Source organism: Clarias gariepinus, chromosome 10 (assembly GCF_024256425.1).
Source record: "Clarias gariepinus isolate MV-2021 ecotype Netherlands chromosome 10, CGAR_prim_01v2, whole genome shotgun sequence".
In the NCBI taxonomy this organism is placed as follows: Eukaryota; Metazoa; Chordata; class Actinopteri; order Siluriformes; family Clariidae; genus Clarias; species Clarias gariepinus.
In genome coordinates this window covers 25,183,943-25,288,120 of record NC_071109.1, presented here as the reverse complement: position 1 = coordinate 25,288,120, position 104,178 = coordinate 25,183,943, and the positions used below count along the sequence as shown (strand labels likewise).

The 104,178-nt window shown below is 38.6% G+C and overlaps 6 protein-coding genes across 12 annotated transcripts; 3 read left to right on the top strand and 3 right to left on the bottom strand.

The window, feature by feature from the left end:
- Window positions 1-17,781: 17,781 nt before the first annotated feature.
- On the top strand, window positions 17,782-19,548 carry chrm1a (cholinergic receptor, muscarinic 1a). Its single transcript, XM_053506093.1, has 2 exons — window positions 17,782-18,606; window positions 18,728-19,548. The coding sequence occupies exons 1-2, from the start codon at window positions 17,878-17,880 to the stop codon at window positions 19,406-19,408; spliced, it is 1,410 nt and encodes a 469-aa protein (XP_053362068.1). The 5' UTR covers window positions 17,782-17,877; the 3' UTR covers window positions 19,409-19,548.
- Window positions 19,549-20,131: 583 nt separating this feature from the next.
- Window positions 20,132-27,208, bottom strand: dpf2l (D4, zinc and double PHD fingers family 2, like). Its single transcript, XM_053505662.1, has 11 exons — window positions 26,780-27,208; window positions 26,142-26,302; window positions 25,939-26,046; window positions 25,658-25,854; window positions 25,057-25,146; window positions 24,880-24,964; window positions 24,659-24,790; window positions 23,179-23,310; window positions 22,915-23,027; window positions 22,691-22,772; window positions 20,132-20,912 (listed from the first exon to the last, which is right to left on the bottom strand). Exons 1-11 carry the CDS (start codon window positions 26,809-26,811, stop codon window positions 20,830-20,832), a joined length of 1,215 nt encoding a protein of 404 aa, XP_053361637.1. The 5' UTR covers window positions 26,812-27,208; the 3' UTR covers window positions 20,132-20,829.
- A 379-nt stretch (window positions 27,209-27,587) lies between these two features.
- hnrnpa0a (heterogeneous nuclear ribonucleoprotein A0a) lies at window positions 27,588-31,000 on the top strand. 2 transcript variants are annotated; one of them, XM_053505664.1, is made up of 4 exons: window positions 27,589-28,484; window positions 30,488-30,576; window positions 30,678-30,741; window positions 30,876-31,000. In XM_053505664.1, the coding sequence occupies exons 1-2, from the start codon at window positions 27,647-27,649 to the stop codon at window positions 30,541-30,543; spliced, it is 894 nt and encodes a 297-aa protein (XP_053361639.1). In that variant the 5' UTR covers window positions 27,589-27,646; the 3' UTR covers window positions 30,544-30,576; window positions 30,678-30,741; window positions 30,876-31,000. The 2 variants fall into 2 exon arrangements, with proteins under 2 accessions (XP_053361638.1, XP_053361639.1); XM_053505663.1 differs by having other exon boundaries at window positions 27,588-30,576.
- Window positions 31,001-32,786: 1,786 nt separating this feature from the next.
- On the top strand, window positions 32,787-48,737 carry klhl3 (kelch-like family member 3). Of its 3 annotated transcripts, XM_053505661.1 has the most exons (15): window positions 32,787-33,063; window positions 34,959-35,078; window positions 36,416-36,522; window positions 36,750-36,871; window positions 37,311-37,473; window positions 37,578-37,687; window positions 38,749-38,865; window positions 39,023-39,172; window positions 39,377-39,494; window positions 39,591-39,788; window positions 41,500-41,601; window positions 42,526-42,654; window positions 42,782-42,922; window positions 44,088-44,231; window positions 44,308-48,737. In XM_053505661.1, exons 1-15 carry the CDS (start codon window positions 33,050-33,052, stop codon window positions 44,334-44,336), a joined length of 1,764 nt encoding a protein of 587 aa, XP_053361636.1. In that variant the 5' UTR covers window positions 32,787-33,049; the 3' UTR covers window positions 44,337-48,737. The 3 variants fall into 3 exon arrangements, with proteins under 3 accessions (XP_053361636.1, XP_053361634.1, XP_053361635.1); XM_053505660.1 differs by lacking the exon at window positions 32,787-33,063 and having other exon boundaries at window positions 33,656-35,078; XM_053505659.1 differs by lacking the exon at window positions 32,787-33,063 and having other exon boundaries at window positions 33,653-35,078; window positions 39,377-39,788.
- A 147-nt stretch (window positions 48,738-48,884) lies between these two features.
- On the bottom strand, window positions 48,885-93,560 carry fam13b (family with sequence similarity 13 member B). Of its 4 annotated transcripts, none has more exons than XM_053505654.1 (24): window positions 93,347-93,560; window positions 86,156-86,318; window positions 85,598-85,778; window positions 83,970-84,182; window positions 82,509-82,686; window positions 82,282-82,423; window positions 76,259-76,374; window positions 65,999-66,040; window positions 63,754-63,873; window positions 63,504-63,612; window positions 62,810-62,919; window positions 61,991-62,045; window positions 61,588-61,702; window positions 60,984-61,049; window positions 59,436-59,646; window positions 59,205-59,343; window positions 57,798-57,879; window positions 57,379-57,522; window positions 56,416-56,642; window positions 56,030-56,113; window positions 55,561-55,656; window positions 53,998-54,287; window positions 51,600-51,701; window positions 48,885-50,997 (listed from the first exon to the last, which is right to left on the bottom strand). In XM_053505654.1, the coding sequence occupies exons 3-24, from the start codon at window positions 85,746-85,748 to the stop codon at window positions 50,874-50,876; spliced, it is 2,916 nt and encodes a 971-aa protein (XP_053361629.1). In that variant the 5' UTR covers window positions 85,749-85,778; window positions 86,156-86,318; window positions 93,347-93,560; the 3' UTR covers window positions 48,885-50,873. The 4 variants fall into 4 exon arrangements, with proteins under 4 accessions (XP_053361629.1, XP_053361630.1, XP_053361633.1 ...); XM_053505655.1 differs by having other exon boundaries at window positions 57,379-57,519; XM_053505658.1 differs by lacking the exon at window positions 57,379-57,522.
- A 3,989-nt stretch (window positions 93,561-97,549) lies between these two features.
- Window positions 97,550-103,912, bottom strand: cxcl14 (chemokine (C-X-C motif) ligand 14). The gene is made up of 4 exons (XM_053505174.1): window positions 103,601-103,912; window positions 101,751-101,856; window positions 99,704-99,817; window positions 97,550-98,878 (listed from the first exon to the last, which is right to left on the bottom strand). Exons 1-4 carry the CDS (start codon window positions 103,662-103,664, stop codon window positions 98,863-98,865), a joined length of 300 nt encoding a protein of 99 aa, XP_053361149.1. The 5' UTR covers window positions 103,665-103,912; the 3' UTR covers window positions 97,550-98,862.
- Between the last annotated feature and the right edge of the window lie 266 nt (window positions 103,913-104,178).

The window sequence follows — 104,178 nt, the reverse complement described above, 5'->3', positions numbered from 1 at the left end:
TTGCACCAAATACTTTAGTCCATATAGTGTGTTTCAATGTTTACTAAAGTATTTATTTTGTTGAGAAAAGAATCTGAGTACTTTTATAACCTCTGCATAAGAGAATCACTGTGAAACTATGAGAATGGCCAAGAGTATAAGCTCAACAACAGTCGTTGTTTTGTCTGCTTCTTTTAAATCATCAATGCCTTAGTTTAATTGTTGATTATGTAATCAGCGTATCTGCACAAAAGCATACAAACCAAATTCCCATCAGCATAAAGCAAAGTTCTTTAATTCTAGCATGAGGTGGCCAGACTCCAGCACAGTTTGATGATTTTTCTGGTTATAGACAATTTTATCAAGTTTCCAGTTTACCAGCTGGTAAGTATATTATAAAAACATCATGAAGGTATAAAACACCCGTGGCATTTATGATTTTCCCTTTTTTAAGTTGTAATGATTCCGGTGACACAGTGCCATAGTAGTTAGCATTGTCACCTGTGTGGAGTTTGGTGGGTTTCCTCCAGCTACCCCGGTTCCCCTCCAAAGACATGCAGGGTGGCCTAACTGACATTTGCAAATTCCCCGTAGACTTCGGCTTGCTCCCCCTGTAATGGATTGGCACCCCATCCACAGTGTACCTTGTCCCCTAGGATAGGCTCCAGACCCCCTGCGACCCTATACAGAATAAGCGGTATAGAGGACAAATGAGTGAATAAGTGAATGAGTAAGTAATTGAGTACTGAATATGATTTGAGGTTTTATATTGGTGTTAGGAAAGGATGTATAGTTCTTGTTTTTGGTTTCCTCCAACTGTGCAAAAATACACTGGTGTGTGAAATGACTAGGCTAAAGTGGCTTAGTTTGTTAATTCCACCCCAGACTAGCTCTGCGTCCTAGTTGTTGCCCCACCCCAGTCACTACTATCTGACACTAACAAGTGTAATAACTTGCACAAAGATATGACTATCTAGAGGTGCTTAAAGATGCTGAAATCTATATGTGATTCAGCTCCACTTTGGCCCAAGGGCTAAGAAATAACTCAGGATATACCGGTTAGCACTGAAGGTCTATGTTCCTAATAATGATGCCCCAGGGACCTGAGGTCGAAATGATAGGCAGCAGTAGCCGTGTTGTTGAGTGAAATGGTCAGGGAGAGTAAAGAGTGTGGGGTTCAGAGGCCAACAAGTAAAAAAAAGACAGCAAGGCCAGAGCGGACCCCCAGCTGCTGAGCGCAGCCATGTCAATCGTAATCACTTATTCATTAAACCTCCCTTTTTGCTCTATCTGTGCATCCCATCCTATGGGAGAAAGACTGGGGGGTAGGGAAAGCCATAGATGTTGAATATTGGGTGTGTTGGAAAGGGGAGGAATGCAGTATTAGATGATAAGAGGGGGAGGGTGGAGAGGAGAGGTGTGATGGGAGTAGGCTGCTTTCTGATGAGATGGATGATATCAGGGTAGGGAAAATATACTAATGCAAAATAAATGCAAGCATTTTATTTAAAAAAAAAAACATCAAAGAGAGGTTGAACCATGATACATGGCTGGATTGTTGATTTGGTTGATTATTGGATGCAATGATGATCAATGCATGCTCACTTAAAGAAGCTCAGAGGTGTATTGGAAAAGGGATGGATGGTTTTATGTGATGGTGATGAATGGATATGGGGTGGATTAGTGTAAACAATGGATAGATGGATGGGTGTGTCAAGGAGGAGAAAATATAACTGAGATAGCGATGGTGGTGGTAGCGGGAGGGTTAAGTAAGCAGTTCTGTGGAGGGCTTTAGGGCAGGATGGAGGCATAAAAGAATGAAAATACTGGGACACTGGCTAAATGGACTTGTTAATGGAATAGCTCAAATGGAACGTGAATGTTCGTGTGCATTCAGTCTAAGAGGAAGTGAAAGATCGGATCCAGGATACTAAGTATATGACTTAGTATATAATCATGTTTCGCTGAACTGACAAACCCAAATACCCGATTTTAAAACATTTACAATAAAAGTCTAGGGGAAGTTGGTAAATAGAATAATCCGTAAAACTTACTAGTTAATCCTTATAAAACTGCACAAGTTGTATCTGACCCAAGGCTTTATATATATATATATATATATATATATATATATATATATATATATATATATATATATATATATATATATATATATATATAAATAGCAAGATGCCTTAAAAAAAAAAAAATAATAATAATAATAATTATTATATATATATATATATATATATATATATATATATATATATATATATATATATATATTATTATTATTATTATTATTATTATTTTTTTTTTTTTAAGGCATCTTGCTCTATAGCATTTATTTGCATGTACCTAAGACTTTTGCGCAGTACTGTATATGCTTTACATAAATGAATATGTAAAACAATAATCATTGCACAGTTAGCTTTGGAAGACAGGAAAGCAGTTCTTACGCAGTTTTGTTCAATTTTCAATTTTTATTTTTTTTTTTTCCCTCCAACACTTATGTTTTAGTCATATCCATGTGTGATCAGGTGCCAAATTGTAGAATTACCACAAGGATGAGTAAAAAAATCTATGTATTTGCTTTGTGATGATCTGGCATCCCAGGCAGTGTGTATTCCCAGAGTCAGAGGGATCATCAGGTTCACCACAGCCCAAACAATGATAAAGCAGACACTGATGATGGATGAAGAAATAGCCTTTAATCTACAAGCACCTGTGGCTGAAGAATGTACGAGTGTATAGTATGAAAAAAAAATCCATTATAATTCTGTCTTATGTTTAAGTGTAGAAAAAATATAGGGAAAACATCTTTAGTATTCACACATGCACAACAGCCATGAGTTACACTATAAACGTTAAATTAAAAACTGTAAATTATTATATATTTTTTATATTTGCAATTTAAACAGCTAAAAATGACGACTTTAATACCTCTCACGGTTATAACTGGGTCTCTCTAAGTTATATCAGCTAATGGATCATTCAGAATGCTCAGACCTCTAATACTGTAGTAAGAGGTGAAACAATGTTGATGGTTAGAGTGCTGGTTATATATATCTAATATATATGATGATGTCCTGCCTAGACACAGCATTGCACTCAAACGGAATCTGACTTTACATAGAATTTGCTTTGCGTGGGACAAACCCCAACAACAGGACTGAAGAGAGCAGTGCAGTTGCTCTGTTATGCGTTAAGCCCAATTTGGCATTAAAACCAAAAAAAAGGAGGAAGGGTAGCACATTGCTGTAGACAAGCAGGATTTGGGGAACAGGGGAGCTCTGGGGTGTATCTTATCGGATGGACAGATGAGATGGCTGGCTGGTATTCATGTTTTCATGGGGAGAAGAGACAGGACAGGGTGCTGGATTGTGGGGGAAGGGAGATACTGAACAGTCTTCACTCACAGCCCAGAAAGCTGTCAACCTTCGCCTATCTACTGACAGGAGGATAATGTCTACAGCAAACCTCTGTAATTGTGTGTATTCATTTCATATGTGGAGGTACTTACTATATTGTACATGGCGGACAATAACCTGTCAAACTGATGATTATCCCCAGGTTTAGACTGTAACTGTAGATCTATATGTCGAAAAATCTATTCAGACATACAGCAAAATTTTCAACGTATTACAATCCTAATTGGAATATTTCGCATTAAGTAGTGTTTTATTCTTATGGTGACAGCTTTGACACATCTAAAGGTCAGAAACACTGTCTAGCAAAATAGGAAAGAAATGAGACAAAGACTCCTTAACATTCACAGACTGCTTAGGCTGCTCGCATCACCACACATAACCTAGTTAAAGATAACGCTATTTAAATTTACTTATTATATGCGGCTTATATCTTTGTGCAGTATCTGTATCGGTGTAGATGTGTAAATTTGTCTGTATGCATGACCATGTTTGTGTGCACTACATGCATGTGTAAAGTATGTCTAGTGTGTGTGTGTGTGTGTTGGAGTCAGACTGCTGACTTAGCTGGAATAAAAAAAAAGGAAAATTCAAGAAATGCCAATTGCTCTGGTTCACCCTCTTACCTTTGTGTCTACTTAAACACCCCCTGCCTTTACACAAGCACATGTATTTGCCTATGAAGCCCTAGTTTATATGCATCATATTTAGAAAGACATATAGGTGAATATATACAGTATATAGAGAGAGAAAAAAGGAAAGTGATAGAAAAGGACAGGAAAGCAAGGAGAGATGTGACAGACAGGCTGAAGGACATCACTAGTGTTCTAGTTTCCAAGCTGTGACATTTACACAAATTCCATCAGCAAGCTTCCATCCTCTTGCATAATATTGGACGCTCAATGATAAAGATGTCACACCACCTGAAATGTTGAAACTGAGAAGCAAAAACAGAAATCCTCGACTAAGCAGAGCAGAAACAACAATAACGAGTCAAATCCCTGCACTGGGAGAGACAGCGCAGACACTGTATGCGTGTCCAATAATTAGCCAGTCAGTGATAGTTATTATCAGGAGTAAGAATAAGCATGTCTGACACATAGAACTATCTATGTAATTAAATCCTGCCTGAGAGAGAGAGAGAGAGAGAAAGAGAGAGAGAGAGAGAGAAAGAGAGAGAGAGAGAGAGAGAGAGAGAGAGAGAATCACAAGTTCTTATATCGTTTAACAGACTTATTATCACCCCTCCTGGCCACTATCCTCCACTGCCTTATTGTACTGATAGGTCAGTTATTACCCTGTGCACTGTGATATGCAGGTAGGCATAATAAAAACAAACACATAACACTGCCTCCATCCACAATGCACAAGGGCTCATCAAATCATGATGTTGTCAATGAAAATAATGTCAATCATGTGCTGATGCACATACGGTGAATTTAAAAAATGTGAATATCATGGAATTATTTTCTGTAATTCAATTTAAAAAAAAGTGAAATTCTCATATTGTACATTCTAGATTCATTACGCATCAAGTGAAGCACAGTGAAATATGTCAAGCTTTTAAATCATGTATTTACAAATATTTGCTAAGATCAATCAAAATAGATAAACATTATACTGTATACCTAATTTCTGATAAGGATATTGATTTATGCACCTAATACTTGGTCAGGGTTCCTTTAGCAACAAATTACTGCATCAATGAGGCAAGGCGATCATCCTGTGGCACTGCTGAGGCGTTATTAAAGATCACGTTGCTTTGATAGCAGCCTCCAGCTCGAATTAACTGTTGACTCAAGTGTTTCTCATCTTCCTTTTAACAGTTGCCCAAATCTGATGCCTTTAGGTCAGGTGAGTTGGCTGGGAAATATCATGGTCAACAAACCAGTTAATAATAGTTTTGGCAATGTGGGCATGTGCTGCTGGAAAATGAAATTTGCATCTCCATAAAGTTTATCAGCAGATGGAAGCATGAGGTGCTCTAAAATCGCCCAATAGACAGCTGCGTTGACTTTGGACTTGAGCAAACACAGTGGACCAGCACAGCAGATGACACAATTCATACAAAGTGGCTTGATACTAAGAACAGTTGTAACACTTGTAGTCCATTTTCTGAAGATGTCTTTACATGGTGGCTCTTGATGCACTGAATCCAGCCCCACTCCACTCCTTGTGAGACTCTGCTAAGTTCCTGAATTGGTTTTGCTTGAAAATCTCCTTAGGCCTGCAATCATTCTTGTTGCTTGTGCACATTTTTCTACCCTTTTCCTAAACTTTACATGAATATGGAGACTTTTTCAGTGATGACCTGCAGGGTGTGTAGAACATAAGAGATATACAGTATTATACAATACGAATAGTTATTTACTCAAATTTGAAATTAAATCTCCTAATAATGTTGAGATCCTGGATTTTCTGATTTTCATGAGCGGTACGCCATAATGCACCAAATCATCAAAACATCAGCTAAGACGATATTTATTTTGGAAGATCAATGTTCAAAAGAAATTGTGAAATCAATGCCAAAGTACATTAAAGCCTTGTGGTGGCCCATGGTGAGCCCACATCTCTCTAAAATACTGCTTTATGCTCCATTTACCAGTAATTTGCTGCAATGTGTAGGTTGGATACAAAAGAGTGAAAAGAAAACACTGGAGTACGTTCATCGAAGTTCAGGAGACTGAAGGAAATTGGAGGACAGTGAGAAAAGGTGTGAGAGAGAAAGCACTAAACACAGACAGAGACAGAGACAGAGAGAGATTAGAGTGAATGTTGACCTTGCCAGCTGGAAGCTGAAGAAGCTGCACACACACACACACACACACACACACACACGCACGCACGCACACACACATGCACACGCATATCTGGACGTAGCCCCACTGGAGTTTACAGGCTGTCAGGTTTGGCACAGGACCCACAGAGGCGGAGGGGGATGTGATGTGGAGGACTCATTAACCAGCTACGACACGCAAATCTGCGAATCTCTCTAAGCACCATGCAATATCAGTCTGAAGTGTATAGTTGGAGCAATGTTTATCACTTCACCTGCTCATGCTTAATAAAAAGACAGCGAGGTATAGACAATGACTCTGCTTTAAACACATTTCCTACTTCATGTTTCAATCTTGATGTTTTTATATATACATTCATTTTACAATCACACTTTCAACAGAACATTCTGTAAATACTGTGTAATTTATATATATTTGTATGTATTTCTATATAATATACATGTAATTCTTTTGTATATTTGTATATTTTCAACCTATTTTTTTATTGCCTTATTTATTAATACAAAGTTAGGCAATAAAAATATAAGTTGAAAATATTATTAATCAAATTATGTTAATTATTAATAATATTATTATCAAAGTATCTCGCCTTATTTCTGCTGAATTTTACTTCTTTTATCATCAGCCAAATACACTTACTGTTTGTTGATCAGAGAGGGAATCATAGATGAGAAATCAAAAAAAGGAAATTGGAAAGTTTGGTCTTAAAACAACTAGTTAAAATTCACTTATACCATGTAAGCGCTGTTATTTTAGCCGTGAGAATATGCATGTGTTTGCTTACATTGGGCAAGTAGCTTGTTAGTATCTTATTTTAAAGTAGTTAATAAAATCTGGTACGTAACATTTCTCAACATTTTGAGGTCACTTATGGTGCAGGTTGAACTACAGACAGATATCTAAGTTCTGCAAAGTTTTCATTAAATCATGTCCAGTCAGTTTTGCATGATAAAACATTCATACTCTTTTATAGCAACTATGTAGTTCAGGAAATCTGTGCCCGGGGATGCATTTTAGCGCATAACACCAGGCTGTCAATTGGGGTATCTGACATTCCCTTACCTCAGACTGCTACACATTAGCTCTAATAACCCATGTTTTATCTCATAGTGGCACTTCACATTGCTACTTTTTATAGCACCAGAACATATGATTCTTCTCATACAGTTGTATCTGTGTCTTCTGCATACTCTGTCTATACACGGTAAACTATGACATTGATTGGCTCTGTTAAGTGATGTGTATAGCCATGGAAGAGCTAAAAAAAAAAAAAACCAAGTTGTTGTGACATAATCTGGCACATAACTACTCGTCACTTAACTTTTACTCAACATTTTGATTTGATTTATGGCGCAGATTTTACTTCAAACAAATACCTAAGTATTGCCAAAGTTTCATTAAAGTCTGTCTAGCCAGTTTCCTCCGTTATGGACATTTACACCACATCTGCAAACCCACCAGAACTGTGGATGAGCGCGCACTCTCTATCCTTCTGAGATCTTTAAAAAAAAGCCACCAAAGCATTCGGGCCTAGACAGTGGAACAGCTTCTTCCCATCAGGTTCCTCAATGGTCTGACACACACACCCACACACACACACACACCCACACACACACACACACACACACACATTGAATTGGTCTTCATCCGTTTGACTGCAGACATGTGCAGATTCAGGTTTGTAAGCACTTGAGTGAGAGGGATGAGGGAAGAGAAAATGTAATGTAGAAGTGGGGATATTACATTAAATTACCACCAGGGGGCAGTAGAGACAACGAAAAGGCAGCAGACTTTGAATAACAGATAATTGGCCACTGCTCTGTTAGAAATCCTGCTTATCATTATTTGTTAAAGAAATCTTCTTTATTTAATGATATCTGCTCGTTATACATGAACATATATAGTTAATGTAAATTGCTAATCCTGTGTTTCTCTTATAGAAAAAAGCATTTTTATTGTAAATAAATTGTGAAGGACATCCTAAAGGATTTTCAGCAGGCAGTTTTGTGTGGGATATTCTAAAGAAACCCTGTCTTAATGTTCATGCTCAAAAATAAATACACATTTCAGACATGCTTGGAGTGATGCTCTGTAGAATTGCTGGCACAGATAGATTTTCAGGCAGCACAGTGGCGTACTGGTTTTTACTGTCACCTCAAACCCCTAGGGTCCGGGTTCGATTCCTGGCACTGGTCTGTGTGCATGGAGTTTGCATGTTGTCTGTGCTTGGTAGGTTACCTCCGGATACTCTGGTTTCCAACTACATTCCAAAGACATGCAGATTAGGCTGATTGGCATTTCCAAATTGCCTGTTGTGTGTGTATGTGTGTGCCCTGCAATGGATTGGCACCATGTCCAGGGTGTACCCAGTCTCCTGGAAGAGGTTCCAGGCCCCCTGTGACCCAGTATACGAGATATGCATTATAGAAGATGAATGGAAAACTATTAATGGTCCAAATAAGATCCCCTTCAAGCACAGACGCAGGTAAGACACAATATTCCAGACCTAAAGCCCAGGAGAATTCCAGTCCCATTTAATACAACCTAATTTTGTGAATATTTATTACTTTAATCACCCCACATAATCAAACATAGACCTGTCAAATATTAACTAAAAGCAAAACTGAAAGTTGTGTCAGTTCACAAAGGTCAGTATACACTTAAAGCTTTTATGATACTTTTTATCTTTTAGTAGCAAATAGGCTTCTGTTTCAACCAGCTGTGAGACCTGTAAAACATCTGTCCATCCATCCAGCTGCACTGTTGCACATATATACATTACTTCCACTGAAATAATTTACTTACGCAAAACCCAACACTATCAATCACTGCTATTGTGACACAAACAGTCCCAGACTATTGCAATCTGACTGTGTGTCCATGTGTGCCAATTTCGAACAATAAAATAATCTTCGAAACAATGTAATAAAATGATCTTTTTTAAAGTTGACAGCATGGTATAAAAACAAACTTCATACATACTCACTCTCGTGTCCTCTTTTTCATGGTTTACCTCCCATCCTGCTCTCAACAATGTTACTATGATCAAAAGACCTAAAATCTCTACTGTCTACTGCTCTGGTTTGATCTTCCGCTTTGCAGATTAACTTACTTTTTAACCACCTATTAACAGACCTGTTTGATTATAATGCAATCATAGGCAGGTACTGTAGTATGCACTAACCCATGCACAATTAGTTCCACCGAATAAAAAGTTACACAAGTAAGTAATTAGATATTGAATAGTTTGTTTCCGACTTAAACTGCAAAATTTAGCATGAATATATTTTTTTTATTTTATAGTGGGAAACTATGCCACGAAAACTCTGTGAAACTATGAAACTCTGTCCTATACTGCACAATTTATCTTTGATGCCTATTAACTCTGTCCATTTGCATTGGACTCGATTGAGAAATAAGGTGTGGTTTGTTAATTGTTTAAATATAACATATAACATTGTAAACATGCAATAAATCATCAACTTATTGATACCAATAAATGTGCGTAATCTAGGAATATCCATAAAAATGTAATCCAGACACATTTTTCAGCAATTTGAAATGATTCAATTGAATACCTCGCATTAGCCATGGGTTATCGATTTTCATTGCTACATTTCCAGTGATTCATTGAACAGTAACCAAAACTCTCTAAGTACAGACATATAGTCACTTTAATCATGTGAATCATGACACTTTCAGGCAGATTTGCACCCCCCCCCCCCCCCCATTTCTATTTATATACACAAAAAAAATCCACAAATTTTATATTTTCTTTATTGTACAACTGTTCTTCTTATTTTTCTATATTTTTCATATATTGTATATGTTGTACTGTACTGTTATTTTATTCATCCTAGCTTAAATGTACCTTTTATTTTATTTTCATATTTATTTCATATTATTAGTCTTTTATTTGCAGGTCACGGGCAGTCATCTCACCATTTCGCTGCATATCGTACTGTGTATGACTGTGTATGTGACAAATAAAATTTGAATTTTAATTTTAATTACAGTATACAACAATGGTTTCGTTTTTAGGGATCGTTAACAACAGACTATAGCGTCAGTGTTATCACTGTAATGAGAATGAATAGAATAATATCCCCTTAGCGATGGTCTTTTTTCACTGATAGACAGAAGACAGGCAGGGTGATTCATTGTGCTGAGCATCACATGGCAAAGAGTCAGCAACTCAACTTTTATCTATCATAGATACAAGGTGGATGTACCTAATAAACTGCCATACATATAGGAAATTTTGTTCAAATGGTTAACCTTTTACTGTTGATGTTTCGAATGATTTCTTGGTGTGTTTTTCTTCTCCTTTCCCCTCCACCCTTGTAGGCACATTTTCAGCCTAATGGTGTTGGGTGCTAATCCCTCCCAGTTTGTGCTCCAGATGGTGGTGAGAGTCAAAGAGTAAATATTGATCTGTGTGTGGGGGTTTCCTGTATAGAGTGTTTGCGGTCATGTGACCGGATGTTGCCATTCTGCCATGCCGACAGTCCAGCTGTCAGGATTTGGCATGGAAATTATTGCAGGATTATTGCAGTTATGATAATTTTGATCTAAATCCATAAATGTTACTGAACTTCAAATAAATTAAAAAAGAGTGTAGGAGACTAACAGGCCGACTGGCCGATTCATCCAGTTTTTCCAAAATTAGGATTTTCATTTACTTACCAGGTCAGGCATCTTTTTATTGCACCAAATGTTCAATGGAGACCGAAAACTATTAAAAGCACATAGCAGAAGGAGGAAAGTCAACCTCAGGTCAGACATATTGAACAGGGCAATGTAATCATTTTCACATGGATCTGTGGTCCGGGTCGGACTCAGCAGGGATTCGTACAAATTTTTTTTACTCTTGTCCTCCTCTTTCAACATTGGAAAGTGCAATGCCTCTTTAAAATGTGTAAGATTAAATGGATAAAAGTGCAGCAGTTCAAAAAACAGAAAACAAAAGTGGATCAAGGCTGATCAAGGTGCAAACATTTACGTTTTTGTCCTCTTTCATGCGTATTGCACAATCCGGAAAGGTCAGACAGTGTGACCTTAATGTTACTCTCCACTGCACTGTTGTTTTTACTTTGCATGGTAATTTTGACCCAGGCCTCATGCGCATACCTGAACCTGTAGCTGAATGGAATATCTGGGATAGAGCTAGTTAGAATTGATGAAACCTTGAGAGTGAGAGGTGAAAGATCTTCAAAATCTAAACAACAGCTTCGGAACAACAATCTTCTAGATGACCTTAGACAACCTTACGTTTCTTCCACTGCAGTGTCTGATTTTTTAACTTGGCCTCGTGCCTTGATTTGGTGTTGTATTGAAAAGTTCATAGGTGACTGATACACCTTCCAGACTGATGCATACCAATTTGTCTTCTAGGCACTCCTCCTACCGCCTTGCACCTCCAGAGTTCGGGCTCGATTCCCGTCTCTGTGTGCATGGAGTTCGCATGTTCTCCCCCCACAGTCCAAAGACATGTAGATAAGGTTAATTGATGTTCCCAAATTGCCCGTAGGGTGTGAATAAGTGTGTGAGTGTGTATGTGGATTGGCACCCTGTCCAGGGTGTACCATGCCTTGTGCCCTAGGCACCCTGGGATAGGCTTCAGGTCCCTGCGATCCTGAATACAGGATAAAGCGGTGTAGAAGATTAGTGAGTGAGTGATTCTCTTAATATATATTGTTGACTATAATTTATGGTTGCAACCATTAAGATAAAGGTTTTTCGTCTCATCACTCCAGTTGGATTTTATCCAGAAGTTTTAAACTTTCTTTAGATGCTCTATATTGTTTTGTGGTGTAGGCGAGTGGTCTGAAACCACCACACCTACATTTGTGTGGCTTTTCTTTTTCATCTTACATCATTTTTTCCTGATGGTTATACCAGAAATCTTCCTAGATCTACCTGATCATGGCTTAATTCCAAAGAATACACTTCCAGCTATTATTATAAGAGTTTGAATAATGCAGATTGGCATTTTTGTTGTGTCTTTGTGTAACCTTAAATATACAGTGTATTACAGGATATAATGATTCCTGTACTGCTAAATCTTGTATCCGCTCAAAAAAACGTCCAACTTTTTACAAAGTCCACTTGAGGTATGTAAACTTATGAGCAGAAGTATATTTAATGGTGGGTGTAGCAGAAACTGATCATAGTACAAATAGTACACAAAGTTGACCATGAAATATGATGCTTCTGATGAACTTCCTTCACCCACTGTGCAAGCAAAGATGTGAAAAGGTTCCAGAGAAACAGGATGCCATACAGGAATTATTATATCCTGTAATAATATTTAAATAATGCACAAGTAGTTATACTGTGCAATATCAATATGCAACGGTTTAAAGACTTGCAACACTCTAAAATAATATTTATAATGGGTACAGGTATCTGCATTGTAACCAGTGGGATTATACAAAGGCTTTGATTTCTGCGGAACTTTTTTGTCATCAGTGGAACTTATAGCTCATGTGAAATGTTTTAGGCAATGAAGTATAAAGTGGATTATTTTGCCTAAACTTACCAAAACCAGAAGTCTTTATAATTGGGCAAATGCCTTAAGGCCCTACATTTAAGCAGGGTAGTTAGCTGAATTCTTCTGCCTGCTTTCCTTTTGAAGGGGAAAAATTGTAAAGGTGATCCCTAAACCCCTAACGGGAGAAAGGCCCAAACATGTTTACCATGTCCAGCAAAGAAATAGACTCCCAGTCTGTACACTGGTTGCCATTTGTTTTGTGAATGGACCCAGAAAGTGCATATGATTCAAAAAATCTATTATAAAAGTCTATACCTAGGTAATGAAACTTACGATACGATACATTTGAGACCCATAGCTTATCTTCCATCCTAAATGTGCAAATGCTTGCATCTGCCCTGCATTTTAAATAGGTTAATAGCAGAAGATTTAGGAGCAATCAGGCCTCTCCCTAGGACTATATCAGTGTAGGAAAAAGAACAAAGAAAACAAAGAGCAAGAAATAAAAAAGGACGCAACAGCTGTGAACTGCATTCAGGAAAAAATAGAACCCCCACTCACTCCTCAAAGAAAGCACATGCATAACAACAGAAAGAGAGAGAGACAGAGAGAGAGAGAGAGAGAGAGAGACAGAGACAGAAAGAGAGAGAGAGAGAGACAGAGACAGAAAGAGAGAGAGACAGAGACAGAGACAGAGACAGAAAGAGAGAGAGAGAGAGAGAGATTACACCATCTGCCTCTTTAACCTCTAAACCAGAGAACTATATATAAGAAAAGAGAGTCAGTCACAAATGTCTAAAACAAGATATATCTTTATTCTTTTCAATATATGATGTATATATTATATATAGTTATATGGCTTTATATATAGCAATAAATTTAGTATTAAAATACTGCAGTCGGCTCCCAGACACTTTGGCCCGGGATCAACATTCAGGGTATACAGCCTTCTTTAAAGCATTTGCATGAGTCTCTGTGCCATACTGTGCTTGTCTTAAGTCTTAAGTCTGTAAATGTTAAAAATTTTTACACCTTCATTCCAGTTTCAACCACGAAAAAAAAAATCATACTTTTAAAATTGTCTGTTTCATTATTACAATACCTGTTTTGTAGTGGAATAAATACAGTATTTATTCCTAAATTTTTGACCCTTCCATCATTAGAGGTTTCCATCATTAAGGTTAATAAAGTTGGTTTCAAAGGTGTTTAATATACTGTATTTTTGTGAAATCCAATTTGTCCTTCCAATTCTTCCTGCTGATGAGTGTAGGAAGAGTAGGATCTTTCTTTCTATTTCTTCTCTCGAGTTATTCTCCTAACAATGGGTTGCGATGTGTTCACTGCTGCCCTGGGGAGGGTGTTGGTATCACAGACTGTCTTGCTCCTTACAGCTCTCACAATGTTTCTTTCATTAATTGCTGTTGTTTTCCCTGGCTGAGGTGCTTCATATGTGGTAGTTGTTATGTAGTTGCTATGAATAATTTTGTTTAGTTATTTAGGAATTTGGAGCAAATTGTGTTTTTTTTTATTCTTTTTTTATTTAGCTCAGATACTGCGGAAGCGCATTGCATTTAAAGAAGAGAAAAATCACAGAAATTATCTCATAATTATGACTTACTGAGTACTTACTTACTCAGAATTATGAGATAATAAGTCATAATTATGAGATCCTGATACTGGTAATTTGGATGATATTATCATTAGTATGTCGACACTGCACAGGTATATAAAGTGCTTATGATTGTTCAGGAGGTGAGCACATTCTGTCCATCTCGGAGTGGCTTACTTCCTTCAGGAGCAGCCAAACCTGTAACTATGCAGGTCTCACGAGAGGCAGAACTACGCCTAGATTCCTATGATAAACTTAAACCATATGGAATATGATGGATTTTAAGAAACGTCCAGTAGTTAATTCACCTAATGTATAATCATCAAGCTAAACAATAAGATAGGTGCTACTGTACATCCCCATGTGTGTGCACTGAGGCACTTCCGAACAAAAGGATGCAATAACTTTGGTGTTCGATGTCATGCGATAAAATGCCCTGTGCCACAAACTGCTTCCCCTTATCTCATAATTATAACTTACTGTCTCATAATTATATATGTCATAATTATGAAATATTAAATCATTGTACAGACACAACCTTTATTTTATATCTTATCTTTAGGTTAATTGTACTCTCGAAGCAATTTCTTTAATTGTAGTGAAATATTTATCTTTTAGGTAATGGACAGTTGTACAAGCCTTTTTCTGCATATAATACTGTGAATTGTTGTGTATGTGACAAATTATGTGACAAATATGACTTACTATCTCATAATTTTATATCTCATAATTATAAGATAGTAAGTTATAAATACGAGTTAGTAAATCATAATTATAAGATCAGGATCTCATAATTATGAGATTTTAACTCATAATTATGACATAACTCTTGAGATTTTTTTCTTTGGTGAATGCAATGCGCTTCTGTAAGATACACATGTTAAACATACTAAAGCATGATAACATGCTAAAGTTAGGAGGGAAAAGACCATGTTAAATTTTATTTCAAATTTAGTTTGTCACATACACAAATATTCACAGTATTATATGCAGGAAAATGCCTGTACAACTGTCCATTACCTAAAATAGAAATATTTCACTACACTGAAACAAATTGCTCCAGAGAGTACAATTAACCTAAAGATAAAATATAAAATAAAGGTTGTGTCTGTACACTGGTCAGAAGTTGATCTTTCAATGAAATCTTTACACTTCACACTTTGGAGGACCTGAAACCAGCCTCAGAAAATGTTGTCCAGCTAGAGTTTGTCACAGCATCATGCAAAACTGTCTAGACAGAATTGAATGAAACTTTGCCAGTCTTTTGGTATTTCTCCAAGTGTCATTCAGTATGAGCATGCTTCAAACTGTGGGCGCGTCTTAAATCCACCACTGGACAGAACTGAATGAAACTTTTGCAGTACTTTGAAGTTTATTCTGCACCATAAGTGAAATTAAAATATTAAGGAAAAGCGATGTTATGAACAGTTAAACCAGATTTATCAGAATCTACTCTAAAATAAGCTACTGCTAAGCTACTTGCTCAATGTAAACAATAGGTATTAATTAGAAAACCTATACTTAATATTTGTACCAGGATTAGTTAATATTTCCATGGCTAAAATAACAGCGCAAGTGAATTGTAACACTCTGAAGTAGTTTTAAGACCAAACTTAATCTTTATCGATCTACTTTTTTGATTTCTCATCTGTGATTTACTCTCCGAACAGGGAGTGTACTTGGCTGACAAAAGAAGTACAACTGAGCGCAAACAAGGCGTAAGATGTTCAACCTTACAGAATAGGATTTCTCTGGAGTAATAAGTTAGCCAGAGAGATCTGCCATACAGAAAGACAGGCAGACATGTACGTGGGCTTCAACCTGAAATAATAATATCACTAATTAATAATATCACTGATCAGCTTATTTTTAGGGTTAACCTTTTAACTATTTCTACAATCTCTTTTCCTGCCACAATGGGTACTTATGGTAGTTTTCAATAAAAATAAAACAAAACATTTAGGCTGGAAATTTACAAATGTTTTAAAATAAAATAAAATTAAAGTAGAAATATAAAAATTACACAGCACAAAATTAAATTGTCATCTGTGAGGTATAAAAATATAAAAATCTAGAAGTGTCTCAAGGACTTAATTAATTCCCCCAATGTTGTTCAGAGCTAAAACCTTATACTTTAGATAGTTTAAAAAAGGAAGACATTAGGATGTTCTATAATACTGCATCTTAGATAAACCATATTTTAACCATATGATCTATTAAACACTTACATGTAGAATTTACTATGATTTGCTTTATAGTTATGAAATAGGCGTAATTATTTTAATATTATTAAAGGATCCACACAACTCACCTTTTCCTCCCTTAAACAGGTTCATCAAATGGTAATTGAACCATATTCAACTTAGACTCATCAGTAGGTTGACTTGGATTATTATACTTAATAATTTAATTCCCCAGCACATTTATTTCTATGCATCATGCCCATTGTTCCTGGGATAGACCTCAGATTTATTGCAACCAAGTTTAATAAAAAGTAATAATTAACAACATACCCTACCTATCTGTTTCAGTTACTTTTAATGAATAAGTTCTTTGTGGTTCCTTTTCTAGCTTTACTACAGTAGACAAAATACTTGTACATACTGAATGTTTTGCCTTCTCAGATCTTGCAATCACAGATTGACAAATGCAGGTACAAAAGCATGGTCCGTGTTGACCCTGTTTGTTCTCTGCTGTTTTATTTGAACTTTCTAGTTTGCTATAAAGGGTGGAGCAAGTTACTGGCGTTTCTAAATGATGACTGTTAATGACGAAGCATGCTTCGAAAGGATTAGCTGGTCATTTCTGGAGTAGGATCCATATCCGTGGGACAAGAGGTAGGAGCGTTTGGAGTCTTTTGTCCTTTGTATCCTTCAGGTTTGTTTTAAACATTGACATTATATATGGTAAAACGTAGGGAAATTAACTGGCATTTATAGTTTTATTTAAAAAATTTAGGCGAGATTTTAAATGCAATTAAGGATATATATATACAGTAGGAGTGAAATTCTATAGCAGTACCAGTTCCGACTGATGAACGCAATGATATATATTTAAAATATATTTGCTACAAAGGATATAGTTTGGGGTATTTTCATGCAATTAATAATAATTAATAATAATTAATAATAGCATAGCAGTAGATGTGTGGATTTGGGAACAATACATGTTTGAACATATATATGAAATAAACTGCTAAAGTAATATGCATTTATAGAATGTAGAAACCAAGCCGTAACGACAATATTGCTGTGCATACAGTAATACAGGTCTGCAATAGTACACCACATTAAGTGACTAGAAGTATTTAATCATTAAGTACACTACTTGGTGATTAGATAAGACTGATGGTAAAAGTACTTTCTGTGTCCATTTCACCTTCTAACCATTTGGCGACACTTTTTAACAACACTTTACTGTTTAAGTAACTGCTTTTGTCTGGGACTGATTATCTACTCGTTTTCAGGATGATTATACGACAAAAATGCAATGCAACCGAATTTGCTCTGATGGAACTAAAAACTGTTTAAAGACCAGCAGATCCAGATAGTCTTCCAGGAAATCATCGTGATGAATGTTACGACAGCCACGTTTACTCTATCCGTTTCAACCAATGTCACGGCAGTACCTCTTGGTGGTTATACCATCACCTGGAGAATGGCTATGGTAATGGTGGTCACAGTCCCACTGTCAGTCATCACCATCATTGGCAACATCCTGGTCATTGTTGCATTCCAGGTCAACCCTCTCCTCAGGACGGTCAGTAACTACTTCTTGTTGAGCTTGGCTGTGGCCGACCTTATCCTGGGCGCCATCTCCATGAACCTCTACACCACTTACATCGTGATTGGACGTTGGACTTTAGGGAATCTGGCCTGTGATGTGTGGCTGGCTGTGGATTATGTAGCAAGCAACGCATCCGTGATGAACCTGCTGGCCATTAGCTTCGACCGTTACTTGTCTGTCACGCGACCTCTGACCTATCGGGTTAGCCGAACAACCAGAAGGGCAGCGTTGTTGATCGCTCTGGCATGGGGGATATCTTTCCTGCTTTGGGCACCAGCCATTTTATTCTGGCAACACATAGTAGGTGAAAGGACAGTGCCTGAAGAACAGTGCTCGGTCCAGTTCTTATCTCAGCCTGTGATTACATTTGGGACAGCCATTGCAGCCTTCTACTTTCCTGTAAGTGTGATGGTGGGTCTGTACTGGCGTGTGTACCAAGAGACTGAGAGACGTTCACGGCAACTTGCTGGGTTAATAGCGTCCCGTGGAGATGACTCGAACAAGTCATCACAGGTGAGTTACAAGCCTAAACATTCTGTTATATCAAGCAAAAAAGACCAATATGTAGGTTTTAGGACATGTTAAATCAAAAAAAAAAATTATACTTCATTTTCATGTTCTCTGTCATTATCAGACGCAGTCCACTAGCAGCTATGGAAGTGACACTGAAGACGTTAGGCTTCAGATAAACATCCAGCCAGAACCTGGGACACCATGTCCCTCCTTCACCCAGTGCACAGCAGCATGGTGGAAGAAAAATAGGATACGTTACACTGGGGCTCCATCACCAACTGTAAACAGCCTCAGCAGTGAGAACAGGCGGGAAAATGCTGCTCAGCTCAATAACAGGCTGGACTCATTGAATAATTGTGATGCCGATCCTTATGATACCCAGTTGGCGGAATGGCAATCAGACAGTCAACAATCTCTTAGACAAGGGACCTCTGGAGCTACAGGACCGTCACCTCCTCCACCATCAGCAACGCAGAGGAGCCGCAAGCCACGCAGCTGGTCACTGATCAGAGAAAAGAAGGCAGCACGGACCTTGTGCGCCATCTTGATGGCCTTCATCGTGACGTGGACACCCTACAACATCATGGTGCTGGTGTCCACCTTCTGTGCACACTGTGTTCCTGAGAGCCTCTGGCAGTTGGGGTACTGGCTTTGCTACGTCAACAGCACGGTGAACCCAATTTGCTACGCATTCTGCAACAAGCACTTTCAAGTCACCTTCAAGGCTCTGTTGCTCTGCAGGTGGAGGGAGCAGAGGAAGGGGAACCGATTTTTTCATAGGACTTTTTCACAGGAGAGCTAGTCAACTCACTGGAGACTGTGGTGTGTGGCTCTCATTTTTAAATTGCACTTCCTTGTTTTCGTTTCTTTTCCCTCAGAGAGGGGAACTAATGAGATGCAAGCACAGGGGAATTCGGCACATGAGACATCCACGCTGTTTGAAAAGGAAGTTACTTTCGTTTGTAATTCTAATGTCTATTTCCTTAGGCAATATAGGCATAATAATAATAATAATAATAATAATAATAGTTAATATACTTCTTACACACTGAGTAATTTGTATTAGATTTTTGTATGCACATGCCATTTTTTTAGTTTTATATTGATGTTCAAACCTACAGATTCCATTCCATCAACGTACAAGGACTTTGCAATTCACAAACACACATTTTACCTAATGCTTTTTCAGTTATTATTTTCTTACCTGGTTTTAAGGAGGTACGCTAATCACAAAAAAGACTTTTATTCAAAAGGCAACTGATATCCACACTTAGTATCCTAACAAAAAAACTTGACATGTTCACAATCATGATGATGGATCAGTGTTCAGGACTGTAGGACAAAATTGAGAGTATTAAAAACACTTTATATAAAATTTTGATTTTTTTTTAAGCATGAAGCTGTGAATTTCTTGAGCAATTAATATTTTACTTCGGTTTTACTCTAGCTTAAGGTAAGAATGGCTTGAACTATGAACATTGAATAAAGGCTAAGCCACATTGAAAAGAAGTTAAAACCATGAACATTTGTGTTACATGTATGTTTATTGAAGAAAGGGCAATATAAAAGGGACATCAGACAGCATCACATTCATTACCAAATACTAACAGACACAAAACTCCACAGTTTGTCAAATACTTAAATGAACGGAAGAAAAATGTTTGAGAATGGGGACCTTGGCACCATTAATTCCTGCAAGGAAAAAAAAACTCAACAACAATAAAAGTGTACTTCTGATACATATAGATACTAAAATACACCATAATCTTGTCAGAATAAGGCCGTGTGATTTTTTTTTCTTTCTGACATGCACTGTAAACAAGCAAGGAAAATACAACAAAAACAACAATCTGGCAACATATATAAAATGAACCATCTCTTCATATCCATTAGTGAGAAATATTTAAGGAAATAAACACTTTCTTTACTTTCCTTAGTTTGAAAACTCATTTAAAAACACTTAATATATGTAGTAATGAGTTAGATTATAATGCTGCAACCGTGGCATGGAGTGAAGCACATGTGCTGCCAAATAAAAGTCTCCTTCCTGCTCTATCTTCTCCGCTTCTCAGCTGGGCCATATCAGGCTAGATAAGATGATGTGAAGACATCAAACTCTAAATCATGTAGTGTAAAACGGATTTTTAGTTGGTGCGAATGAGCTGCATCAAAGGGAGTGTGTGATCATCATATGTTGTCTCATGAGCAGTCCTGCTGATGTGATTACTCTACTGTAGGATTCTGGCTCTGGTAGATAGAAGCCTTGTCCTTCAGAAGATCCAGACATAAACGACAACTCCAGCTTCCTGTGTGTGCAAGAGAAATGTGAAATACCTGTTAATGACGATCCGATCTTAACACTAACTACAATTAGGTGGTACCACCTGGAAATAATTCAGCAAATTAACATTATAGATTGAGTTTTGCGCCATCATGAGAATAATCATTAAGAGACAAACATGTGAAAATAATCTGACTAGTTTTTGTGTTAGTAAAATGCAACAGATAAGGCCTGTCCAGAAAGTATTCTGCCATTTTAAATATAATGAGAACGCTTTGCACGATATCAAATAAAACCGGTCAGTCAAGGGGAGTGGACTGGAATGCATACAGTATGTGTGCACAATGACAAGGTCACTGTACTCATCAATTGGGCTAGATGGCATTGAGTGAGCATGTGTACTGTGTGGCCGTCTAAGCGAATATCAACAAATCTGCATCAAATTTTACATTGCCCCCTGGAATCTCTTTGGATGTTTTAGAAGGCTTTCTACGACAATGCAACATGTGCATCCAATCACTCGGGTGACTCAGCCTCCTACAGCTCAGATGTGGTGCCCTAAACTAAAATCAGCTTTAAAAGTAAAGAAATTTTAGACCTTCGATGAGATTCAGAGAAATATGATGAGGCAGCTGATTTTTCAAAGTGTTTTAAACAGTTGAAGAATGCTAGAAGTGAGTGAGGCCTACTTTAAAAGGGCTGAAGCGTCACTGTCCTATGTACAATATTTTCTGTATCTTTAATAAATCTCTCTGTTTTTATATTACATAGCTGGATTATTTCCAGACAGGAATTGTACATTAAATTAATGTAAATAAAGGTACATATTTCTGTAGATGTCTAGCATTAAAATGTTTTAAGCCATTTATACTCATGCTGGAATTTTACACCTCTTTTACAACAGGTATGGTTGGGAATTAGAAAAATCACAAAGCAAAACTTTAAAACAAAAGAATAACTTTTTCACAATACTGCTGACTTTTCATTAACTTATTATTTTTTTTTTTTAAAGCACAAGTAACTACTAAGCACAGCCACAATAATGGCTAATAATAATGTCTCTTAAATTTAAACGTGCATGTAGATTCTTTTCTGTTCTGGCACCTAGGTGGTGGAATAAACTTTATCTAGATGTCTGTACAGCTGAGTCTTTGGCAATCTTTAAACAACGTTTTAAGATGCATCTGTTTCTTTAGTACTTAGACTAATCCCCGCTAAGAAAAAATAACTTCCCAACAGCATTTGACTGAAGGTCCTTGGTTAATAACCTAGTAACCCAGTGTAAGGATATATCCGATAACGCAAAGCACTTTTGTAAGTCGCTTTGGATAAGAGCATCTGCCAAATACCTACGAGTAAATGTAAACAAAAATATATGTACCACCTAATTTAAAACAAGACATATACAGATATAATAATATACAGACAAATGTGTAAGCAGAAGCAGAATTTATTATATTTTCATATTGATGAAGGGAAAGAAAAATGCTGACGTTAGTCCGACAGTTAGTGACACCAAGTGGCTTGACACCAAATTGAAGCTTTTTTTTGTCAAGCAATAAATAAATACAATTCTATACCCAGTTTCCATAATGCATGTTTGTTTGTGAATATTGTATATTGTATTCAGACTAAATTGTGCTTCCTTCCTTTCTTTTTTATATTATCTAATTATTATTAACTTATCTTCCGTGATAAACCTTAAAACTAAATAAAATACAGAAAGCAAACACAGAGAACAAACAATCTATTTTAAAAACAAGCAAATAAATGAACGAATGAAGAGTGTCTAAAGTGATTTACCTTCTGGTGGGTCGGACATTGGAGGAGTGAGGCAGTACATATGATATCCTCTATCGCAGTCATCACAGAATAAGAGCTGGTCCTGAATTAGAACAATCAGAAGAGGATACAGTCAGCTGTGCACATTAACGTGTGCAAACAGACCTATTGCACTACGTTACCATCTGAATGCAAGACATGCTAGTGTGAGACATGAGGGTGTCTGAGGAGGTTACTGAACTCACATCGTTCTCGGAGGTGCCACAAACATTGCAGCACTTGCATTCAATGCACTGCCAGCGATATGTTTTCACGGCTGCCATCATCACTGCTGTGAACTGCAGGCAAGAAGGATGGCCTGAGAAAAGAGGGGGGGGGGGGAAACCTCAAAGTCAAATATATTACAAGCTACAAAAGACCAGAAATGGACCTAACCAACAACCTAGGCATAGCAGACAGTCTTTGTGCTGAAATAAGTGACATAGTTGTCTGAAGGGCACGTGCCATACCTGAACGTCCACAGTCAGAGCAGGACACCAGCTCCTCGGACTGGCCTGTCTTCTGGTTCATGTTAGAGTCACCCAGGCAGAAATCACAGTAATCATTCGGCGGTGCCAAGCCATTAGGACCTTTCTTGGGAGCTAAGGACAAAGAGGACACTGGTTTAAAAAAATAAATAAAAATGTCTTCATGAGCAATCATGAGTAAATAGCTCCAATGTGCTCACCAGATCTATGTTATATTTGCCTAGAAACTGACTAGACTTAAAAGTGGTAGAGAACATAATAAAATAATGCATTAGTTGGCTAATTAAATGCATTAATGCAGACAAAATTAAGAATGTATGATTAGGTAGTAAATGGTTCTTTGCATCCAAACGAAAAGTCTAAAATTTGGCCAATGCTGGAAACATTTCCTTGGGTGACATTTGAGACAGGATACAGTCGAGTCCTGCTGGGATTTAAACTCAAGCCATTCCAATGCCTTGAACACTCAGCTACTGCTGCTGTGTTACAAGAAATTTATTTAATTTTTTATATTTAAATGCAGTTATTCTGCAAGCAGCCGGAGTGTTACACCGCTGGTTTTTTTTCCTTCTGAACTTCACTGTGCTCAGGCATTACTGTGCTCAGTTCCATATGCCTCTGTCCCCAAGTCAGAAAAAGACCATCAGTCATTCTTGAAAGCTGCTTGTTCCAAGCTCCTGAGTTATTGATTAGTTCAACCCAATGTACCAAGGGTGTTCACGTCAACCCTGCATTTGTTGATTGTACAGAATACACAAGAGTTAAAATTCCATTGATATAATTCACTGCTTCACTAATGCACTTATCCTAAAGTTTCATTAGTGCTTGGATACAATCAAAATAAAAAGTTTTCTCAGCACGCCAGAGCCATGATCAGTCTGCCTCCTTCCTGTCTGAAACACTGGCCTCCCAAAAACTCCTTTAATGGCCCAAAAATGTAGAAAATCAATTGGAGCAAGAGCAGGACTATACAGAGAATGTGGCAATGACTCCAAGCTGAGTTCCTGTAATGTTGTGAATGATTGTGTGCACAGCTTCCACAGACATACATGCCTTCTCTTCCACAAGTTGGTGACAAGTTATCTGTTGACTTTTAAGGATCACTCAAGAGAACGACTGCAGTGAGCTCTGAGCTGCCTCACCCAGGATAGTCATTCACAGATGTATGTCCTTTTTTATATATGAATATTTGATCAATTTAAATTTTTATTGCAGCTAAGAGTCTCATCACTATACTGTCTTCTGTAAATGTAAATCGGTTTTACAACTTTGAACACAAGAAATTTTATCACAAGTCCTGGTTGACTTGAACACCCCTCATACTATAGTACACTTTATTTTAATACTAGACTCGAGTAAAACAGAAATGAAAACTGGAAGATTCAATAAGGAATTTTTACTCCTGCTGGTATGAGTAGACTTAATTAATGGACATGCATGACAAAGAGGCCAATTGACTTACTCTTGGTTTCCTCCTGTGGTGCAGGAGTGTGAATCTCAGCTTCTTCTTTGTCTTCTCCTTCTTCTTCAGCCAGGTGAGAATGGGTGTAGTGGTAACTCAGACCTGGTCTATTCTTATAGCGTTTTCCACAGACTAGACACACAGGCATACATGTTAAAAAATCTGGCTTAGCATGCACAAACCGTATAGTATACCAGAGGGGAAAGAAGAAAAACCCTTACTATCACAGGCGTATGGTTTGTCACGATCTTCCAAAGCTGCTGCAGCCGCTTCACTTTTTTTCTTCCCATTTCCAACTCCACGACCCTAACAAGCACAGAAAAACATCTCGTTGTTTCTGAAAGATTTGTTCTATCAGTCAATTGTAATCAGGTTGCATTGTGTCTGGTGTCAGCTACCTTAGATTTCCCTTTCCGTCTTTTTGGAGTCTCCTCCTCAAAATCTTCATCGTCCAGGTCATCCAAGTAGTCTTCTGGTTCCAGGATTCTCTGAAAAGACAAATTAAAACAAACAAACTTTAGCATAAAACAATCTAAATTACTCTGAAACAGTCTTTGGGTGTTTTTCACACTACCCCTTGATTAGTTATAACCACACCCGGTATTGATTGTAATCTGGTTTGTGTGAAAGTGATATGAAACAATTTAAATGTTTCAGTTGTGTAAATAATCTATCCATTTTAATGCTGATTAACTTAATGCATTTATTGTTATCAGTACAGTCAGTTAAATCTGCTTGTTTTCATAAGAAGCTATTCCAAAATAAATCTAGTCATTGGAAGAAGAAAACTTGACAACATACAGTACCCTCCCCCCCATCAATCTGAAACTTAATATAAGAAGTAAAGTGATATGTATACTGGTCCAGAGAGCAAATCACTTAAAACACATAGTATAGACTGAAATTAATGTCCACATTCACTTGTTCACCTTCAATAGTGAATAAGTGGTTGCCTGATCCAAACTTAGCTTGATGTTGAATGTCACATCAAATAGATACCTTTCTCACACGCGTGGATCCACTGTGGCTACTGGCCCCGGCGGAGCCTGTGATGTCTGCCAGACTCTGGTCTTCCTCTGGACCCCTGAGCTCTGGCGCGGTCCGCTTATCTACGGGTTCGCCTTTTAGCAAAGCCTCCAGGCTGCTTCCATCCAAGGGTCCTATCCCATCTTTTTTCAACCCCAATTCAATCTCAGCTTCATGACAGAAAGTATAAATGTTAGTGGAAGAGAGTTGTGTTTGTAAATTTTTCAATAAGATACAATTCTACGATGGATTACCTGCTTTGAATGGGGGGAAAACCAAAGCTGGGTCCTCTGGTGGATGCGCCCTTCGCTTCTTTCTCCAGCGGCGAGCAGGGTATGTGTAAAGCTGCCCCGGTGCTACACCTTGTAACAGGAAAAGAACGAAATTAGAAAATGAGTGAGAGACGGTCATCAATATGGTGGAGTATGTGGGTAAATAATGTAAAAGCGTATCAGACCTGCACTTCTGTGCCTTTTCTCCATCCAGATGTAGCAGTTGCTCTGAGCCACTCCAGTCTGAGAGTCAAGAAAGGGCATGAGGATGCTTCTCTCTGCACAGAGCCGGGCATTGTAGCTGTGGCACTGCTCCATGGCATCTTTGTAATACTGCTCCCCCATCCTAACGCACAAAAAAACAACAAAATTTGGAAATTGCAAGACAAAAAGAGGAAAGAGCATGAAATAAGCACTAGTATGTCGCAGTTTGGCGCCAATTAGCTGATTATTTATTTAAACACACCACTAACAAACAATAGCTACAGCAAGAAAGCGTTCAACACAAACCAACTATAAAAGATAGAACTCCATGCAGCGAATAAAACGTGTTTTTAACTCATAATGGTTAAATACAGTAAGTACACTAACAATGGTTAGTAACTACACAGCTAATAGGCTAATATTTCCCCTTGGAAAACAATGAATGGAAACGGTTAGCAAGCTGCTGCTTTAAATCGGAAAACTGAGTTAACTAGATTCTCTTTCACTAACACATAACTTCGTTCTGATTACTGGAGAGTAAACTCGTTTAGTTCTGAGATACAGATAACCAGTGAATATTCGTTTTAATGTGGAAAAAAAAATCTGTAAATCAACTCACACTTTAACAACATTCTCAACGGCCGCCGCCATTTTTTGATGTAATGGTCGTAATGTGCACTGCGCATGCGCACTGCATGAATACTGCCAGATGTTCGCACCACCACGAAACCGTGCTCGGGGCAATCACGCTGATTTCTGCCCCTTTGTCTTCAGACAAAACCCCCACTACCCAACCAGCTGCTTCTTATAGAAGCAGCGTTTTACTGAATTCTCTTTACACACACAATCAAATAAAACAGACTCATTTGATTATTTTGCAATCAAAACTAAGATGCTTTGATATTCTAAGAGGCGTTCTTTCATTCACATTTATGATAGGGGTAATGAAAAAATCGCGCCTGATCTTTGCGTAGTCTTTATTCTTTAAGATCTGAATTCACATCATTGCAACTGTTATAAACTTCACTTGTTTGTGGCAGTGCAGTTAAACACCTCACGGTCTTCGTTTAACGCTTTAAATACAGCAATAAGATGTCGCGCTTTTGTTCAGAAGATGTAGTTATGGCGACGGGCAGGAAAGCAGCATGGCGTGCACGCGCGTACGCCATCTTGTTAAACCTGGCCACGCGCATTCAAAACTGCTATTTTATAATCAATCGCCTTTTAGGTGTGTTTGTTTTTTTTGTTCACTTTTTTTTAGATAAAATAATAAATTTGTATTTAGATTTCTCGGGATTTATAAATACTATATGAACATAGTAGCGTTTCTGTTTCGAATATAAATCTGGGATGAATTGGGGGGAGGTTCAGCGCAACGCGTTACGTCACCACTGATGGCTCCACCCAAACAGGCGCCGACATTTATTCCGAGCTCCAGCCGCCATTTTACATCCTCTGCTCACGAACAGCAAGAAGCTCAGTGGAAATGGAGAACCAGCTTTGTAAGCTTTTTGTTGGTGGACTGAATGTCCAGACCACCGATGAAGGCCTCCGCAAGCATTTCGAGCAGTTCGGAACTTTGACCGACTGCGTCGTGGTGCAAAACCAGCAACTAAAGCGCTCCCGCTGTTTCGGTTTTGTGACCTACTCCATGCCAGAGGAAGCGGATGCCGCCATGGCCGCTAGGCCTCATGTGCTGGACGGCAACAACGTGGAGCTGAAAAGAGCAGTGGCTCGGGAAGACGCGGGAAAGCCAGAAGCGCTCGCAAAGGTCAAGAAAATCTTTGTCGGTGGTCTTAAAGACGACATCGAGGACCAGCATCTCGTCGACTGCTTTACGCAGTTCGGTGCCGTCGAGAAAGCCGAGGTGATCACGGACAAAGAGACCGGCAAGAAGCGTGGCTTCGGCTTCGTGTACTTCGAGGACAACGACTCGGCCGATAAGGCTGTTGTGCTCAAATTTCACAACATCAACGGCCACAAAGTGGAGGTGAAGAAAGCCCTGACCAAGCAGGAGATGCAGAGCGCCGGGGGTCGTGGCGGTGGCGCACGCGGAGGACGAGGAGGACGCGGCATGGGAAGACCTCAAAATGGCTACGGCGGCGGAAGAGGCGGTGGCTATGGAGGCAACTATGGCGGCGGCTACGGCGGAGGAAACGACGGCGGGTATGGCGGCGGCTACGGAGGTGGCTACAGCGGCGGGTATGGGGGTGGCTACGGGGGCGGCTACGGGGACCAAATGGGAGGCTACGGCGGTGGCAACGGCTACAATGACTTTGGCAGCGGCTACGGCCAGCAGGCCTCGGGCTACGGTCCCATGAAAGGTAATTACTCGGGCAGAAACAGCGCTCCTTACTCCCGCGGTGGCGGCGGCGGTGGTGGTGGTTACGGCGGCAGGGGGGGTTACGGAGGCCCGTATTAAAGAGTGGGTTTTATAAATAGCGTAAAGTTCCTCCTCACCCCAGGACTCGAGTGAATTTAGCACATCCTTACACAAGAAACTTCGCTCTAATCCGGCCTAGCTGAATGTGTAGGGAGACACGGCGTTTACAATTACAACACAGTGATCAAGTTAAGACCTCCATCTTATCACCGTATCCTCCTCCCTAAGGCACTAGGCGGAATTTCACCAAGACATAGGACTCTTACTCCGGATCCTTATTTTAGGACTCTACAAATGGTGGCAGGGTTTAGACTTACCTGTCGTAAAACTATTTTTTATTTTTTTTTAACCGAGATATTTTTGTCTTTTGAATTAAGTTAAGATTAGTACACTTGCTTTGTTAGCCTGTTTTTTTTTCTTCTTCTTTTTAGTACATGTATTGTATGTTGTGTATTTCTTTTTTACAACTAAAAGTGTTAAACATGGGACATTTTCCGATCAACTAGCCATGTTAAGTGTCGTTTTAACGAGGCTTGTTGCTCAGTAACAGATTAAAGCAGGCTGGGTGCGACTCCCGCCTGAGAGGTCACGTGTCCTATGGCCGCTCATCGCACACAGACGCGCAGCTTCCAATCAACACCATGTTAAATAGTTCAGTGGTTATTATGAACATTGTCCTAGATGTTAACAGTGAACTTGTTTCTTAGCTTTTGGTCTAGTTTATTCCCTGTTCGAGTAAAATAATTAAGTCGACTTCCTTTAAATGATGTCTCATTGTATCACTGCTTAAAGCTATTAAATATTGTTTATTCCAGTTCCAAGCACGCTGTATGTATTTCTATGAATAAAAAAAAAAGTTCTTACCCAATTAGCTATTATGTCTTTCACTAGATGAGCTTTTCTGTAAGCTGGTAGACTAAACCAGTGAGTTTAGCTCGCATCTCAGCAACTCCTAGTGCTTCCATTACATGGTCACAAGCCCAAAGTTTCTTTGCACTCTGACCATATCTACACAGATGAGTGGGGAATGTAAAATGTCCCCAACTTTTAAATAAGGATATGTTGTCTTTACTGTAAAATATGTTTAGAGCTTTGTTCCAGTACTTTTAGTCATCATATAAGGCGGATCTATACCTTAGCTGTGTCCACTACTACATCATTGGATTCTCCAGAAGTACGCCAGAGCTGTAGAAACCCAGCTGAAAGCCCATAGGATATTCACGCCAGGTTTCAGGTTTGTAGAAATACTTTATACATAAGACATCACATCGTATGGATCCACCTGGAATGACTGACCTCTTTACATCGGAATATTTTTTTAGTTGATCGAGCGTGCATGCAATTTAACTTGCAACATTTCTATAGTACTCAGAATTAACTTAATCATGTGAATGATCGAGGTGGTAATTAGAATATTGTCTGGTTCTGTGTGACGCTGTGGTTATACTCGTCTCTAGTTTGTCTTGATCCAACATTTTTAGGCAATTTTCAGTTTAAGGCCATACCGGAGTGTGGGGCTTAGCTCCTTAGTTCCAGATATTAATGACACCAAATGCAAGGAGATCAGCATTATTAAGCAAGGTTTGTGGCTTCAGTTATTTACACTACATCTTTATCAATTCCCCTTCCCTCATCATCTCGGTGTTATGCTTGTGTGTGTTCCTATACATTTTATGGTATTCTGTGAGGACTTGGATATTTGTTACACTTTAGCAGTAAAGGCTTCATTGCTTTTTAAGCATTTCTAACAAGTCCTGGTCTGGCCTGTTGAAGTGTGTGGGTGAACAAGTAACTAAGATCGCATTATACCTGCCATGCCTTAATGGCAGTTATAATGCCCTGAAGGGATGGTGGTGATTCATCACTGAATGGGTTGGGCAGTTTATTTAAGAAGCTATTTTCACAGGCTAATGTAGTAACATCTTTCTTTTTCCCCTTCTGCAGAAATGACAAAACTGATGGGGTTTGGTAATTCCTCAGTTTTGAGACCAGCAGGTTGAAACTCTGAAAAGTGGATGCTGGAAAGTTTTCAAGTGAGTACCATGTATCTCAAATGTCCAATTATCATTATTCAACCAAGTCTGTATAGATTGATTTAACTTTTCCTCCTGCTTTTTTCTCATTATTCATAAAGGTCAGTCTTTGGAAGGCAGTTGCCCCCACCCACACACAGGAAGCTGTAGGCTAAAGCAGCAGTGGTAAGTTCACGTCTGGATCTGAAACCTGTACTGGAAGATCAAGAAATTCAGGAATAACACTCTGCACATGAACTGAGGCTGATCTTTTGCATTGAAGAATCTAACGTTCAAATATTGTTTTTGTATTTTGACAGGACAGTTGCTGCTATGAAGGTGAAGGACTGTGAACTATGATGTTGGACATGCGCACAGGACTCCTATGTCTGACTAGTTTAAAATTTCAGCGTTGATGGACTTTCAGTGGGGATTAAAATGTGTTTTGAAAAATGTGCTTTTGTTTAGATAATAAAAGATTTTATCGAAATGTCTGAATCAGTTTTATTTACTTGAATGTGAGCACAAATGCTAAGCTGCTATCCCCTACATTACAAAAGTAATCCAATGCATTGCGCACTTTTAAATGTTTCGTTTTGCTATGAAAAGGTTGTACATGGCCATTAAGCAATATTTATATATAAAATTGAGATTACATGCCTTGATCAGCTATAATAAAATAATCTGCCTAATATTGTATATGTCTTTTGTTACACTCAATTGATTTAGCAAGGTATGGCATCTGGCACCAAATGAGTTAGTGGTAGTTCCTTTTAGGTTTCAGATCTTAAGTTGTGAGCTGGAGTATTCATGGATCAGACTTGTTAGCACAGATGCTCAGATATAGACCTTGGTAGAGGCCATAGTAACATCCATATGAATGACAGGAACCAGGATTTGGAAAGTCCCAGCAGAACATTGCCCAGAACATCAGTAATCGCCAACATGCCTTCTTCCCATTGCGCATCATGGAGCCATCTATCAACCCAATATGTGATGCCCAGGCATCTAAAAATAATCCACCATACCAGGCCACCTTCTTTCCATGCTGTTTGGCTAAGGTCTGATGTTCATGTGGCCCATTGGATAAGCTTTAAACAGTGGACAGGTGTTAGCATGGTGTAAACCCCCCCCCTTTTAGCCATCGCAGTGTGATGCTTGGTAAAGTCTCTCGTATCCTTGTGCTTGCCCGTTTTTCTGAACTGACTGTACACTCAATGCCTATCATACAGGTGTAAATATAAGAAGATAATCAGTGTTATTTACTTCGCCCCCCAGTATTTTTACTGTTATGATAGATGGGTGTGTGTGTGTGTATACAATCAGTGCTTATCAGTGCTTTCCATTCTAGTCTACTGTCTCCCCAGTCACTGCTGTGTAGGTGTGAACATATTACATCAGTTCATTTGTAACTGCAGTGCAAGCGGAAATAGACGACCCACTTGTGATTTGTATAAAAGATGATGTGCAGGGATTATTTTATTTGCTTATTTTTGATGGTGGTCTGAGGGTGTACCTGTAGCTTTTCTTAAATAAATTCTATAGGCAGAAAATGGATCAATTTTGACTCACTCTCCTGTAAAAGTCAAAAATATACAGTAAACACAGATCAACCATAACATTATGACCTAATATTGAGTAGGTCCCCTCCCCCCCTAAATCTAGTTAATGTTGGAAGCAGCATAAGGATTTGAATGACTTTGACAAGGGCCAAACTGTAATGCCTAGAGGACTGGGTCAAAGCAATTCCAAAACTGCAGATTGTGTGAGGACCAACCTGTGTTAGGTTGCAGTGCCAAGACATACCAAAAGTGATCCAAGAAAAGAAAACCAATGAACTGGTGACGCGCTTATAGGCTGCCAAGGTTTATTGATTGATGCACATGGGGAGGAAAGGCTGGCCAGTGTAGTACGATTTAATAGCAAAACTACTGTAGATCAAATTGATGAAAAGGTTAATGCTGGTTGTGATTGAAAGGTGTAAGAACACAGTGCATCACTGTTATGGTGGCAAAAGAGTGGAGGACCTACTCAATATTAGGTAGGTGGCACAAGTGTAAGTGTACAGTATATAGTGGGGTAGAGGGAAGTCTGCAGTTTACAGACCTTCCATTTTAAACAAAGCCAGGATCAGGTTAGTGTGTTACCTGGCAACGGATCTCTCAGCGCTGATTGGACGATGCTGACCACGAGAGAGAGAGAGAGAGATGGTCTTCAGACTTGACTTTCACGAATGTAAACAAAATTCAGCTGACATTCAGCTTTACTGAAACACTAAGCGAATTAGCCCACGGTCAAATACACTACCTGTGTATATATATATATATATATATATATATATATATATAAAACACTAACCTTACGGTAACGAAACGGGGAGCGGGATAACAAGCGGCTGTTATGAAGCGCGAGCCGCAGCCGGTTAAACGGGAGAGCTAGCTTTAGCTTTAGCAAACCTGCCTCTGTTAGCCGCAGTGCTAGCGTTCCGGAAATAATGGAGTCGGTCGGGTGAGTGGCTCACAACCGCATTTCACTCAGTTTAAATACGTAATATAAAGTTAGGTAAAATAATATTTATAATAATTATAATAAAACACCCACGCACAAACCAGTGCTCACTTACAGTAATGAGATAACACGAGACAGAACGCACCGTTAGCCAAACTAGCTAGTGGTGTTTATGATGAGGACCAAGTCAGCAGAAAGGATTTAACTTTAGCGCTGTTTTCATCAACATAACACAACGTTAAATACTTTCCAGATAGACATTTAAGTAATTCTGATGGTTAATGAGATACTTAACCAAACATTTTCTTAGAGCAGTTTGCACTTAATGACGCTACATTGAATGTCAAGAAAAAAAAAATCAGCTAGACATTTTGGAAAACACTTAGTTAAGTTGATTTAGTGGTTGTTTAAAGACTTGGCAACCCTGTAGTGCACTAACTATGAGTCTGGGAAATTAGCCAGAACATTATGAACATTAAGATGATTGGACTTGCTCTGGCCCAGTCATCTAGCCATTACAATTTGTCCCTATTTAAAGTCACTTAAATCTTTACGCTTGCCTATTTTTTCAGTTTCCAACACATCAACTTCAGGGACAAAAAGGTTTACTTGCTGCCTAATATATATACTACACACTTCCAGCCGCAAATGTAATAAAATTGTAGCTAATGTGAGAAGGGCAAATTGTAATGGCTAGACAACCGGGTCAGAGCAACTCCAAAACTACAGCACCACTCTTAGGATGTCCCTGGTCTACAGTGGTCAAGACATACCAAAAGTGATCCAAGGGAGGAAAACCGGTGATCATGGGTGGCCAAGGCTCACTGACGCACATGGGAAGGAAAGGCTGGCCCATGTAGTCTGATCCAATAGAAGAGCTACTGCCAAATAGAGAGGTGTCAGAACACACGTCATTAACGTTATAGTGGCACTCAATATAAGGCAGGTGGTCATAATGTTATGCCTGAACAGTGTATGTTTTTGCTTTTTTTTTCTCCAGCTAACCCAAGGTTTAATGATTATCTGCTTGGTAAGATCAAGAGCAAGCAAAGCAGACCATTAGGACTAGCACTGAGATGTGTTTATCTTGATGCATGTCTCTTTTTGAACTTGTAAATCACCTTCTTTCCTGTAAGTTGTTCACCTTATACTTTATCTTCTAAAGAATGTGCTTCTTATGCCCAAATCTTACCTTTGCATCAGTGGATACCAAAGATTGATGCAGGCAGCTGTTCTCTGATGACTCGTGACTGCAGTCACTCAATACTTCAGGCCTGGAGTTCTTGCAAACAGCTTTGTACCTAAGCCTCCAATAATGAAAGTGGACTCCATGTTAACATTTTAACTTTTCTTTTATACTAAACTTCCAACTTGCTAACACTTAGTATGACTGCTGATCAATCCCTGCTGTCCAATTTCACCCAAATGAGGTTGGGTTCCCTGTTGAGTCTGGTTCCTCTCAAAGTTTCTTCCTATTTCCATCTAAGGGAGTTTTTCTTTGCCATCATCGTGCTTAGCTTGTTCATCAATTTTCTTTTTAAATCTGTAAAACCTCTTTGTGATAATGGTCATTGTTTAAAGCGCTGTATGAATAAAATTGAATTGAATTTGCTCTTTCTAAGAGTTGCTACTAAAATTAAAGGTCATGACAAATTTGACAAACTGACGAAAACATCGGGCATGGGGCAGTGGTTGAGGTATTGGATTAATGATTAGAAGGCTCAGGTTCAAACCGTTGTATCTTGTATTCTTGTAAGAATCCAAATGTTCGTCACCGCTGCCTCGCTCATTAGGGAACTAAATCTAATCTACATCCCGATTTCTGATTTCGGGGAAAAAAATTATATATAAATAAAAATGTGTACAACCTCATCCCATGTTTATTTCACTGCCAGGAGCCAGGCTCTGTCCGGGATGGTGTTGGAGTTGGACGAGGATGGGAGAGAGCCAGGGATGCACACCTTCAATCACATGCATATGAGAAAAGCATTTCGGATCATGAATGACCTGAGGAGGTTTGTGCCTGGAATTAAGTTTGAATATTTAATATTTCACGGTTTAAGTTGAGTGGCATTGTGGGGAAAGCTCTCCACATGGTCACATTTTGGCAGAAAACTCTAGAACTTTGTTGATCTATCTCTTTTAAATGTGTCTTACCTAAATGTAAAGTTACAGCATTTTAAATTCTGAGTCTCGAGAACTGTGAAATGGAATTAAATGAGCAGTTAAAGGTTTAAGTTAAATAAACAATTTACACAAAAGATATCATTATGGATAAAGATTTATTACCAAATTCTCATAATGCTTAAATTTTACTCTTGTTTTGATTATCCGCATCATTCACACCTTACTCTGTGATCATGTGAGGTAAAAATTCACTCATAGCATTTAAACACGGGCCTTTTTGTCACCTGTTAAATAGACTCATCTCTGTTTATACTGACATTGTTTTGTTAGTTAAATATCTTTATTATGAAAGACTTTGTATTAGGCAATTTAACATTTAAAATTTTGTCTGTTTTAAAGTGTCATATGTACAGAATGTATAAGTGCTGTTAACTGTTTTAAGAAGGTGATGTTGCAGGAGTGTTACAGACATTTAGGTAAGCAATAGCTGATTATACACCAAATTTATTAGGTCTTATTAGTCTATGACGCGTCTTTGGAAGGAAACTGGAGTAGCAACTCTGAACCTAAAAAGAAAGAGAACATGCAGACTTACCTGCACATGAGATTCAAATCCTAAACCCTGGAAATACAAGCAGATAAACACTACGCCACCATGCTGGCAGGCGTCATAGTGGAGTTAAAACATGATGTTTGATTTAGAAATATCACACCCATTTATTTATTTATTCTATTATTTATTTATTCTATTATTTATTTATTTTTATTTTTGTGGCGGTGCCAGTATTTAATTGCAGCAAATATATGAAAGGTTTTTCTATACTGTTGATTATGTCTTATTACTGTATATGCAGTACCGCTAAAAGGTTTGGGATCACTTTCTAATTCCATGGTCGTTCCTGATTTTAATTTTTTTATGCATTGTAAAGCAGTGCTCAAGGCATCTTGAATATGCAATAATCTTTTTTGGACAGTTGAGATGCATCTGCTAGTCACGATCTGTAAAGCCTTGCCAACAGCTCTAGAACGAGGTGCTGTTAGCTGTAAATAAACTTGTCCTCTGTGTTAACCCTAATCCCTCTGCAGGGATTTTGTAAAAAAAATACTTATTAAAATAAAAAAATATATACTATGGTTATTTTTATAACTATAAAAATATTTATTTTTAAGCAAAAAGTAATATCTTTAAAATTGTATTTTGTTTTATTTTTGCATGTGAGTGCAGCAGGAAGATGCTTTGTGATGTGCTGCTGGTAGCTGGTAAAGAGGAAATACCTGCCCATAAAGTGGTCCTGGCCTCCTGCAGTCCCTATTTCTGCGCTATGTTTACAGGTTTGCTTTTTTTTAAGCAATAATCAAATATAAACACACACACCAAGATTTCCAGAGATATTCACTGATTAAATAAATTCTATTAACTTGATTAAAACGTGTGATCTAAATGCTTACTCAATTAACCCAAGAGTACATTCTGTACTTAAATACTTAAATTTGTTGAGAAGTGTTTTTAGTATGAGTTTAAATGATATGGCAGCTGATATTGTGTTCACTGTGTTCAGGAGATATGAGTGAAAGTAAGGCCACATGTATTGAGATAAGGGACATGGATGGACAGACTCTCAGGAAATTGGTGGATTATATTTACACAGCAGAGATCGAAGTAACAGTGGACAATGTGCAGGTAGGTTAAAACACGAGGCTTTTTGTAGAAGAGTATATGTCACTACTGCCATCAACTGCCTGTTTTTCTGTTGCCTGTGTTGGAATGTGCTTGCACTTTCTTTATCTTCTCCAGCTAAATCTCTGTGAGGTTCATGCATTTCCTCTTATTTTTTACTGGAGGAAATGTGGAAGAAGCAAGGGAAAGTCCTGCTTGTGTTTACCACTATTGTCTTTTGAGCTGATGGTCCAGGGAAGTGAGGGGGATATCAGACCATGTTGAGGGATTTTGGGGCATTTTGTTGATGTTAACAAAAGGAATTGTTTAGCACAGATACTGTGGTTATGGAGAACAGGATTTCTAAAGAGACACATGCTATTTCTGTGAACAGTGCACTGGCACATAAATCATAATCTGTAGCTTATTATCCATCACTGATCTATGAAATGTGTCTGGACAGGTGCTGCTGCCGGCAGCCAGCTTACTGCAGCTAATGGAGGTGAGGCAGGTGTGCTGTGAGTTCCTGCAGGCCCAGCTCCATCCCACTAACTGCTTGGGTATCCGTGCCTTTGCTGACCTGCACACCTGCACTGACTTGCTCAGCCAGTCCCATGCCTACGCTGGTGAGTTGGAGCACAAGCGTGTCTCGATAAATCCGGAGAGAGAGTGTGTGTGTATATATAGTAATTGCGTAACCTGTGTAAATGTGGTGTTTTGTGCTATTCAGAGCAGCATTTTACAGAGGTCATGCTAGGAGAAGAGTTCTTGGGTCTTTCCCTGCAGCAGGTGTGCAGTCTCATCTCCAGTGATAAGCTGACTGTTTCCACGGAAGAGAAGGTAACCGTTATTTTCAACCTTTTATCTCACCAGTACTGTGTAGTCTGTCTGTTTTTATCTATCAGTAATTACTTCCTCAAACTTCCTGACTAACCATTAAAACATTTGAAGGCAATGTTTGAGGCATATGATTTGCATATTTTTATACAGCAATGGACAGAACAAACCACTTGTATAACGGGTCGGTTTGTGGGTAAAAAAACAAACTATTTTTAAGTTTTTTATTTCTTGTGCTAAGTGAGATATCTGTATAAGTCTAATTCTCACAGGAACACAGTTAAGCCAAGTTTTGAAATTACTTCCTATTCACTATTTTCACCAGTTTTCACTAACAAACCATTACCATTTAACCACCTGGCTAGTCCCGAAACAACTCTGACTTATCGAGGCATAGACTTCATAAACTTGATAGATGCTTAATGAACCTCTAAGTCCTGTAAGTTGCTCGGCAGGGTTCAGTATTGTGTGTCAGGGTGCATTAAACTGTAACTGCCACTGCTATTAGGCAATCCTGTTACCATGAAGGGTATACTTGATCTGCAGTAACGTGTAGGTAGTCAGTGTAACATCCACATGAATGCCAGGTCTCAAGGATTTTCAGGAGAGCATCATCCAGGTCACCATACTGTCTCCACTGGCTTCCTCTTCCCCGGTTAATAAATGCACCCGGCCATCCACATGATGTTAAAGAAATTACGACTTTTCTGTCGGTTCTGGTCGCATTAGTGTAGAGCATGTGCTAGTCTCAGTACCAGATCCCTGTCAGGGTTGAACACTTGATTTGTTCAGTAAATAGATGCCTGAGGTCTGTCAGATCAGCAGCCTGCTGTGGAAATGAAGGAGATGAGCCGTGTGTAAGTCGGAGGCCTCACACACCATTTGCTGCTCTCTCCTTCACCTCCCACATTAGCGTTCACACATCGAGCTGCTGTCAGCTGCTGTTACTGTAGATGCAGTGCAGTGTCAACACGAGCAGGTGATACAGTGTAAAGCATTCTGCCAGCCTATTTTTCTTCAGTAGAAAGAAATAACAGGTTTTGCTTTAAATTTTTCCCCCTCAGGTGTTTGAAGCCATGATTACGTGGATAAAGCATGATAAGGAAGCACGCTTAGAGCACATGCCAAAGCTCATGGAGCATGTTCGCCTGCCACTGTTATCTAGAGATTACTTGGTTCAGGTAGGCTGGTCTATGTTCTGCTCAGACTGTTTACATTCATTTTGTATTGACTTTATTTTAACACACATTTCTTACCTTTTTTTTTTTTTTTCAATGTTCATTGTTTAATTCTTTTGGACCCACTAGTTTATTCCCGGTTTGTTGTGTGTCTGTTTAGATTGTAGAAGAGGAGGCTTTGATAAAAAACAACAACACATGTAAGGATTTCCTTATTGAAGCAATGAAGTACCACCTGTTGCCTGCAGACCAGCGGCACCTGATAAAGACAGACAGAACTCGGCCACGCACTCCTGTCAGTCTACCTAAGGTGTGAGATAATGTGTGTGGTCTTCTCTTTCTAAAGATATGCTCTCTCTTATTACCTGCTCACTCAGATGCAGGTTTTTTCTTCTGCAACGCAAATGAAAATACACTTTCTTATGTTTACGTCCTATATTTTTCCCTCCCATCACATTGAGTTGGTGTCGGAAAAGTGCAATAATTAAGAATAGTTTTCTATTTTTTCCGCAAGGTGATGATTGTGGTGGGAGGTCAGGCGCCTAAAGCCATACGCAGCGTCGAGTGCTATGATTTTCAGGAGGATCGCTGGTACCAAGTGGCTGATCTGCCTTCGAGACGCTGCCGAGCAGGTATGTATCATCTTAGTGCCTCGTTCTTAATGTTCACTGCTCACACTTCTAACCCTCTGTGTGTGTGTATAAAATGTCTGTGTGTGATTTGTACAGGGGTGGTGTTTATGGCTGGTAAGGTTTATGCAGTCGGGGGCTTCAATGGTTCACTCCGTGTGAGGACAGTGGACATGTATGATGGTGTGAGGGATCACTGGAGTGCTGTTCCCAGCATGCAGGAACGCCGGAGTACACTGGGAGCCGCCGTGCTGGGGGACCTGCTGTACGCTGTTGGGGGATTTGATGGCAGTACAGGTACAGCTAGATTTCAATAACCATTAATGTAATAGTTGATAAAATATCTTAGAGACAGCTTACAGAAAACGTATCGAAAAAAATTTCCTCAAGGGGGAAAAATAAACCAGGGTGGCACGGTGGTGTAATGGTTAACACTGTCGCCTTGCACCTTCAGGGTACGGGTTCGATTCCCAGCCAGTCTCAATTCCCGTCTGTGTGCATGGAGTTTGGAGCATTTTCCACCCGTGCTTTGTGGGTTTCTCCCACAGTCTAAAGACATGCAGATTAGATTAATTGGCGTTTCCAAAATTGAATCAGTGTGAGTTTGTGTATGTATGTGTGCCCTGCGATGGATTGGCACCTTGTCCAGGTTGTACCCTGCCTCCTGCCCAAAGTCCCCTGAGATAGGCTTTAGGCCACCCGCAACCTTGAATACAGGATAAAGTGGAAGAGTCGATGAGTGAGTGAGAAAAAAAAAACAAGGTTGTGGAACACGCCTGAAAAAAAAAACATTACAATACATTACATGGCGCAACCCTTTTATGGATGTCAGTATGATCTCTGCTTGATACAGTTATTAGAAGCAAGAGATACTTGCCTTTTAAATTTAAGTTTCAGTTCTGATCCGTCAGGTCACATTCATCTAATTCCATACCTAAATGTCTATTGCAAACGTGTGAGTGTATAGCAAAAACAAAGCAAAGGCCTTTGCTATTCTAATACAACAGTGAGGGACAGTGTACACTACATTACCAAAATACTCCTAGAAATCTAACTATCACACCCATATATTAATTTTCTGCAAACTTTTGCGAAGCTGGAAGCACACAACTGTATACAACATCTTTATATGCTGTAGCATTATACACTGCCTGGCCAAAAAAGGATCCCATTTCAGAAGGGGAAAATTATTGGATGCCATTAAGCAAAGAATCAATTAAAGAGCTTTTAATTAACTGGTACTTGGTTTAGAATCCAACACATTGTCAAAACCTGTAAGGAAGTTGCTGAACTGTCAGCTGTGAGGGAAAAATATAAACGTGAATGGTGATCACTTAAAAACTTGAAGTTGCTTAGTGAAAAAAATCAATAGTAAAAACCACTTGTTAGTGAGGCTGATCAAAATAGGTTTTTAGGGAGCATAAAGATTGGACTGGGAAAAGATCATGTGGTCTGACTGACCCTATTACAGAGCAAAGTGCACGTCAGCAGTTAGGAAGTGCATGAAGCGAGAGAAACAGGAACTCTGACTGCACCCAAGGCCTTGTTTCCCAACATCAGTGCCCAAAATGATTAAAAATTAAAAATTTTTTAGGAAAAGTGGTGGTTAGCAAATGTGTGTTTGTGTGTGTGATCCTCAGGTGTGCATAAACTTTTCAGATTGTAGTTCATGGTAAACAACTGTTGTTTTAGGTAAAATAACTTCCAAGATATCCCTGATTATTAGCTGCATCTAAATATTAACATGTCTCAGCTAAACATTCTGCATTTAGAAGATGTGTGAAGAGCATAGCAAAGAATTGGAGCATGAGTAAAACGTCTGTATTAGTGGCAAAGTGGATTATAAGCAGCAGGTAGATGCACAGCCTTGATTTAGGTTTTCTATTACAGAAAATGCCAAATGTGATGATGTAATATCTTTGTGTATGTGTGTTGTGTGATAGCTGGTACATGTGTAGGCATTGCTACACTCCCTCACTCTCACTCTGATCTTTTTTTTCCCCACTAGGTTTAGCCTCGGTGGAAGCGTACAACCCTAAGACTAATGATTGGGTTTTTGTGGCTCCTATGAACACCAGGAGAAGCAGCGTGGGGGTGGGAGTGGTGGACGGTAAACACTCTTGCATTTCACATGCTTTGTTAAATACACGACTAAATTTGGTTTCAGCATTAGTTATGAAACACTGCTTTGTTCCTTATCTCATTTCTTCACCATACAGCACTGCTTCTAAAAGCTTGGCAGCAAATCCAAGGACTTTCAGTTTCTTACACTTGTGCTTTTATCTTGTAAAAATAAAAACTAGCCCAAACAGAAACCTGCACAGCCTACAGTGATGCCAGGGTTTCGACTTTGTCATTATTGGCAACATGCTCATTGATTGATTGTTTGATTGATTTAGATTTTGTCAATAATGTTTTAATTTCACCTAGTGTTTTTTTTTTTAACGCTGTAATAAAGATTAAGAGACTCTCGTAATACAAAAAAATTTATTTGGTAGCTCTTAGAGACCAGCAACAATAAAGATAATGTAAGAACAAATCAGATAATTGCACTATAATATAATAATATAACCAATGGAATATATGTGCAGTGGGATTTGATGGTGCAAACTTATCATCAGAAGAAGAAAGTACTGCACAAAGAGGAAAAGGGGTGGGTAGACAGCTTGGGTTGTTGCTGTTTTTATTTTTCAAGGACTTCTTTCAACTTCTGTTAGAAATTTGTAGAGGCATTGTTAAATCTAACACTTATTCACGATAAAAAAAAAAATCTGCATCTTGTTGCTTTAAAAAGCACAGTACGACTTTTGAAGGAATTAAACATGAATTATTAAATAACACGCCACATTTTACCTGTCAGGGCAAACAAGTTGATGCCTGATTATACTGTACTGTATGTACAGTATGACCATAGTAACAAACAGCCTGTCCTGAGCAGGTCCTCAAAACCTACTAACAAGAAAATAAACATTCCTGCAGTGTAAATTTGCCTTATGAATACACATTTAATTTAATAAAATGTGCGTGTTTTCAGGTAAACTCTATGCAGTTGGGGGTTACGATGGTGCATCTCGTCAGTGTCTCAGCACTGTAGAGGAGTATGATCCGGTCGCTAACAAATGGGACTACGTAGCCGACATGAGCACCAGACGCAGTGGAGCAGGTAATGAACTGAATCTACATTCATTTGTACTGTGCTGCCACCTGCTGACCCTTTAACCGGCATCCTAAGCTTCACATAACATAAACATTGTTTACTGTGGTTTGTATGTGTCTGTGTGCACACGCAGGTGTAGGAGTGCTGAATGGGCAGCTGTATGCGGCAGGGGGACACGATGGTCCACTTGTGAGAAAGAGTGTAGAGGTTTTTGACCCTGCTACTAACACCTGGAGGCAGGTGTGTGACATGAACATGTGCAGAAGGAATGCAGGTGAGCAGTTTCAGGAGAGTGCATAGAAATAAATCACTAGGATGAAAAGGTGCATTAAGCCAGGGAGTAGTTACAGCACCTCATACTGCATCTACACTACCAGTCAAAAGTTTCTACTTTTATATAACTTCTAAATCCATTTCCTTTCCTGATTTGTATTTTATTCGTCGTAAAAGGCGTCCAAAATATACAAAAATCTCCTTCGAACTGTTGATATTGAGATCTAAGCTTTCATAACAGCTCTAATCTGTTTGTTAATTGGTGATTTCTGAGGTAAACTTTTCCTCTGCAGCAACTTTGAGGTAGGTTTTGGTCTTGCTTTCCTGGAAAGGACTTCATGAGAGCCATGAAGGTGGGTTTTATTATGGTGCTTGATGGGTTTTGAAAAAATCCAGTATTGCTCTAGAATGTAGAAAATAAATCCAAACCTTTTGACTGGTACTGTATATGCAGGTGTATATACAAAGCCGAACCTAATGAACAGCTTTTTTTATATTAAAAATAGAGATCCAGAGCTTAATTAGTTTCTGAATTTTATTTCATATCCCCGACCATCACACCAAATAATCTCCACTGGATTTTGAAGCATGGTTGTTTGTATTTTCAGCTACAAAAGCGTTAGTAAGGTTTAGGAGGCCTGGGGTTCGGTCAGCATTACTGATCATACTTGGCTGCTTGGCTTTTTACTGATGCAAACAAGTTTTGAGCGGCTCGGGGATGTTCGTGCAACTTAGCTACCGTTTGGTTAGTTAGTTCGTTCATATGCCGAAAGTGGTTTGTATGCTAAAGCAAATTTCTTCATTCGACATTTCAATTTTAAGTCAAAATTCGTAAGGAAGCGCATTCATATGATGTGGTTCCATTATATATTGTAGCTATTATGAAGTTTCAGATCGATTATTTTCCAATACCATTAAAAATTTCCACAGAAAGGTATATTTCATTAGGGTTCTGTAGAGGGCTGTGGCATTGGTGTAATTTTTTCTTTTAAGCCTGTTTAAAAAAGAAAAATCTTAGGAATGATATAATACTTCTATGACTATTGAGGAAAAACAAGAAATGTAACATTTATGGAAACAGTGTTTTCCTGTATGCTTTGTATTCTTTCATGTCAAAAAAGTTCTTAACAAACTTAATATGTTTGTGTGTATCATGACTTGTGCAGGAGTGTGTGCCATAAACGGGCTGTTGTACGTTATCGGTGGGGACGACGGCTCATGTAACCTTTCCTCAGTAGAGTTCTACAACCCTGCGACTGACAAGTGGAGTCTGATTCCCACCAACATGAGCAACGGACGCAGCTACGCAGGTGAGACCCTTGCTGCAGTATGTTCATTCTCTGTAGTCTACACACTCTGTGCTTACTGGTCTGTCTTTCATTTCAGGCGTGTCAGTTATCGACAAGCTGTTATGACTAAACGCTGTGGTGAGCAGGAGCTTGCGGACTGAAACGAAGGGCCGAGGTAGACATACCATCATTTAAAGCTGTTCTGTGGGAGGAGTGTCTCTCTGCCCTGGTCACGCTAATGCTGCGCTCACCATGATGGTGCGGAAATCGTGCCGGATCGACCACTAAAATGCCCTAAAAATGTGCCATCTGCTTCTGCTGATTATTGCAGACCTCAAGTCATCAGTAAAAACGGGGTAAAAAAAGGCAGGGTTTAAAGGGCTGGAAGAATGAAGTGAAGCGGTCACTCAACCTGGCACGCAGATCTAAACAGCAGTATTTAAACTACAGGTACAGAATGTACCGTCTTTCTGCTCTACTACTGATTAATAACTATTGTCCTTGGTGTAGTCTGTATCCTCCTCCATCATCACAGCCTTCAGCATCACTTAACATCACTACTGCGAACTGAACCAGCTCGCACCATTGAATATCATCAGGTAAACCTGTAGCAGGACAAGATGGTATTCTGGTTATTTTCCTCAAACTCATTTTGAAAAAATATTCTTTACTCTTGGAAGGAATAGATGTACTGTAGAAGCAACTCTTTACAGCAATTAATTAATGGGAGCATGGTCGTAGCCAGCTGCTTGTGTGCCATAACGTGTTTTAAAAATTTTGTTTTAAAAATCTGTGCTGGGACACAGAGAAACAGGTCGTTAACACTACTGTGCCAAATGAATGTCAATGCTATTATCAGGCAGACCTGTTCACTAATGCACTCGAGAAGCCAGTTTATTAGGTGCACCAAACGTTTACGTGAACCGAGATAAATGTCACATGACCAAGTATTAACTACAACGTAAGAAGACATTCAGAAGAATGTACTAGATTAGGTATATCATGCATTAACTATCTTTAAGTGAAGTCACTGTTGAAAAGGTCAGGAATAGAAACAGTGGTGTCGAAATATACCGAATCTGGTAAATGCTGAGATGACAGAGGTGTCAGAATGTGCAGGTGTATTTTTTTTTTTTTATCATTTTTGTTTTTTCTTTTTGTTGCTATGCTGATAGAGGAAATGGAGCAATATGCTTTTCTGCATTTTAAAGTTAAAGCAATAAGCAATCCAAAGTTGATAAAATGATTCTGTTGAACAATTCACTACAAAGGAAAGGACAAGGTGGAGAAGGCAGGTGTCATTTTTTTTTGGGGGGGGGGGATAAAATAAAGAAGTCGCAGATTAGCATTCTTTGGTGCAATACACTTTTCACCTCTGTCTTCTCAGCAGCAGTGTCAGCATTTCTTCAGCATATTAGCGACGATCCTTAGCAGAATTTCTGTTCTTTTCAGCACAGCCTTTAACATTAATAAACTCCGACTTTGTAGTGTGTTTTGTTGCTTTCACAATATCATCAGACGTTACAGGGATTTTAAATGACTCCTTGTCACTGCATCGTATTTATATTAAGCCAGAACTGAACCAACAGGTAAAACAACTGACACTGACGAAGAGGCTAGAAAGTGATAAACACATGTGATACATGACCCACACCCATTTTAGAAGCGCACACACTTTCCTGTGTGTCACCACTGTGCTAAGAACACTCCACACTACAAAATGTTTAGCAATGATCCCGTAGTGGTCACTTTTGCTACGCTTATTAATCGTGGAGCCTCAAAGTGATCGATGCAAGAATAATTAATCAGATAAAACGCTCAAGGGGGTGTTACTATAAGACTGGTGCAAAGGGCAACCAGTTGTGAATTTCAGTCTAGAACTCTGTTTCAGACTGATTTCTCTTCCTCTTTAAACATAATATTGAACTGTAAGCAGATTTAACCGTGCCAGCATGCATTTCAATGGCAATAAAATAAAATGTTTGTCTCTGTAAAGAACCGCGACACTATTGCAAGCACAATTAACATTTTTCTAACAGATGTATTTTCTATAGGAAGAGAACAGTCAGGAGTTTAAATACAATAAATGCAGCGGGGATTAAAGAAACACGTTTCACTAATAAGCTTTCTCGACAGTGAGAGAATGTTACATTCAATTTACAGGACATTTATTCAGGTTTAGAGCCGCTCTTCAAGTGTGATTACAAAAGCAATGGTTTATTATTTTTATCATGAAAGAAATCTCCAAATCGACTGATTCATTATCAGTATTGTTTACCATAAACAGTATTAAAATGCAAGTCCTGTGCGACTATGCAGTTAAAGCACACTTACTCTCACATTTGTTGTCTATACCATTTATCTGTGCCAGAGACACGGGAGGCCTGGAGCCTATCCAGGGGGACTCTGGGCACTAGGAGGTGTATACCATCGCAGGGCACAAGCACACACACACACACACTCACACTCACTATGGGCAATTTGGAAATGGCATGTGCATGTCTTTGGACTGTGGGCGGAAACCCACCAAACATGGGGAGAACTTGTACAACAACTCCACACACACAAAACCAAAGGCAGGACACTGAACCTCAACCCTGGAGGTACGAGGCCACAATGCTAACCACTACGCCACCGTGCCACTAGTTAAAGCTGCTTTTTCAGCCTGTAATAAAGATACAGTTTCAATGTTGGCTAAGAAAAACTGAATTGCGGTATTGCAGTGCAGTAGATCTCTGAACTTTTTCTATTTCAGGCTTGTGCCGGAAAATTGCTCAGTCAAAGAAAGGGTAAACCCATCACTCACAGTTGCTGTTCTTACAGGCAGCAAAGAGTGCAATAAGTCACAAAATACTCCTTTAACATGGGTTGAATTATTGGAACAGGTTGCGCTTGTGTCAGGACTGATGGTGACACCCAGATCTTGTTAATGCAGTTAGTATCAGTATCTGTATTAGCTGCAAATGTGTAAATGATGTTAGTGTGTAATCTGAACACTGGACTTTCATATCTTTCTTAAAGACTGCATCATTAAATGAACATAGTCTTTTCCAATGAAATGTATGTGCATCAAATAATAGGTGTCATAACAGTTCTGACCACTGGAGGGCAGCAATCGTTTAATCAGCAACATGGGAGTCATCAGCAAAATAAAAGACAGAAGCAATATTACCAGGTCTTCAGGATTGTTTTTTTCTCTCCATGTTTTAAACTGCTGCATTTTTCTTTTCTTTTCTTCCTTTGGTTGTTTTGAGTCGGATGTATTTAATTTTTACATTAGATTTTTAATTCCACAGTGCTGTTGATTTTCTCAATGATAACGCAACAGGCAGTGTTAAGTTTCTGTAACAGCAAAGCTAACCACAGGTTTATATTAATGCACATATTTTAATCAATTATTGTTTCGATTGTAGCAATAACAACTGGTGGACACTTCACTAAAAAGAATTTTTAAAAAGGATGTGTTGATATAGTGAAATATATGATGTGTAAAAGTTATTGTAACCGTTAACTCTAAAATTCTTTGTTCCTATTGATTAGGGAAAATGGGAGGCTGTTCATAGCTGCTAAAATATACAAGTAATAACAGGATTGAACCTGATTATTCCATGTCCTTAAATGTGACTATAAACTGATAAAAAAAAAAAGTGTTCCTTATTTTTTTTTATTATTCATAAATCTTTAGCAAAAACAGCATGCTTTACTATGTTTTATTTCTTATGTAATATTATATATTAATATTTCACATTCTGGTCACCCTAAAATCTGCCCAGCTACACATCGCCATGGAAACAACCCCCATATTGTAAAAAAAAAAAAAGATTTTCTCATGTGGACTTTTTCTTTTGTGAGCCTTTTAGATAACTACACATGATTGCAATCACAACAATTTTGTTTACAGTAAATGCAATAATAATAATAATATTATAATAGATGGTTAATGGACATTCCTTGGAAAATGAACTGTTATTCATGCTGCTTGCTTAAAAATAAATTGTATTATGTTACTTTCTAATCTTGTACAGAATTTAAGAGGGGTGTGTATTGTATTTTGTTTTATGCTGTTTTTTATTTTTTTGATGTCAGTTTTGTCAAGAAAAAAAGACATGTCGTAATAAATTTTATTCATTATAAGCATGTGAAGTAAGGACATTGTAAAAAAAAAAAAAAAGGCCATGGAGAAAGTCTCCAGGGTTTTCTGGTGAAAAAAAGAAATAGAAAAACCCTGATGAATGTGCCTGTTAGACATTCCCCGGCTGTTCAGTCTGTGCTACAAGGATGATGCTCTCCTTCTTATATGTAGTAAAATGCATTTAATTCTAATTTTAGAAAATATGTACCTAGTAAAATTACAAGAGTTGTTTTTTTTTTTTTTTTTTTGCCAAATGAATAGCAAGAGCTAATTTACTTACACTATGGTTTCAAAATGTAGGTGAAGAGTCAGTGGGTAGCAGCAGAACTCTATAACCCCACACACCTTCAACAAAAGCAAAGAGAAAAAGCCTCTCGCTTGCAGTGTTGCTTCCTTTCTCTTATGCTGCATTTCAATTACCTATCCAAAATCTTATTTATTCCTGGAAGGCTGGTGAAGACTCAGTAGTTACAAAGCACAGTATACTGTATTAGAAAAAATAAAATAAATAAATAAAGGAAAAGCATCTATTTAGGCACGAGTGTTGTCTCATAAGCCATTTATTGGAGATGCACACACCGGATGCAGACGTCGTCTCATTCCACTGATTAAAGATCTCGGTGCCTCGTTATTGCTTCTTTTTCATGGCACAAAAATTCAAAATACAGACATTTGCCATGCAACTTCACTACTGACACACGTACAAAACAAGCAGAAGTTTAGTTTAGGAACTACACTGTAGAGGTGGATCGTTTGAAAATGAAGGTTATAAAATGAGTACAAAATAATAGTCTTTAAAAACAAAAACAAACAAAAAGATTATCCACATGTAACTGTTGCACAGTAACAGGGGATTTACATGCATAAAAAAGTACCATCCTTCGGATAACAATTAGTGCCTCAATGTACAAGCAAATCTGAACAAACAAGTGGGCTGCATTCTCAGAATGCTGTGCAAATATAACTTCACTAGCTCCTACACCTTTCAAAAAAAAAAAAAGTTTTTTTACCTACATTCACCAACGCGTAGTGACTCGAGAAAAAGCCGAGTGCATCCGCCGACCTCGATTTCTCATCTAGCGCTTCTTCGGAGGAAGTTCGCTCTTTACAACTGTACACACAAACACCGATGACTCAGACTTGCTGTCAAAACAAGCGCCCGTTGTTTTCGCACTCGGCGCTCAGAGCGTAATGCAAACACATCAGCGGTGCCTTTGACTTTCGGGCTGCTTGCATGGAAACAAAAGTCTTTATAAAACATTTGATTTTAACTATAACATACAACTGCTGTCATGGGTTTCAGGTCAGTGATTAGTTTAACTGAGCTACAGTGTCCTCCAGGAGGAACAGTTAATCTCGACAAGTCGATGATGATGAGGAGGAGGAGGAAGTGACTTCAACAGAAAAGTTAAAGTCTCCGTGATGATGCATTACAGTCTTTCTTTAGATCAAGTAAAGCTGATGGAATGTAGGTTTCAAAACAAGTTCCGACTTTTCCTTCACTGAGGTTCGTCAGGATTTCAGTACAGCTGCACCGTCCTAGAGGACACGCACCACTGCTTCATGGCGTGACCTTCCAGCAGCCGGGCTGATTAACTCCGCTACGGGTTTAGCGATTATGTCCCAAGTGCGCTACATGACTGAGCGCAAGATGACCTATTGACTCTGGAACTTAACTTTCATTACATCAGCTTAGATTTTTAACACACTCGTTACTACCTCATTGAGTGTGATGTTTTACTCGTAGACTAACAAAACTTTTAATCTACAACAGTGAAGAAGTGCTATAAATAAATATACATCTAGTAGTTACACAGTACTTAGACAAGGATCTACGTGAGAAGGAATACTATACGATAGTCGAGCTTAAAAATGAGCGTTAAATTCTCTGGTCAGTCTGATCAACCCTCAGGTCGCTGAGGAGTCACGTATATTTTTGAACAAAGAAACAAAAAAAGAAAAGAAGAAAAAGAGCACCAACATGTTCTCCTGTTTATCTCGTTAGCGAATAGCTAAGAAAAAAAAAAAAACACATTCAAAGTATCATATCAGTAACTTCTATATCTAACGTGAACATCCTGTAACACAAACATAATGTGTACACACAGAGTCAGATATTTATACAGACACAGAATTCAGTCCAGAACACACAGTAAGTGTGTGTGTGTATCGTGTCCCCAGGGTTTGGGGATGTAGCTTTAATAAATGGTACAAGTCTGAGAAAGATTGCTGACTGGGGATGTGGTTGGAAGTTCTGTTCTTGGTGTCCACTCTCACACACTTTTTTGTTGAAGTGGCTTAAACGCCGAGTGTGTTCATCCTCTTCATGCTGAGGAGTTCTCACGACTATAATAATAATAACAAGAAAATAAATAAATCAAGCAGGCAAAACAAACAAAAAAAAAAAAACTGGAACAGAGAGAATGTCCTCCTGTTGAATCTTTGAATGTCGATTTGTTTCATGATGTGATGTAGTTGATGTGGTGGTGGTGGTGTAGGGGGTCAACGTTGCTGACGCTGCAGGCTGGATTCTAGATGGACTTGGATGAGTCCTGCTTGCTGATGAGGACCTCGAGCAGGCGCAGTTTGGCTTTGATGCGTTTATACTCCATGTACTCGTCCAACAAGGGCGTGCGGTCCTCCTTTTGTACGTTCCTAGTGGAAGAGCAGCGACGTGTGCTTTTAGTTCATGCTGAAATCAGCAATTCATTCATAATAAACACATAAGCAGCCGTGTAAACACTTTCCCAGAGCTGCAGTAAAATCTGACCTCTCAGTCTCTTAGGGTGGTTTCACATTAGGCACGATTGATTTGTACCTATGCACACTGAAATGATTTGCTTCCCTTTGCCCACTCTCAAGCTAGCTAGCACTCATTTTCTGTATTTATACCCTCCGATACAGCAGGTGGCAGTATGCACCAATTAGTCTTGTGAGCCGCCATTAAAGAAAAGAACAGAAGAAAGTGGTTAACCTTCACGCTATGCCTAATAATATTGATGTTTATGTAAAAACAAAATATCCAAAGCGATGCTTGCGTGTCTTCCTACTGTATCAGCTATGGCTGTGTAGGTCAATAGATGAGAGAATCACGGTCTACAATCACAGATTTTGAAGCATACGGACAATGGACTGATCGTATTCGCACTGATTAAATCGAACCAGACTTTTCGAACCAGCCCAAATGTGAAAACGCCCTTTTCATCTGCTGTGTGCGTTCATGTGTAAGTTCCTGTATGGAGAAACCTCTATCTCACCTTCCATTCTGTTTGTAGAACTCCTCCTCAAACTCACGGATGGTCTTCCTCAGCTTCTTCTTCTCTGCTCTGGCTTTCCACAGTTGCTCCAGGAGCTCAGGCCTGTGGAAAGCAGGAGAAGGAGGATGAGGAGGTGTAGTGCTCGTTATACAGCAAGTTTAGGTCTGATCCACTAATCTCAGGGTTTCTGCAGGTTTCATAATGTCAAATTTAGAACTTTTTAAGACTTTTTTAAGACCAATATAAATTAAATTTAAGACCTATATCACAGCATCAAAAACACCAAAGAAAATGCAGAATTGCAGAATCACATAGATTTATCTTTCCTGCACCTAAATGATTTAGCGATGTCAGAGTCCGGAAACATTGTCTAAAACAATTCACCGATTTCCTCATTCACACTACAGGACTGGTGTCTAGTCACGACGTAGGGGACCCAGAGCACTTCTGCTCTTAGCGTTGGCTCTGATCCAAAAGCGACATGGAGGTCTCTCACGGGGGTCGCGGAGCTGCAGTGTGGGCCTTGCCTAACGTTAGGCAGCATGGAGCCACCAGTTACTTGGCAGAATTGGCTGATGGCTGTCTTTGCTGAAGACCCTTCACAGCAGTCAGATGTTTCTCACTTTTTGCATGAGACGCTAGGGCTCGTACACCTAACATTCCCAATTTAATTGTTTTCTTGCATAATAAACAGTATGCTTCAAATGCATTGTTAGCAACTGGCCTTAACCAATCCTTATATTGAGTTTTTTCAAGCCAAGTATCGCTAAACTTGCACTTCCCCATAGTTAAAACGTAGACTCGGTTTTACATCTGTGATAACATACAATCCGTGAGAGACTCGGGCCAATAACAGAAAGCTGATTGGCTGTTGCATGTTGGTCTCATTTGTAGTCGTAATACAGCAAATTATATTTGGACTAGTGAAACAAAAAACTACAACACCACGGAATGTCCCAAGCAACAACAAAAACAGAAATAGAATTAAAATGAGCTTTGCATGAACATCGGAAAAATAAGACCTGTGAAAAAATATTTAAGACCTAGAACAGCGGATTTAAGACTTTTTAAGGCCTAAAAAATTTGTTTTTTAAATTTTAGAGTTTTTAAGACTCTGCGGAAAACCTGAATCTGATTGTGGATGTTCCAAGACTGTTGATACTTAATATGTTTAAATTATTTATGTTCACTAAACAAAAGTTTGTTAAATTGTTTGTTAAAAGTGTTATTACACTCACTACAAGCATCGCACTACAAGTTTTTTTTTTGTTTTTTGTTTTTACAAGAAATTTGTAGTAAGGTTTCTTTCATAACTATTTTTATTGACCTGGCTAAAATAAAACAAAATATTTGGTCATATGATGAATGATATTACAGTTATTTTTTTGTTTAGGGAATTCTTAATAGCATTATCAGATTTTAACAGTATTTTATTGGTGTATCACATGACTTCCCACAACCGAATCACAGCTGTATTGATATTATAACAACACTCATGCTTGTGATATAGCCGGTCACATCTGTTATTTTTATAAAATAATGTATTATTCAATTAATTGGGGGGGGATGACCTGGAGCCGATCGGTACATTCTGCAAGTACCTACACTCAGTACCTACACTACAGGTAATATGGAAATCTCGATCAACCTACAACTAGTGCCTGTGTGCAAAACCTGTGGGAGAAACTTGTCAAAGCATGGGGAGAAAATGCAAAATCCAAAGACGAGATTAAAACCCCCAACCCTGATTTGACGGTGCTAAGCCACTACACCACTACATGCTGCCCTGTGTATTTCTATTATTATTGAATCTGATTGATCTGCTTTTAATCAGCACAACATGTAAATACCCTTAACATTTTGGTTGAATCCTGCTTTGTGTGTGAACGTGGATCAGAAAGAAATGCTTGTGACTTTACTTTTACATATTTCAAGTTCAAACATACATATGCTTCCTACATGTGATTTACACAATATGTAGTAGAGTAGTAGTTTACACTGGAGTAACTCTTTCTATACATTAAATAAGAGGCAATTGTTAACAATATTTTTATTTTTAATAACAATAATGCAGTGAACAGCGCATAACATGCTGCTCATTTTCGTCTAAAAGGATTGTTGCCTTATCCACTTTAAGGCTTTAAGGTCAGTGACTCTCAGCCACTACAGGTGATTTAAATAAGCTGTGTGAGAGTTGGTCACCTCATACCCGAGAATTACAGCATGACGTAGGTGTGTACGCAAAAACGTGCACTCGAGCTGAAGCTAAGCAGCTTAAAAACTACAACTCACAGGCTGCACTGCATCGACAATAGTGTTAAAGATCTGAATGGTTTACGCTGGAGTGGTGACACTGTTGTTAAGTAGAAGGCAGGTCACTGCAGGTGATCAAACTTACATGGAGGAAGCGTTAGAGCTGGACAGGCGCAGGTCGAGGGTCAACTTGCCAGAGCTTTCGCCTAACTTGGGCCTAAGGATGCTATCGGGGAGAGGCTGCTGGGAGCTGGGTTGGGCTGCCGGGTCCAAAGCAATGATGACCTCAGACGCCTCGCTCTGCATCCCTCCACTTTCCTGCTCTTCCTCCTCCTCCTCCTCCTCTTCCTCTTTGATCTCATCGCAGAAGTGTGCAGTCTCGCCCTCGATGATGGGCTGCAGGGTCTGATTGCGTCTCTTGCTGGAGGGCGAGGCCTGAAATAATGAAAAGGAGGGGTGAGTGTTTGTGGTCCTGACATTTGGATTCTAAACCACGAGTCTACTGTACTAAAACAAAAAACTGGCACCGACATGAATTTCTATTTTTGGAAAATCATTTGAACTTTCACCTACTTACTCAATGACTCATCAACTATTTTTTATGGCTCTTTCTCCCTCTCAACCATTTTATGTTTATAAACACACATACACACACCCCGGCATGATAATTTTATTCGTTCCGGAGGCGAGACCTCAAGGCGAAAAATGCATTTCCCCACAGGAAATTATGTAAATACAGATAATCCTTTTTAGCCACCCAAACATATTACTAATACTACCAACACAATAATCATATTTTTGCATGTAAAACAATGCTAATTAACTAAAATATGAAATAAATAGACATTAAACCTCAGACATTTAACCTTAATTTAAGATTCTTCTTGGCACCGGCTACTTTAAAAACCAAAATTAAAGTGGCTCTCCAGGCTTTTGCTGCTGTCCTTTTTGGGGATTCTTGGGACTTATGCTATTAGGTCTACACTAAGTCTTGCACAAAAAGCCAAAAAACAACAAAAATATTTAATGCAAACAAGTTTTGAACGGCTCTCGAAGATGCGCACAATTTAGTTGGGGAACATTTTGGTTCAGTCACCTGTATGCGGAAAATCATTTGTATGCTAAGGGCAAATGCTAAATTTTAAGGTGGGTGTACATACACATACAGAGTCAGCCAAAAAAATGTACACACACTTTAGGAAAAGAAAAACAGTTTTATGTATATTAGATTAATATAATATAATATACTATATCAATATATAACTTGGAGCAATTAATTTTGTATTCAAATATTTATACAAGGTTTTCTTTTCCTGAAGTGTGTTTATTTTTTATTTTTGGCTGACTCTGTATACACACACGCACAGGCGTATAGACATGCACACATACAAACAGTACTGTACAATAGTATTAGGCACAATATTATCTTTAGTGCAAATTTTGTGATGTATGATTACATACATGATCATGTCTACATTATTATGTATAAAACATTCACTATTTTCAAACAGAACTTAATTAACAAATAATAAATAATTACCATTACAGAAGAATATTTGCATGTATTCTGGTAACCTTGTCACACTTCCTGATCTCACACACACACAAACTAATAATAACATATTCTACATATATCATCACAACACACTAAAACTCTAGTGATATTGAACATGTTAGTAGTATGTCTATTAAAAGAGGCCGGCCTTACAATTATTGGGGTGATGCTGACACGGGTGAGCATCTGTTTCACCAGCCGGTACCGATCATACAATGGTTTGACAATCAAGCGTTCTTCGCGCGTGACCTGGAATATAGACATAAAATCAACAGTGAGCTGGAGAGCACATGTTCTTTAAATACTACCTGAATTTTATACACATACATACTGGTATTGTAAGTGTACTTTCTAAACATTATGAAAGACAATTCTAAATTGATAAATTTTCTAATAATATATGATAAAGGCATCATAAAATATTGTAAAAATATTGACATTGAATTATGCCAAGATAAATGTTGTGCTACAGACACTAACCAATGCTCTATTCGGTACACAAAGCACTACATACATTTGTTTCTACCACTTGTTATGTTATGAACATTTACAGTAAATACATAGGGACTAGAACCTGTTTCTGTGTGTGTGAGAGAATAAGTGTGACAGTATTAATACTTACAGGACGACCATGCAGTCCCTCATAATACAGCAAGTTCTTCTGTAGCACCGCCTTTTCACAAGTCAGATGCTCTTTTGACATTTTCTGTCCAAAAGGAACAAATAAACATTAACTTTGTGCATTATATTTTCTTCACCCTGCTTAAATCAATGACAGGTTTCTTAATGTTTAATATCGGTTTTGTACCCAAACAGCAGCATGAAGCATGAAGTGAAAAAAGGCTGGTGCTGAAGTCTGAGAGAGGATCATGATAAATTATGCTCGTTAGCTTCTATAAGCTTTTAATCAAACTGGCTACAGAACAGTTAAAACTAATAGAGGACTGAAAATTTAAAGCAATTGCAAGAAACAGAGCGTATGAGACAAATCGATAAAGCTGTACTGACTTTGATGTCCTCAGGCCAGTCGTCCTCCTCTCTCTTAGTTCTTAGATGTTGCTCGATGAGCTGGAGTGTCTCCTCACGGGTGGGCCGGCAGCCCCGTCCCTCACCCTCTCTCTCGGTGAGACTCTCAGGACTCGTGTGATCCAAAGTAGAGCCGAAGCTCTTGGGCAGTGTGTTGCTGCGTGGGCGTGTCTGTGGGGTCAACTCGCTCTCTGCCTTGTGTTTGGCATCTGCGCAAGAACACACACAAACACAAAACGAAAGAGAAAGACATTTTAGAGACACTAATATTCAAAAAAGTGTAGGATAACAGAGTAAAAATAGCTTGTTTTAATGAAAAACAGAATTTATGTTTAACGTTTGCTCCTTTTTTTTGTTTGTTTTTTGCAAGGATATTATGCTTAAATATTGGATGGTTGGATGATGTGCTTTACCAAGAAACATCCTGAGTTTGTCTCACATTATAGCTCCAGTGCAACCGTAAAGAAGCAAAATTAAACACAAACATGTCTTGGCAACTAACTAGGGAAAAAGGAAAAAAAAAAAAGATTATATAAACAAAACAAATGTGACAAAAATTATGAAAAAAAAAGGTGACAATGTTTATATAAACAAAACCTTTCAGAATGCCTACACAATGAGGGACAAGTTAAACCTGCCATAATCTTTAGAGATCTACAGTCTAAAGATCAGCACAGGGGGGAATCAGGCCTCTTACTGAATACATCACTTGAGGTGCAGAGACAACACATCACCCCCTCCCATTAAAACACAACAATAACACGAAAAACAAAGTGGAAAATAATTATTTGCCCGGACTAAAAAAACCCCGACATGTGGCTGAGAGTCCACCCATGAGGGAATGGTTCTACAAGGCCGCAGTCAAACAAAACCAAGGAAAGAGGACAGGAAAGAGGACCACAAAATAGCTCTAATGTCTACTTACTGCTGCTTGAGAGTACTTACAGAAGTGGGGTGTCTGTCTAGAGACAGTGAGGGGGCGTGACTGTGTAAAATAGGGTGTGTTCAGAGCAGAGGAGTGGCGTCTGTGCAAGTGAAGCACTGCCTGGTGCCTCAGGGAAGCTTTGGGTAAGAGGTTCTGTCGTCCTGCTGATCAGGTCATCCGGGAAAGTTTAGTTAAAGAGAAAGAAAAGCTTATTCGACAGTGCACCTCTGAGGGGACGTCACATGGTAATGGAGAATGAAAAGGGTGGCGGCCAATCGGAATCGACCAACACGTGAGAGTGGGTGGGGGTACCGTGTGATATGGAGCAGTGATGGGGGAGACCTCGGAGGGTCACACTGTCCAATACTAAGCTAATGTTTATCACTGAGGACCTACACAACAGCCAGGCACCCCCGCTGGTCCCTCACTTAGGGCTTACCTTTAAGCTGTTTACGGATTTTGGTGAGGTCAGTCATCCACTTCAGGACTTTGGGATTGGCTGCCTTGTCAGCGTGAGATGGCTGAAAATAGATTTTAACATAACATTATGTACTGTGTCTATTCTATGATATATGCATATATGTGTGTGTGTGTGTGTGTGTGTGTGTGTGTGTGTGTGCGCGTGTATGTATATATATATACACACACACACACACACACACAATATATATATACACACATATACATACATATACTGTATATATATATATATATATATCTCAGCAAAAAAAAGAAACGTCCTCTGACTTTCAACTGTTTTTACTTTCAGTAAACTTAATGTTTAAATATTTGTATGAACGCTAAAAGAGTCAACACCATAAGACATAAACTAAAAATGTTTCACAATGTGTCCCTGAATGAAGGGAGGCTCAAAATCAAAAGTACCAGTCAGTATCTGGTGTGGCCACCAGCTTCTTGAAGTACTGCAGTGCATCTCCTCCTCATGGACTGCCTATTGCGGACAGTCTGAGCACTGATGGAGGGATTGTGTGTTCCTGGTGTGACTCGGGCAGTTGTTGTGGCCATCCTGTACCTGTCACGCAGGTGTGATATTCGGATGTACCGATCCTGTGCAGGTGTTGATACATGTGGTCTTCCACTGCAAGGATGATCAGCTGTCCTAGCTGTCTTAGGCGTCTCACAGTGCGGACATGGCAATTTATTGCCCTAGCCACATCAGCAGTCCTCATGCCTCCCTGCAGCATGTCTAATGCACGTTCACGCAGATGAGCAGGGACCCTGGGCATCTTTCTTTAGGTGTTTTTCACAGTCGGTAGACAAGTCTCTTTAGTGTCCTGCGTTTTTAGAACTGTGATCTTAAATGCCTACTTTCTGTAAGCTGTTAAGGTCTTAACGACCATTCCACAGGTGCATGTTAATTAATTGATTATGGTTAATTAAACATGGATGGAAAACATTGTTTTAACCCTTTACAATGAAGATCTGTAAAGTTATTTGGATTTTTACATTATTGTTAAAATACACAGTCCTGAAAAAGGGACGTTTCTTTTTTTGCTGAGTATATATATATATATATATATATACATACACTCTCTCTCTCTCTCTATATATATATATATATATATATATATATATATATATTCTTTTTATGGGATAAAAATTATTATTACCATTGAAAACACCAAAATGTCTCAGTTCCACTTCAATGCACAACTATGCAATGTTTATACTCACATTTTAAAGCCAAAAATAGCTAATTTTTAAGTGAACACATTTTCCATTATTTCACTAATCCAGGCAGTCAAAATGATGTCTCCATGGTAACCTCAAATGCATACACATGCCTACTGTATATAGTTAAGATATCTAAGGTAGCAGTGCCAACCATGTAGTTCTTGTCTTTTTCAAACTGCTCCTCGAACTGCTTGATCTTTTTCTTCAGAGTTTGGAGTTTCTTTGTGAGCTGCTGACAGACACTGTCTCCCTTTACACTCTCCTTGGAGCTGAAGGAAGCCCGGCGAGGCCTAAAAAAAAAAAAAAAGGTGACAGGTGAGCTACACCTCTAAAACTTATGTCTTGTATCAGAATAGTCAGGGCTGTCCGTGGATGTCTTTACCTTCCACAGGACAGTGTTTTATTTGAAGACGTGGCATCTGAATCCTGCTGCAGGAAGCGCTGACTGTGACTGAAGTCCAGGAAGTGACGAGCCAGTAACGGCTGCGCATCTTCCCCTAGAGGCAGGGGCAACAAGCGGCCTGCCAGTGGAGACAGCTGAGCCTCTCCAGACTCACTCTCCTCCTGCCATGACAGAAACACTGGAACGGGATCTACAACACACACACACACACACAGTTTCAGGGTCACTTGAAACAGCAATCTAAAAAGAATCACATGAGACACAGTTTGGGATCGAGTACTAAATACCCAGAACCCTGGGTCAGGTGAGGTTTCAGGGATCTTCTGCAGGGCCATCGTCTAGTATTTAGTAAGGTTTGGGACCATCACAGCTAAGAAAAGAGGAATGAGCTGGAAAACACATCACCCACTGATTGCACTGCACACTGGATGCCCAAAGTAGTGAAAGGAAAAGTCAGGAACAGGATGTTTTTCTTTTTTTACATACACACAATCAGGGCATTTTCACACTCGGCCTAGTATTGACTGTGGGCTCGTTTTGGGGGGTGAGGGGGGGGGTGGTGATGGATGTCATTACCGCAGGTTTGTTTTTACATGCATACAAATCCTTTTTAAATTGTGTATCGACCTATAGAGATTATAGGTACAAGCCTTTATTATTATTTTTACAGCACAGAAATGCATTTTTGTTCATTGTTTGCCAAGGTTTATTATGGTAAACGCTTTTAAGCAAAGCTGTGAGCTTACATGCAAAACTAACCTATGAGTCACTAAGTTTTTAAATGCTTCATATATGCAGCTGGGATTCCTTAAGCTGGGTGGAAATGTTTTAAATTTGAGTGCCGTTTTCTTGCCATGGTTAAATTTAAAACCATGAAGTAAGATGACGAGTGGACACGTTATTTATTCTCATCGTGGATCACCTTCACACATGACGCAGACCACACGCACGCAAGTTCATCATCCTAACCAATCGTTTTTTCACTTTATCGCACTTCACCAGAGTTTCTGCATCTCAGGTCTAATGGGAGAAAAAAAAAACATGAAAAAGTGTGAAAATGCCCTTAAATACACCAGAGCACCAGTCGACAAAAAGAAAAAATATGAAAAAGCATAGTGCAACTAAATAAGCTATGAAACACGGCTTCACTACTGCTGTGCAGCACTGAGTGCAGCAAAGCATGCTAACATGATCACGTTGACCTGCAGGCTCTAGAGCCAGATTCCATCCCCTAGAGCCAAACAGGCCCTGAGTGTCTGTGAATAAAGAGAATGTACTGGAGCACAGCCCACTGCTATGGAAACTTAGCCGGTCAACTCAACACTTTCCATGTCCGGGGAAGGTGATTCTTTAGGGGAGAAAACGGGGACAGCCATACTAATTGGGTGTAAGGGGAGTGGAGGGACACGAGTTAGTCGAGATCTCGAAGGGGTGATTAGCAAGGATATATATATATATATATATATATATATATATATATATATATATAAAGTGGAACAAAACAGTGGCTATTAAGCTAATACTTACCCTGCCCTTCTGTCTGCAGGTGCATACATGTGAAGTCTATGAGGGGGGAAGTGTAGGGGCATGAGGCTGACCAGACATGAGTGAAGAACAGAACAGACAGAGAGAGACAGAGAGACAGAAAATAAAAGAGAGACAGATAGCAAAGAAGATGGTGGTGAGCTTTATATGTTTTGCCACCTATCACCACAGTATCATACAATGACATGGACTTATGGTTGAGTTATGTCCCTGAGAGAGACTAATACTAATACTGGAAGAAAAAACAAATAAACCAGTATGACAGGGGCACCTTTGTAAGGGTAGTTAATAAGTGATCCTGAGGGTTTTTCCTATTAGACTTTCATTAACAGTTGACCTATTAAAAACATAGCTACCAGTTATACTTCATGTATTAAGGACACAGAGACATCTGACAGTCGCGTAGAAACAGGCCATGATGATATCACTATTATCTCTTTGCAGGGGGCATGAATTTGTGAAAGCGCAAAATTTTGTATCAAACCCTGTTTTCATTCTGAAATTTTCATCAGTCTAAATTATCAGCCGATGCAAAGCAGGACATAATAATACAAAGTACTCGGGAACAACACAGATTTTGATTTACCTTCCTGCTCTCCGTCATGGATGACAGAGTGGGACTGAAGTTGATGTGCCGTCAGGTAGGGCTGCTCACTGCTTTCTGTGTTGGCATTCAGATCACACACCTCTGCGGGAGACTCCTGAACAACAGGGAGGAAAAAAACAAGATTTCACAAGGTTACATCTTGAACAATTAATGCCTGGAAAGCTGCTACAGCTTTTGTTAAAGATTTAATGAAGTGATTTGCTTTGTCATATCAATTGAAGCCTTGTGTGTAGCTGTTAACCATCCTTTTTGTTTATCCATTTATGTTGTGATTTGCTTATTATAATTTTTTTCTTCTAAATCATTGCATCCGTTTGTGTGTATTAATAATTCAATATTCAACATTCAGTGGTGCTGGTCTGAGCTTTGGCAGTATACTCACACAGGTGGCAGCATCAGTCTGCTCCATGTGCTCATACTCGGGATACATTTCTAACCTGTATGAAGAAAGAAAACTTGGTTGGAAACAGTCGAATCTATATATGAAACAGAAATTCTGTCTGTGCGCAGGTGTCACATCACAGGCGTGTCACAGGCGTTCCCTCGCTGAATGTAACAGCAGGCAGTGTTGTCTATTGCAAAAACAGGCACGTCAGGCCGACCTCTGGGCTACTAAACCTCAGATAAGACAGCAAAGCGTCTACATTGTCTTTAGTATTCCATTTAATTGGACTACTGACTTTGTCCCAATATACATTTATACGGCTGAGAAATCTAGTTATTGCCTGAAATATGTCCAACTCCACTATGATAGGTGGATATGCCTCCTTTCGGCTTGTTCGTATTGTATTGCCGGGTGCGCTATTACATCACAGGCCTTTTTAGCTTCAACCTTTAACCTATTTTTACAAATTCTTTTTCCCGTCAACAACAGGTACTTTAAGCTAGTCTTACTGTAATACTGAATTCCTTACGTCTGTTCTATAAACACACACGTAATGTGGGTTCTGTGCACAGCAGTATTTTTGCAAGCTAAAGTTAACTAATAATATATTTCTTTATGATGTAAACACGGCAGTATAAAATCCTATTTAGTATTTTATAGTTCATCATCAAATATTCCAGCATTATATATTTTCTTTCAAAAGTAAAAAAATCAATTACAAATTAAATTTAAAAGTTACAAAAGACATCCTATGCCAGAAAATCTAAACCCAATCTTTCTTATATAGTGTTTTATCTCTGACATTTTCAAACTAACCTTGGAGTTGCGTTAATATTGTTCTCAGCATCTACGAGAGCCTCTGTGTCAAGATCCATTCTCAGATTTTCCTCTGGCACAAGGTCACTAGGCTGGGAGCCTTGAAATTCCTGGGGAGAAAAAATAAATTAAGATTCTGTTATATGTATAAGCATAAAACATTAATAAGTAATATTTCTGCATGCTAGAGCAGTGCCCGAAATGCATGGTTGACTTTGAGGTTGTATACAAACAGGACACAGAAATTGTTGCTTTTTAAACATAAGGTGAGAGCAAAACTGAAAACAGTCCTGGAATCTCTGAAGGTCAACTAGTGATAGGAAATACACTTGGAGGCATTTGTGTAGGCATCAGTGTACATGTGTGTGTGAGTAGCTAGAGTCTAGCCGCTAATCTGATATAAACAAAAAGAAATAAGCAGTGGTGCTAACTGTGGCTTGCTGGGAACAGTACATACTTGGAAAAAAATATTAAATAAAAAAAAATGTCCCATGTTCTCTGCACCGAAGGTCAACATGAGTGCTTAAACAAGTCAAAAACTTTATGGAACCAGGAAGTACACCTTGTACTGGTGAGATGAGATCCAGACCACAGTGATTTCATATCTGGAGCTCCACTTGCACAGATCTGAGTGCCTGTGTACTGAGCTGCTGTGATAAAGATCTGTACAGACAGAAAAACAATGCTGACAAACCTTTTCCTCTTCTGCACGCTCTGGGTCGGCAGGAGCGGGTGATCCGGTGTAGGTCTTCTCTTCTCCTCCATGCTCTTCTGCACCCGCAGTCTTCTCACTTGTGCTCTGCCTGTGGAGTTAGAACCACATACACACCATAAACCCGAGATGAGCACAGATTCCTCCCTGTAGTGCACCAAATACACTCATTTACACATAAAAGAAGCTTTACTAGTGTGGCCTAGCACTGCGTCTGGATGTATGCACTAACCCCAGGCCGGCTTGGCTGGACGAGCCTTGGCCCTCATAGCTGCTGAGATCTTTGTCTATGGAGCTCTGCAGATCCAGAAAGTGCTGCTCCACGGCAGCTCGGATAGTCCTCTGGAGGATACTGCACAAACACAAGCACAAATTATATATATAATTTTTTTTTACTTGATTTGATTTTGTACTACACTGCTGCTATATGCTTGATTCTGATTCTGATTAAAGGTGTTGCTTTAATTTTCCAAAACAGTACATAACAGATCATAACAGCTAACACAGGGACTGGTATATACAGTAGATATTTTTACTTGTTGATATAAGTTCATATAAGGGGGCAGCATTTTTGTAACTGTCTAGAGGTTATGTGTTTAAAAAAAATAGAGGACTTTGCACTTTTTTGTCTTACTGACTTTAACAGAAAGAAATCGAAAAGGGAAAAACAGACCTGTGTTGTAACAAAGGTGTAATATGTTTCGCCATTGGTCCACAACTAACCTTACTGTGTGCTCCCTTTCTTTTTACCGTGTCCAATTTACTTTCAATTGAAAATTGTAAATATTTATCAAATTTCTTTGGTACAAGTTAAAGAAAACACTTGTCGTAGTAACAACATCACATCATCGTGTTGATGATTATTTCAACACATCACAAAGTGCTTTATTTAACTTGTACCACAGGAAACGGTCAAGAATTTACAATGTCTTTGTATTACCTAAAGAACAAACCACCATAAACCACAGAACAAAAGTAGTAACATATACAAAGTCAGCCAAAAAAAATGTACACACACTTCAGGAAAAGAAAAATAGTATGATGTATACATAAGTACAGGTGTGCGCATATATATAATTTTTTAATGTAATACTAATATCATATTATCATCATAATACCATATACACATCAATATATAATGTATAGCAATAAATGTAACATTATTTATACAAGTTTTTGTTTTCCTGAAGTGTGTGTACATTATATCAGCTGTACCATTTAGGAAACCTGTGTTTCAGTAGTCCTGTAAAACTAAGAGCAGAATATGATTATAATTATAACAACATTCATCTAATGACCTTGAAAAAGAAATTTGCCATAACATGTGAAGAGCACAGTTTTAGATTTAGGCCAGGACACTTGGTTCCTGAGCTGTCTGATATGGTGTGTGACCCATTTAACTTAAAAAGTGGAGTTTAACAAGATTAGTGACGATTCCCTCACTGGGAAGAAGCAGCGCTGTGAGCACTCGTCCGAGTTCTGAATAATAAACCCAGCTTTTTAAGCGCCTCGCTCCATTCAGGTCGGTAACAGGGTATTTTGGGCACGAGTACACTTTGACGACGTTTACAGACAAGTATTTGAAGGCCACACTGCCATTTAGGGCAATGGCTTGCACTGCAGCTGTGGTGCAATGGTCAGACTGGGATGCCGAATGCACATGACTCTCATGACAACTGGTGCTGCTGGGTCACATTTGCACTCTGTGTGCCAGACACCACACGACATAAAGGTCAATTTCACAATTGTTACATAACTGGGCTCTGGCTAATGCATTTTGAAATGTTTGTGCAGGATTAAATGCATCAACGTTTTACTCTGAATATATGATTTGAATATGAGGTTATATGCCAGAGCAAAAGCTAATCAGGTATCAGTAAATGGAAACCTGGCTAAGCTACAGGTTTCCTGCTAGTGCAAAGGTCTATTGTTTTGTTGCTAGACACACAGAATTATGTTAGCAAACGTCTGGACAATGAGAAAGGAAAGCACCTGCTAGTCTGTACACGTTAACCATTATTCATGCATCAGACTTTATACTGCTGCACTGGACAGGTTGTGTTTGACTTTCCCTGTTTATGGTGAGCAAGGCAATTGTCCGGCCATAAAATCTAAGTAATTGGGCATAGTTTGGGGGGTGTAGGGGGCGTAGTTTCCATTACTGATGACTGACAGACTTTCTGTTCTCTCTCCTGTCTGCAAGCCTGAGCCTTAACTGGATTAAGGTCAATAATCTAATCTGTTGAGCTTCATTTTGCTCCCAATCCACCTTGCAGTAATGTTTATGCCATCACTACTCTTGGACACTCGGCCAGGTTTACAATAAACCAAGGAATATAAATCAACTATACATGGATTAAACTTGTGGTTAAAAAGTGCAAAGCGTGTTGAATTTGCTTTGCATCACATTATTGAGGAATTAAATGAACAAGCACTTTTGCACGAGCAGCGGAAAAAGAGGATGTATGGGCACTTACTCTGCAGATCTTGGAAGAATGCTGATGGAAGTGATGTGTGAGCTAGGAAAGAATAAAAGAAATGTAATGTTAGGTCATTTTCAAAGCATTCAACCTTCTGTAGGACAAGAACCTCATCAGGTTCCATGATAATAAGGCAATGTTGAACTAAGGCCTCATTAACATCACAAGCCACATTGCTCAATTCCTGATTATTATTATTTTTTACTTAGATCAGATTTGATCACACCATGAAGGTTCTGATTCATAATTACAACTGACTTATTTCTAACTCTAAAGTGGGTGTGTCTGTCCTCTGAAACAGGATGCATCAATATAGCTTTGTTCGCGCCATCTGTGCTGAAACACGTCATGGGTTTGTGTAACCAATTATTCACTTCAAATAATGGATGCAATTCTAGCAACAAATATGCTTGGGGTTTTTCTCTGGAGGAAAACAAGCAGTTAGTAGGCTTTATTTGTTGAGATCCAGAAGTTGGAAGATGCCTCGCTCGTGCTGTTTTATCACTGCTGATATCCACAAGCTCCCAGTGCTGTCTGATGTCACAGAGCCACGTTTGCGCAGTGGCAAAAAGTCGCACAAAAATTTCAATCTGACTGTTTTCTTTCAAATTGCGTGACTGCATATAGGATGTGTACAAGATCCAGGACTACATACAGAATTGACTCAGATCTGGTCTGAAAAACATCAGATTTGTGGTCTGAAAAACATCAGATTTGTATGTTCAGATCCGATTATGTTGCAGAATGTGTCTCACATGAGTCACTTCAGCCTGGTAAATGTAGCCTCATTTACTAAATAACCAATTTCCCTTCAGATTTTTTAGGAACTTTTTAGGACAGCCAAGTTTACAATTACTTAAGCTAAGGTAAGCACTGAATGTACCAGCCTTTTTTGTATCTTTTGTTCTATTTAGTCCATCACTGATCAATTACTGATAGTATACCTATTATCAAGTCTGGGAAAACTATTTCATTCATGAAATTATTACAGCAAATAAATAGAAAGAATAAGCATGCAGAAACATAAATAAATTCTAAATAAATAATTCTAATGTTCCTGATAGTTTAAATATTGAGTCTGTAGAATTGAGAATATAAGAGAGTGGGGTCAATGAAATGCTAGCTTGCCCATATTTAATTCATCCATTGATTTTCTTAACTGCTTATCATTTGCAACGTCGCAGGGACGGTCTGAATCCTGTCCCAGGGAACTGGGGGCACATGGCACAAGGCTAGAAATATATAGATTATGCAATAATTGTGATGAATATCCCTCTGAATGAAAAGTTAACAAGCCTTATTCATGTCACCGTTTTGTTTGTGCCGTCATTCCTGTACCATAAAATGCAAACATTTTCAGACTTTTTTTTTTCTTTTATGAATTAAACACAGGCACACAAATATTGGTCAGCCTGGAATACAGTGCACCAGTCTGAACGGGCTGCCTGAAGCCCTTCCGTCCATTTCCACCAGGGGCAGGATACGCAGTTTAATGTGTCCTTCTTTGGAAGTGACAGGTTTACAGTGAACAGATCAGGAAGACAGTCTGACAGGAAGTGTGGGGGTGGAGGGTTATTCAGCACTCTGCTCCATCCTATAAACAAACTTTGGCATGGTGGGAACGCTGCTTACGTGACATGCTGACATCAAGCTTTTGCTTAACCCCATCTCTGATTTGTCGCTTTACGGCTGCACCGTTCTGAATGCGGTCCAGTAAACTTGCCCGATTAAACGGTTAACGTCAGATAAACGGACGGAGTAAAAGGAAACGTGACACTGACAAATCTCACATTGTGTACCAAGCAACACAAATCTGAAAACCTAGTAGATGTAGAATTGTACCTTCCAACACGTCTAGCTATTCAGGTGCTATGGTGCAGTCTGAATCAGTGCCAGCATCTACTGAACTGTGTTGCTGGGCAAACATTTTCACAGATCTATGCTGTGCTCTTATTCCTAACCACAAGCCAGAGACTGTGCTTTGCTTCAATCTTATAGTAGGAAGTGAAAGTGAGAGAGTTCACAAAAACATGAAAAAAGAACACACACACACACCATTTAACATGAAAAAAAAAGCTAAATGTGAGAAGTGTAGTGAGATACATTTCCCTAAGATTGCGAGTTTTGTGAGCATGACTTATAACAACATGAGCCCTGACTGACAGGGAGCGCTTGTTTTAGCAATACAATTCACACAGCTACTAAAATAGATATTATTCTAATTCTGTACATAGAAAGGGAACTTGGTGTACTTCATGTTCTTCTTTAACCCAGGACACAATGGCATATCGCAACTGTCATCCAAAAGCAAACGATAAAAATCCACAAAAACTTCACAAATTAAATTATTTTATAAAATTAATTGGTATGGACAAAACTCTTAAATAAAATTTTCTTAATCATTAAGTGACAAAGACTGAAAAATGTGCGTGTTGTAAAGGTAGGACAAAAAAGGAGGATGAGAAACAATACACTTCCTCTGACTTGGCGTTTTAGCCTGCCGACAGCTTACACACGCACACGCACACGCACACACACTTCTAACGTAGTGTGTATACAGCATTAAACTGTCAAATTCAAAACCTGATTATGATTCAGCAGCAAAAAAAAGTAACCGTCATTCACAACAATATATATAAAGATACATATTCATGCTCAGTTGCTTGTTCACTTTTTTCAATTAAATTACCATAATACGATGGTACACATAGACAAATCACCATTTGCTATGAATTTAAGCTAGTGGGTACCTAGCACTTAATCAGGTCCAAATTTCAGAAGAAACCTTGTCCAGATTAAAATTAAGCATCGATAAGCCCTGGCCTCGAGACTGAGAGGAATAAAGGCAGTATAAGAACAGCGCTCTGAATTAGCAGCACATCTTTCATTTGCAGAACCTTTTACAATATTTTGGTCGCATTATAAAAGACAGAACGCCCCTAGAGATTTCCCCAACGCTCTCTCTTTTTCTGCGTCACCTGTGTAGGAGGACTTCACAAGCCATTTTCGGCAGCCTGGGTTGCACGAATGAGCCGTTTTTTGCAGCGTTTCCAGTTGGGGCACTTGGTTATCCGGACTGGGCGCTTTGAGGAGCTAAAGTCTGTATGAGCAGGTCAAAGAGCAAGCACAGGCTGCCGGCGCTCATCATGCGACCCCGGTGTCTGCACCGTGTGTGTGTGCAGGGCTCGGCACTCTGCTGGAAAGTGCTGCAGTAAACAAGCCGGGCCCTCGCACAAATACAGGGCTGTGTGACGCAACGTAGCCAACGGCCCTCTGAGCCAATAACAAACCTGCAGGGGAGGGCCTTATCCTAATATCTTCTACTTAACTCATTGTGCACGTCACACACACTCGCGCGCAAAACGCACACAAACACTGCAGGCCACAGACAGAAAGACAGACACCGCACCTGTCATGCTCCTATTTTATATAACTTGCTCATCAGCTGTGGTTTTCCTGGGCCTCCTGCTGCACTCGATCAGACACTTAACCCCTAACTGGATTGTGCTCGTGTAGTTATGAGAGCATGCATGAGATTACTCAGCACCTGCTCCTCTGAGAGAACTCAGACAGACATACCGACACTTTAGCAAAAGACATATCCTCTGTCTCTGGGAAGTTTCTAAACCTAAAAAAAAACTGTAGCACTGGATAAGTGACTTCATGTACAAGCACACTTCTGCCTCAACTTGCTTAAACTCAGTCACCTTTGTGGAGATAAATGCAACGATTCGGAAAGGATAAAATAAACAGATAAGGATTAAGACTTGTCAAGCACCACACATTCTCTAACAGAAAAGGCTGTGTTCCTAAATTTACAAAGATGGTCTGGGAAAATGATTGTCAAAAAGATGTTATTGGGGACGAGAAGAAAAAGTCTCGCAAAAAACTCTTCCTCTTAAATAGACAAAAGGTTGAATAATCATGGTGCTTATGGTCCATAACATACTTTGACAACTCAGATTTTATTAACGAAAGACATATACAGGATTTTTTTTTTATCTTGCCGTAACTGTAAAGACGATGTTGGTTAAGTAGCATATTAAAAAAAAAAAAAAAGTAAGAAAAAAAAAAAAAAAAAAACACTTCGCGTCAAGATGTCTAAAATTAGATATGCGTGATTTCCTCACATGGTGAATATCACGCCTTCAAGTTAATAGAGAGTTACATGCTGTAGCAAAATGGATATAAGCCAGCTAGACTGATTCAGTTTAAATCCTGACACCGTTGTTAAAACGTCAGTAAGGCTCCTGTTTCAAAAATCTTTTCCCTTTTGGGGGTAGGCAGACTTTGAAATGCTAGAACATTATTGGTGGTAGTAGTTAAAGTAGTAGTTTTCACTAAGGTAGGTTTCACTAAGGTTTCACTACTAAGGTAAGGTAGAGTATTTCACTTTGTCTAAGATAGTGATCACATGTATACAATATAGACAAAGGTTTGTGCGGACTAGACCATCAAGTTAGAACACTGTGTTAAAGATTGATCACCAGATTTACACTTATATAAATAACCTTATAATATAATATAACCTTATAAAAGGTCGTGTTCAAAGTCAATGAAAAAAGTGTTTGGTGTGGTTGAATTTAGCATTCTTTGCAAGACACTTGAATTATTTCAGTCCGAAACAAGTTTCCACGAACCTCTTTTGGTTTACAGATGAACCGTCATATGCTGGAACAGGTTTGAGAATCTCAGTTCCAGTCGCACTATACGAAGACATTCTAGACAATTCTGTACTTTCACCTTTGTTGCAAAGGTTTAGAGAAGAATAACATATAGAAGTGATGGTGCCCAATACATTTTTTGTGTATTGTTAGGAATTTAATAATTCTGTGCAGCCTGGCCATATTAAACACACACACTCTCACTCACACACACTCTCACACACACACACACTCACACACACACACTCTCACACACACACACTCTCACACACACACACACTCTCACACACACACACACTCTCACACACACACACACTCTCACACACACACACACACTCTCACACACACACACACTCTCACACACACACACTCTCACACACACACACCCTCACACACACACACTCTCACACACACACACACACTCACACACACACTCACACACACACTCACACTCACACACACACTCACACACAGCTGCTCAAAAGTTTGGGATCACGTCCACACGTTGCCGGGTATTTATTTATTTTTTTCCTCTACATGCAAACGCAGTTTTGGTCGTTGAAAACAGAGCTTTTGGAAAACTTCCGAGGTGAAGATTTTCCAAAACTCTGTTTTTAGTGGTGTTTCAGTGGTAACCGGGAAAACAGAGATTTTGGCTTGTTGCAACGTCACCTTGTGCCTATGATGTCATTGTCTGTGTGATTGTCTCCTTGATTAGACATCAGCATTGTTTATAAGGATATTTTGTGCAATGATGGACGTACATAGAGTAAACTAGTGACTGTGTTAACTACTCCGTACTGGACTTTTTAAATGTGTGTACATTCAGTTACTTACTTACACATTAATTAATGAACTGGTGCCTGAATATACTACTAAGCTCACTGCTGCTAAATACTATACAAAACTGACAACACACAGATCCCGCAGATAGTGACGGCGCTTTTGGACGAGACCTATTGGACCTCTATAAATCGTAATGACGTTTTGCTCCAAAACGGCACTTATGCTCCAAACAGCACTTAACAGTGCATACTGCGTTTTCAGAAGAAAAATCTTCCCGGCTACGTGTGGACATGGCCTTAGAAATGTGATTTAAACTTTGCCTTTATCGAAAAAAATTTTTGCAGCAATAACAGCCTGGCAAACCAAAGGCATTCTAACTTTTCAAGATAATGTTAATAAAAATTATCAGATTGTCTGATGAATGCTGCTCACACCACTCACACTGCTCACACTGTGTTGGCCGCTCCATTACAGGCAGAATTCCGGCTAACTAATTGTTTGTGAAATGGATGAAATTGTTTGTGAATTGCATGAAAATGTGTCTTTGGAAAACAAAATATTTGCAAGTTTTTCTTTGGAAAACAAAGGAATTTGCAAGTGAGCATAAAAGTCAATATATCCCTTTGTTTTGACTTCAAAACATTTTATGGATGTCTGCAACATTAGTGATGAGTCAAAAGAGCATTTGTTTTTGATTCCTTAACCAGGTGGTCAAATGATGAGCTGTCGAGTCCCTGGGAAGAGGGGCGCTGGAAGGAGCTCATGTGTCACTTCTGAGAATCTGAAGTTAGACTGACGCGCTAGTTTGACATGTAGTTATCACGGCTGCTTCAGTCGTCAAAGCAACTCTCCACATGAGAAAGGCAGAAAGGACAGTGCCAAAAATCATTGCTTTCTGTTATGGAAATTCAGCTCTGTAATAATCAAAATAAAACCTTGTAGAGCTGGAGTGTAGTTAAAGGGTGAGGTGAAGGTGAATTCTACACAGCACCCTGACTCCAACCTTAAAACTTGCTGTTCATATTCTACAGTGCTTGACCACCATAGTAGCTCAAGAACACCAAGTTATATCACACTGTTTATTTCAGGGGCTGATGAAAAATACTTTCCATAGCAGGAGAAATGGATATATGGTGGGGTTTAAATTTAGATTTGAAACGAGGCGGCTTGTCAGATTTATACCGAGAGAGCTGTAGGACTATGACACAAACAACTCGGGACAGTCGTGCTACAAGTACTTTGAATAGTCAATTGCCTTACTTAAAACTTTTTAAAAGGTTTATAAAGCAGTTAATACTATGGGAATTATATGCAAGATATGAACACATTACCAACCACAAAATTTTATTTATAGCTCGGATGTCTTTGGGAAAACGTTGAACTTGACACTAAAAAGAATGAAGCACTGGTAAAATGTGTTGCTACTGAATGTAAACAACGGACATTAGCAATTTTTACTGTAAAAAACATGAATAACACCTTAATTACAAACTCACATCAGAATGCACTGTTAAGACTTCACCTCACACTGAGCTGTGACACTTTTGAGCATCTTCTGCACATCCAGTTACATAACCAGTTGGAACGAAGCCTCACCTTAGCTTGTCATCCCATTTCTTTGTTAAGGTACACAATAAAGACTGAAGGAATCTGGCACTGATATATCAGCTGCAATATAAATCCCTTCTAAAGTGGGATTTCAATAACTTTCATTTCAGATCTACCTTAAGAAAAAAAGATAAAATCACTTTAGGTATATACAGTATGTCGTTTAGATTATAATTGAGAATCAAATATAATTTGTTTAAGCTACATTTAAAATATATAAAAAGATTCTGACCAAATGATAATGGACCTAACTGGCCTTATTCATCAACCATTCTTTTTTAAAAGCTATGTGTAAATGTTTTTGTTGGTCAAACTGAACTTTCCGACCATGAATTCGACCAGATTATAAACGCCTGAGTTAGCACTGATCATCTATATCCTCTTGTGCATCTGTTAATAAATGCCAATCCCGTGTAAGTTTCTAGATATGTTTAGGCCAAAGCTGATTTACATTTAGTTCTGACCCAAAACTAAATGGCTGAAATGGCAGAGTGCACTAGAAGTTACAATAATGCAGCTCAGACACTGCAGTTATCAGCTACCACAGGCACACTGATTCATTTTAGAGGGTGCCATTTCTTTTTTTTCTTTTTTTTTTTACACAATATATTATTTGTTTTGATCTACATTTCATTTAGGTCATAAATATGAAATGTGTATGATATAAAATTTGTGTAAGCAGCTGAAATTAATAAGCGATTTCATATTGGCAAAACCATACTTATACACTAAAATATTATTAAGTTTAACTTTTACTCATAAATTTTAGAGTGTCAAAACCACAGAGGCACAAAAATAGGTAAAGTACAAAAAAAGAGGAAAAAAGAGAGAGTTAAAAGACCAAAAAATGTCATTAATAATTGCTAGTTTAATAATTGCAGAGTTAATTTATTCATAATTACTATTTTGAATGTTCAACATTAAAATTCAATATTACACTATATTATACTTTACATGGAGTAGAGGACTGATTCAAACAGGCCAAGGCCATAACATGAGTTTGTCCGAGATTATTTATTTTAAAAATGACAAATATTTTTAAATCTATTCATTCAATTCACTTTCAGGTATAATGCTTTCTGCAATTAAAAAAGTTGAGAAGTTAAAATTAACAAATTTTATAGAAAACCTGCACTCTCTTAAAACTATGTCGTATATATAACGTCACATCCATACCACTGATAAAACAAATATTTTCAGAATGCGCGGCACAGTGACGTAGTGGTTAGCACTGTTGCCTCGCACCTCTAGAGTTGGGGTTTGAATCCCGCCTCAGGCCTGTTCCAGCTTTGTTCGTTGTGTGTGTGTACCCTGTGATGGATTAGCACCCTGTCCAGGGTGTACTCCACCTTGTGTCCCAAGTCTCCTGGGATACGCTCCAGGCCCCCACAACCCCGTACACATAATAAGCAGTATAGAATATGAATGAATGAATGAATTTTTTCAGGCTGTAATTTTTTTTTTAGCTAAATAAGTTACATTAAAGGTTATGTGAATTAATTCACTGATACTACCAAGCTTAACCCTGCTCTTAGGCTGTTTACTAATATACAAATAACATGTCACACTAAAACCACCTTTTTTGCATTATTGTTAATGTGCTCTATAGAGACTGCACCATCAACTGATTATAATATACAGCTTCTCAAACTATGCTAATGGAACGATGTTTCTGCAATATAGCATGTAATAAAATCTAAAAACAAAACCTAATACACTGATGTTTTAAGCACATCCGGTTGGGAAACTAATCACATTTTCATTTGCAATGAAACGCAACAATTATTTTTTTTTTACCCATAACGTTGTCATTGCATTGCTCAAAATTACAATTAGAAGAAAAAAACCCACCTTATATTAAACAAACAATGTGTTCACCACTTAGCCTGCCCATGGAAAGAACACCAATGTACTGTCAGTGACTGGTGAGCAATAGTACATGGCATTTTCAAAATGTGAAGCATGTCTAACGGATGTAAATGCGGACTGTACACTTTATCCCTATTCAAACAGGGCCCTCAAGCACCTTCCTTTAATAATTTAATAGCGTCTCCCCCCTCCATGGCAGTCATTTAGGACATGGCAGGCTGGAGCATCACACTAAAGTCTCAGACTGCTCACCTTACATCAAAGCTGAACAGGTGGGGAGGATCAGCGCTCAGACTGCAAGCCAATAGATCTGTTCTGGTCCTGACCTCCAGCCTCGGCTCTCTTCTTCAAACAAGATTGTACCCTTTTAACCCAACAGGGATCATTGGAGCTTCAGCGCGAGAAACAAAAAAAGCGAGTGCACAAGCAGCAAAGCTGAAGCTCAACTGTGTAAGCCCAACAGTGCTCAGACATTTTTATAGTCTTAAGTGACAAAATAAAAGTAAACAGAAATGAAGATGTGTGCTGTTTAATTGTTTGATTACCCTGGTTGTACATTAACAGTGAAGAGGGATGTACTTATCTCAAAACATGCTGTACACATGACTTTCTTTCTTTTAAAATTAATAACTATCTAGCTGAAACACATTTATCTCAGTCTTTATCTGGTGTCGTGTATCAGGTTACACAATCAGCTGAATGACAATGAGGTTAATGTGACAATGCCTGGGTTGTCTTCCATTACCAAATCTGAGGATCCAATTCTGTGAAAGGATTTGCTATTAGCACTTTTCCATTTAACAGTGTGACTCGGAAACCGTCCATTATACTCCATATTCGTGTATTCGTCCACAGAATACAATGATGTTGCACCACACAATTGCTTGTGTTTTACTTTTTATTTCCTTTTTTTAAACTTTTGTAAAAATTTATAATCCTGTCTGCATTTCCAATAAAGACTTTAACTGAAGATGATTCTTACTGTTCACTGATTTGAGGGTGTGGACGTTCTTTAGCACAATAAAATATGTACACAGCCTTTAGGTAAGCGCCTTTAGGTAAGAATGACAGAAACAGAATAAGACATTCATTGTCATCACTACTTGTGTAGTGTTTTTTGACTACTCCTGACACAACTCTTTCATTCTATCAAAGCCTGGGACCGGCATCCACTGGCTGTCATTCAAACCCGGGTCTTCTGCACTGCACGTGACACACCTACTACTGAGCCACCATTGTCCTTCAATGTCCACAAATGCCCTCTAAGTTTCATCAAAAAGCTAAAATATACTTAGATGGGTTATACGGTCTAAAAATAAGTTGTTCCTACCTAGAAGAAGGGGTGACACTGGGGTGTCTGGGGGAGAGTGAAGAAGGACCGTCCTCGCCATCCTGCAGGAGCTCCTCACACGAGTCAATCTTTTCATCTTCTAGGAGCTCAGTGATCTAAAACAGAAGAGGACACATTTCAAACCTGCGTCCCAACAGCTGTTATCTCAGACACAAGCCAGAAGTTTGCATCGTATGTTCAAAGTCATACAAACACAAAACAACAAAAAATCTCTAAAAAAGATTTTTAAATCAATCTTTTGAAGGGTATTGTGTGATTTTGTGAAGTATATGATGTTATAAACACTCCACAGAAAAGGTTAGATTGTTCTTTATTTTTGAAGTATTATTTGAATGCGTGTACAGCATGTATGGTAAAAAGTGTAGACATCAGAAGTACGTTATTTATAAAACCAGCTTTTATCACAAACTTTAGTTGGAGATGAACGTGTACACAGAACTGCTGATGAATTCTTCAAGCTGATGGAAGATAATGTCAAAATAGCATAAACAGCTGTCATTACAGTAACATGAAAAGTCTTTTGTGCGCATCTAACCTAAAGCCCTATGGCCTACGAAATCACCCGCAGCACTGCTTTGAATCCCAAATGTCCTCTACATCTGCTGCAGTGTTACTGCCACATTGCCATGGCAACCACAACGGCAGCTTCTGATTGGCTGGTGTGTGGTTGCTACTCATCACGTATGCAGATATGAGTCATATGCAGCGGGAGTAATGGCTGTGCTGCAGGCGCCGGATCTCCACACATCTCTGAAGGATCAGAGCCATTTTTCCATTTATGCAACAGTGTTTAGCACTTGCAGTGTTTATTCACCATGTGAAGATTTGACATTATAGAGATTCCTCTTCTTACTGCTCTCTTGCTCAGTTCACTCCCAATTTTTTTTGTAAATGTTGCTTTCTTGCTGCAGTGTAATAATTAAACCATTTATAATTTTTAAGACACTTCTACATGGCTAATGCAAATGTACAGGCAATGAATGCAAATGCACATTTACCAAAGCTGCCACTGTTCTGTTTAGAGGGTTTAACTTAAATAGCAGGTACAGTAAGAATGGAGCAGGCCAGAGCAAAACTGTTTGGTTTAATCTTGCTTATCCTAAATGATGATGTCAAACACTCTGAGGAAAGAATAGATCGAGGAATGACCTCTATTCGCTTGAAAGAGTTTGATTTGACATCAGATAAACTTCCCAGTGGCTGTCACTGGTTCTGATGCTTCTGCCTTTGACACATTTGACCAAAAGACTCTCCTGTTCATCCTCATTAGACTTGGAACTTGAGGCATATTATTGTGGACTTTTTCTGTCGTGAGCGACACTAGGATGAATAGAGCAAGTCAACACTGACATTATGCAGACAAGGCTCAATGCTCAACCTTTTTTTATTATGTTATTATTAGTGATATACATGTACAGCGGAACCTCGGATTACGAGTAATGCGTTTTGCGAGTGTTCCGCAAGACGAGCAAAGATTTTTAATAAATTTTTACTTGAAAAACGAGCATTGTCTTGGTTTACGAGTACCTAGTATCATGTATCACGCATGCGCTTCTTGTTTTGACACCGAGCGTCACGTGATCACAACTGAGCCAAGAGTTTTTCTCTCTTGCGCTGCGGAATTGTAAGGTACTCGTCTCCCCTGCTGGGTGAAAACACACACACACACACACGCACACACTCTGTGATATGTAATCGTCTCCCCTGCTGGGTCTTAGTGCTTGCAAAGTTTTTGTGTAAGGCAGAGAGTGTCGTGTGTTTGTGAGGGAAACCGAGAGGGGGAAGGAGGGGGCTGTAAAGGCGAGTGTGTGTGCGTGCGTGCGTGTCTGTATGTGTATGTGTGTGCGCTTGCGTAATTTGACACTGTCCCCCTTTACTTACACCAACACACACTCTCGATTTCACAGCCCCCCTCCCACCTCCTCTCGGCTTCACACACAAAGACGCACACACACTCTCTGCCTTACACAGAAACTCCGCTCTGCCGCGATTCTTTTCAGAGGTAAATTGTGCAGGTTCATTTTTTTATTTTTTTTTTTACTTTACAGCAGTGATTCAGTTAGTATGCACTCACGCAAGTGTGACTAACAATGTTCCTTGCTAATTTTTCCGATAAAACAGTCTCTGTTAAAGTCTCCGCACACATTACACACAAACACACATACATACACACACAGCGCTTGTGCGCACAAACGGAAACACTTGTCACTTGTCGGGATTTTTTTTTCTTTTTTTTAAAGGTAAAGTGCAGGTTATTTTTTTTTTACTTTATATGTATTCCTAATTTTTATGCATTTATTTTTTTAGGCTGTAGAACGAATAATTTGAGGTTCCATTATTTCTTATGAAAAAATTAAATTTGGTTTATGAAATGAATTATGATCGTAATCCGAGGTTCCACTGTATAATTATTAACTCACATGACTGCTATACTAATGACATATGCTGCCAACCTGATCTGTTTATGACAATTTTCCATTTTACAACAAAAGGACAAAAAAAATTTAGCTGCCTTTTGTCTTTCTGAAGTTGGACAACTGCAATATGTTTCTGATGAGGCGTTTTCCCTGAGTGACACCAAACCTCACAACTGAGTCTGAATACCACTCCTTTTACTTGCCCAAGCTATGCTACATTGCTCCATTTTTAGCTTTAAGTTTACTGGGGCGCTGTTTAACTGCCCACATCAGGTTTAAAACACTGACACTTGCCATCAAAAAGAAAAACACTGGACCTGTTAACACCTTCCTGAAATCACTTATCATGTTTCTTCTGAGTCACAGTCACAGCTTGAGGTGATTCATCGTCCCTCAAGAGTTGAAGGAGACATTCCTTGTAGGAAACTAAAACATTGTAGGAAGTCGTCTGTGTAGCCAAAAAAAATAAATAAATAAAATTCAATTAAATTCTATTACATTTTTTAAAAAGTCTGTGCACAATTGATAACCACCAGTGTTCTTTGCTATTTAAAACCACAACCAATCCAGTGGTTCATTGGCATGTAGGTGCCAGGGAAAAAAAAAATTACATTGCCCAAAGGTATTTATAGCAACTATGATGTCAAAGACAGGACATGTCCATTTAAAGGTCTTGAGCTGGTACATACTCGGCCATTTAGAAATAAAATGGAAGTGAAATAGAACATCTTTCTCACAATCTTTATCCAGGATAGAGAAGTGTTTCGAGTCTGTTTTGTATCAGCGCACTAAGCTAATACCGAACTGCATGTCACCTTGATGAAAGTTTTATTTATTTAGAAAACTGTCACGGAATAAAACAGTGTCTGTAAAGTAAAGCATTCCCTGGGTGAAAACAGTGCTTTTTTTTTGTTGCTGAAGTAAAGCTTTCGACATAATTTTGCTAAATAAAAAGCAGTACTATAATAATTGACACTACATCGCCATTGTCTTTTTCAGAAAACTGGAATATCTGGTTTTATTATGTGAATCACAGAGATTCAGATAAACTGTGTTGTAAAAACATCAGTAGTAAGGAAAATACCTTAAGAACAAAGACACGGCCGACACATGCCCTTTGATAATTGTTAAAAGCCTCTTAATAGGTACGTTTCATTGTCGTTGCTACATACTTTATAGAGTCAACAGTCTCTTGTCTGGAAAAACTGCCGTCTTTAAAATCAGAATGGAGGCAAATCAAGTTTTTGATTATCGAGACAGAATAAATTATCGGTAATGATATCCAAATGATACCCCTAAAAATAAATAAATAAATAAATAAAAAGCATGCACGAAGTTCTTTTTGTATGCTTTCGGAGAATTATCTAACCTCAGGATTGGTCCAACCCTGTAACTGGGTGTGTCTTCTGGCAAGCAGCTGAAGTATGCAGAAAACACTTTCTTTTCACCCCAAGAGGCGTTGTTAAAATGCAAATCATTCTTGATATGCTACATACGCAATAAAAAAGTGTGGAGGGAAGCCTGAAGCCTAATTAGCAGTTGTGATGATTAACGGCTATTAAATCCATGCATGCAAACATAAGACAAAGGAAAGGTGTGTACATTCATTCTCCAAGGAATGGATAAAGCATACAATGCTGCTGTCTGTGCACATAGGTGGAAAGTTTTAGCTGCACTGATAAATAAGCTCTCTCTTTGCATTGGGACTGTTGGTTTGCCCACGCAAGACAAGTGGGAAGCATTAAGAATGTGAGAAACAAATAGACTTGGCCTTTGGCAGTTTTTTTCAGCTTGGATGAGAACATGAAACACATTGCATACAAATACTGGATGGTTATCTGTAGAAACATCCATTACATCAGTCCATGTCCAGACATGAGATTAGTGCCACAAAGGCAACGACGCACAATAGAGAGAGATTCCTCCATTATTATCAGACAACCCTTTGGAACTTAAAAGTATTTTTTCAATGGATTGATATCTGAATGTTTTAATCAAGTAAATTCTTTTAAACCCTCAAACACATGCCTGGCAACATCCAAAGCAGCAAAAAAGCTAATCACCTGCTCAGGCATATTTACACAACACACTAAACTCGCATCCACCCTCTACACTAGAGCTCTGAAATCGGTTTGCACTAAAGTAGTGTTGCTTTTATCTCAAAGACCCACTGCTGAAATAGTGAGACTGTTTTTTTCCAGAATTCTCGAGACCAGAGATGGTACAAATCGTAGGAGGTTATAAACCACTTGCAACTTCTACTTTTTCAAATTACAGCCATTAATTCCCCAATAACACCAACAATAACACCACAGGCTTGAATTATGATGCTCATATAAGCCTAAAACCTTTGTAAAATGAATTTTCATAACAAATGTGGTAACTGGGAAATGAGAAGGACCAAAATAGAATCCAATAAAATTAAATGAATGTGTCTAAACAGAAAGATCATGATTATTCCTATCTACTTTCATTTTTATTTGCTGCTCTGTCACCAAGCGACACGCCTCAACTCTACGTTATATTATGTCTACACATGCTTTCTTTGTTTTTTATCTCTCGCATTATTGTAGAAGGGTGTTTAGGGTGCTTGCACAAGCCAGTGGCATTGCAGTACACACAAGGAGAAACCCCATCCAGGCTTTGGACTCTCCGCACTTTAAGCGCAGCGAAACAGTAGACAAAAATTCCTGTTTCTTTCGACCTGGTTTCCGGTGTGTCTCACACTGTTTGCATGGGCATGGCTTTGGGTCAGTTCACTTAAAACAAAGTTTGCATACATCACTTTCAGTGTCTAAAAAAGTAATAATCAAACTAGAACAAGTATCATTGTGAAAGAATGACAGAACTGCACGATAGAGATATTTGATGGATACTTCTTTGGTTTCATTTCATAATGAAGCAAGAAGTAAAAGACATGATATCTTTAAAGACATGGCAGCATTGTCCTGTTGTAACATGACAACAAAATCAACCATAATTGCTTTTTAGGCCACAATGCTGCTCTCCACAAGTCTGCAATCACACATTAATCTAAAACTCTTTTAATCCTTAGATTGCTGTCTAGGGAAGTCTGTAATAACACTTAAAATCTGTAAAACATCCTTGACAGCAGTTAAATTCGTACAGAAAAAGCAAGGTTATAACTCCTAAATTTCTGAACACAAATGGTTTTATATACTATACAGGTTTATGTGCATTAGATATTTGAGTACAAGGAACATTTTTTGGATACACCCAATTATATATTTTTATTTAGATACCTACGGCATCTAAAATTGGGTTATGGTCTGACGATGATAACACAGTTCATTCTTCTATTCCTAAAGGACTAAAATAGCGTGAAACTGAGTGTATATAAGTGCATGCATGTATAAACTAGAAACTGTCTTTGATTTCTCCTTCACAAACTTTGACAAAACTTGTTAAGGTCAATCCCATGAGTTAATGATGAATCATTAACAGAATGTCATTACAATACATCCTGACGCACAATAGAAAATAAGAAGGCAGCACTACCGTATAAAAGATAGTAAATATGAATCAATCTGTGGGCACAATGAAGTAGTGACTGTGCATGTGTACCTGTTCGTTAATGGAGCTGTAGTCATTACTAGTGGAAAGGTCATCCTCCGTGTCGAAGAAGTCCTCCCAGTTCTCAAGCAGATCAGCCAGAATGCGGCTTACTGACTCCTGCTCTCTGAGCTCCTCCACGTCTGCCTCCAAGCTGCAGGAGACAGGATAAGTGTTCAGAACACAAAAATTTAAAATAGCAAGAGAACAACATAGGAAAATTTAATTAATTGTCTTACTGAAAGATATCAGGACCAAAGACAGCAGCGAGGGCATTGATGCTCCAGCTCTCCTCCTGAAGAGAAGCCACGTTCGAGAGAAAGCGGCACAGGAAACGCAGCAAGCTGTAGTTGACCTGGGGAAGCTGCTGCAAGATGTATTTCATGTTTCTCGCCAACTCATCCTCGCCGCTGTATTCTGAAATGTGTTAGAAAACACCTTTGAATGAAGTATGCAAGAATCGTTAAACAGATAAGGTGTGTAATGAGATATACGTGCGTGCAGACGTCAGCTTATGAAGAAAAAGGGTGTTACTGTTGCATGCAAGATTGGCACGCAGATAGATAAATTAGGAAGAAAAGATATTAAAGATAAGTTAATCTAAGATGACATTTCAGTTTTGGAATGAAGACCACATGACTGCGTAGAAGGTGTAACCACTGAATTGAAGTTTGGGTGCTTGGTGTTAGCCAAGCCGTGTCTACGTTTAACTAAATAGCTATGTAATGTTTTTCAGTAGCTGTAATAAAAAAGTCGACAGTCAGTCAACAGTTAAGCAGAAACATATCCCTCAGTCAAATACCAAAGATCTTCATTTGGCGTCATTTACGTCAACGTAATTTCCTTATTCTTCTTCTGTCTCTTAGCTGTTCTCTTTCAGGGGTTGCCAGAGCGAATCATCTGCCCCCATCTAACCCTATCCTTCGCATGCTCTTCTCTTACACCAACTAACTCCATGTCCTCCTGCCCTGGAGTTCCAACCTCAGTATCCTTCTACAGATATATTTACAATCTCTCCTCTAAACATGTCCAAACCACCTCAATCTAGCCTCTCTGACTTTATCTCCAAAACCTCCAACATGGGTTGCCCCTCTGATGGACTCACCCTTGATCCTATACATCCTTGTCATGCAAAATCAGATTCAGATTTTAACATTTCAAACTAATCACCTTTTTTTATGTTCGTTCATAAACTTTAACATGTTTTTGAAAATCATTCGTTATAACTTCCTGTTATAAATTGTCCCCCTGTCATCAGTCACAGAGACGTCTGCTCACTTACGTTAAATCACCTCAGCCATGAAACAAGTTTCAGATGCTTGTAACAAAAAAAATTACAATCTGTTTTGAATCATCCCTGGAACAAAGCAAGTGAACAGATGTGGAATACGCAGTACAACATTTCACTGAATGTTTTAGGACACCAGCCACATCAACAGCCATTGCATATCCTTAGTCGTGTTTATTTCTACTACGAGAGCGAGTTGCTTATAAACGAGGCAGCACCTTCAAGGTAAATGACCCTAACATGCCAGCAGGTATAATTGTGTGTGTGAGCGTACTTATGCGACCGTCATAAAGGCAAGTGGAGCATTTATCTGATTTCATAAAACAATCCAAGACCTGGAATAATGGTTCGAGGGTTAGAAGTCAATGCTAGAGAAATCTTCAAGAGATGAAGCGTGAGAAGACGCACTTACCTTGATAAAGATGTAGTATGTGTGTCTGCAGGTCTGCAGGAATGATGGGTTCTGGGAGCTCCTGCAGGAAGAGGCGCAGCAGGCTGACGGCTGAGGCCAGATCTGCCTCCTTCTCCAAATTCACCTCCTCACCACTGTCATATCGCTGTCGCAGCCATTCAACACGCTCGGCGTTTCCGTTCACCAAGAACAGACCTTCAAGACCCAGTCCCCCTTTAAACACACACACAGACACGTTTTGTCACTTTACATCACCAAGGACTGTTACCCACTTCAGTGCTATGATGCAAAGTTTAGAATTTATAAAGGTACAATTGAAAGCAGGAATCACAACTATTTACATGGCAGGTCACATCAAGCTCTTGGCTGAAATTCAGGTACCGGCATTAGCAGACAATCAAAATATTGCCTTTTTTTTTCTCTTATAAACCTGATTGGGCAAAAAAGATCCCATTAACTGAAAGTTACTGCAACTAGAATGTTTATCATCATAAACAGATTTTTTTTATTTTAAAACTTTCATACCACCTGCAACCATCTCCTAGTAAACCTAGTAAAAAAAAAAGTTGTTCAGTTGAAAAAAAGATGCAATGCGATGTTCATATCCGACATCGAAGACCTTAAAATAACTTGCATTCAGAGAGAGACAGTTTACCAAACACTTGAATGTGGCACTGAATACCTACAAGCTCCAGTACATGTTAAAAACAAAACAGTCGGCTGTCCTTGAGCCAAAATCAAATCAGCCTTAATTTTTAGAATTAGCTTTTGGCATACACATTTGGCTGTCATAACAAGTCTACTATGCTTTTGGATTAAACTACTGAACAAAATAAAAATTTTCAAAATCTCCAAGATGTGTTGTTGAAAAATAACAAAAGCTGCTTTCACTGCTGAGTCCCAGGGGGTCTGGGTTGCAATGGTTTACACATCACTAGGACTATAATTAGCATGCAGAAAGCGGTTTGCCCACGCAGAGGCTGCTTCTTTAAATCCCTGATGCCGCTAGAAGATAACCACTTACTTGACGGGTGATCTCACTGACTTCCTCGCAGAAAAATAACCGAACCGTTCCTGCCTGCTGTATTTAATTACGCTGCCTCTTGCATCGTGTTCTGATGAACTAAAGGGAGATGCCCCTGGGTTGAAATTACAGCGGTGGACTGCTGAGTGGAAATAATTCCACAAGTCAATAAAACACTAATACTATGAACTACAGTTAAAGCTGTGACAGCAGAGCCCAGATAACCCAACATCTTTTTCTAATGGCACATGAGGATAAAAAACTGATAAAGAAATACTTATCCATGATGTGGAGAACAGAAGGGAGCTATAATGCCCTTTTTTTTTTTAAAGAAAAAGTCAATTATCAGAAAGGAACTCGATAGTCCTCCACATGTATCATGTAATCCGTCATACAGAACGCTTAATTATTTTAACGTGGAAGCAGTATACTATCTGCAACATCTACGATATTTAACATTATTTTTTAATCACTCGTCATCAAGCCCCAATAACCAAATGAAGCCCTTGGAGTTCACCAGTGGATGGAACAAAGCACGCAGGCCTGGATTTTTGATCTTAGTTTATTTGGAATTTTTTGAAATGAGATGCCGTCTCCCACTCACCATGCTCCTCGATGTACTCCACGATGGTCCTGACTAACACGGGGACCTCGTGGCCTGGCTGGCCGCTCTGCTGCACCTCCTCCAGAGGGATACCGAACACCCTGGCTGTGTTGAGGGACTCGCTCAGGGTACGAGAGAGGCTCTTCCTCATCGCTTCCACAGCCGCACCGCTTCAGTCGCTCTGCATGGCAACAGAAGCAAAACAGTCACGGAAATGATACAAATACAACCACAAAAACAAAGCAGGCTAAGTCAGGAAGAAGCCGCTCCCAATCCGGGAGCTGGTCTGCTCTCGAGGAACTGGGTTATGTAACCCGAGGTGAAAAGGTTATGTAAAAACATCTGACAAATGGTAAATGTGGTATGCAGACCAAACTGATGGTAGCAGGTTGCAAGTTGCAAGATTAATCATCACATTCTTTCCAATGCTTATTATTTAGTACAATACAAAACAATATAAAAAATAAATATAAATAAAATAAATAAAAGTAAATACATTTTAAAAAGTAGAAATAAGAAGCAGTAGTTTGATAAAATAAAAAACAGAATATTACTTACCGTGTTTTTACTTTAAAAATCCAGATGTTTATTGTATCTCCTGCTCTACTCACTAGCAGTAAATTTAATGACCATCTATGGCTGCTTCAGGTTATGGCAAAAGATGAGCCTGTAGTTCCTCATTGACGGACCGCAAATCCTATTCAGGACGTCAGTAGTTAAACTGGAAAGAGACAGAAAAAGAAAAACAGAACAGCAATCAGGCATAATGGGCAAAAAACTAATTAGCTATTAACTCAGTCAGAAGTCAATCAAACATTAAGTAAAGGTCATTACTTTAAATAAGACTAAAAATCTTTCCAGGTACTCCACCTTCATAAAAAACGCATATGAGAATTGAATCTGAACCGTTGAGTCCCAAAGTGCCATTCAATGCATTTAACGTTCTATGAACAGTTTATAAAAATTATGGTTTAAGAAAGACATTTGAAAAAGTATTAAAACCTGCATCAGGAAAAAATATTACTAGTATTTTTAAAGAAGTAGTTTTACTGAAACATATATATATAATTTCTGTTTATGAGTGGTGTTCAAGTCATCCACTTTTGACTGCGCATAATAACAAAACACACTTACAAGTGTAAAACGTGCTTTTATTTCTCTATATAATACATTGCTACACTAATGCACTTATACTGGTGCTTCACTAGTGCTGTCGGAGTTATTATTGGACTGCCTGCCTTATGTCTAAATTGCAGGCCTTGGCTTGGTGCAAAGCCAGGACTGCATGGGGGATGCGGCAAAAACTAGTTAAGTTCCTGTGAGGTGCAAGTGGCATTCGTGCATGACTATGTGTACCGTTCCAACAGACAGAATGCGTCTTTTGGTGACAAGTTATCCATTGATAATCAACAATCAGGTATCCCACACCTTCTGAATGTTCATGGGACGACTGCAGGGAGCTCAGTCAGGATTGTCTTTTCCAGACGTACAGACTTCTTTAAAAAGCTTGCACCCTTTAAATGTTTCACTGCAGCTAACAGTCTCATCACTGTACTGAGCTTGAAGTCATCTGTAAATGTTATTCCTTGGCACACTTTCAAGTCCCGGTTTGACTTGAACGCTTCTTGTAATTGTGTGAAAGGTTTATTTTCTAAATGCATTTTTTTATTATCTTTAGAAGTCAGACAAACAAACTTTTTACTAAGTTTCTAAAACTTAGTAAAAAGATCTGAAGAGCAAACATCTTGGCTTTTATGCAATAGAGATAAGAGCTGTTATTAACAAGTATGACCTTTCAGATCACAAAGTCTGCCAATGTTAAATAAGTTCTTGAAACAGGCCAACTTTCAGCAATGTCAGGTGCATTTTTTCAGTTTAAGTACTGTATTTTTCCATATAATTTTATTTTTCCATTGTTCAGCAGATCAATATATTTTAATAGACAGCCTTGTTCAGTAACGGCTCCAATTTGAACATCAGTGCTGCACCAGATACAAGCCTCATAGACTTGTAGACGTGCTGGTTACAGAGGCTAGATCTGGCATGTGTGTAATTAATTAGTAATGACAGATCCATTTAGGAGCGAACTGAAAAACAGCCGTGGGAGCAGGTCATATAGAGAGCAGCTCTGACCGAGTAGAAATGAATTTAGGCTAAATATATAAGTGCTTTCTCCAGCACTGCTCAAAGACCTGTCGGATTTTGACCAGAAAATGTCTATGCCTAAGTCAGAACATGCTTGCATTGTAAAGCCTTGAGGTTTGGAGAGATTTGAAAAAAGAAGGAAAAAAAAAACCTTCCTGCACAATAGTGCGTCATGTTTCGCCCACCAAACACAAGCGCTATGACTACAGCAAAACAACGAGTCAGTTGTGATTACACGAATCTCAGCGCATCTATGGGATGAAAAGAGAGCTTTCTTTGTGGCAAATGGAAATTTCCACTCCAATGCACAAACCCCCAAAACACTTTTGCAAAGAGGCAATATAAGAACTAAACACTAATGATTAGCATGCAGGCAGGAGGATCTGGCAGAATGTTCAAGAGAGAAAAACTAACAGCCATCTACACATGCTCTCTGGGGAATTTTACTATTTCATTTCTCCGAAGTGTGCAGTGGACACAACTTCTTAGGAAACATAAGCGCAATCAAAATTCCCCAACTTCAAAAAAAAAAAAAAGGCCTGAAATAAGTAAAATTAATTATCCCGGCCCTCAGACATTCTTAGATTTTGTGTAGTCTTATGTAAACATTTTCCCCCTCCCCACAGTAATATGATTTTACGTGCATGCAGAAGAACTACAGAAAAAAAGAAAGCGTTTCCTGGGAGCTGAAAGAATAATAACAGCTGAAACCTTCAACTAGAAGTAAATTGTCTGTATATTTGAAATCGAAAAAAAATAATATTAATAATAATCGCAAATTTGATCACAATACTATCAGTAATGTTAACTGTTACTGATAATATAAATAATGTTGATGATAATAAATACTACACCATAAATTTTAACTCATAAAATTAATATTATTTGATTCATTTAATATTGTGTAACATCTAAAAACCCAAATCCAAAAACTTAACTCTCTCTTCTAATCAAAAAAGATTTTTTGATTTTTTTTTTGTGATGAATCTGCTGTTTTTGCTGCTTTATTTTGATATGATCTCTTGCCCATGCCTCTATGTTACACCTTGAGATAGAAACCGCATTCTCCCCGAACATAACAGGAAGTGTACCCTCATTTCAGTTTCATTACTGGTGATTAAAAAAAAAAACTTTTTTAATGTTTTGCCTTTAACTAATCAGGGAAAAAATTCAGTCTTCATTTGAATAGCATTATCCCAGATAACTGCTAATGCTTATCAAGTACACTTGTGCACATGCACACGCACACACACACACAAGCCCATATGGTATTCCAACTGCTTCCATGGCTCACTGCGGGATGAGTCTGAAAAAGAAGCTGTCGCTTGGCACTGAGGACTTCATCTGGGCCAGGCCAGAGAAAGAAATCTCCTTGAGGACAGCTGGCTTTAGCTGTAATCTGTATGACACACATTCAGCATGTTTTAAAGGCCAGGCCACCTTTCGTGCAGAATCGCACAGTACAGCAACCAGATCCTGTGATGACTTATTCTAGCGTCCGCTTTTCTGTTTTGGGAAGCGAGCTGGTTTCATGCTGGTGTGAAGGCATGGGATTGTCTCGTCTTTCAGTCACTCTGTCCTTGCCTCATCAGGGGAACTTGATTTTGTTTGGCCACAGAGGGTTATAAAATAAATGAGGATCGGTGTGCCTTTGTGTGCACACACACACACACACACACACACACACACACAATAAGCACAAAATGTTGCAATGGTGTTTAACTATCACTTAACACTCTTAGCGAATGTGTCAAAAGAACATGGAGGAGATAAATGAGTCAAGCGTGGAAAAATGATCAACGAACACATGATTAACTGCCACATGTCACTTACTTGACCTACTGTCAAATGATCTGGGAATGTGGTGGATGATAAGGCTTGAAATATCATGTTACAATACTTGAAGGCATTTTCCATGATATCACAATATGTATTATGGTATTTGTACTAACACAGCACCACTTAAACAATGTAATCATGTACTTTTTTTTTTTTTTAAGGGAGCAAAGGTGGTTAGTATAGGCACTGCATAAATGAACAAAAACTTGTGATACAGGGCTGTGCGATATGTACTCAAGGATTTTTTTTTTATTGCGTGCTGATAAAAGGTAAGAGTAACAGGCACTTTTTGGCAGCTGATTTGCCCTTACCAAGGTCAGAGACATAACAATTTGCCCACACCACCAAGCCCTACTGTGATCAGTTATTATATATCGCCCAGCCGTGTATGCCTAGCCGATAAGAAATGACTTGATTAGACCAGTAAATTGGGATGCTTAATATCACAATATGCTTTCTTCTTAAAGTAGAGTGACCCATACTCAGTTTTATTGCATACTAAATAAAAATAAATCAATTTTAAAAAACTTGTTACTGTTTCCCTGTGGTTTTACTGGCATGTTGTTATCAAACGTAAAACTTGTGATGTTTTTGCTGTATGTATCACTTAGATCTGAATCCACAACAGTGCAGAATGCAGTGCTTGGGAATTTTTCTGCCCCACTGTCTCTCAGTCATTCGGAAAGGCGCAAATAAAGATTTAAGATTCTGATTTAACCTACAGCCCATGCAGAGGACAAGCACTTTTATCTCCATTATTATTCACCTTAGTTTAAACTCAAATATGACCTTTTATACCTCTAGCAACATGAAGACAATGATTATGTAATTGTGGTTTAAGCTAGTGGTTCTCAAACCAGGGTCTGCAGAAACAGAGTTAAATGGACGGCAATTTCGCTGTTGGAAACCTAAATCCAACATTACCTAATTGATAATATTTAAGACTAGTCACAGAAACTGAATAAGAAGCATAATAACTCATAAAACAAACCTCATACATAGTTAAACTGAACATGTGCTCTAAAGATAGAGCACTACCGGGGCAGGGGTAGCTCAGTGGTTAAGGCATTGGACTACGGTTCGGAAGATCCCAGGTTCAAACCCCACAACCACCAAGTTGCCACTGTTGGGCCCTTGAGCAAGGCCCTTAACCCTCAACTGCTCAAATGTATAATGAGATAAAAAAAAAAAAAAAAAAATGTATGTCGCTCTGGATAAGAGCGTCTGCCAAATGCCTAAATGTAAATGTAAGATAAAAAGTTCAGGAATTTAAACGTGTATTCTGCTTAAATGTCTCAAAGAATTACAAAACGTTTTGGAGATGGGGGGTGGATGGGGAAAACAATTGTTTTGTGTGATATCAACTGTTATATTGAGCTTCCAGCTGCCTAACACACAGTATGACTACAGATTAATCCCTGCTATCCGTTATCCCCCAAACAAAGATGGGTTCTCTGTTAAGTCTGGTTTCTCTCACGGTTTCTTCCTATTGCCATCTCAGGAAATTATTCCTTGCCACTGTTGCCCTCGGCTTGCTCATCAGGAACAATTTAACCATTTTGATTTGTGTGTTTTATATATGAGGTGGTAAAATGTCATTGTTCCTCTATAATCCAAGTGATGTGCTCTAAAACAATTCACACATTAGCATGCACGTGTACAGGATCCTGTGTGGTAGGAGTGAAATATTTACCAAGATTGGTTAGAATAGTAACAGCATCTTGGGGAAAAAATATATTTTATATATCAAATTGGAAAATTTATAAAATTGTGATGAAGAATCGCAATACAAATCGAACAGGTAACAAACCTGGGTAACATGATATCACATTGGGTGATCCCTGTTGAGTCCCATCACTGATTATATATTCAAATATGTAACCATTTTAATGGCTAAATGTATAAACAGTGATTGAATTTTTTACTTGCTTCAAACAACTTGAATTACATAAAGCCCTTCAAAAAACAAAAATAAAACAAAAGTAAAAAATAATAATAATGCCTTAGAAGGTCATGCTTAGTCATATGACTAGAGATCATTTATAATACTTGAGGAAGAGTCATGACTGATAGTAGTGATTGGAATCACCAAGGACTTCCCAACATAACATTATTGCGATACCTACATGTTCAATTTGATTTGCATTACAATTTTGTAGGTAATGATTTTACAAATAACCCAAATTGATGTTGAGGTTTTTTTAGATTTCTGTACAACTCTAAATAAACTTGGCAGAATGCTGTGCTGCATGCCAATGTGTAAGTAGTTTTAAAGCATGACACTAGTAGGATTATACAGGAAGTGTGACATTTTACTCCTACAAATGCACATATATGCAATAAAATTGTATTGCATAAAAAAATCGATTTGAGTCAGTGTGGTGATACATGAATTGCCACAAAACACAAAACATGACAGAGTAGATTTTCTCCCCCATCTCTAGTTGATAGCGATGAAATACAAAAGACACAAATAAGCAGTAAGTAAAGATGGAAACACTTTTTGATGCTGTGATCACATGATTGTTCACACATTTGGTATAAATTTGCACAAATTTGCAAACATTAATACTTCCTGGTTTTTGTGCAAGCAAATGCACATTTCAAAAGAAAAATACGAGTTAAAAAAAAGCCTGCGTTGTGGTTATTTTTACAGTGGCAAAAATCATTGTGTGTGGGTCTTTTTCATGTATACACAAACATTTTAAAAAAGTGCGTTTTACAGGTCAGAGAAAGCGTTATTTCCTTCTAATTTCACTGTACTATACTTGGTATAATAAAAATAAAGAATCCTAAACAATCCTAAACAATGTAAGGATTCTTTATTTTTATTTTTTTTTTATTTACAGGTAAAACGTGAAACAAAAAGTTTGAGAGCCAAACGTTTAGGATTTTAAACGTTTAGCATGAAGAAGTCTCAAATAGGAAATGTCTGTGGAGCAAACACACTTTACCAAAACGAAACGTAACGAAGCTTAATAAAAAAGGAAACTGATGAAGAAACAGAATCTAATCTCCATGTTAACATCTCTATAATCCACATCTATACAATGCCTATGACTATTGCAAAGAGACAACATCTTTAATATCGAGATATTTAACATTTGCTAAATAACACGGAAGCGGCTTTGACAGGTTCATTTTCATGAGCTCATGATCACTAGTAGTAACTCAGCTCGCTGAATCTGACAGGTCAGGATGAGTAGGCAGATAACACAAAGCGTTCAGCAGATACAACACATTGTTTTACATTAATAAATCATTTAGGTCAGTTTAATTAACATCGGGCTAGCTAAACGATTTTACATTTCAAGCAAGCGGAGGTAAACACACTCAAAGCTAACGTAACAAAAATCCTTCTTCGGGTTTGTTCCGATAGCTAACTCGAAAAGAAAAAAGCCGTATGTAATGTGTGTAAAACAAATAATCAAAACATAATTACGGTAGGAAATAACGATATAACGCCCTTCTCAGAGAGCAGTCTGTCTGACTAACGCTAGCCCTGCCTGTGATGAGCACTGGAATGTCAGTGCAGATAGCAGAAACAAAGGAGCAGTTTTAAATAACGATAATATCCCAGTAAACCATTTTAAACACTACACATATGAGGAAAAAATAACTACAGCGGTTTAAAATATAACAATACAAGCAAGAGATGAAATTACGGAAGCTTGGAAAGGTCGCAAGCTAGCGAGCTAACAGTAAGACGGTAGGGCAGCTAGCAATAGCTCGAAGCTAAGTGTATCGAGAAAACTGAGAGCTTACCAGGTCAAATCCGACGACAACCGAGAGCAACAAATTGCTTTTTGCAATTTGTTGTCCCGCAGGGCTCCTTTATACACCGCAGAGCGAGAGAAAAGCTAGCTAAGATACCCAAATAACATTCTCAGCTCTTCTAGCTCATTCCTTGTTCGTTTAAAATGGAGAGAAAAAGCTTGAGGGTCGTCGCGACTTCGTTTACAGTTCTGCCCAAAGCCAAAACACCCACAACGGACACTGAGAGAGAGAGAGAGAGAGAGAGAGAGACATGCCAAAATCCCGGCCCCGCCTCTCATTCTGCGCATGCGCACTCAATTCCCCATCCTTCAGCATCCACTGCATGATAACTTCACAGTTTCTAGAAATTTCGGTTTCTGAAAGCCGTACTTCTCACATACAATTCGGTTCCGTGAAAAAGTATTTGCCCCTTCCTGATTTTTTTCGCATATTTGTCGTACTTAACGCTTATTTTTTGTTAAACCCGTTTCAAATTATTTGTAAAACATTAGCTATTAGGTGAACAACAAAATGGGATGATAATCATTGTTCTTCGAGCATTATTGTGTTAAGTTAAGTCCTGGGTCAAATTTGACTATTTGACTAACACGAAACATGATTTCATTTATTACCTGCCCCAATGTGAAAAAGTAATTTTCCTTCACAGCCATGTGAAAGACTCATTGCTATTTATTGCAAAGACTTGATTCCATTCATCCATCCATCTGTCAATCCATCTAGGAACCTTGACCAATGGTGACCATTGTATTTATTCCCATTTTTTACGTCCATGTAAGAACCTCTGGTCAACATTCACAAACTACCCATAGGAAATCCACCAAGCACTGGTAGAACATGCAGAATAACACGTACGTCATAAGTCTCCTGGAATATGCCTCATAAGTGGAACATAAGTCTCCTGGAATATGCCTCAGCCCCCCCCCCCATTCCAAAGTGGTATACAAGATAAATAAATCGATTCTGAGTTGACTTTTTCTGTTGTTCAATACTCCTTCACTGATATGCCAACTTTACATCTTTAACAGCCAGATTTTTGTTTTTAAGCCATAGTTGTGACTGATGCAGCATTAAGTTGGTCTTTTAGTGACTCATCAGCCCTTCTGCTTAAACACATCATCACATTAAAATTATAATAGAAGATTTTAATCTTTTAACAGCAAAATCTTACTAGATATCCCTTATGTCAGCATTTACATTTACATTACATTTATGGCGTTTGGCAGATGGTCTTGTAGAGTATACATACTTCTACTGGTTGACTACGGAATTGATTAAGGGTACCATCAGTCAAGAGGTAGGGGTCTTTTAGGAGTTTCCTACCACATTATTTAAGGAAACTGTAGTTCGTAAGTTGTCATTTGCTTGGTGCCAGTCGTTTGGGCGTCTAGAGCAGCGCTAAAGGATCGGTGAGAGAGCGCAGTGCCCTGCAAGATGTGATACAGTACGTGCTTTGAGGAAAGTGGGGGCTGTCCCTCTTTTGACTTTGTAGGCAAGCATCTAACTCTGATGTGCACAGCTACAGGAAGCCAATGGAGGGGGTAAAGTAATGGGGCTAGTGTGGGATTGTTAAACTTTTTTTCTCCTATTAAGCACCTTTAGAACTACTCTATCAATCTAACCTTGTGACATTACAATATTACAATGACAGAGGAATAACATGCCTACAGTACCAACTAATAGATTGGCACCAAATCAACTACATACATGACAAATATATATAGACATGTGTAGTAAGTTAAGTATTTATTTGTCACATATATATTACTGTAAGGTCACTTGTTAGGCCATGACACCGGAACCACTCCCATGATTAAGGGCTTTGCTCAAGGGGCCAACAGCAACAACTTATTGGAGCTGGGGCCTGAACTGATGACCATCTGATTAGTAACTCAAAGCTTTAACACATTGAGCGACCACTGCCCTCTAAAATACTGTATATACTGTGGCATTGCACCTCCAGCGTAGAAGTTTTTAATTCCTGGGCACAGGGTGTGTGCATGCACGCACGTCCTATGATGGACCAGAATCTTGTCTAAGGGATGCTCTGCCTCAAGTTCCCTGGGTTAGGTTCTAGGCCTACTGTACAGGATAAATAGTATAGTGAGTGAGTTAGTGTGTAAGTACTGTAAGTGTTCACTGTCTGGTAACCAATTTCTCTCAAAAAAAGGCAACATTCTTTTTGTAGCATCCTTACATGCTTTGAAATCACACACTTACTGTTTATTTATTGCTATTTTCAAAAGAATGCATGTCTTGTGTGTAGAACTTAAAGTTAACAATGTGAAACATTTTAAAGATGTCTTCAATAGTCTGGTGCATGAAGCTGAAACTCAAAGAGGAGGTGTGCAGCAATTATGACTCTATGGCCTTACATTATGATAGGCATTAATGGCACAGTGGTAGGTTTGTTGGCTGCCATGCAGAAGACCTGGGTTCGATTCCCACCCAATGTCCAAACCCCAGCCACTGGATGCAGTGCTGATCCCAAGCCCGGATGAAATGGAAGGGGTGCATCAGAAAGGTCATCCGGAGTAAAACCTGTGCCAAGTTATTCATGATCAGCTGTCGTGACTCCTCGACGGGAGCAGTCAAAAATCCAACAACAGCATTACATTACGATACATATACTTACCAGGTTACAACTACAGTACACACAGACTACTCTTCTACTGGCCTGCAGTTTCACAGGTTTACCACCGGGCTATCAGATCCATCTTATCAGCTTTGTATCTTTATGGGCTGATTTTGCACTAGAATTTACATCAGAAGCAAGAAAACACAAACAGGATATGACCTTCAGGATGTGGGATTGACACTTCTGATGAAGTTAAAAACTGTTATACAATTATAGATCTTGTTTTTAATATATCTACAAAGAACTAATCATTAATAGTGAATCATCTAACATAAGGGAATATGCCAGTTCTTAGCAAGACCATAGAGGCTCATTAGGTACTAGTGTGACCTTGAGCTAAGCTGAACTACAGCTCCACCCTATGTTGAATAGTAGGTAGTGCATACAAACTGCCTTGTTCCTTATTCTTTTTTTTACTCACCAAAAATCCAGCATGACAAAATTAATATACCTGGTTTGGTCAAACACATGTGTAAAATAGTTTGACATTTGGAGTCCTAAAATCACTTTTTTTTTTATTCATCTGAGACTTTAGAATCAAACATCAGAAATGTATTATCCATGCACTGCATTACTGCCACCTGCTGTTTACTCATAATTCCTGTTCAGGATTGCAATTAATCTGGGACGACTGGGCACATGGTGGGAGTAGATCCTGGATAACATGCCAGTCAATCCCAGGGATCCATGCACACACACTCACTCACACACTCAGCTCATCTGTATGTTTTAAGATAGGAAATCTGGAGAACCCAATCCTACTGGCTGCATAATCGTGCCACCCTGATATCAAATATACATTGCCTGGCAAAAAAAGGTCACACACTCTAATATTTCACTGGACTGCTTTTTGTTTTGATTACAGCACACATTCACTGTGCATCGTTTCAGTAAGCTAATGGAATGTCACGACATTTAATTCCAGACAGTGTTGCATTCATTTTTCTTCAAAATCTTGTATCGATTTGATTAACACATCACTGATGAGTGTTTTTGTTTTGTTTTTTAAAGCTACACAGCTGTTTAGTCCCAATCCCTTGATTTCTATTTACATTGTGCAAGTGAAAATGCTCTTACTTTATTAAACATAGATGTGGCTTTTATTTATTGATTTAATTATTTATTTTAAGGAGACAAAAAAACTATCACATTTCTTCTTGCAGTTAACGGTTTACTTCTATCCATTAAGGTATTAATAATTAAATAATTAATTAATTATATACAATATTTAAAACATATATTATACAATTCTATATATTATATTATTGTTATATTAATTAATAATTTGTTTTCATTTCTTGATGCAGGCCGATAATTTAAAGTAGCATCTTTGCCACGACCACAGGATATGTCTTCTAACATGGTTGTTTAAGAAATTAGAAGCCACTCACTGCATCAGTTACGGTTAAATAACTTGTTACCAGCTGACACACATTAATAACGTATTAATAAAACTATTCAAATAGAAGGGTCTTACCTATTTTTTTAGTTAAATCCAGGATGTGACTTTTTTTGTCATGAGTAGAATAAGCAGTTCACACTGAGTCAGATTCAGAGTCATTTAAATAGATTTATTGCTCTGCTTGTACATTACACTCCTAGGAATGCAACAGAAGCAGTGTTTGGTGGGTAAACCCAAACACAAAGGCTGAAATATTTCTGTTATTGTATATTTAAATAGTAAAACAGCTTTATAATACAACATATCACTCTACTATGAAATTCTAAACAAATCACCTAGGCCAAATGTTCAGTATTTACAAGATACACACTTCTCATACATTTGATTTACATGACTTTGCATTCAGTGAAAATAAAGTACCAGACCTGTTATACTAAATAAGCCTGAGTAATAACAAATGTATAGAAGAGGTCCAAGTGGACTATGGAATGGTGGAGGAAATGGTACAATGGGCCAGGATTGAATACAAAGGTTTTGGTAAACAAACTGACTTACTGTAGGCCTTAATAAAAATTCACATACTCTTTTTTCATAAAACCTGTGTATGGAGAAAATGAAGTGGTTTTATACGCCTTAGCTATTATATGTACACTATATGAGGTTTTTAATAAATCTATATTGTAGGTAACTGTGTAGAAAGATAAGGGAACGTTTTAGCAAATCTGCCTGGATGAGCACACTCTTGGCAGTCTTATGTGGAAATATTTGCTTTGCTCACAATTTGACCTGCTGTATGGTGGTATGGCACACAGTAAACAGATACAAGCTATTTATTTACATACATTTTCTTTTTAAATATGGTTGTGCTCTATATCACCACGTATGAAACTAGATTTACTGCAATATGAAAATAACATATGGTTTGTATTCACGTATAGACAAAGACTGGGAAGATGGAAAAACCCCTTTAGATCTTTAGATGTTTTCTAATTCATCTGGATAGCACACTACTGTACAATATTGTATGGCTTCTCTCAGGGAGTTAAATAACAAATGTGGCAGAACCCTTTTACACGCCACAAGACAATAAATCAGACCAAAATAAACGAGAAGCTGACATCATGAGATGAAAAACATTTCACCTAAAAAAAATAGTGATTACTCGCCTCTAAATTTTACTCACGACTTTCCTACAGTCTTTTTTTTTTTTTTTTTTTTGAAGTCTAACACTTGGAATAAATACATAGTGCTCAATTTCGACCACAATTACATTTGAAAAGTGAGTAAGATTTTTTTGTACAATTGTTCTTTTAGACATTGTTCCTGAAGAAAGGTCTTGTGCTTGGTAAGCTTGTCTGAACAAATGCATCATGATTCTTGGAAAACTGGTCCTTTGTTGATCCACAGATGCACTGGTGGTTTTGTACATTCCACAGAATTGTTATCCTTTGTATATTTTCCAGCATTTTAGGCCTCGTACACCCTGTAAAACAAATGCAATAAAAACAAATTGATCTCAGCAAAAATTGCAGCCATCACAGACAATTTATTAAAGCTTTTAGTTACTCCACTTTCTAGTGCCTCTAAGTATGGGCCAAAATGTTTAGAACAAGATATTTGTCGTTTTGTTAATTATTAGTACACATATAAATACAAAGTGGACATTAAGAGATAATTTATGCTTCCTCTGAGACATATGAAGCCTGTCATCAAAATTACTGATAAAAAAACCATCCATCCATCCATCTAAAAAACGCGAAGTCCAACTAGGGACCGTGGAGGCCAATAGTGACTTATTCCTATTTTCACAATTGTTGTAGGACCTCTGGTCAACATTCACACACTAAAGGCAATTTGGAAGCATCAATCAAAACTTGCATGTCTTTGGACTGCGGGAGGAAACTGGAGTACCCAGAGAAATTACACCAAGCACAGGGAGAACATGCAAACTTCATGCACCCGGACGCTGGAGGTACACAGCAACAGTGCTAACCACTACACCACCGTGCCGCCACTGGTAAAACAGTTATAGGAGAAATGTTGATGATTGGTCAGTGTCTCTGTGATTGACAAGGGAAAGAGAGTATAAGAGTATCCTTCTATATAGAGAGCACGGCCAATTTTGCTCCCTTGGATCATGGCCACAGAACCTGTGCTTTGTTATTACTTAATCACACTGTGTTTATACGGTGTTTCTGGTTTGTGTTCTTTGCCATGAAGTATCTCGGTTTGACTTATTACTTTGGAGTTTGTACCGCATACTGATTCAGTCAAAATCTAGCACTTGAAAGAAAAGTGGAAAATTTACCTGTGCTTGTCCTTCATGATCTTAAACCACTTGACCAGGTTCCTGGTGCTCTGTAGTCTGGGGTGCAGGCAGTACTCCTGACCTTTGAAACGGGACACATTCTCCATGGTGACGCTAAGCAACAGGGAGAGAAAGAAGAAAAATAGAGCATGGGGAATAGGGTTAAAGGAAAACAGATATGTATAGTGTCATAATCTGCAAACAGAAGTCTATTTATAGACATATATTTTATCCCTTAAAATTATGTTTTTTTTATAGCCTGTGTCTGGTTTTGTCCTGTAATTAAGAAGTGTGAGATTGTTATGACATACAGTAATAACACATTAATAGCATTGTAAATTTGCTAAAGGGTGATTGAGTGTAATTCAATCTACCTTTGTCCTCTAAGTAGTGCCAACTACTTTGTCCTCACAGTGCTCCTCTTAACATTTGCTAGGTAACCGAAAATGAAATCCGAATTGCAAAGAACACACTCTTGCACCAGGGTAACTAGTCATAACAATCATGCAAACCAATAATTAATTATAGAAAGTGATGGAATATCCCTAATAAAGAGTTGCTCAATAGTATAATTTTTATTTGCTACTTAATCATTCAGTACCGTAACCAGTAGAGCCTTCTCTCAACACCTAACTCTTGACTACATTTGGAGAACACAGAGTAAGAATTAAAATGGGGCTTTGGAGGCTTGCAGAATGCTAAACTGTGAGAGCGTGTCCTGCTGCCAGACACTGGGAAAGAAAGCGGGAGAGGAGAGGGAGTCTTTCTGCACTCAGCAAGATTGTTTTTTTTTGTTTGTGTTTTTTTTTACTCAGACTAGGACCCACAATTTCATACAAATAGACCTTTTGTTGCACAAGCACACTGAGGTCCTCTGGCACTGAGACTAGAAAAGGTAATACAGAAGTTTGTCAGTTTCCATTTTAAAATACAGATGCCTTATACCAGAATGCTGAGAATCATGAATGAATTGTAAGTGCTACAGATTTTGTAATAATTAAACCTGGTTACAATGTTCTTTTCTTAGTTTCGTCAACTAGTTTCGGAACTTTTGAAACACACAGGGCTAAAAGCTTAAAAAATGCTGCACAATGCAATAATTTTTGGCAATCGTATTGTTTTTTATGTCATTCACTATGCAAATAAATACTGATAGATTTAGCCTTATCATGGGTATGTTCTGATATGGTCTTGCTATCTGGTATGACCCAAATGAGCATGGGTTCCCTTTTGAGTTTGGCTCCTCTAACTTTCTTCCTCACGTTATCTCAGGAAGCTTTTCCTTGCTATTGTCCCCAGGGACTAAATTTTTTTTTTTGTTACATACAGAATATTTCATGTTTTATTCGTGTAATAAAATACTTAATGACTATGCCCTTTGTTAAACATGCCATACATATGAAACTGAACTGAATTGAATTATGGTTCAGAACGCCTTATATGTACAGCAGGTGGCAGCAGTGCTCACATTTTTCTTAAAGATGAGTTTTTCCACAGCTGATATCCTTCTATGTACATCTAGGCTTTAAACCGCAACACAGTGTAAACATGAGCATAAACAGGCTGAGCAGCATACTGGCCTGTGTACACAAGTGAATGTTGCTAGCTGTTACTCCACAGAACTGCAATTAGTCTATTTTTACCCAACACTACTTGGCCGAATCGCATAAGAGCCTCAAAAATACTCTAATTTATTTTTCGTTTGTGTTTCACAGCTTACACTTGAAGCAAAAGGCACTATGATCTAAAAAAAAGTTAAACTTATTACTTAAATTGAATAAAAACGTGTGCAATAAGAAAAAGCCCAAATAAGTTCACACTGATAATGGGAATTAAATAAGAGATGAGGTGCCATTTGGAGTCCCATTGATTCTAACGTAACACAATGTCAATAATAAATGAGAAGTAAGCAGCTCCCCCGCAAAGGCTTCCCAGCTATCAGTGATGGACATGACCATCAGGTTACCATCTACAGGAAACACACCTTCGTTCTCTTTACACAGTGGTTATTTCCTTACTTTTACTGTTTTCCCAGTTTTGAACTTACAATATCATCTTCTCCTGGCAGAAAGGATGTTTAGGCTTGATTTCAAGTTTTTGCACGTCCTTGTATCGTATCTTGGGGCCTTTCCTGGTGCATCTGCATTTGTATGCTGCAAGAAGGAAGAAAAAAAAAAAAAAGCGGTTTAAATATAAAATGGTTACAAAAGGACTTCAGAAATTAGTGTATTTTTCCTGACTTAATATAATTCAGAACACATTGTCAAATGCAATATTACTTGACCCTACATTTAGGCACCAAACTATAGATCTCCATACTTCTAAACCAATAAAAATCAAGAAGACATGTTTGTCACTTTAATGTGTACAGTTTATTGTACCTTGATACCTTTAAAATTTAAGGAGATAAGGATCACTATTTTATGTTGGACCACATAATGTTTCTTTGAAAAAAAAAAACGTACGAAAGGCGAAAGATACGCAGTCTTAATAGTACCAATTGCAACATGGTTGATTTAATAATGAGAGTGCATTCCTTGCCTGAAAAGTACCCACTAATGTATCCTGTTGTCTGTTTGGCAAACCGTGAAACTGTCATCTGGTTGTTTCCACACGTTCCATCACACCGAGGCCGAGTGTTTAGATTGCTGGCCTTAAAAAGAAGTGTGACCTATATCTTTCTTCTTCATCAATCTTCTCCAGTTCCACTTAGCGTCCTCCCGGGCCAGGGGCCAAAACTAACTCATCCAATACAAAGAGCCACTATACACAAGTGCTGTGCCAACTTCGCTCGAAGAATTGTTTTTACTCCGAGCATGAAAAACAATCTAGGTCTGAGAGTCCTGATGCTATAACTTTATGTTGCATAATAACTAGGACTGTGATCTTATAACACACTCAACATGCATGATTTCACACAGGAGGAAAGAATCAAAGCAAGTGACCTTCATGCATTATATCCGAAAGGGACCAGTATGCCTGCTGTGATGCACTATCCGACCCTCAATGGTAGACCTTTTTTTCCCATATCTTTTTACTAACAAAAGTGAAGTAAGTAAATCTTTCTAGCAATCACACACACACAAATCTGCCTAATGTCAGCATGTGGGTCCCTTAAGACGGATTTTATACCTTTCTGGAAATGTTCTGTTTTAGTTATCAAGGTCAGCGCTGTTCTCGAATGTTCACAGAACTTTAAAACTACCTTGCAGGATACCACCGAGTTACTGAGAAGTGTGTTATATAAAGGTCACTACAACATCAATCCTTCACAAGCTTCCCGAAATGTTCAAATTATTAAAGGATCCGAAAGAACATTAGAAAAAACGTCCTCCGAACCATTGCAGCTTTTATGTTAAAATTTGATATTCTTTGAATAAATCGAAGCTTGCGGTACCATGCAGAGTGTTCCTTCTCCCAGAGGGTTCTACATCACAACGTTCCTGATTATTGAGCGAAATGTTCTCCGGACCATCACAAGGTTATTTAAAAGTCATGGGACGTTTCTCGGAACAGTAATGCACAACAAGAAAACAAATGTCATATTTCTGTAATAAAAAAGTTTCCTAGAAATAAATCTTAAAGGTCTGTTAATTCATTCTAGAATGTTGTGGGAATGAACAACCAAACGTTTCCAGAACGTTCTAGAACTAGAACTCTTCACCAGAGAAGCTGATAAAAGGCAAACAGAATTTGTCCTAAAAATTTGTTCAACTGTAGACCTGAAATCATTGAAAGGTAGACATGATGTACGAGTGCAAGTGTAAGTGCATACTGTAGGTACAAAACGTACTCCAGTGACAGAACACATTACAGTTTTTTTTTATTAAAGATGTCACATTTTTTAATTATTTTTTTTATTATTCTACAGGAATATCAGGACATGACCAAGCTTACCTTCTGTGCTCAGTGAACAAACTGCGATGAGCAGCAGCAGTAAGGCGGCCGTGCAGCGCTTCATCCCAGCGCAGGTTCAGGAGCTCCGGCTCTCTCTCTCTCTCTCTTCACCAAACCTCACGCGCTCTTAACCGTTAAGATCCTGTCCCTCAGAAGTCACAAGTCACTCTCTCCTGACATGAACGTGTACGTGTAAAAAAAAAAGGCGCTCTAGTTTGTCCTCTTTGTGTGTCTCAAGGGATGACAGCAGTGAGCAGGTTGAAGTCACTCCACACATACACACACACACACACAAACATACAAATAACACTCTCTCTCTCTCTCTCTCTCTCTATACTGATCTGACCGAGCGCGCGCGCAGCCGGCTTTTAAAAAGCTCGCTCGCGCCTCATTATTATGCACAGCTAAGGAGACGATTTGGGTTTAGTGTGTGTGTGCGCGCGCGCGCGCGCCCGTGTTTTTCAGCAATGACAAAGAAAGCAATCAAATTTAATTGTAAAGGTTTGTTGAAAAAACTTTAGACAATTAGATGAGATTTTACGCCTTTTGTTTTCTTGGATTTATTTCATTCAAGTGTA

Excerpts from the sequence above, each read along its gene's own strand:
- chrm1a (XM_053506093.1), top strand. The coding sequence starts at position 17,878 with ATGAATGTTACGACAGCCACGTTTACTCTATCCGTTTCAACCAATGTC. Across the intron at positions 18,607-18,727 it reads ACTCGAACAAGTCATCACAG|ACGCAGTCCACTAGCAGCTA; the intron begins GTGAGTTACAAG and ends TGTCATTATCAG.
- hnrnpa0a (XM_053505663.1), top strand. The coding sequence starts at position 27,647 with ATGGAGAACCAGCTTTGTAAGCTTTTTGTTGGTGGACTGAATGTCCAG.
- klhl3 (XM_053505659.1), top strand. The coding sequence starts at position 34,921 with ATGTGTACAACCTCATCCCATGTTTATTTCACTGCCAGGAGCCAGGCT. Across the intron at positions 35,079-36,415 it reads ATCATGAATGACCTGAGGAG|CAGGAAGATGCTTTGTGATG; the intron begins GTTTGTGCCTGG and ends ATGTGAGTGCAG. Across the intron at positions 42,923-44,087 it reads CATGTGCAGAAGGAATGCAG|GAGTGTGTGCCATAAACGGG; the intron begins GTGAGCAGTTTC and ends TGACTTGTGCAG.
- cxcl14 (XM_053505174.1), bottom strand. The coding sequence starts at position 103,664 with ATGAAGCGCTGCACGGCCGCCTTACTGCTGCTGCTCATCGCAGTTTGT. Across the intron at positions 101,857-103,600 it reads TTGTTCACTGAGCACAGAAG|CATACAAATGCAGATGCACC; the intron begins GTAAGCTTGGTC and ends TCCTTCTTGCAG. Across the intron at positions 99,818-101,750 it reads TGCCAGGAGAAGATGATATT|CGTCACCATGGAGAATGTGT; the intron begins GTAAGTTCAAAA and ends CCTGTTGCTTAG.
- fam13b (XM_053505654.1), bottom strand. The coding sequence starts at position 85,748 with ATGAGGAAGAGCCTCTCTCGTACCCTGAGCGAGTCCCTCAACACAGCC. Across the intron at positions 82,687-83,969 it reads CATACTACATCTTTATCAAG|AATACAGCGGCGAGGATGAG; the intron begins GTAAGTGCGTCT and ends AACACATTTCAG. Across the intron at positions 50,998-51,599 it reads TTCTACAAACAGAATGGAAG|GAACGTACAAAAGGAGGACC; the intron begins GTGAGATAGAGG and ends CTCTTCCACTAG.
- dpf2l (XM_053505662.1), bottom strand. The coding sequence starts at position 26,811 with ATGGCGGCGGCCGTTGAGAATGTTGTTAAAGT. Across the intron at positions 25,147-25,657 it reads GATCCACGCGTGTGAGAAAG|AGAATCCTGGAACCAGAAGA; the intron begins GTATCTATTTGA and ends TTGTCTTTTCAG. Across the intron at positions 24,791-24,879 it reads CAAACCATACGCCTGTGATA|TCTGTGGAAAACGCTATAAG; the intron begins GTAAGGGTTTTT and ends CTGTGTGTCTAG.